This window comes from Anolis sagrei, chromosome 2 (genome assembly GCF_037176765.1).
Source record: "Anolis sagrei isolate rAnoSag1 chromosome 2, rAnoSag1.mat, whole genome shotgun sequence".
In the NCBI taxonomy this organism is placed as follows: Eukaryota; Metazoa; Chordata; class Lepidosauria; order Squamata; family Dactyloidae; genus Anolis; species Anolis sagrei.
In genome coordinates, this window is record NC_090022.1 from 46,545,080 (window position 1) to 46,689,258 (window position 144,179).

A 144,179-nucleotide genomic window follows, 5' to 3' on the forward strand; every position below is an offset into this window, starting at 1 on the left:
TAATTTTGCTGGTGCAGGCATGTCACGTTGGTGGTGGTGGTGGTGGTGGTGGTGGTGGGGTGCTTGAGGGGCTTCAGCCCCCCCCCCCAAATTTTCATGGTAGTCCGCGAGAAGGCCTTACTGGTACATTATTTAAACTGTTATGTTTATTCATATCATGATCTGATCATCATGCTCAATATATCCCATATGCATGGGGGTATTGGGGTAATGATACAAAAGGTTTGCTAGGGTAGACCCTCTCTCAGACTCAGCCCCCCCCTCACCGAATCAAAATCCAGGCTATGGGCCTATGCTGGTGATATATTTTAACACAAGTATCAAAAATAGCTTTTTGATACTAGATATGTTTTTGAAAGACAGAGTAAAAAAGCTTTACTAAAGTGGCCAGCCCTCATGTCTGCTTGGAACACTGTCTCAAACATACAATGGCCAGAACCCATCTGATGATATTTTGGGAAGTCAACATTCCCATTCATTCAATGGGCCTACTTTAGTTGAAACTAACAATAGGATTCAGGAGATAAAGTTTACCCTGTCCTTGTGTTTTTCACTTAGAACTTCTATAACTATCCTTGGCCCATTTCCCCTCAAAACCTTCCATGTGCCTTCAAGTCAACTCTCACTTATGGTGATCTTATTCCTGGGTTTTGTTGACAAAATTTATCCATAGGCTTGCCATTGTCTTCAGAACTGGTTCCACATTTATACACACCCCCTTCCAAATTGCTTCATTCTGGTTGTTTTAAACAATCCCCTAACTCTAATAGATTCAGTATTGATTCAACCAAATTATTTGAAGTCTGGCAGAAAAACGTGTTTCTTTTCATTATAACTTCCAGGTAACCCCCTTGACAGTATAATTAGTAGACCCCGTGGAAACATGGTGTGGGAGATAAGCACTGATGAAGTGATTGTTATAGAAGTGATAGATCTTATCCAGTGCATGTAAAATTATCCGTATGTGCCCATCAGGGTATACTCAGAGATATTCCCATTGAGGGCTTCTTGCCCACATCCTTATAGGTGTGATACTACCATTTTGTTTAGAATAGCAGCACAATATTTATTGAATCTATCCATTTAAGATTTGGCTGTTCAGCACTCCCACTTCTCCAACCAATTCATCTGATCAGAGTCATCCACTCCTCAGAAACTATTAAATAGCTGGCTGTATTAGTGAGTCCTCTAAGATCTAATTACTGCACAAATTGTATCATGGAGTGTTTGCTAGTATATTTCATTCATTTGACAAGCGTACTTCCATATTATTTATTATAGCACTTCAGAGCGTATTTTGCAGTGCATTATTCTTGCATGTTTACTGCTTCATCACACACTCATCAATTATCAAAACCTGGTCATTAGCTCCATTCAAGAGAGATCACGTTAGGAGTGCTTGTTTTCTAAACTCAGTAGCTGATGCAATGCTTTGGCTGCAGGCCAAAGAAGAAGTAGAAAAAGAAGAAGAGGAGGAAGAAGAAGAGGAGGAGGAGGAAGAAGAAAAAAGAATTTTTCATAAAATAAACAGTCTGTTTAATTCCTCTGTGAGAAATGTGAGAAAGGGAGCATATAGTAGCAATTTAGCTATAAAGGCATCTAAAGGTGATTGTGAGAATGACAGGGCATGAATTTTACAAAATGGCCCTAAAGGTTTGGGATGTTATTTACAGATGTCCTATGGCAAGGTATTTCAGATATTTTATTTTAAGGTACTTGTTTGCCAAGGAATCACTGACATCCTGTAGAATGGCCATCTTAGAGTAATGAAATAATTAGACATAATTTTCATCAATTTTCTGCCCTCCTTTCCTGTGTTGCATTTTTCATATCAAATTTTAGATTTATCAGCTCCAGCTTCTCATACGGGGACATGACAGAAGTTTCCCACAAGATGGTAAAACATCCAGGCATGCTTTGGGCAATGTCCCTGCAGATGGCCAATTCTCTCACACCGGAACTGACTTGTAGTTTGTCAAGTTGCTCCTGACATGAAAAAAAAGAAAAAAGAAAAAAAGATTTTTAGGCCCAGTCGGTTGTGAACCAGTCTGTGATAATATCTGACAAGGCAGTTCATGGTTTTGGGACTTTACCATATGGATTCACTATTCCATTGTAGTCATGCTAACACTGATAGCAGATAAGTAACGGGTTGACCATTTTCAATTGCTCACTTATCTTCAAGTGTGTAATTGTGTCAATTTAACAATTTGTGGTCCCATGGTTGTATATCTGGATACCCTGGTAATCTGCCTTCCTTCACTACTGCTGTACCTTATTTTTTTTTACTTTTAATATTCATTTTTGGTGAAATTACAGAGTTTCAACTTTTAAAAACAACCAAAAAGCAAATATAACTATAAAATATACAATAAAAAGAAGATAGCCAGTTTGAGAGCAGGGAGAGGAGGAGAATCATGTCCGCTGATGCTACATTATTTCTGGCATGCTAGCCCAAAAGCAGAAGAGATCAATTGCTTTAAGGTAAGTGATGGAAATACTTTATGATTGGGAGTCATTGATGAGTTTTATCCACTAACAACTAGGAAGGGAGAATCACGAGGAAGAGCAAACTAGTAGCAAGATGTGTATGGCATTGTGTGATAGGTAGTACTGATGATGATCCAGCTGCAATGCTGGTTTGCCTGCCTCATATGTTAAAGTCCTTGCACTGTTCTCATCAAGTCACTGGACATATTTTCCAAAGCCTAGTGCAAGTGCAAGGGAACTGTCCTAGGCCTATGTAAGTGTGATTTCTCCCTGTATGACACAAAGTGAGAAAGAAGAGAGAGGGAGAGAAAATGAAATTGCACAAATACACACACAGATAGAGAAAGGTGGGATAAACTTGCCTACATTTGATGCTTGCCCTGTCCACAGCTGTCTTTAGTCTAAAAAAGAGAAAGAAACATATATAGCTCTTAATAGATTACCTAATGGGGGATTGTACCTCCCAATAAGAAAAAAAAAGCAACAATACATTTCCCTATCCTGTTGTGAAGCATTCTGCACCCAGATTGAATGGGAAAGACAGCTGTGTCCGATCCATTTCTTCCCTCAAAGAGTCCATTATTTGGGCATTACTCACATTTGGACAATACTGTTACTAGATAAATTAAATGTCACAATATAGTGTGGAAGTTTCCAATTCTCTGGAAATTTGTCATGTGGTAAGATGGTAAAGGGAATAGGGTAGTAGTGAAGAAAGCAATGGTTGATGCCTGAACCATGGTGTAATAGCATCTTCTCTTCTTTTTTCCTTTTTTTTCTGAAATGGAAAGCGAATTTCCTTCCTGTATCATCTTGTTCACTAAAATAACCTGGCTTTCTTTCTATACTGAAAAACACAGTAGTGATATTTTCCAGCATTCTGCTTCTCTCATAATTTTCTTCTTCCTTCAGCCCACTTGTTCTTGACACACCAGTGGGGACCACTACTTTATACTGCACTCATAAATGGAGGAGGAAAAAAAATCCTCAAGGCAAGCAAGAAAAAGAGAAGGCATGAAATATGGCCATAAAGCTTCCCGTTATTGTTTAGAGGCATCGTTCTGTGTTGAATTATAAAATGAAAAATGGGAATAATAGCAAGCACCAAATATTAGATCACTTTGACAAGGAAATTCATTGTCAGGAACTTCCCCATAAAGGAGATTACCATTGTCTGCCCATTTAGAGTCAGGAAGTTACTTTGAAAAAATTATATTTACAAATCTTCTTTTGTTTTTCATTGCATTCTGGCATGATTTAATGCCCCTCTGTCTTTGGTTGCTGTTTTACAAAATAGCAGCCGATTTTCTAATGTTGTGCTGCCTTCTGTGGATCATTATTCTGTCAGTACTGGGAAGATTTTGCAACTTGGAATAGTTTTATGGTTCCACTCTGCTACTCACTCAGCAAATATGATTTAAGCCCACAATACAGAATATTGCAACATGATTGCTATTTTGCCATGCATATCTCTCGGCCTCTTGTTTCCCATGACTTTATTGTGTGAAATGGTTTTTTGTCATGATTGACATATAATGAATTTCCTTCCTTCCTGTGAACTCATTGGATTCATACCCACTAGTGCCTCATTTGATTTTTCGTTACTTGGTGGTTTGGGACTTAATATGTGTTCCCCTCCCCCAACATCTGGCAATGGACTGTTGGATTTTCTTTACATTGTGTTCCATCAGCATCTTGGAATGATTAATCATTTTCAACAAATCTGCCAGACATAAAATACGACAGTGTTAGGAATTTCATTGGCATAAGAAATGGATCCATGGGCCAAGATAAAATTTCTAGCCCCAATTGTTCCTTCTTGGTGGTTGCTCAAAGGCTCTGGGACTTCTTTCCTAGAGAAGCTGGACTGTTGCCTCCTTGGTTTTTCTCTATAGGTAAGTGAAGACTTTTTTTTTGTTTCAGCTGGCTTTCAAAGATGGATTGCCCTTGGGGAAAGTATCTTTAATATTAGATATTTCTTCCATTAACCTAAACACTTTAACCTAAACAACCCATGCTTTTTGATCTTGGAAGCTAAGTGGATTCATCTCATTAAAATTTGGATGGGAAACCATCAGTGACTACCATGTAGTGCCAGCTATTATGTCAGAGATAAGGCAAAGGCAAAGGCAAAGGTTTTCCCTGACATTAAATCTAGTTGTGTCTGACTCTGGGGTGGTGGTGATCATCTCCGTGGCTGCATGGAGTGCTGTTACCTTTCTGCAGAAGCGGTATCTATTGATCTACTCACATTTGCATGTTTTCATGTTTTCAAACTGCTAGGCTGGCAGAAGCTGGGCCTAACAGTGGGAGCTCACCCCCTGGATTCAAACCATCAACCTTTAGGTCAGCAAGTTCAGCAGCTCAGTAGTTTAACTCACTGCACCACCAGGTGGCCTTATGACAGAGGAATGAATGGCAAAATCATTTATGAGTATTCATTTTCTAAAGGAGAATATGATTCTTCAAATTACCTGGACCTGAATCATACATTTGAAAATAATATTTATTAATAATATTAAGAGATGTGCCCCCCACTCCTCTAGACACTTACTGTGGCCCTCATCTCATTATTTTACATTTGGGTCAATACAAAAACAGCCACATGACTATTAACAATGGGCCTTTGGCATGTTGGGCAACCATGAGAGAAAGAGACAGCTTTACCTGTCTCTTAACTTCCTTATATTATCAGAAGATGTCTTTCTTTTCATACTATCCTTTCCCTCTTCTCTCCTATATTTACAATCTTCATGTATGTATAGAGTGTTTCTCTGTTCTTCACCAGTCATAAAGTTGCTACTCTGCACAGTGTTAGCCCTTCATAATCTTGGTTAGTCCTTTCCAATCCCTCCAGCCACTTCATCATCACAATTGCTCTCCTTGGACTTCCTGCAGCTTGTCTGCATCTTTCTGATAATGAGATGCCGGAAGCAAACCCTCTGCTTTGAGTATTTATCTCACCAGGACCTTTAAAAATGCTGGACTGGTATTTTCCTGTTCTATGACTTGAAGCTGTCCCAGTTCACACAACAAATTGTGCTGCAAAAACATCCTAATTTGTCAGTTCTTCTCCTGAGATAAGAACAACCTGTTCCACCTTCATAAGATGATGTGCAAATTTCCTAAACAAATTTAGGTAAATACAATGTCTTTGTTTTTCTTTTCCTCAAAAGTATCCTTTCTGGCCTGTTTCTGCCTTTTAATGATTTTGATAGAGATTTTTTTCTATTAGTTTTAGATAATATCTGAGCAAGGTTATGGTGTTTTTTCTAGTTGTGGAAATAAAGTTTGATTTCAGCATACAAACCAATTTTTAAAAACTACCTTCATCAAACAGGGTTCCAGTCTGAACTTCAGATAAAAACATGATCCACAAAAAATGGGCAAAGGGATATTGAATTTCTATTTTTAACTTTCTGGTAAAAATCAAGTTTACCACCCAAAACAAAGGATAAAGGAGAAGGATTTGGATGACTACTCTGGATGTTTAATGTAGAGATGAGAGGTAGGTTTTATAATGTTGGCAATCCAAACCTAATTTTTCAGCCCTGTTTGTGACCTCAGACATTTCCCAATTAGTACAGATCGTTGGCATAAGGTGTGTGTGTGTGTGTGTGTGTGTGTGTGATATGAGATTGGAGAATTCATAATGAATGATTTTTTTTATAAAACTGCTCTCCTTTTGATAAGAGCAACGATTGCCTAGGTTTACTGCTTTGGGAAAAAAGCTCTCCAGGAACTCTCTGTGGAGGCTTTGAATAAAGAAACACTCTAAGGAGGGTGTGAATAAAGGAATTTTCTAACTCTCTGATGTCAAGAAAACTAAAAAAAAAAGAAGAGAGATAGGGAAACAGGTTCTGGATGAAGGGGACTTTGGAGATTTCTGCTGCTCTTGCTTCTTTGGGAAATCTCACTAGAATTTTGTGGAAGATCTCTCTGGAGTCTCTGGAATATCTTTGGGAAATGGGCGACTTCTTCATTCTTCAGGCTCTCCTTCTGGAATCTTTGTCTTTGTTTTGCTCCTTTGGAAAGGTCTAAAACCCCATTTTTGCTTTGTCACTCTGCCTGTGTTTAAACTGTTCTTTAATTACTTTTAATATATGTGTGTTATGGCAATTTTTTATGCTTATATTGTTTTGTTAATATTATGGTTATGTTGTTTTACTTTGTATGTTACCCGGGAACCACTCTGAGTCCTCTTGGGGAGATAGAGCGGTATATAAATAAAGATGATGATGATGATTATTATTATTCTATGCAGAATTCAAAAGAGAAAGCACTATTCACTTGAAGTAATGAGTGCAGAAATAAGGTGGCCTGTGTGCAAAGGGCAGATAAGAAAGTTACCCTCCGGTAATGTCTTCTAATGACTCTTAGATAGTCCTCTGATTAAAACATTGCCACATAGGACAAAGCCAATCAAAGATATACAAGTATAGGTGTACCATTCTGAGACAATTTTGTAAGATCTCTTAGAAGGGAAGTATTTCTGAAGTATTTCCGAAAGAAAACCATCATCAAGCAATATCAGCATTGGGTTGTTGTAGGTTTTTCCGGGCTATATGGCCATGTTCTGGAGGCGATTTTTCTCCTGACGTTTTGCCTGCATCTATGGCAAGCATCCTCAGAGGTAGTGAGGTCTGATATCAGCATTTTCTGCACATTGGTGATTCATGTAAATATCTAAAACAGCCACTAGGTGGTGTTCGGAAACCTTTTACTGTTGACAAATATTTTGTGGCCCTGATATTGAACTAACCGGATTCATTTAGAGTCATTACCCACAATTTAAGAACCTTTGATTTAGACAATGAGACTTTGCAGCTTCTAATGCAATTAGTGACATAGGATTTCATATGACTGCATTCATCTCAGTGTTGTGTTCTTCATTACTACACTCAAAATGTAGATTGTCTTCGTGAATACTTTTTGTTTGCTTTCTAAGTATGGTCCTGACTACTGGATAATCGCAGTTCTTACTGTGACAGGTACATTTGGCATTGTTGTGTCTAACAGATGCTTGTTAAGTCTCATTTTGTGCTCTATATTAGGAGGACATAATTTGTTCTAAAGGGATCAGACCAGTTTTGCATAAATTTTCACATCTAAATTCCGCGCACGGTGTGTGATAAGGGAATAAAATAAAGCAATCTAGATCAGTCACTGAGCACCTTTCATGTCATCTGCATTTAGCACTTACCTGTTTGCTGTGACTTCAGAACTACGCACCTGCTGTGGGCCTGTCACATTTTCACAGCATGACTTTTGCTATGAAATCTGTGCTAAGATTTTGAGGAAGAAGTAAGAGATGCTGAACAGATCTTCTGGGAAACAGATCCAAGCATGAGGAGCAGAAAGAAGATCTTTAAAAGAGGAAGAGACCTTAGCATTCAAGAGGAAAAAGGTGGGGCAGTTTGAACTATCATGGCAGGGATATAGAGAGAGGAGGACAGTGGAAGGGGAAGAACTTTTACTGGATACAGGACTATATTCCCCATTTGTTATATAGGATGAATGAAGCAGAAACTACCTTTAAGTTGGCCTTTTATTGAATTCACAGGAAAGGCCTTATAAATATGGGTTCTTCTGCATGAGAAAATTAATTGCTCAGAAATCTCATTGACATTTATGTGAATTGTAACTTAGCGTATACTTGAGGAGGACCTAGGCTGCTTGTTCTTTACATATGTAATGGCAGCAAAAGAAAAACATGCAATTTTCAAACATTACTACCACCGCCCCCCTCCCCAGCCCTTGCAAAATCGATGCCATAAATGAATATGGTTGTAAAAGTTTCCTTTCTGCAATGGCTCTGGACTTTTGCTTGTAAAGGGCAGTTAAGTTGCCATATAGTTTTCCTTTTGCTTGCTTTAATCTCAATAAGAACTATGTGCTCATTTGAAAATGTTAACATGTCTCAGGACTGGGGAGAGGAATGTCTTAATAGATATTTAAAGGACGTATCATCGGACAGGTAGGTCTTACCAAATGATAAAAGTAGCTGCTGGAATCCTGTTGGGGCTTTATGCCTTTGCAAGTGGATGTGTGTCTATGGGAATTAGAACTGGATAGTTCTGAAACATCCATAAATGGTAGAAAGGTTGCTGTTATGTTAATATGTAGCAGAGCCAGCAAAGTGACTGATGTGCAATGCAACTGATGCTTGGCTGAACCAATGCACAGTGGGCAAATTCTTTTTTTTGCAAATCCAGTAACTTTTTTAGTGCTTCTGTTACATTCTGTTGGCTATATGTAGAATTACATAAGAGTTCATGCAGGATTCCAGTAAGCATCTGTTTATTATTTCACATGACTTTTTTTTTTGTTAAAATTGACCACAGCCTCTCTGAATTCATTGTAAGGCATGCTACAAATAATTCTTAGAAGAAAAATAGAAGGAAAAACTGCATCCACACAGGGCCCATTATGCGGGAGCTCCTACAGCTTTACCAGAGGCATCCAAGTGACATCTCCAGTAAAACCTAATTATTTTGGGATAAAGCAGGAAAGCCGTGCTTTGTCCCAAATTAATTTGATATCCCATTAGACCCGCTCCTTTGTGAAAGGCGTGGGTTTAATGGGCTATGGGCCTTGTGTCGATTATTTATTTATTTATTTATTTAGTACATTTTTTTACCGCCCCTCTCAACTTTCCGGCAACTCGAGGCGGTTTACAAAGCAAGAGTTCAATGCCACCAAGGACACAATTACAATATACAATATAAAAAACATCAGCAACAATAAACCAAACATTATAATAAAACATACTTCAATCCATATTCATTAAAACAATGTCCAGTTCCACTATATAGTTATTCCGTTATTATATCTGTTACTCCATATTTTCAAATGCCCACTAAAAACGCCATGTCTTAAGATTCTTTCAGAATGATAGAAGCAAGGAAGCCGATCTAATCTCCCTAGGAAGAGTGTTCCATAGCTGAGAGGCCACTACTGAGAAGGCCCTGTCTCTCGTTCCCACCAACCGTACTTGTGATGATGGTGGGACCGAGAGCAGGGCCTCTCCAAATGATCTTAAAGTCCTCACAGGTTCACAGGTTCATAAGGGGAGATTTGTTCGGACAGATAAGTTGGGCCAGAACCGTTTAGGGTTTTATAGGCCAGCACTTTGAATTGTGCCCGGTAGCGAACTGGAAGCCAGTGGAGCTGGCGCAACAAGGGAGTTGTATGCTCCCTGAGAGCTGCTCTAGTTAGCAATCTGGCTGCTGTCCGCTGGACCAGTTGGAGATTCCGGACAGTCTTCAAAGGCAACCCTTTATGCAATCCCCAGACCCAATCTGCACTGCCCTCTCAGGCTTTTCAGGTTGAATGAGCCCAGAAAACCCAGAGGGCACCAACCCCTACTCCTCCCAAAGGCTATAAAATTAAAATAACTTACCTTGCCAACATTAAGGTCCTGCCAGAGTCCTCCTGGTGCATAGAAATCACATGATAGGAAGGGGAGGAGCGATTTTCCTCCTCACTCTCCCTTTCCTGGCATGTCATTTCTGCGCTCTAGGAGGACTCAGGAATGATCTCAATGGCAGCCAGGTAAATTATTTTATATTTCAAAGCCTTTTTTTGGGAGAGGTGGAGCAGGGTGTCTTGGTTTATAATTTAATGAGTTGTTCTTGATTTGTTTATTAATTTGTTTACATATTACTGTTAGCATTGAATGTTTGTCATTGTATATTTTGTTGTCAGTCACCCTTTGTCCCTTCGGGGAGATTGGGTGGGCTATAAATAAAGTTTCACTGCATTTCATTTTGATGCCCACCCAGAAGGTACTGGGAAGGCATCTAGACATCCTCAGGGAAAAGCAATTGCTTTGGGGAGTGAGGAGTGAGTGCTGGGACTACAGGCTGTCCTGACCCAGGTTTGTTAAACCAGGGGTGGTATGGACATTATTGCTGTCTGGAAGTGCCTTGAGTGACTCTGAGTCAGTTGCTGTCTCTCAGACTAACCAATTCATCATTAGAATTAAAAAAAAGTTCCTTTGGGCAAACGTGAGATATAAATACTGTATATAGAAACATATTATATCATAGCTCTTGGAAATGTGAATTAATAAGTTTTTGACACACATACACCTTATATAATTTATTCACAGATTTTTTTCTCTTGTCTATTTGAACAGGGTGAGCCTGTTTCTTAGCTTCTGTTTAAATTTTCTGATATCTGGTTCTTATTGTTTGGAGGATATAATGTTGGCCTTTTGACACCAAGCTTTGGTTCCAAGTATTCATTCCTAAAAGGAGACACAATTTTCATTGCGACATACAGGGGAAGGTGCTAAAAGCATGGATATGTGCCCCTGGAAATTGAACTGAATAAAAAGTGTCACTTCTCCCTCTTTCACCTATTGTGTCTTTCTCAGACTGTATTTTGTAGAAGATAAGTAGATATGTTTGCATCCATGAAGAAACAATGGAGCCTGTCAGTACGGTCCAGAAAGGTGAGCACTCAATCTTTTTAATATTCTCACTCCCATTTTTACCCTTTATAAATCTTCTTTCTGAGCCAGTAGGGGGAACTATAGTCTCAAACACTGAAAACAGGCTGAATGCTCAATACCAAACTGCAAAATGCATTGAAAAATCTTCATTATTATTTTTTAAACACTATTGAAGAATGTGTCAATCTACAGATAACAACTTGGAATTCAGGCATCAATGCTATTGAATTAATAAACAGCGAAGAGGCAAAAAGACTAACTATCCCTAAGCTTTGCTTCTGTTTGTATTGAACGTTTTCCATGTCCAGCAATTTTGACAGAAAATGAACTCACAATTAATGATATTAACATTATTTCAGTGCAACAAGCTCCTAACTTTTCTTGGCAGTCTGAATATTTGGAGAATATGGGAAATAGCTTTGTAGAATTTTTTTTATGTTACTGATAATAGTTTAGGCACCTTTCCTATGAGATACCAAGATCCCAGGACAGTATACTTCAGCTGGATGTGGGGAGCTACAATTCCCAATATTTTTTATTGGCTGTACTAGTTGGGAATTGGAAACAAGTCTGAGAAGGCTTGAATTACACTGGTTTTTTGTTTTCAAAGTAACACCTCCACCTTTAAGTGTAATTGATTTTCATTTCTACATGTTTTTCCATGATGTAATTCCACTTCTTCATAATAAACATGGTTTAGGTGTTGGTTAGATACTTCTCTTACATGTACAGGATAGTTTGGGAAAGTTATCATTTTGGATTGCTCTCCTGGGAACTCACCCAGGCAGCATGGCAGTAGCTGTACAGGTGTTTCTTCTGGGAATTGTAGTCCCCATAATAATTTCTCCAAGGAAGTCTCTTTCAGGATGGGATTATGATATTTTGCTACATGTGCATGTACAGAAAAATGTGATCCAATATGTGCTTCAATGGACATGGACCTCAAGTGTGTGTGTGTGTGTGTGTGTGTGTGTGTGTGTGTGTGTGTGTGAATGAATGAATGAATGGTTCTGCTTAGATTCAACTGAGAAGGGCTGAATCCCTGTGAAATTATCTGGTAAAGTTAGAAAACCAATATTCCTATATAGTTGAGCTTTCTCAGAAACAGTAAGTCAGAATTGTTCCAAATGATGAAGCACTAAGGATTATTAAGATGACAATTGTCATTGAGATCTCCCACGAATAATAAAGAGTGCCTGCAATCATGTTTATTTATTTCCTTCCTTCCTTCCTTGGGATTAAGCTACACTGTACATCTAAGTGCGCATTGTGTTTACAACAGTCTTCACATTTCAGGATGCTTGAATAGATGGGAAAAGTAATCTGCCTACCCCCTGCAAGTAGACAAAATTAATAACCTGTCTGGCAATGCTGAGCTTTCTACCTTAATAATTCTGGTGTTCTTGCCTATAGATATATTGGCTCAGCAAGGATATCAACAAGAGTTATTCAATACACTACATTCAACACACTCCCTGTTTCACAGTATTCATGATAGATATTGGATGTGTAAGATTTTGTTTTCTATAGGCAGCAAAAGATCCATGCATCCTCTTTCCTAGCAGCAAACACTGTAATTCATTGTGATTTCCCTTAGAATAATCTAGTACAGCTCACACCCAGCACACAACTACATTCTGGAGCCATATCCATGTGGACGTCAATTTAATCTACAAGATGAACTCCGAGATTGCAAAGTACGGCTACTAGCCAGAGTTGAACATTTATTCTTTGTTTTAGTTTTAGTTTTTGGCTTGTTTTGTAATCTGATTCTTTCCAGTTCTCATAAAACACCTGCTGGAGTCAATGAATACGTTATCCAAGTTCTAAGCATAGTTTTGGACATGCTACAAAATCAAGTTAAAATGCTTCACCATTTGAGAAGTCACAGGCATCTGTTGCTGGATGATGAAGCCAAGGGTAGGTAGGCAACATGTAGGGCTGCCTAGGAATGATCATGAAGTCATAGGCTGGAAGTGCTTTGTATATTTTAATTTATGAAGGATCAGCACAATTTGCATACATTTAGCATGGCTGCCAGGCCACAGCTGGTGGACATGTTGTACTTAATGAAGCTATTTGTGTAATTTCCAAGAAATTCCATCTGGGAATTAAAAACATTCTGGGGATGTTTTGGAGGATTGACTTTGGCTTGAAAGGCCTTGTAAATTGCTTATTTATTCTTATGCATTGTTCTTATTTTTCCCATAAAATGGAACATTGGGTTTTGACAGAATGGAGTAATTTGAAAATTCCACATTTACATGATATGATGTGCAAGTGGACAAGTATATGCTATTGTTGCATGATTTTTCCAGCACAAAATGCATTTGACCTGATTCAGCTGTGCATTTTGTGTTCCACTCAAACAGTAGGCCAGATCTTGATGTGTATGCATGTGGATTTATCGGAGACAATGAATCTCATAATCTTAAACTATTTTGGGAGTTGCAGTCCATTTCTATGTCCAATAGTTGTTTACAAGTGATCAAATATCTAGGAGGAGGAAGAAATGAGGCCAAGCTGAGCACCCATGAAAGTCCCTATAATCCTCCAGTTTTTTTTTCTATCTGGGACATTATTGGAACTATGTGGGCTGGCAAAAATGCCAAACCAACAATGAACCAACTGAAAGGAAGCCAGAAATCCACTGCAGAAAACTCTCCTAGCTTGTGAATTCTTCTTCAATAATCATGTTCCTCATCTTGACCACACTCTGATGTTGCATTATGAAACATGCCCTATGTTCGTCTGTGAAATATTAATGAGTATACAATCCACTCTCTCTCTTTTTTTAGGCCAGAAAAAGAACAATCTTAGGAACTTGAATGGCCCAAGGTTGGCTCCCCTGCAACTAAAACGCTACATTTTGAGTTACACTGTCTAGATCTTACCTCCTGATATTTCTTCCAACTAGCTTGTCAATACCATCTCTTATTTCTTACAGTTGCTTTGGTGGTGACATCAGTATGAATGCATAGATGAACTGTGTGTGTGATTGCCTGGAATTCTTGAATCAGAGCAAAACACAAAATAGGAAAGCATTAGAGGAAAACACAAAATGCATGACCCTTAACATTTAAGTATCAGTGGGGAAAACAACCTGGGGAGACAAGTGGCAGCTTATATTAGTTTTGTGTGTTTGGATGTGAAGTTGAATCCAGACAAGACAGAGGTCCTCCTGGTCAATGGAAGGGCTGGACAGGGCATAGGGTTACAGCCTGTGTTGGATGGGGTTACACTCCCCCTGAAGATGCAGGTTTGCAGCTTGGAAGTTCTCCTGGATTCATCACTGAGCCTGGAACTCCAGGTCTCGGCAGTGGCTAGGGGAGCTTTTGCACAATTAAAACTTGTGCGCCAACTGTGCCCGTAACTTGGGAATTTTGACTTGGACACAGTGGTCCATGTTCTTGTTACATCCCAAATAGATCACTGCAACATGCTTTATGTGGGGTTGCCTTTGAAGACTGTTCAGAAGCTTCAATTATTCCAATGGATGGCAGCCAGATTACTCACTGGAGCTGCATACAGGGAGCATACCACCCCTGTTACGTAGGCTCCACTGGCTGCTGATTTGCTACCAAGCACAATTCAAAGAGCTGATCTTTGCCTATAAAGCTCTAAACAGTTCCTGCCCACCTTACTTGTCTGAACGTATCTCCTCTATGACCCACCTCAAAGATTACGATCTTTGGGAAAGGCCTTGTTCTCAATCTCACCTCCCTCGCAAGTGTGGCTGGAGGGGATGAGAGACAGGGCCTTCACAGTGGTGGCCCCCCAGCTGTAGAATGCCTTTCCTAATAAAGTCAGATAAGCCCCTCCCCTCCTTACCTTTAGGAAAAAATTAAAACATGGTTGTAGGACCAAGCATTCGAGCAGCAGATGCAGTGATAATAATGTGAATGATTAATTGGACTGACAATGGACTGACTGATTTATGACTTGAACTTGCTTAATTTTAATTGACTGTTTTATATTTAATATTTTAACTATTGTTTTAAATGTAAATTGTTGTTATAATTGTCTATGTTTGAACATCTAATGGTTGCTGGTTGTGAAGCCGCCCTGAGTCCCTCTCTGGGGATGAGAAGGATGGGATATAAATGTATGAAAATAAATAAATAAATAAATATTAATGTCTCTCTATAATTGTGGGGAAATTTTGCCTTGTCAAGCTTACCATATAAAAATGTACTCAGGGATAGTCTGAAATAGTGCTTTTTAAACTATCTAATATCAGAGGTTCGTGGGGGTTTCCACCCTTTGTGCCAGGGACTGGCACCATATTAGTGCCCATTGGCTTCTACTGTTTCTTTCTTGGGAATGCTCTATGGACCAGCAGCCAATGGCATGTGGCACTTATGTAGGACTATGACTTTGAATAGCACTGGCCTAAGACATTTTATTATTTGCAGACTTTGTGTCTACTCCATTCCTCCTAGAGAAGGAAATAAGACTGAAGGCAGTTTTCTGGAAAAGATTGTTAAGGAAGTGGTCTGCAAACACTTAGAAACAAATGTGGTCATCACTAATAGTCAACATGGATTAAGCAAAAACAACTCATGCCAGACTAATCTGATTTCTTTTTTCAATAGAGTTACAAGCTGGGTAGATGCAGGGAATGCCGTGGATGTAGCATACCTGGATTTCAGTAAGGCCTTCGACAAGGTCCCCCATGACCTTCTGGCACACAAACTAGTCCAATGTGGGCTAGGCAAAACTATGGTGAGGTGGATCTGTAAGCGGAAAAACCCAGAGGGTGCTCACCAATGCTTCCTCTTCATCCTGGAAAGAAGTGACGAGCGGAGTGCCCCAGGGTTCTGTCCTGGGTCCGGTCCTGTTCAACATCTTTATTAATGACTTAGACGAAGGGTCAGAAGGCATGATCATCAAGTTTGTAGATGACACCAAATTGGGAGGGATAGCCAATACTCCAGAAGACAGGAGCAAAATTCAAAACGATCTTAACAGATTAGAGAGATGGGCCAAAACTAACAAAATGCAGTTCAATAGTGACAAATGCAAAATACTCCACTTAGACAGAAAAAATGAAATGCAAAGATACAGAATGGGGGACACATGTCTTAAGAGCAGAATGTGTGAAAAAGATCTTGGGGTCCTCGTGGACAACAAGTTAAGTATGAACCAATAATGAGATGCAGCGGCAAAAAAAGCCAATGGGATTTTGGCCTGCATCAATAGGAGTATAATGTCTAGATCCAGGAGTATAATGTCTAGATGCTACCCCTGTATTCTGCCTTGGTTAGACTAAAATGATCAAGGGTCTGGATAACAAGCCCTATTAAGGAGCTGTGCATGATTAGCCTGAAGAAGAGAAGGCTGAGAGGAGACATGATAGCCATGTATAAATATGTGAGAAGAAGTCATAGGGAGAAGGGAGCAAGCTTGTTTTCTGCTGCCCTGGATACTAGGACGCGGAACAATGGCTTCAAACTACAAGAAAGGAGATTCTACCTGAACATTAGGAAGAACTTCCTGATTGTGAGAGCTGTTCAGCAATGGAACTCTCTGCCCCGGAGTGCGGTGGAGGCTCCTTCTTTGGAGGTTTTTAAACAGTGGCTGGATGGCCATCTGTCAGGGGTGCTTTGAATGCAATTTTCCTGCTTCTTGGATAGGGGGTTGAACTGGATGGCCCATGAGGTCTCTTCCAACTCTATGATTCTATGATTCTATGAGTAGTAGGAAGAATCATCTGCCCTCACACAGGCAGGCAGCAGGATAGCTTGTGGAGTGAAATGCACCTGGCCACAGAGAAGTTTGTCCTCCAGCACCATACTGCTACCTCCCTCCCTCCCACCATCTGGAACCAGAAGTCAATATCTTACTGCACCTAATGAGAATGCCTAATCTATCAGACATAGATCAGACTGAGAAGGCCAGCAAAAAGTTCGCATCACTCACCTCTGACTCATCATGTCAACAATTGATATAATACTCTATAACTTCAAAAAAGAAAGGTGATTCTTTTAAAGTCAATCAGATTTTAACCGCCACTTTTATTATTCATTTCATCCCACTGTGTACACAGTCATCATTTCTGTAATAAGGTTTGTGGCATGAGTTGAATTACTCACCAAGTCTGAAGCTATTTAAGTGTCATGCCTGGCAGTAGGGTCTGACACTGACTAATACAAAGAACTGGAATAATTTGATGTGTGATTAAGATGGAATAAATCCCCAAGAACTTCGCTTCCCATAATGTTGCTCATGTTCTTTCCATAACCTATATTATAATATTACTCACTTGAGCAATGCCTGAGGGGAGGGGAAAGCATCATGACAAACATAAACATATACTTTATGATTTGTGAGTGGTACTGTGAATCTCGGCATGAACTATAATATGAAAAAATACATAAACAGTTAAAGGTAATGAAACTGTTTCTGTGATTGCACATAGAATGAATCCCATCATGAAATGCATCAATAGCCTCAATGTTCTCACCCCTTTCTGAGCAACTTTAATATGGAAATACATACTGAATCTAACTCTGTGTGCTTTTAGTTCACTGTGCTTAGTCTTGTGCAGCCCAAACACATTTTTTTCAAAAAGTTCATCATGTGCATTTGAGATAATTATGCTCTGTTCTTGCATAGTTTTCAAAGCCATCCCTTCTTGTCATCCACAAAATAAACCCAATGTGTTTTCTTTTCATTGCATTATGAGTCTTGGATTCCCTTCTATACTTTGTGTGCTTACTGAATCAACTGATAATGAAGCTGTGTTCTGTATGACATCAATATTGAATCATATCTCTCCTAATCATTTCTGGATTAGTATTGTCCAAGGTTCCAGTCTACATGGAAAGCCTCCATTGACCACAGACATTCTCTATTAGGTTGTTGCTCTGGTAGACAGTTTAAGACTTGCCCTGAATAGGGCCTGTATAAATGTATGTGCATTGTATAGTACATCTGTGTGTATGGTTATTGTGTGTACCGTGTGTGTGTGAAGGTTGGACTAGATTGCCTTTGTGGTTCTTTTCAGTTCTAACAATCTATGGCATCCCATTGGCTGTGGTTCCAGAACCAAAAAGGGTCATGCTCCTCCAATTTAAAATGACAACTGGACATCATGCTCCTCCAATTTAAAATGACAACTGGACCATTCTAGAAAGGAAGATAGAATGTTCAAGCAATATTCTGCTCACTTCTTAAGTGCGAAATATTTCCATTCCCACCTTCAACTGTTATAGCTAATGAAAGAAATCACAGCTATGCCTGAAATAAAGCATCTTTTGTTGCTGTTATAAGATGCAATAGTAAAGTTGGTATGAGGAGAATGCAAGAAGAGCTGAAGTGTTTGAAACTTGTCTGAACAAAAGCACCAAACCTTAAGATACTGCCAACAATGCACAGAGCTAACATAATGTCTTCATCAGCTACTGCTATAGTTGCTGGAACAGCTAAATTTAGAATGATATATGCTTGCATACTGAGCAAGCCAAAAATGGAGTTGGAGAAGAGGTCTAGGACTGGGACCGTATTAACATGCAACATTTCTCCAACCCAGACAGATGCCGATTTTCGATTTAACCTCATCATTTTGCCAAAGATTTAGAGATTCTTAAAAGTTCAGGAAACTATCCAAGTGAATTTATTGCAATTGCGTGCATCCCTATCAAATCCAGGAAGCCAAGTGTTGTAATCAACATCATCATTTATATTTTTAAAAAGAAGACCTTCCATATCCCTTGATTTTTAAAGATAGGAGATGCTGTAGCACTTTGTTTTTGTCTGAAGCCATTGGGAAGGGGAAGATCCCACTCCCTCTTCTTGTTGACTTAGTTGAGTGCAAACTACTTTTGCACTTTGATTTCAATTTACCATAATTCATATTAGCTGAAGACAATGGGAAAATTGGAAGAACGGGAAAGAAGCTGGGATTTTTTTAAGCAGATGAAAAAGTTGGAAAACCAGGGTTTAATTGGGAATGTCACTGACAAATCTGGACAGCTGAAAGGTATGTAATTCTGCCCATAGAGCTTCAAGCAATGACCTAATGATTTTTCTGAAGCTGTAACTAATGATTTATGTTCCGTTCACATACAGCAGCGGGGCTGTGTTAGTTTGAACAACACTAATTGGCTTCTTCTTTAAGCACTAGCTGTAATTCTATACATGTGGGTATTTTTTAAATTTCAAAAAGTAAATTGCATTTTTAGATTTGGAGGCAGCAAATAATTGGCAGGACTCGATAGGCAGCAAAATCAAGATTTGATTTTGGTTGAAACCTGTGGGTGTATAACCCATGGATATGGAATGTTATATGCTTTCTAAAAAAATCTGTATAAGTAGGTCCAGATTGACAAGAGGTGAGGAATATCTTCAGATAGATAATTCAATGCAATTGCCAATGGTGCTGCTTTACATCCAGACAGAGGCTTCCTTCTGCTCCCATCATTTCAGACCATTGAACTGATGGGAGCAGAAGTGGTTGAGGTTTCCTCTGACCTGTTTTGGGAAACAAGGAAAAGCAGCAGCAACCAAACCCTTATGAGAGATGGAAATGTCCTGGGATTAGGAGAATGCTATTTGGTTCTTCAAAACAAGCCAAGCATTACAGTTACAAATACAGAAACGTTTGCAACATTTGCTCCATCTAGATTAACTTTATGATGCACTTGCTATCATAGGCTGATAATGACATCCTTTCACACCCACATGGATTGTTTATGTCTAGATTCTCAATTATGCAGCTTGAGATAAGTAAGACAAATTGCTGCCTGAGGCAAATGACAAAGTGGTGACCTTTCCCTCCTATGCACTGAAGCGGACCAGGTTGACAGCTGGATCTTACTTCAATACTGGTGAAGGAATCGTATTCTCTGTCACATCTGAGGAACAGTTCTTCCCTCTAAAGTGTGCTTAGCAGGAACATAGAATCACAGAGTTGGAAGAGGCCTCATGGGCCATTAAATCCAAGCCCCTGCCAAGAAGCAGAAAATTCGCATTCAAAGCCCCCCTTACATATGGCCATCCAGCCTTTGTTTAAAAGCCTCCAAAGGAGGAACCTCCACCACAGTCCGGGACAGAGAGTTCCACTGCTGAACAGCTCTCATGGTTAGAATGTTCCTCCTAATGTTCAGGTGGACTCTCCTTTCCTGTAGTTTGAAGGCATTGTTCTGCGCCTTTGTCTCCAGGGCAGTGGAGACTCTGTAGGGAGGAGAGCTTGCTCTCTCCTCCCTATCACGTCCCCTCACATATTTATACATGACCATTATGTCTTCTCTCAGCCTTCTCTTCTGCAGGCTAAACATGCTCAGCTCTTTAAGCTACTTCTCATGGTGGCTTAAATGGTTCTCCAGACCATTAATCATTTTAGTTATCCCCCCCTGGACACATTCCAGCTTGTTAATATCTCTCTTAAATTGCAGTGCCCAGAAATGGACACAATATTCCAGGTGTGGTCCGACCAAGGTAGAATAGAGGGGTAGCATGACTTCCATGGAAGTTGCTTCCCAGAAACTGCTGCCTGAGGCAATCATCACATTCTGCCTAATGTTATGACTGGCTGATGGTGCTTTGAATTTCCTTGCAAAGTTTTCTGCAACAGTAAATTACTTTCCACACTTCCATATGGATTAGGAAAAGACAGTTACCTCGGATTTCTTAAATTGATTTGCCATATATATAATATGTAAGTTGACTTTATGTATAAATCAAGGCCGGGTTTTGCAGGTGAAATTATAGATTTTGATACTACCCATGGATATGTTGAAGGTCATTACATGGAGAAGGGAAACCAATGCCAACTCAGGGACCAGCTGTCCCTGGCCTCCTCTGCCATTCCCCACCCAACCATTCAAAAAAGCCAGAAGCAGCACCATGGCAGAAAGAGAAGAGGGCTGACGGTGGTTTTAAGTTCTAGCCCTTTGCCACTCTACGCAAAGAAGGGAAAGGTACCTTTTTTTAAAATAAGAGTTAAGATACAGTACTCATTTTCTCTTGCAGTTGACCCAGTTTTGGGGATTAATTTTTTGACTAAAATTTCTAGACTTACACATGAATATATTGGGTATATATGGAAAAGATAACTTCCAAGACATATGTGAACTTTAGGTATATCCCATGTTTTGCTTGTTTGTTTATTTCCCAATGACCACTCTTTTGGGTATCACTATCTACCATTAAATGTTTCAAGTTTTTGATGAGCATACAACCAGATCTTAGCAGCTCAGTTTGTTTGGACACTCAGTATGGCAAACATCACTCCTAAACTGGAACTCTAGGAAAACTGAGCAAGGTCTCTAACTTCTCAGCTTTTTCATCTAGTCCTTTTTCATCTAGTCCAATTAGTGTGGCTCAGTCTAACACAGCCCTGTTGCAGAATGTAAACGGAACATTAATCATTGGTTACGGCATGAGAAAATCATTAGGTCATTGCCTGAAGCTTTGTTGTAAAAATTATATATACCCACACAGATTGGTGTATGTGTGTGTGTATGTGGACTCTAAAACAGCATGCTATGTGAAATTCTATTTTTCAGTCCTTCAAGTTTTCAAACTAAAAGCAGCCTTGAAAAGAATGGGAATCCAAACTGAAATTGTGTATTTTACTCTTTCCTTTCTGGTCTCCGCTCTTCCCTGGGAAATATAATGGGGTTTGCTGAAATATTCCCATGTATTTTCCTCCATGAGTAAAAAAAACAGTTTGGTGTAAATGAACTGAAAAACAATAGACACAGGGAGGAGGAAGAAGTATCTGAGAAAATATAACCAAGTAAGAAAGTTTGAGAAGCAAAGGTGATAGCTCACACTTCTTAAACCATTATCCCAACATTCTTTCCCCCCTAAAACTTCTATTTGCTATGAGAAAAGTACTTAGATAGCAGCTAGTGGAAGAAGGAAAACTGAGACAATAACTACACATGCTATTTACTTGAACAAGAGCTGGCAGGTATCTAAAACAATTTGTATGCAAGACCTGTTATCACAGCTTGCTCTGTCTTGGTGAGTATATTTTCTACAGAGTCTAGCACACAATTGGCTGATCATACTCTGACATCCAGGTGTGCAAGATGACTTTTTATGCTATTTTGTTCTATTTTATTTGTGCGGAATTTGGTCCAGCTCAAAAGAGAATCCCTGGTTTAGCAACTCATTCTTGAGAGTTTTGCAGTGATGTGGCAAATAGTGGATCAATTACAAGACTGGCAAGCAAAGTGAAGCAAATCATACTATCCTTGTATTTTGAAGTCTTTATGATGGACAGGAAATAAAGGAACAGGTATTTCTAATCAAATGTTGATGGTTTAATTGCCAGTTACTCTGAAACCACAAATAAACTAGCTGTCTCCTGCCACATGTTAATGTGACCCAGCCTGTGTATATGTGTTTTGTGTGTATATGTATATATGTGTGTTTGTCTATATATGTGGTTTTGCGCATGCATTGTAATGTATTTTTTGGGTTTTTTTTGCTTTTTAAGTCTCTTCTGCTGTGTTTTCAGTGTTTTTATGAGTGACAGTCACTCGTTGGTCTGATAAGTCTATTGTGTCCAAATTTGGTGTCAATTCATCCAGTAGTTTTTGAGTTATCTTAATCCCACAAACTAACATTAATTTTGTATTTATATAGATAATGTGAGAATATATTAATAACTATGGCTTAATATACTGTAATTTATATGGTTTATTCTAGGAACCAACTCATTAGGAGATTCAAGCTTAGGTTTTAAACCAAGATGACTGTTGTTTTTTGCCTCTCTTGGCAAGTCAAGTCATAGCAAGGAAAGGCAAGCCAAACCAGGCCAAGGCCAAGGCCAAGGCAAGAACCCTCCAGGAAGTTAAGATCATCTGAGGAGGCCCTGCTCTCGATCCTGTCTGCTTCGCAAGCACGCTTGGCGGGGACCAGGGACAGGGCCTTCTCTGTGGTGGCCCCTCGGCTGTGGAACTCCCTGCCTAGGGATATTAGACCAGCCCCCTCCCTCCTGACTTTTCAGAAGAAAGTAAAAGCCTGGCTCTTCGAGCAAGCATTCGGAACCCTGGAATAAATAGTCAAGCTTGAGATGGAGAATGACCCAGGAATGGCCAAGGCAATGAAACGGATGAGGATTGGAATGAGAGGATATAGCTCTTTTAAAATTGTTATTGCACTGTCTTTTCTGTTTAAATGCACTTAATTGTTTTTGCTTTTTGAATGTATGTATTGATGGCATCGAATTGTGCCGATATGTAGACCGCCCTGAGTTGCCTGCGGGCTGATATGGGCGGGATATAAATAATGTAAATAAATAAATAAATAAATAAATAAATAAATAAGAACAGGGTCAGGAGCAAAACAAGGCCAAGGCCAAGGCAGGAAGAACTGTCTAGTACAAATTAGTTCCTGACATTCCTTGCATTGTTGCAGAAGATTTTGGGCACAATACACTGGAACAGGAAACTGGCCCTGACAAAAATAGCTGAGGTGCTCCGCCTGAAGAGACCAAATACTATAGCGCCAGCTCTACTGCCAGACAAAATATTTGAAGAGCAGGCTCAACAGCCTCCATTACTCTAGTCTGACAGGAAACCAGCTTATCTACAATTTTAGAAATGTGTGTCTCACTGGAATTGCAAAGTGCTTGCATTCATTGTTCAGGTAATAACATGATTACCATATATAATAGCATGGCACTCACACAAGCTCTTTTATAATACCCCATAGAGGTCTGCCTGGGAACCCTTCTCCATACGTATATATCAGATGCATTTCAAAGTCAAGCCCTTTGAAGATATATATTCTCGTCTGCTGCTTTTAGTGCAGGTAGTCATTCTCAATAATCTCTCCCTGCAAAGAATGCCTTGACTGTCACTTTTATTCTTAAAACCTAACGTGTATGTACTCCCCTGTGTTACCAACAGTGCATATTATGAACGGCCTTTCTCTTCTGTACCTAATGGATTGGAATGAGCTGTACAAGCATAATTCCACTTCCCGAACGCTCCCTGCAAACATAATGGCCAGGTAGGCTCATGCTTGCCTAAGAACGTTAGCATATGAATATATCTGCAAAGATTTATATCACTTTGTAAGAAGAGAGTGACCGCAAATGCCATGATGGTGTGTGTGTGTGTTCAGCATTTCTGTAGCAATGTCTAGCATACTGAGATGAGTTAAGCCAAATTATTCCCTCCCCACAAAGTATAGTAGAACAGGATTTTTCATTTTTAAATAGCACTACTTTAATCTGCTGCTGGTTTTACTTTGATTTTTATGGACTAAATGTGTTCCTTTTTTACTTTGGGCTGCTAGTTTTATTAAGCACTGTTTTATCATTGTTTTGTCATTTTTGTATTTTATGGTTTTAATTTACTTATACTGCACAGAGAGCATAGGTTATTAGGCGGTCTTAAAATGTATGAAATGAAATTTGAAATTTCCACTCCACCAGAACTTTCGCACTCAACAGCAGCCACAGCTTCTAAGGGACAATCTATCTGAAGTCTTCTGCTGGGACACAAGTAGTTTTGTCCTACTGCCCAGAAGATTCCCTTCTGTTGTGGCAGAATGGCATCAGTATATTGTCAAAATCAGTGCCAAATTCTTCTGTAAAGAGAACATAAAGGCCAATCTAGCCATTGCGCTGCTTTCATAACTGTCCCAGATTCTGGAAATCCTTTCTGGCCTGCCTTTGCCCTTGCCCTTGTAATATTCTCCTTGTTGTTAGGCAAAGTAAAGTGGATTCTGTGAGGAAAACAGGGCCCTGTGTCAAGCATCCTGCCCAAAACCCTATAAGTGAGCCTGCTGCCATTACATTCAATGAGTGTGTGCTTTGACCTCCCTCTCTCCAATGTTGATAGAAAATTCAATTACTTTGAGTGAAACAAGAAGTTGTGACATTTTCCATGTACAAAAGGCAAAAAAAGTCTTGGGTTTGCTGTCCTGCCTCTAGTGGATCCTGGAGACATATATGAGCCAACACCATTTTAGTGACATAGACAAGTGTAAGTCTACCATACAGTTTTGTATGTATTGTATTGGTCATTGTGCAGACTGGTATTGCCCCCCCCCCCCAATTCACAGAGCTGGAAGAGGCTACCAGGCCTAATGTAATAAGCAATGCCTATTAGATTTCAATCCCCAATCAAAGCATCCCTCACAGATGGCAATTCAGCCTCTGTTTAAACCCTTCAGAGAAGTATATTCCTCTGTCAAATAGCTCATCTCATCAGGAAGTTGTTACTAATGTTTGGGTGAAATCCATTTTTCTTGTAATTTGAATCCATTGCTCTGTATTCTATTATTTGGGACAGAATGAAACAAGCCCTCCCTCAACCCCACAATCAAAGCACCTCTGACAGATGGTATCCAGCCTCTGCTTCGAAACCTCCAGAGAAGAAGACTCCACCACACTCCAAGACAGTACATTCCACTGCCAAACCACTCTTACCATCAGGAATTACTTCCAAGTATTTTGGTGAGAGCTCTTTTCCTACCATGTGAATCCACTGCTCCATGTCCTAGTTTCTAGAGAAGCAGAAAACAAGCTTGCTCCTCCTAAATGTGACATCCGTTTAACTTTTTAAACATGGTTAGCATGCCACCTCTGAAGCCATTCCTTGTAGGGTTTGGCTACCAAATCTTTTTTTAAATATATTTTATTGAATTTTCTGTGACATAATTTAAAAGACAAGGGGGGAAAAGAAAAGAAAAGAAAAAACACCGGTTAAATAGTGCAAGGGAAGGAAAGGGAAAGGGAGAGGGGGGGGGGAAGCGGAAAGGGGACGGAAAGTTATAACGGGAAGGAGAAAAAGAGAAGAGAAAAAAAATTCGCAGGTCTTCGTGACTTCCTGAGTAAGTTGGTGAAGGTGTTCTCCTTTTCTCTGTCTTCTTTCCTTTCGTCTGTCGTAGTCTTCTCTCTTTCCTTCTTCCTAGGGGTTTTTACTTTTATTTAAACTATTGTTTTGTATTTTATCTCCTTTAAATAGTTAGTTACTATAGTTGGCTACCAAATCTTTGATTGTTTTGCTTGTCCTTCTCTAGACACATTCCAGTTTGTCAACATCCTTCTTGAATTGTGGTCCCTAGAACTGGTAAAAGTATTCCAAAGCAGAATAGAGTGGGAATATGATTTCCATCAATCTAGACACTATTCTCTTCTTGATGCAGCCTAGAATCATATTGACCTTTCTAGCTGCAGCATCAGTTTTGTCTTTACAATGGAGATTTACAACCTCATCAGTCAGGGCTTACTTTGGCTGCATATGCTGGTTCAGCCATAATTTACACATGAAGCTCACTCCCATCCCATGATGCAGAGACTCAATGGGTGAACTGCAATGGAACTGGCATATGCTGCCATGGCACCAACACAGGAGGCTTCCTGTGTTGTACCATCAACAATGTGGGGAAGTTGGGTGATCAATGCTTCCCTCCATGGGATCGGCATGCTGGTAAGCCAGGTGATGCAGGGAATGGGGTGATGGGTTTCCCACACTCCCCGATAGGCACCACTGGATTAGCTACAATTCATGCCAGTTCTGGCAGCCTTTATGATAGCATCCTTATACTAAGATCCTTTATCATGCTTGCATAGTGCAATATAAATGCCAGGATCCAATTGACATCATATATAAGTTCCCCATGGGGGGGGGGGGGGTAACATGACATTTTCACCCACATTCAGATCAACCTTAAGGAGGAGTATTGTGCCTGAGCTGCTACTTGTACATGCTGATGTCTATGAGACAGGCATAGCACCAATATTCTGGCCCACTTAATGTGCATTTCACTGCACATTTCAAGGTGTGTTCATTCAAGGCACATTGTCATGTAGTAAAGTGTCATGTAGTAAAATCTACATTTAACTCTTGGCATGCTAGATTTATGTTGCTGCAAACTCAGTGCAGTATGTTGGGCAGAGATACCTCCTTTATAAAAATGAGAACCAAAAAAGCAGGATTGCTTGAGTGCTCTTTCCTCTCCTCCCTTCCTTTTTTTTGTTACAATAACAGAGAGCCTGGGCTGTCATAGCATGTCTGAAAAACAAGCAATGCCTATTAGATTTTCTACTATGAGAATACATTTATTTGAAACTGAAAACTCAAGGAGACTTTGTTTCTCCTTTCTTCTACACCGGATGCTTAGATGTTGTAATTACAATAAGCAAACTACAGTGCTAATATTGATGTGGCTGTTGTTTTCAGATGAAGTTAGTTGCTCCTGAGAAAGTAATAAAAAGTAACTCATAACAATAACTGAATGATCTGCCTTCATTTTATAGCCGTTCAGCTGTCTAAATAATTGAGGCATGCATATTAAGTTCTGGGAAAAAGGATAAAACTAGGGAAAATTAAGATTTTTAAATCAGGCTCAGAGCTGCATTAAAGAGCTGCTTTTATTTCTTTGTTGTTGGTACCTGTTGCAAAGAGCTTATTAAAGAAGTGTTTATAAACTTCCAGTTGCCATACATATTTACATATATAGCTGTATTTTATTTTATAGGCATCTAAATAACCTCCCTCCTCCTCACACTGAATCTGATTAGCATCTTGCTGGGATAAAACCAAAATATATTTTGTTACAAATTTGTTTGAAAATGTATGGCACAAAAAAGGCTCTTTGTAAGGACTCTTACCTATGCATGTGGAGAAACAAATGAGCTTTGCTTCTGAAACCCCCTCCCCCCCCCCCCACAAAGACAAAGAAGCACCGTGGAGAGTCAATACCTAGTGGTGGAACATAGGCTTTGAGTTTCATTCAATAGACTTTGAGCTCCATATCATATCCAAAGGCAGCAGGGCTGGAAGGGACACTGTAAATTTCTGTTTTAAAAGGTAGGAGGGAAGAACACAGAAAGGACTCTCATAGGGATGCACTTTTTCAATAATTTCACCCCTGAAGGAAGGAAATGGGAATTATAGGATTTTTTCCCACCGTCAGAAAACTATGAATCCCAATGAGGGACTTAGGAATGTTTAGCATGAGGAAGAAAAGGGGTGATAGCCATGATTAAATATTTGATATGAGGTCCCATTGAGGGAAGGACTCACCTTGTTTTCTGCTGCTCTGGAGACTAGGCCACAATGGAGCCATGGATTCAAATGTCAAGGAAAAGAGACTCCAACTTAACATTAGGAAGAAAGTCCTGTTAAAGAGTGGAATAAGTTGCTACTTGGGAGTCCAATAGGAGTCTCTTTCTCCCGGGGTCTTTAAGCAGACGCTGTTGGGAGGGCTTGAATGGTATCTTTCCACTTGGCAGAAGGGGGCTAGACTGGATGGCACTTGGGATCTCTTCTAACTATAGGATTGTATTATCTTCTGAGCACTTTTCAAAGAATGTTTGCACCAGAGGTTTTCTGTGCAGGAATATTGTTTTCTACATCTAAAATGATTCTATTTCTGTGACACATTTCAGACAAGCAGATTTATTTCAGCATTCCTTTGTGTTGTTGAAGACTTAGAAATCATGCATGCATTCAAGCAAGCTTAGTGCTCATAGGTGAAGTAGAAAGAAGAGAAGAGAAGGATTTCTATTTTAGGCACAGGCAGTGGGAGCTGTTGGACTCTGTATTGTCTGCAAGGAGGCCAAGATAGTTATGGGTTTATCAGCAGCAAAGGGAAAATAGCTTCAGCACCTTGGACAGCAGATTTCATGTTCAAAGAGAAATCGCCATCCCAGGGACAGAGAAGTTATCTACTGCCACTGGCTCTAGCTTTAACTGGAGGATAACTGTTAGATTATTTATGTTCCTTTGAAAAAAAATCTGTGATTAATGTTTAGAAAAAAATAAACATAAGAAAAGAACAACAATATAAGAGGATCTGTGTGCTGTTCCATGCTTTGAGGTCTGTCTATACATCTTGCTTCATAGGGCCAGTGTTTCCTAACTTGCTATTGAGTCATGGTTCCTTTGGAGACTTTGACAAACACTATGGGTTCCCAACTCCAGAAAAGATACACTGAAAAATGTGCAGACATTGTTTTTGCATTTAATTTCTTTTACTACGTTAGAAACAGTCTAACATAGCACGAATGACCATTGCAAAGGAAGAAGTATACTGCGTATCTACTTCCACCATCCCCAGTAGCCTTAATCTCTGACTGGGTGCGGGCACCAAGTTTGGTGTAAGGGAGAATAGTAGTTTTGAAGCTGTGCTTGATAGCAGAACAAACAGGCAGGCAGACAGTTTACCTGGCTACAGTCCTCCCAAATATTGATCACCATGGTGTGTTAAATTTCTGTTTAAATTTTTATAATCCTTTAAAATGGGAATCTCTACATAAGAATTAACACATACAAAGTATTGTCAAAGGCTTCCATGGCTGGAATCACTGGGTTGTTGGAGGCTTTTCAGGCTATATGGCCATGTTCTAGAAGCATTCTCTCCTGATGTTTCGCCTGCATCTATGGCAGGCATCCTCACAACCTCTGAGGGTGCCTGCCATAGATGCAGGCGAAACGTTAGGAGGAAATGCTTCTAGAACATGGCCATATAGCCTGAAAAACTTACAAAACCCAACACATACAAATCTTCAAAGTCATTTATCATCTTTTTGATAATGCCAAATTTTCCATCCCTAGAACATACAGACTACAGAATAGCCCAGACCATTTCCCTATCTAATTTTGCATTGTCTACAGTGATTAGTAACAGCCCCCCAGAGTTACAGATGAAGTTCTTACTTAATCTTGCCACACTGCAGACAATTTGTGCTTTTAATTGATAAATTATAGCTATTTCTAAATGACCCAATTTTGCTTTATTCTGTTGATGGAATCAGGGGTTTGGGATCTGGAGCAGAATTCAAAATGTGTATCAATATGAAGCAGGACTCAAAATGAAAAACCCAGTTCTGTTATAGAGCCCAGCACTGGAACCTCAATGTCCTCTATTTTCTGTTTTCCTGTGGCTACAGAATATCATTGCCTTTGTCCCCTTAGGTCTTTATGCACCTCTTAAGGCTTCTATTAACAGATCCATCTGTCCTGTTTGCAGTATTGTCACTGACTCAGATCTTTCTAGCCACGGGGCAGCACTGAGCTGCTGTGCTGAAAATCTGTACTCCTTTCAGAGAGGAAATGATCAGCTTCCGCTATCTTGATTTCAAAAATGTGTAAGTGCAAATCTCACAAATGGTACCATGTGGCAGTCATTCTGTACCAGTTAGCGTAGTTCAGAAGGGGACTTGACAGTACACGTTTGCAAAGTGATCGTTGTAGTTGCAGGAGATCTGGTTCCAAAATAATATACTAGAAGAGAAAATGGGATGAAATTTGGCATTGTGTAATGAGAAGGGGGCTTTATTTACCAGATTACTAACTGGAGCCCCGTACAGGGAGAGATCCACTCCTATGTTATGGCAGCTCCACTAGCTGCCGGTCTGCTTTTGGGCTAAATACAAAGTGCTGATCATTACCTTTAAAGCCCTAAAAGACTTGGGTCCGGGGCTACTTGATCAATCACATATCCTCTTACAAACTAGCTCAGACACTGCAGTCAAAGGGGGAGACCCTGCACTTGGTCCCACTCCATCTCAAATACAGCTGGTGGGAACGAGAGAGAGGCCCTTCTTCGTGGTCACCCCCAATCTTGGAACTTCCTCCCTAAAGAAATAAAGCTGGTTCCCTCTCTCCTCTCCTTCAAAAAACAACTGAAAACTTATTTTTGCTCACTAGCACATAGAGAGATCACTACCAGATCTCTGGTGGAGAATTATTATTGAATCCTGGCTCTGCTTGTCCATGTTGGCCCAGTTACTGTCACTGGCTACACAACAAACCTACATAACTTTGTGAACTCTAGTTGACTTCTGTAAATCAATGTGGATGTTTTATGTTCAGATTTTACATCAGTATATATTTTTTGTTTGATTACGTTTGGTTTGATTTATTAATGTTAGGTTCTAATGTTGTTTTCATATGTGGGTTTTTTTTTGGGGGGGGGGTATTATTATTTCAGTACTTATCTGTTCTATGGAGGCATTGAATGTTATACATTGGAATCTACCATGAGTCCCCCTGGGGAGATAGGGTGGAATATAAATAAAGATTATTATTATTATTATTATTATTATTGTTGTTGTTGTTATTATTTCCTCCTCCTCAGACCCTTTAGAATGGATTTGAAGGGCACATATGAGGCAGCAAGAAGAGAACCAGGTGTTTTCTGTTCTATTGAACAAGCTATTCTGCTGATAGCAGGAGTGAACTGAATACCCATAATATAGTACATGTAGGGGTATCTGTGCTGGAGATACTGCACAATATAAGAAAATACAATCTTCCTATTGTTCTAACATGTAGTTATAACTATACACAGGTTATTATAGATATGTAGTGTTTGCAATATATATTCTTATTTTATTTTCACATACAAGAATGAATAATTATGGTAATTTTCTCATTGCTATGGGAGAAAGCAAATGTTCCTCCATAGTATATACCTCATTTTTGAGCATTCAAAATTGCTTATTGTTGTTATGTACCTTTAAGTTATGGTGTCCATTCATAGTTTTTTTTTCTAGGCAAGGTTTATTCAGAGGAAGTTTGCCACTGTCTTCAACTAAAGCTGAGAGAATGACTTGCCCAAGCTCATTCAGTGGGTTTTCATGGCTGAATAGAGATTTAAACACTGGTTTCCCAGGTTACATCTACCCTGTAGAATTAATTTAGTTTGACACCACTTTAACTATATTAAATCCTATGAAATCCTGTGAGCTGTAGTTTGGTGATACTCTAGTACTCTTTGGCAGAGAAGGTTATATACCTTGTAAAATGAAAACTCCTATGATTCCATAGCACTAAGCCATGGCATTTAAAGTGATGTCAAACTGCATTAGTTCTAAAGTGCAAATCAGTGGTTACAGAGAAAATATTCTGCAAAACAGAACAGGCAGTTTCTGTGCAAAATAAACCTGTACAGAAAATAAGTGTCTTGCTATGCACACAAAAATATGTCCATGTTTTTCTGCATAGAATTATTCTTCTGTATCACTTTTGGAGACAGACAGCATGGTTTGGTTGAGACAAACAGGATGGTTTGGGTGTTCAAACAGGCCTCTGGGATGCATTTACACCAGTGTTTCTCAACCTGTGGGTCCCCAGATGTTTTGGCCTTCAACTCCCAGAAATTTAAAGAACTGGTAAACTGGCTGGGATTTCTGGGAGATGTAGGCCAAAGTATCTAAGGACCCACAGGTTGAGAAACACTGGTGTAAATGCATCCCAGAGGCCTGTTTGAACACCCAAACCATCCTGTTTGTCTCAACCAAACCATGCTGTCTGTCTCCAAAAGTGATACAGAAGAATAATTCTATGCAGAAAAACATGGGACATATTTTTGTGTGCATAGCAAGACACTTATTTTCTGTACAGGTTTATTTTGCACAGAAACCGCCTGTTCTGTTTTGCAGAATATTTTCTCTGTAACACTTCAAAACCCACCCCATTTATATTGCTTTTCACATTATACTTTAATATGCATCATCTCTGAGGAGTGGTTTTGTGGTTTCATGCACATCAGATCAAGGGGATGATGCAGGAAGGAGCAGGTGGGAGAACCTATAACACAGGTGGAGTCCATGTTTCCTGGTTCATAGGATCCAAACTTGTGTCAAGAAGAAAGCCCATATTGCAGAAATGCCTTAACCATAGGAATGGCAAATCTTGATTTTTCTTATTCTCAACAGATGTCAAGAACAATGAAATCATTTTTTACTTGTTGTTTTGGGACACTTAGAATCCCTGCTTTTAGTAATTGACGATTGTGCTGTTTTTCCATGAAAGATATCTGAAAACTGCACAGCATTAAATATGGCAATGCCTGCAGCAGCAGTTATTTAGCTTGAGTTTCTTTTCCTGCTCTGTTACATTGGAATTGTGAAACATTCAAGTTGTCAAAGGCAGCAGTCTTAGTCAGCCTCAGTTTCTTTTCCTGCTGCATAGTATTTGGCTTGTGCAACACGCCAAGCAGAAAGGGATATCACCAAAATGTTAAACCCTTCACTATGCCATGCTTTTCTCAATTACATAATGAGGAACAACACAAGCTAGTGCTTTTTTCTTAGAAATATGCAGTGTTTTCTACATAGGAAACATGCACAGTTTCACAAACTCCTAAGCAGTTTTCAAAACCTATGCCCTTGATTTTGTATTGGGAAATAAAAACCATACAACTTCTCTTCCAGAGCAAATTTTATTCCAGTTTGGAATTTGTATTCCAACCCACCTTAAGAATGCTGTGGTTCAATCCAGATTGTGCAACCCATTTTGTAATTCCTAGTACAGTAGAGTCTCATTTATCCAACCTTCACTCGTCCAACATTCTGTATTATCCAGTGCAGTCTGCCTCCCACCCAGATCCATAGCTGTTTCAATACATTGTGATGTTTTGGTGCTAAATTTGTAAATACAGCAATCTCTACATAATGTTACCATGTATTGAACTGCTTTTTCTGCCGATTTGTTGTAAAACATGATGCTTTGGTGCTTAATTTGTAAGATCATAATGTAATTTGATGTTCCATAGGCTTTTCCTTAATCCAACATTTTTGCTTATCCAACGTTCTGTCAGCCCATTTATGTTGGATAAGCGAGATTCAACTGTACTCTAATGTATTGGTGTTCCCTTTATTCTCTTTTTTTACTATCACAAGTAGCTATACTACACAATTCATTTCACTGACAGACTAGTATCCATTGCTCTTAACACATGTTTATCCAAAGCTAAACTTATCCCAGCCTGCATATTAGACAGGTCTAGAGTCCTAAAAGATAAGATAAATGCACATTGGACAAATCAGATACATCTCTCTCTCTGTATAACACATGTATATTGCATTTTAAATATTGTATTATACTAATACTTTCCTTACGGCATATTAGAGCAAGATACAGAGAGTTCTTTGGATACTATTGCAATGTTAAAAGCTGCAATCTTTTTGTATCTTTAAAAAAGTATCCCCTTTTAAAAGGATGAGGTCGAGAAATTATGCACGTTTAATTTCTATGCAGAATATATATATATATATATACAACTGTGATACAAGATATAGCACATCCCAACTGACTCATAGATACCGTGAGACACAAACAACTTATGCTGACATACAGTCATCAAAAACGGATTAGCTCACAGGGTTCGATGAAGGTAAATTGCTTAAACATCTATGCAGTCTTCTATTGGCAGATCAATCAAAGCCATCAGCCATCGAGGACAGATTAAATGTGATTTAAACACTTGTCAGCCTGAGAAATGTGGGTGAGGTCCAAAACTGCATCAGAAGTCTTCATGAATAAGAATCAGGAAAGAAATGGCAAAGGCTTTAGTAAGTCTTTAATCAATGGTTGTTTTTTTTTAAAAGGGTACCCAGCATTTAAAATCAAGATGGACCTGGTATGTGCCAAGAAGTTGAGATAATTCTCTGAATCTCTGTGGCAAGCTTGTTTTTATCTGCTCTTGAAAGAAATTTGTTATAGCAATCCAATAAGGTCTTGTGCCATGAAGAGGATGTGACTCTTGGAAAGTACTTCTTGAATCTTGACCATCAGCCAATATTAAACTGTTCATTGATTTGTGAAAGAAAATACCATCAATGGAACAATAGGGAATGAAAAAAAAGGGAAATAATGAAAAGCCTGGAGATCAGCCATAGACAATGAGGGTATTTCGTGGCGATGTGCTTTTCTGCATCAAGTAGCAACATTGACCTATATGAGTTCTGAACATGCTTTCCAGATCTATGACTCTATAATATAACATTTTAAATGCAGAATCCAAAAATTGCTAATCTGGATGCAGAACTGGGATCTGTGGCTTCAATATGTAACATTTTAAAGCTCTGCTTAAAACTGGAATTTTTTTCCAGCGTGATCCACACATATGAGATTTTGTTTATTTCTGATATATAATACACCAAAGAAAGAAAAACATTTTAGCAGCATGTCTGCATGGCTTATTTCTTATTGAAATTACTAAATTGATTTACATCTTGCCCTATATTGAAGAATCTAAGTGGGTGTGTGAAAGTAGAATAACCTGAAATGGCTTAGAACAATCCTTCTTGCTCCATATACATGGAACTGTTGGGGATGAAATCTGTAGACTGATAGTTCAGAGCAAATCCTTATCCTTTTCATCTGGAAATCTATATGTCCTCACTGCAAAAGACCATGTGGATCCATAAAAGGTCTTCAATTATCGATCCAAAGCCAGGATTCTACCTTTGAAAGACAATCATGTTTGGTTTGCTATAATGATCTGCACATGGGGCTGCCTTTGACAAGTGTTCAATTAGCCCAAAGAGCAGCAGCCAGATTGTTAACTGGGCCTGGCTACAGGAAGCACATAACTCTCTTGTTGCAATACCTCTATGGGTTGCAGGTCTGCTTCCATGAACAATTCAAAAGTTTGGTTACCACCCTTAAAGTCCGAGACAACTCAGGTGACTTGGAGGACTGTGCTGTCCCATACAAGTTAACCTGTGTTTTGAGATCTATTGAGGAAGGACTTCTCTCTTTCCTATTACTTTCATAGGTGTATCTGGTAGGAATATGGAAATATGGGAGAAATATGGTTTTCTTGATGGCTTCTCCCTATCTCTGGAAACTCCTTTTCAGAAAGGTCAGCAGATGGAAACCTATTTCCATCTTTCTGCAGGCAGGTAAGGATTATTTTGGGGGCAGGCAATGGAGGGATAGTTCAAAAGAAAAAAAAATGTTGTGTAATGTATTGGATTTTCTATTTGCCATTTTCTTTTATGGATATGTTTCTAAGATTTTTTAAATAGTTTAATCACATTTTAACTTTTGTGTACTGTGAATTTTTATGATTGTTTTAAGTGTTATAACCTATCCCGATAGCTGAACTGGATTGTAGTCCTTATCCTTGTCATTATCAAAATAAAAATAATACTGGGTTGTTGTACTGATTAGTGAGGAAGGCAATAACATTGCAAGAGAACCGAAGGCACTGCTCAGAATCTGAATCTTTTGAGAAGATGGATTTTAATTCCCCTTTTAAATAGGACTGGTGGGATAATCTTGCTTGCATTTGCATGGAACATCTGTTTTGGCCATATGCAGAGTTTTAAATATCATAACTGAAGAACTGGTTGAGTTTTTGAAACTCCCTTGAAAGCTACATTATTTGTGAAGTGTATGGGCAAATATTTCTTGCCACTTTCTTACCTGCAAAATGTAAAAAATGGAAACAGGTTTTGATTTATTCAGGAGGAGGATTTTCCTATGTATCTAAGAGGGAATTAGGCAATGGCACCTATGCCTTTACAAGTGACATGTTGTGTTTGTACCTCAGCTTACACTAGCCCAATGAGGAGTGGCTTAAAGAGCTGAGCATGTTTAGCCTGCAAAAGAGAAGACTGAGAGAAGACATTATGGCCATGTATAAATATGTGAGGGGAAGTCACAGGGAGGAGAGAGCAAGCTTGATTTCTTCTGTCCTGGAGCCTAGGACATGGAACAATGGCTTCAAACTACAGGATAGGAGATTCCACCTGAACATAAGGAAGAACTTTCTGACTGCAAGAGCTGTTGAGCAGTGGAAGTCTCTGCCTCAGAGTGTGGTGGAGGCTCCTTTTTTTGGAGGCTTTTAATCAGAGATTGAATGGCTATCTGTTGGGCATGCTTTGAATGCAATTTTCCTGCTCCTTGGCTGGCCCACAAGGTGTCTTCCAACTCTATGATTCTATGATTCTAGTGCAAATGGTTAAATGGGCAGCTCCACCTCCCTTTCTTAAGAGGAGTGATCTAAAGCCACTTGAGAGTTTCTGAATGAAATAATACTTTCTCATGAATAATCTTTAAAAATGAGTGAAGAAAAGGCAGCATGAGGTTGTATCTAATTCTGTTACCTTCTGCTACTCATTCCAAAAGAAGACTGATAGAATAAATGATGTGATATCATGTTTTGCATTCTTTCAGTTTCTCCTTTATGGCGTCTTCATTACTGAATTTTCTCAATCTGCATGGATACCTGATCTTATGGAAACATATTCATGGAATTCTAGTGCTGCCCAAGGTGAGTCAATGCTCATTTACTATATGATGTAGTGATGCCCACAATTTGGATGGTAGTCAGAGTATGGAAAATAATAGCATTGCCTGCCTATTGAGAATTCTGCCTCTCCATGCACTTGTAGGAATTAGAACTGAGCAGTCTCATAACATCCATATCTACTAAAGGGCTGTTTTTAATGTCCTGTAAGTGATCTATGCACATTGGGCTTGATGCATAACAGACTGATACATATCAGGATCGATGTACATCAGAGCAGATATTCATTGGGCTTAATACACATCAGTACAATTGTGCATTGCTCTAGTTGTGCATCAGAACATTGGCTAGGGAATTAAATGCGTATTATGTTGAAGTCTTGTTATTCATTTTCACAATTCACTGAACAATGGTACAATGCACAAGGTTTCTGAGCATCTCTGCTACATAGCTTAGTACATATAATGTAATGTATATACCACAATAGGGGATTACAGCCATTGTGTGTGTATGGGGGGGGGGGGGGGATAACAGGCCTTGCCAACCTGTCACAGTTTCATGCAATCCCTGCATTAAGGAGACAAATATTGCATTTGATGGGTAGTGTTCTTACAGGTATTATCAAATGAATACCTTTTCTCCTTCTAAACTATCAGACAATGATTTTACTTTTTCAACTCTTATCTAGGTTTGCATATTTCCCTTTGTATTATCAGACAAGAAGCTCTCAGACTGGAAGCAATTATTTTTCAGACAAATAGGTTTCTGGTTATTTGGAGAATTTGCTATGCTTCAGTAAAAATTACTTAAATCTTTTAGTTGCATATTTGATTTCTATGGCAGAACTTAAAATACTGTTACTTGGAAGGAACATTCTAGGTTTTGTAATCCTCTGTAGTATGGTTTCATTCTTTCGGGACATGGTATATTCAATGTGCAAAAATATACTATTTTCAATTTTGTGTAGTTTTTTTAAAAAAAATCTACAGTTTTACATGTCTCCTTTCTTTCTTATAAAGTCCAACTATTGTATGTATGTATTTATTTGCATATCACTTTTTAAGGAGTTCAGAATATCTCAAAATAGATTATCTTGGTTTGTCTTTACAATAGTAGCAATTTGGTTCACCAGTAACCTTACACCGAAGGCTTCGGTGGGAAGTGGTTGGCAAATGTAATCACCACTATTTTACTCTCAGTAGCTTCAGTAAAGGCACAGCAACACCCCCCTATCTACCTGCTATACAAGGAAGCCTTGCCCCACATCAGGGATATTCATGTTTTATCCTAATTTGTGTGAGTTTTCTGTCCCAATCCCTGTGAAAATGAATGGCCAACTGTAGATTCTCAGGGTGTTGGTCTGTTTTCTGTAAAAGGTGGAGACTGGTTCAATTAAGATTCCATCTCCTTTAGAAGCACTCAGAAAATAAGAAAAGTAAGACATACAGGCAATAGGAACATTTCATAAATGAATTAATGATATTGAAAGATACATTTATACATATATACATGCAGTGCCTCAGTGCTGGCTAACTAATGGTAAGTTTGAGGAATAGGTACGGCCCACATTCATCCCCTTTAGGGAGGAAGAAAGCGAGAGAAAGGAGTCTCTGATGTGCTTGCAAACACACCTGGAAAGTCCTTTGGTAGTATGATGTGGTTGCATAGAAAGCCAAGAAGAGCTTAGAAGCCCTACAATGCAGGACTTAGCAACTGGGAAAAGTTTTAGAGACAGCATGCATGTGACAGAAACATGCAAGAAGTCATTGCTGTCTAAAGTCCCATTGTTTTAATAGCAAATATCTGATGCAGGATAAAGAGAAGGTTTGGTTGGGAAGCAATTTCCAACCTTTCATTTGATGGTTTTCTCCCCATCTGTCATTCAAAAAACTTAAAATGTCTCCCTTATGGCTTAGTTATTCTTGCATAAAAAGTCTTAAGTTTAAATATGCTGGTGGACTGGTACAAGATTTGTAGCTTCTGTTTTATGTACTTATTTACTTTATTTATATCTTGGCTTTCTCTCCCAAAATGGGACTCAAGGTGGTTTACGATAGAAGTTTCAACAAATGGCTAAAAAAACATGAGCTACACAGGTTCAGAAGGCATTCAATAATCAGTCCAGTTAAAATACTATTGTAACACATTCAGTGAAAGAAAACTGAAAGACTTAAACCTCACAATAAATTTCCAATGGTTCTTGGCCCTCATATCTTTTTTGGTACTAACATTTCCTTAGTCTCTCAATCCATGAGTAAGTTACTCCTGCTATAAAAAAGGAATGATGTATTATCCACAATCTTAGATATTTTGAAACTGACTGTACATTTGAATCTGAATTATGAGCCTTTTCATATTTGAATTATAAAAATTAATTTCTTTGGTCTTGCACTACTGTCAGAAGCTTAGAATATGCTGGTATTAGTCATAGGGCATATGGATGGATTTCCCCTTCACTGGAGATTTTTCTCAGACAAAAGAAACATTGATCTATCTTGTACTTCAAAATCTCCCTATTCTACTTGTGATTTTTTTTTAAAAAGTGTCAAGATGCATAAAAATGTAAAAGAAGCAGACCACTCAGTGGGAATTAGCTAAACTGGGATAATTACTTACTTAGTCTTGAATGGGCAGCTGTGTATGAATATTAATTTTTCTCAGAGGGGTTTTTAAGATGGAAAATGTCTCCAGTAGCTGTTTTGTTTCTGTAGTGTAATCTAGGGAATTAGAGCTTCTTCTAAACCAATAATTAAAATCGTATGCATTTTTTGAACCCAAATATAACACACAAAATCTTTTCTTTGAAAAGGTAAATAATTTCCCGATTAACTGTTTTACTAAATAATTAGTTTCTAGTTTAAATGTATTGATGTCAATTCACCAAATGGTTCAAAGCTAATTAGGTTGGAGTGAGCTAAAATGACATAATCTTTTAAGCATATGTGAGCCAGGGCTGGATTTGAGGGCAGGATGGAAGAAGATACATTAATCATTATTCCATCTCTTGTAAATGTTTTTCCTCTTTTTTCCTTTCCTTTCCTCCTGTAAATATAAATATGAGAACCAATGTAGTACAATACAGGCAGTCCCCAAGTTACGAACAAGATAGGTTCTTTAAGTTTGTTCTTAAGTTCAGTTTTTATGTAAGTCAGAACACATTCTGTGGCCCTATTCAGAAGATTTCACCTCACTTTCTGTCCCTGTGATAATTGGATTTTGAAAAATGTGGCTTCTTGTGTTACCAAGGATTGGTGCTAAAGCTTAATGGAGGCACCTTTTTCAATGATAACACTTCCAGAAGTGATTTTCCCTTTTGAGGGAAGATTTCTCTCACTTTCTGTTGTCTCACCCCCATTCTTAACTGTGAGTTGTTTGGAAGTCTGATGTTTGTAACTTGGGGACTGCCTGTAGTGGATTGAATTTTGAGTACTGCAGTGTAGTAGACTAAGTTTTGGATTAGGATTCTGGAAGACCAGACTTCGAAACCTCACTCAGCTATGGAAACTCCCAGGCTGCCCTTGGGCAAGTCACTCTGTTTCACCCATAGAAGAAGACAAGGGCAAACTTCCTCTGAATAAGTCCTGAAAGAAAATCAGATGACAGTGTTGCTGTATGTTTGAGTCAACCTCTGATTTAGAGCCAATGGGGTGTAGTGATCTGACATTGGAAAACCTGGATTCAAATCTCAGCTTGGCCATGGACACTTACTGGGCAAGTCATGCTTTCTCAGGCTCAGAGTAAAGCAATGACAAACCCACTTTGAGGATCACCACAAATTCATAAAAAACTGGAAGGCACACAACAACAACAACAGCAAGAAATATAAACACACATTATTATTATTATTTGAAACTCAACAAGATGAGTCCACAGCAGACACTCTGCTTGCTGTTGAATTGGATCACTCTGAAAAAGGAGACGGAGGGCCTGATTCTGGCAGCCCAAGAACAAGCCATTCAAACCAATGCCATCAAAGCCAGAATTGAAAATTGACAACAGATCCCAAATGTAGACTTTGCAAGGAAGCAGATGAAACAATAGATCCCATCCTCAGATGCTGCAAGAAAATCACGCAGATAGACTACAAGCAGAGGCATAACACCATTGCTCAGATGATTCATTGGAACTTGTGCCACAAATACCATCTATGCCCTCACTGTGTGTAATTTTCCCTTTCTTTAATGCCACTGTGGCACATTTGACTAAACCAAACTCCATACTGATGTCAGTGCTGAAGATTCTTACTGTGTTGGTCAGTGATTGGATTTCTGTTTCTGATTTTCTATAAAGCTTTAGATCATCCATGTACAGCAAGTGAGAAAATTTTGGTGAATTTCTTGTTATTTGGTAGCCCAGGTTTGTTTTCTGTAGAATTACTGACAGAGGGATAATTGCAATGATGAACAGCAGTGGTGACAGTGAGTCGCCCTGGAAAATTCCTCTCTTGATGTTAACAATTCCATAGCTTTCATTGCCCACGAACAACTCCGTTTTCCATTGTTTCATTGCATTTTCAGTGAACTTTCTAATATTTTCACAAACCCAGATGACATCTAGACATTTGATAATCCAACATTATTATTATTATTATTATTATTATTATTATTATTTGCTCACTTAAAATATGTAAAAAGAAGGATGTTCAAATTTAATTACTTATCTACCTCCTCTCTTATATCAGGATTCTAATAATGTTACCATTACTGTATAGAACAGTGTTTCTCAACCTGGGGGTCGGGACCCCTGGAAGGGTCACGAAGGGGTGTCAGAGGGGTCACCAAAGACCATCAGAAAACACAGTATTTTCTGTTGGTCATGGGGGTCTCTGTGTGGGAAGTTTGGCCCAATTCTATCATTGTTGGGGTTCAAAATGCTCCTTTATTGTAGATTAACTACAAATCCCAGCAAGTACAACTCCCAAATCTCACGGTCTATTTTCCCAAAACCTCACAAGTGTTCACATTTGGGCATATTGAGTATCCGTGCCCAGTTTGGTACAGATCCATCATTGTTTGAGCCCACAGTGCTCTCTGCATGTAGACGAACTACAGCTCCCAAACTCAAGGTCAATGCCCACCAAACCCTTCCAATATTTTCTGTTGGTCATGAGAGTTCTGTGTGTCAACTTTGGTTCAATTCCATTGTTGGTGGGTTTCAGAATGCTCTTTGTTTGCAGGTGAACTATAAATCCCAGCAAGTACAACTCCCAAATGGCAAAATCAATCCCCCCCCTCTCCGCCAACCCCACCAGTATTCAAATCTGGGCATACCTGGTATTTGTGCCAAATTTGCTCCAGTGAATGAAAATACATCCTGCAGATCATTATTTACATGGCGATTCATAATGTTAGGGTTCTGGTTGGGGGTTGCCACAACATGAGGAACTGTATTAAGGGGTCGCGGCATTAGGAAGGTTGAGAACCACTGGTATAGAAGAAGAAATATAAGGCAATAAAAAGACAGGGTTATGTCTTACCTGCAGACATGAGGCAAAAAGAATATGATGCTCCCTTTACTCCTGTCTCTCACTTCTCATCTTTAAAGAAGTATTCCAATTTATCACTGTCTCATATAGCTACATAATAAGCTAAAGTTTTTTCATTTTTTTGGTTTACAGAACTATCCGGATTGCTGCTATTGAAAATATTCAAAACATGACCCTCGAATTGATTTTTCAGGTGTTAGCCAACCCTGGTGCAGAGAATCTTAGTGCAGATCTTTGCAACCATATATAACAAAAATCATATAGTTTGGGTAATTTTTCACTTGCCAGTACAACTCCTCTTTTTCTCTTATTTTCTGTGGACAAATAAAAATCATTGTTTTTGTTGATTATGACATTTCTTCAACACCTTTTTTAAAACAGTTCAAGGAACCTTACAATTTATATATGTATACAAGCTAACAGTATATAATAAGAAATGAGAATGTCCTCTATTTATGTGTGTCATTCCGTGGCAACCATAACTCATTGTGACATTGTGCTAGACAGTTCAATGTTTTGTTTGTCATCCAAGTGGCAGGGGCAACTGCAACCAAGCAGAGGTGGGTGCTAGAGGCAAAAAGAGTGACATTGTGGCAGATGTCTCACAACTTGACAGAGTGTCACATTCATCCACGTGGCAGTGGCAAGGGTCAAACAGAAATTTCAAACAGAATCTTCCTATAAACAGGCAGCAAAGAAGTCTTTGTGTGCTGTCATTACTCATTGGGAAATATTTAATTGATTTTTTTCCATGTCAGGCGTGACTTGAGAAACTGCAAGTCACTTCTGGTGTGAGAGAATTGGCTGTCTGCAAGACAGTTGTCCAGGGGATGCCTGGATGTTTGATGTTTTACCATCCTTGTAGGAGGCTTCTCTCATGTCCCCACATGGGACACTGGAGATGACAGCCCACTCTCCTCAGATTTGAACTGCTGATCTGTTGGTCAGCAGTCCTGCCGGCACAAGGGTTCAACTCTAGTTGAGTTAGAAAATGGGAAAAAGCTTATCTGATTGCTGCTAAACTTCCAAGAAAGAAGGTTAAAAAAAATAGACAGCTAGGGCTTTTATGTCAGGAATACAGCAAATCCATGCTATGTTTTATTTCATACTTGTAAGAAGCTGTCTGTAGTACTGGGCCCTATCCCCAAAACAGGTTCAGCACTTTGAATAGTTTCTTTCACATCTGGTATATAGACCAGCATTGATTCATTTCACCTCAGAATTCAAACCCACTAAACACCATTGGGACAAAGGCAGAGACATTATGATTAGTGGATGAAAGGTCTGTCTTCCATCCCAACTGCAACTGTTCTGGCCTGAGGGGGAGAACGAGAGAGGCAAACATGGCTCCATCATGAATAGGCTCAGACACAAACTGCCACTTTTGTGGTCATGGGGAGAGAAAAGAAGTGGCAAGCACAATTTGATAATTCCTAGACCCAGAAGAAGATGAAAGACTCTCCCTCCATCCCAAGTGCCTTAGCCTCAGAGGGAGAGAGGAAGAAGCAGGCACAGCTCCATCATGCCTTGGATCAGAAGCAGATGAAAGATACTAATCCCACCTCAATTGCCAATGCCCTAGCTACATATGGAGAAAAGAGATGGTTTCTGCTGGGTCTTCTTAAGCTACTCCCACCCCACAGAATTAGATTGTAAACCTGCTGTGTATGTATGTATCACAGAATGCTTCTTTGTCTTGAAAACACCATGTGCAGTATGGTTCATATATTAATGGATGATTTATTTATTTATTTATTTACTTTACTTTACTTTACTTGTATACTGCAGTTTCTCGGCCCAACAGACGACTCAACGTGGTTTACAACAAAGATAAAAAGTCAATCAAACAACACACAATTTAAAATCAATTAAAAACATAGTATACACAATAATGACACATCAACAACAGCCCAATAACATCTCGTAACTAGAATCATAATCCAATTCGTCGTCCATAATTCCCGAGGTTTAAACAAAGGTGGGAAAATGGATATCTGGGGTTTGTGTTTGTACTTTCATGTTGCTTAGTGACTTATGACAACCTCATAAATTTCATAGGGTTTCATTAGGCAGGGAATCTGCAGAGATGGCTTTTGTAATTGTATGATATTGTATGATCTGTATTTTAATGTATTTTGTATTAATGTATTATGATGCTATTATGTTTACTATATTTGTGTTGAATTTTCTGCTGTTAGCTGGTCTGAGTCCCTCTTCAGAGATCAAGAAGCTCTAAATAACAAATAAATAAATAAATAAATAAATAATGTTTTTGCCAATTCCTTTCTACAGCACCTCATAATCATTGCTAATCTCCTGTCCAAGTACCAACCAGTACTGACTCTGCTTAGCATCCAAGATTAGACAAGATCCGAGTTACTGCTGGTAAAATTTCTAAGGTGAAAATAGAGGGGCTAGGACAGTGGCTCCCAACCTTTGGGCCTCTGGGTGTTTTGGACTTCAACTCCCAGAAATCCCAGCCAGCTTATCAGATGTTAGGAACTGTGGGAACTGAAGTCCAAAACACCTGGAGGCCCAAATGTTGGGAAGCACTGAGCTAGGAGAACAAGAAGCCTTATGGATCACGTTTGGGCAGGATCTGAGCAGAACCAGAACCTCATACTTTTCAGCAAGGATAATATAAGCATATATTACAAGAACAATGTTGGTGGAATCCCTGGGAAATGCAAATAGCTTTGGTCCTATGATATGGCTTTACTTTCAGGTTTTGAATAAATGCAGATGGAGGCTCACATAAGCTTGGCAGCTGGCCTAAAACATGGAGCCATGACTCAATATGATTTCCTGGTTGTCTTATTGTGAGTTGATTAATCTATACATAACATTCCCTGTTCCTGAAGCCTTTGAAAGGCTGAACTAGACACTAAGGCTATCAGACATCAAATTCCTCTTGATAGAAAAAAGAAAAGAAAAATCACAGTTGCTTACTTAAACCTTGTTTTTCTTAAATAGCTGAGAGTCTCTAATCATCAAGGTCCTTATAAGGATACTTTTATCATGTTGACCAGATGGTGTAATTTGTTTGGTACTGATGTGAGAGAGCAGCTGTTGGATTTTGTATCAGGACAACTGTTCTGTCTATGCAATGACTTGCTGTGTTCCTCTTCCTTGACTGGCTTTTCTTATACCCTCAGCAGAAATACAGTTTGAACCGCAGAAGATGGTGATATGACTCTGTACACTGTCTTACTATTTTTTCTCTGATAATTACCTTACTAAGTTCAGGTCCCGCTCCTACAGAGATGAAATGAGATGCTGCAGGAAATAATTTAGTTAAGTATAAACTTGGGGACACTTAGAATCCAAGCCGACCTTTCTCAACTGTCATCTGGTCTCCAAAACAAACCTATTAAAAATTAGCAAGAATCATGAGGGTGGGATTGCTGGTCAAAAAACCAGATCCAGTAATTTCTTTTTGGGCTTTGTGTAACATTTTTCAGTAGATAGAAATGTGCTTCATAAGTAAATACAAAGAAGATGGCAACATGAAAAGTACATTGCATGCCATACCTCACAGTTGATATGAAGCAATTCACAAGTGATATAAAAGCAATTCAGCGAGGATCAATAGTATTTTCCAGTGCTGCATATGAAATGGTTTGTACTCAAGAAACATTGCTTTTCTTTTTTCTTTTAAAAAAGAGCTGAGTGACTGTTTGGTGAGGCAGTCAATGCCAACCACACTACAAAATTATAACACTTTTATTCTCTGGGATTTATTTTGGGAGATGCATCTAGAATTCTAGATCTCTCCACCTCCTAACCAAACTAGAAACCCCAGATTTGATAGAATGGAACCATAGTAGTTAAAATGGAACAATAGTGCTATAACTGTATGAATAGTCCCAGATTGCCAATAATTTGACTGGTGCAATTGATTTAGGTCAGTGGTTCCCAACTTTTTTTTTTAACCAGGGACCACTTTGACCAGGGACCACTCCCCAACATTAGTATCAAAAGAGCTACAAATCAGTTCTTGGTCAACTTTAGATTTGGCTTGGGGTGCTGATTCAGAAAATTGCATGGGATATACCACATCAGCTCTAGTTTCTGATACAGAACATATGCCATAGTCAGCAATAGGGAAGGAGTGGCAGGTGGCATGAAAGGAGCTGAAATAAAATAAATAATAAAATAAAATAAATAAATAAAGAGGAAGGAGGCCCACAGACCAGATTTTTGTCCTGGTGACCTGGTGGTTTGCAGCCCACAGGTTAAAAACCACTGATTTAGGCCCATAGTTGGTTAGAGACCAAAAACTGAAGGAAAGCGAGTAGGTTGATCCTTCTTTCCTGGCCACTTTTGGAACATCTGGAAGTCTTCTATGCTGGCTGAGGACTACTGAACATACCTAGTGTCTGGGTGACTAGAGAGCATGCTTGGTGACTGGGAATGCTCAGAAGATTGCTCCATTTTCCCTGCCAATTTCCAAAAGTGGAAGAAGGGAGGCTGTTCTTGAGGATTGCTTGTTTGAACTTTCATAAATGGATATACAGCGTGCCATTTGTATGCACAGATTCTGCATCAATGGATTCCACCATCCAAAATCTCAAAAGCAAATCTTGGTTTTGCAATTTTATACAAAGCACACTATTTTATCACACCATTATATATAATGAGACTTGAGCATGGATTCTGGTATCTAAAGAGGGTCCTGGAATGAAACCCTAGTGGATACTAAGGGCCCACATTATTGAGATATCCTGCAACTGTTCAAGAACCAGAATTTTATTTTATGAAATGGCCAGCCATTGATACTATTATTATTATTTATTTATTTATTTCTTGCATTTATTGACTGCCCCTCTCAGCCCGAGGGCGACTCGGGGCGGTGAACAGCAACACAGAAGGACAGTGTACAGTTCCTAAATATTCCTGAGAAAAGCTTATTTTGATTTAAAAATCAATAAACTCACAAGCAGGGGAAATACACAGTAGATTCAGACATAGTCAAAGAGAAAAGAATAGTTATTAAAAGCTGGAATTGGTAGGATGAGTTGTTTGTATATGTTTTCTATTGGGAGTGAGTGGATTCATATAAGTCTCTAGAAGATGGAATATAAGTATGTGTCTGTTTGAATAAATTGACATTTTGTGTTAGCATTGGCTGAATAGATTTCTGCTTAGAATGAGTAGATTCTTTCCACAGTTGTTTTGCATTCATTATTTTAATTTTCCAGATTCAGTTTTTTTCACTGTACAGTACTAGTAGAACTTAAAAACTAGTTTTAAGGAAGTTTTTCTCTCTCCCTTTGGAATGGTATACAAAATTATGTGATTGAGAGGACAAATATCCTTTATTATTATTATTACTTGCAGAGAAGTGGGCTGTGGGTGTTCTCTTCTCTTTCTCACATCTAAAATGGGCATTCACAAACAAGGTTCCTCATCTCACTTTTACTTCTAACTTGAGTGATCTGGGAATCCTTGTAATTACTGTGTCACTAGATTTCAAATTTTCCTAGGCCTTGCTTTTCCAAGGACTGCTATTCTGTGTGATTCTAGAAATATACTCTCTCTCTCTCTCTCTCTCTCTCTCTCTCTCTCTCTCTCTCTCTCTATATATATATATATATATATATACACACACACATATATATATGCAATTTTACAGTTTTAGCTATCATATCCCTTACTGTAATGACTTGCTGTTTCTATTATAATCCACATTTTGTGTGTTACTGAGGTAATTGAGTTATAATGCATAGAATCAGGCTATTAGAGTAATTGAAGCTGAAGCAATGATATTGGGATTTTTTTGTAATGCATTTTGTATTTTATTTATTCTTTGCTCATTAATTTCTATTGTAGCATTATGAGACATCACATGTACATGCTAAGAGGACTCTGTTTTTGGAACTGCTCATAGCTTCAACCATCTTATTCCAACCCTAGGGCATGTGAAGTTTATAATATACTGAGAAAAGATATGGGGAAAAGGCTATTGTTTTCTGCAATATATACATACAGAAATAATTCCTTAATATGTACATTTTACAATATATCAGTAACAATGTGATAATGATCTGTGCTGGTTGGTAATCTGTACTTTAAAGGGGCCATTCAAGTTACTTTAATAGTATCTTCAGAACAAACCATTACCCTGGGGAAGTTAGTTTGGATTAAAATCTGAGGCACAGTCATCACCCTAGAAGCCATCATGTGCCACCGCAGCATACCTATTGATTGGAAAGTCCTATAAAATGGAATTATTCCCAAATTATCACTGAGATTTCAGCACAACACAGAAAGACACTGGGCATATGTTCATCTTAAAAATCAGATATGTGCCAGTGCATAGCTGTCAGCTGGGTCATGCTCAGCCATCACTGTTTACAGTATTGAGATACTAGCAGAAGGCCTTGCCTTCATCGCTGCGGTTGAATGGAGAGGGAGAAGAGGCCTTCGTTGAGACGGCATGATCCTGTTGTTGTTGGTTGCAGAAGTGAGCTCCCTCCTGATGTTTAGTCATCTACCTCGGTGGGAAAGACTTGGGCCTTTTGAAAGGCAGAGTGATGTACTTTCAAGTGTGTGAAGACCTTGCGCGAAGATGAGATGAGTGGTCCCATAACCATATTGCCTGGTCAGCAATGGTACCATGCCTGAAGTGGCCCAGTGATGGAGATGTAAGAAAATTGGAAAGGGCCAGAAAGCATGTCAACCAGGTGATGCGCACTGCCTTGAGATGGGTCAATGGTTCTTACATACAACATGATGACATTACACATGATAAGGCCCATTTACATCAATCTGTCAGATCTAGCCAATGACCTATTCCTAAGGGATTTACAAAGGGGGCTCAGGGTGTTGTTGGAGGACTTGGTTGGAGGACTTGGTGGGGACGGGGGCTAAATGGACATCTGCCTCCTATCTGTGGTGTAAATGGAGAGGAAAATCAGATATTTGGCATACACCCAAGGCACCCCCTTCAGGGGTGAGGGCCTGTAGCTAAAACACTCACCTGCTGATCACTTGGACAGGGTGAGGTGAAATCAACGGGCCTTAAATTGGCGAGAATCTGGCCTCAATAACATTGGGGGAGGCTTCTCCAGGTTTCCTTAGAGGTTGCCCGGTTGTAAATTTGCAGGGGATCCAGGTGTTTCACCCAAGTTGCCGGGGAGTAGGCCATCTATGGATGCTACCTTGGCTTTGCCCCTCACCAAGTTCAAGACTCATTCCAGTTAGAATAGAAAAAGTTAAATAGGTAATGTTAATTAAAATTGCTGAATTTGAACCCAAGTTCTTGTTGTCAGTTTCCTTATTTTGGGGGTGGGCAGGCAAGTGCCCTTACATCATGTGATGGCCTATGTGGGACTTCCGTGGGGCTCTGTTTCCTAAACACATGGAAACAGAGCCCAAAGAGTATCTGAAATCCATAGACAGTCCCTTTTTTGGGGCAGAGGCTGCCTCAAAAGCTTCACAAACATTTAGGATTTTCTAGTGGTTTCCTAATGATTGTCTCTTTTACAGATAACTCAGGGCTCTTCCACACAGCTATATACACACAGCTCTTCCACACAGCCAGAATATCAAGGCAGAAAATCCCACAACATCTGCTTTGAACTGGGTTATCTGAGTCCACACTGCCATATATCCCAGTTCAAAGCAGATAATGTGGGATTTTATTCAGCTGTGTGGAAAGGGCTCTACTCTTCTACAATTTCGTCCATAAAGAAAACTGACATTTGTTCTGTAGTCCTTGGAAGAAGAGTGTTGTGATGACTGAAGCATGTATTTCCTCTATACCTAACCTTTGCATAACCTAGCAACAAGAACAAGTTAATTGAATTGTTTTTAATCACAGAAAGTCAATGCCTGGAAGCCAGAAATATTTGTAAGGGATGATTCAGAAGAGATCACTCTCTGCTCCAGTGATGCAATACTTCTATTTATTTATGACAGGTACAACACCTTTGAATGTAAATACAGTACAAATATTCACACATGAAGGCACAATTCAAATGTCCCTTTCTTCCTTCCCCTGTATATTGTAAGATTTTTTATTACAATTGCTCTGCTATTGTAAAATGAAAGTGTACTTTTGCTATGGCTTCTTATTAAAATGAAGATGTTTTTGCATTCTGGTGCCATTTTCTCATAAATGTTTCTGGTCACTTTGACTTTTTAGATAATGTAACATTTGCAGGGCCTGAGATGGAATTGATAGGAGAAAGAAAGACTTGTGTCTGTATTGTCAGGCAGAGGCTTGGCAGCCAAATGTCACAAGAATGCTAATAGATGCTTGCTGGGGAAATCTAAAATTACAGTGCCAAGGATTGATACAGCAATCACGGGGGCACATGGGCATTTCCGCTTTTTCTTTTGGGGACTCATTAGTGTGAAATTGCTTCTGTCTTCGCCAGTGAAATTGTTACTCTCTTGGTGAATCAGGTAATTATGGTGAGTTGAATGCCAGAAAAGCACTAACTTGAAAGAAGCATTAGGGGAAAGAGTGCGAGAGAGAGAGAGAGAGAGAGAGAGAGAGAGAGAGAGAGAAGATGGAGAAATACTCATTCTGAAAGAGCAGATATGAAGATCATAAATGACCACCCATGGTGTGAAAGTCAGCCTGAACATTTGTACTGTGCATGGCAATTTCTGAAATGAATTCGAAAATGATTTTTTTGTGTACTTTCTTGAAACTGATCCAGTTTTTTACCTGATGCCAACTTGGATGGTGCCAGGATAGCATCAGTGCAGTATGAAGCTCTATGGGCATTTGGGTTTATAGCTAAGGGCTAGATCTGAGTCTCACTCACTAGTGTACAGCATGTAATTGAAAGGCAAACATACATCAGAAGATATTTTCCCATTTGGAAATTTTGAGAAACCTCTTGGCTAAAGGAGCTTGCTTGTTTGAAGGAAATGAGATGGGATGAGATCAGGAACATTTGAGCTAGCTGACTTCCTTCTAGCCAAAAGGTAGACGTAGGACAGGTAATCCCTGACACCAGAACAACTGGAAGGGAAGCTATGTAAGAAAACACACAGACCTTCTGGAGAATATTTGCAAGTCAGAGGAACAACTCAGTTCAAACATTAAAGCTGGAATTCGGTGACTCCTTTCTGCTGTCATTCTAAGAGCAAATGTTTTTCATTCAGACAAACCTTGAACATTTAATGTGGGTAGCTGCTGAAATTCAGTAGAGTTATTGCTTTTTATTTGAACTCATTTCCTTTTAGTTGAACTTTAGAATGTTGGTCCATCAACTATCACTTTTGGCAGAAAGGTGGGATGCAAATTTAATTCATGTAATACAACCTCCATACGTGTATGGCTAATAATAATAATAATAATAATAATAATAATAATAATAATACCATCATAATAACCATATTTAAGAAACTACAGTTGATGTAGGCCCCTTGTTGGCACAGTAGGTTAAACCGCTGAGTTGCTGAACTTGCTGACCGAAAGGCTGGTGGTTGAAATCTGGGAGCAGGGTGAGCTCCCGCTGTTAGGACTAGCTTCTGCCAACCGAGCAGTTCGAAAACATGCAAGTGTGAGTAGATCAATAGGTACCTTCTGTGGGAAGATAATGGCGCTCCTTGCAGTCATGCTGGCCACATGACCTTGGAGGTGTCTATGGACAACACCAGCTCTTTGGCTTAGAAATGGAGATGAGCACCACCCCCCAATGTTGTACACAACTAGACTTCATGTCAGGGAAACCTTTACCCTTACCTTAGAGTTGAAGTGGTCTATCCAATGCAATTTTCTGAATCAGTGTCCCAAATAACCCCAGAAACAGGCCTAAAAACCAAGACATTTTTTGTTGGCCTCTTATCCACCATTTCCTGTTTCTACAATAAGTTCCACAACCTATCTCCATGGATATGGGAAGCATACTGTAAAAATACATTTGTACTAGTCTGCTAGGTGTGATTTTCACATATGCAATCAAATTCAGGACTCCAGGTAGGGTTATGATATTAATATCTAATTTGTAATATTCCATGGTAATGATTGCTTTTGCTAGAATAAGACTTTATCTTCATTTTTATCAAATAAGAATTCCTTCAGTCTATTCTACCAAAGGCATAACTGATCTGTAAATATATTAATGGCTTGCTTTGACTATACTTGGATCTACAGAAATGTTATATTTTAAAATTGCTATCATAGCTGCAATTGTTATACAACATGGGATTTTATCACTTATAATTTAGAAGCAATGATATGTTTGAACTGATGAGTGCTTTGGTTGAGAATAATTGCTTAAATTCCCCTTGAAGGCTTTAGTTCCTAATAAAAGACTTTCGACCTTGAAGCTTTTATTTGATTTTGAATGGCTTTTTATTCAAATGCAAATATTATAACCTAGAGAGAAAGACTGCACTTATGAAGTGAATTTGCTTTCTTTCTTTCTTTCTTTTTTTTCTGGCATCCTAAGGAGGATGAGCTTGAAAGTTTGTTTTTAATTTATTTGCAAAAAGGTTTGGGTCAATGAAAAAAGTTAACAGTAATGTAAAAACAAAAGCTGAACGTTCTGACCTCTCCTTTTCTTTTGAGAAAATGTCATTTTTATTCCAAGACTCCCTGTCAAGACAAACTCTTTGTCTATAGTTATCCCTCTGTCTCTGGTTGTATTCACACTGGTGCCATTTTAATAATTGTCTTTTGTGGTATTTGTAGCTTACCTTTCCACCTCGGGACTCAAGACAGCTTGCCAATTAAAACAGGGAGAGATAAAAAAGTAATAATGAAAACATGTAATTGTTACTGTTAAAATACAATTCAATTAGCTATAACATCAAAATACTATCACATTAAAAGCAATATTAAAACCATAGGTTTAAAAACATAAATAGGAGTTTTTCTATAACAAGAGTCAACTAAGTGCTGAAAGTCTGCCAGAATGTGATGGGGCGGCAAAAAAAGCCAATGGGATTTTGGCCTGCATCAATAGGAGTATAGTGTCTAGATCCAGGGAAGTCATGCTTCCCCTCTATTCTGCCTTAGTTAGACCACACCTGGAATATTGTGTCCAATTCTGGGCACCACAACTGAAGAGAGATATTGACAAGCTGGAATGTGTCCAGAGGAGGATGACTAAAATGATCAAGGGTCTGGAGAACAAGCCCTATGAGGAGCGAGTTAAAGAGCTGGGCATGTTTATCCTGAAGAAGAGAAGGCTGAGAGGAGACATAATAGCCATGTATAAATATGTGAGAGGAAGTTATAGGGAGGAGGGAGCAAACTTGTTTTCTGCTGCCTTGGAGACTAGGATGTGGAATGTCCTTTCTTGTGAAACTACAAGAAAGAACATTCCATCTGAACATTAGGAAGAACTTCCTGACTGCGAGAGCCATTCAGCAGTGGAACTCTCTGCCCTGGAGCGTGGTGGAGGCTCCTTCTTTGGAAGCTTTTAAACAGAGGCTGGATGGCCATCTGTTGGGGGTGCATTGAATGCAATTTTCCTGCTTCTTGGCAGGGGGATGGACTGGATGGCCCATGAGGTCTCTTCCAACTCTAGGATTCTAGGAGATATATAGGGAGAGAGATAATAATAATAATAATAATAATAATAATAATAATAATAATAATAATTTATACCCTGCCAGCATCTCCAATAAGGACTTGGGGCTGCTGATTCTATTAAAATAAAATCAGTTAAAAGATTAGTGTAATCAATATAGAATGCCCCTCTCTTGGGGGTTATCTACATTGTAGAATTAATGTAGTTTGACATAAATTTAATTCCCATGGCTCAAAGCCATGGAATCCTGGTTTTGCAAGGTCTTTAGCCTCCCCTGTCAAAAGTGCTGGTGCCTCGCCAAATTGCAACTCCTGTGATTCCATACTATTGAGTCATGACAATGAAAATGGTGCCAAACTACATTAATTCCAAAATGCAAATACCCCCAAGAGAGAGACATGCCAGGAATACAGCAACAATTGATAATTTCTTTCATCTCTACAATTTCTTTCATCTCTACCAGGCCAGCCATGGAAGGAGTAGAACAGAGAAAATCCTTCCCTTAAGATATTCATGCTGGAGCAATGCAGGGGCCATTAAAAAAAAATTGTTCCCAACCCCCCTTCTACTCCATATCCTTGCTCCATGTGGCTTCCTGGAGAGTAGCCACACGTACATCCTCCTCCTTGTGCTTCAGGATGGCTGAATGCAGAGGGAAGGGGCTATCTGCAAGAATGTTACTAAGGCCCCTCCCCTCTGCCAACTGATGGGAATGCCAGCTGAAACCAACTGGTTTTTCATGGGGGGATTCAAGTGCTCCCCTCCGACCATCAGGTTGGCCCCTTCTGTCCGGAGGTGCATGATATGGAAGAATGCATCTTTCAAACATTCTGAACCTGAGCTGTGTAGGGCTTAATGGTTCACTAGGAAACTTATTTATTACAGCATGGGTTGATGTTTTGTTAAATGATTTAAATGAAACAAAAGTCGTCCAATTAGCACCTATTATCTTCAGAAATTTACTGGTTGTTCCCACATGTGGATTCAAAAGTTAGTATCCGTTTGGGTGGAATTCAGTCCATAAGCGGGCATTACAGAGGGAAGAGTTCAGAAAGGTGTAGTGTTTATTCCAGAGACATGCTTGATTGGATCTATAATTTTGGGATCTCGCAACTCTATGAGCGCTCAAAACACCTTTATTGTGTTAATCATCAACATGATAACATTGTGGAAAATCAAGTGAAATAGGAAAAGAGGGCGTTTTCATTAAAGAATCATTAACTTGATCAAGAGAGCCACTGACCTGAGTTTGCAAGACTTGAATAGGCCAGATAATAACAAGGTCTCTTGGTGGTCCCTCAACAATAAACAATGACTACCTAACTAGCATGTTGAATTGTATTCAGAAACACCAATGGACACAAAATCATCACAATTGGAAGGAAAACTGGGCCCTGTATTCACATAAGATTACACATACACACACAAGCACACAGAATTCTATATCCTGGTTAAAGAATATTGGGAAAGCAAATTTGTCATAATGAAAAAGATGTGTGTCTGTCATAATCATAGTTCCAAGTGCTTCTGGATCATGGCATGCATGCTTAAAGGATCCTACAGCATTGTGTGAATAAGAATGTTTCCAGTATTTAGTTGAAAAACTGCCAGTTTATCTTTTCTGTGTGCATCTGCATATATGGAAGGCTTATGTTGCAAAGACCAATTCGGAGCATGGCATACAATGTTCATAAAACAAACGAAAGTAACCAGGTGGTAATTGGGTTTATAGCCACATTCATCATTCATTTTGCACTCAGTGTTACATAAGTAGGCTTGCCATATTACATTTATTCAAATCTGGACATCTATTTGGCACATTATGAAAATTATTATAATTATGCAAATTACTCTGTATTGAATTCTAATTGGGCTTATTAATTACTGCATTCTCTTCCACTATATTTCAACCACCATACCATTTTACAGTTGCAGTGGAGTAATATTTAAAGTGTTTCACTAGGCACAGAAAGAACCAAGATGAAATTTCAGCTTGATCATGGAATTTGCTATGTAAATATGTGCTAGTGGTACCTCTCTACAAACCTTTCTTATAGGGTTGCTTGGAGGACAGTAGGGAGAGAGAAACCAGTGGACATGTAGATTCCTAGCACAATATATATCAAAGAACAATAATACGGTGAGTCTTGGGTATCTTCTAGGGTTTGGTTCCAGGATCCCCATCTATAGCAATATTCATGAATGCTGAAGATTTATTATATGCAATAGTGCAGTAAAATGGTAATATTTTGAAGCCACGAAAGTTTGAATCCATGGATACAATGGGCTGACCATAATATTTAATTTTTTCTCATGCTGATACTTCCAGTGCTATTCTTATCAGATAATATTTTTCATCATCAGTTTTCACTATGGCAAAGAAGGAGGCCACTGAGAGTGTGTGCCATATGAGTTGTAGGGCAAGACACCTCGAAATCTAAGGACAAGGACCACTAACTGAAAGAAAGAATCATGGTATGACTTTTTTCAGCGATACAGTATAAATATTTTCTTATATTTTGAGAAAACAGTCTACTTTAACCTTGTTTCACCTATTTGACTTTTCATGAAAGTACACATGTTGAACAGCTTATCTATACTAGAACATATATACTCCTACCCACTTGTTCTTCGTTGATGCCAGTCAAGATAATGATAACTCTTTGTACTTTCTGCATTTCCATTCCCTCTTAGCTTAGTAATTATATCCTCCAACTGCAACCATGTGCATAAAAATCTTCCAACTGAGACAACACTCATTGCATCAGATATACTGGGCTGCAGTTTGTCAAAGCTTTGCCAAATAACACTTTGTCTTTGAGTGTAGATAGTGTTGGCCATATAAGGATAGATCCTAGCTTCCCTCTTGAAAATTCTGAAAGAGATTCCTTGGTGTAAGAAAAACCGCCTAGCCAAACAAATGCCAATCCTAAAGGGCAGATGTCTTTCCTTCCCCTGCAAATACTATAACCATGTCTATATACTCACTCTTATAAATACTCTTTGGTTTCTTTGATAGAGTTTATATTTAGATACAAATGTTATTCTTTTCTTGGGTACATTTAATTCTTAAATCTTTGAGTAGACAGTGCACCTGCCCATACTGTAGTATTAAGGACATAATTACACGAGACTTTGTAAATGTCCCAGGATGCTTGCAGGACACTTTACCTACATCAGGGGTCCCCCAACTTTTTAAACAGAGGGCCAGGTCACAGTCCCTCAAACTGCTGGAGGGCTGGATTATAATTTGAAAAAAATCATGAATTAATTCCTATGCTTGCTGCACATATCTTATTTGTAGTGCAAAAAAAAAACACTTTAAAACAATACAATTATTAAAATGAAGGACAATTCTAACCAATATAAACTTATTAGTATTTCAATGGGAAGTGTGGGCCTGATGAGATAGAATTGTTGTTGTTGCTGTTATGTCATTTCAGGCTTAGGTTGACCCTGAGCGAGGGCCGGGTAAATGACCTTGGAGGGTCGTATCCGGCCCTCGGGCCTTAGTTTGAGGACCCCTGATCTACATGGTCCCACGCCACCCATCATATGGCACAAACTGACTTCTTGCGGGACTCTGTAGATGAACTGTGCCATATTCTGTAGGCAGCGATGGGACCAACATGGGGGGAAGCTACTTGCTGACACTTCCCCACAGGTGATGGGGAAGCATCGCTGTGGGTAATGTGGGGCATGGGGCAATGGGCAATAGGATTGCTCTTCTGCCCTGTGGATTCACCATGGATGCAGGTGAATCCCCTTGCTGCCCCTCATCAATGTGATGAGGTCCTTAGACAAATAAATGTGGTGCTAATCCATCAAAATATCATTTTCTCATTATTTCTCAAATCCTGAATATTCACCACAAGCTTCATTAACGTATAACTAACCTCTGTTCTTGCCTTTTGCAAGTTCCTTATTTTCTTACAATAGCATTATGAGATGATCTCAATGGATAGAGTAGATGTACTACTGCTGCTGCCTTACCTCATTTATTTATTTATTTACTGTATTTGTATACCGCCTTTCTCAGACAATTGGTGACTCAAGGAGGTTTCCAACAAATCAGTAGACATAAAACATAATATAGATAAAAAAAACATTAAACAGTATAAGACATCACAAAAGCAATAAAAAACAATATCATCAGCTTCTCATTATTCTCAAGCATTGTCCAATTCCATTGTCAGATCATTCGATTTCCTATATTAGCTACTCTGTATTTCTAAACGCTTGCTTGAATAGCCACGCTTTAACTTGCCTCTGAAATGTCAAGAGGGAGGGAGCAGATCTGATCTCCCTAGGGAGGGTGTTCCATAACCAAGGGGCCACCACTGAGAAGACCCTTGATTCTATGATTCTATGATATGTGAAATCAGGCTAGCTCTGACAACAAGGATTTGGCCATGAAGATTTGTTTTTGCAGTCTTTATATTCGTTATTTATTTCATTGCTGCCATGAAAAAGATTGCTATGCCATAAATGACTATAAAATGTGTTTTATTACTCTATATTTCTGGAAGTCTTAAAATAATGAAATCATAAAGAGTGTACTTTCCTGTTGACATACTAAATGCCAAGAAAAAATCCTATTGTCCTCTGAAAAGGGTAACAGACATATACAAAACCATGCTATGCTAATGTTCTGATTAATAATTGAAAGTTTTAGAAGGGACATAAACTATTTATCTTGCAGGCCACAGGACAGCTTAGAATAATAAAAAGGAGGTTTCAGAAAGAGATTGCTTTGTGACACATATATGCTGGGAATGCATGTCCCTACTTCACCTCACATGGCATTCCCCGGAGGTTCATGAAAACAACAACTTGTTGATTCTGCCTTTCTCCAGTCTTCCCTATGACAAGATTCCTCAATCAAAGCATGACTTAAATCTATCTAAACTCTTAGAGTGGTTAAATTCTAGGGCTGTGCAAAGTTTCAAACCCTTTTTTCCTAATTCGGAGATTCAAATGATTTGTTAATATGAATCTCTGAATTACTAATTGGAAAGGGACTCCTCCGAAGCCTTACAAATCAAAACACAAGTCTCTGAAATTATTGGAGAGATTAGTAAAGATTTGTTGTTTTGGAAGTATTTTTTCCAATGTAACATATTTTGTCATCTATAATTGTCTGGGGTGGGAGCAGTGGGGGCTAATGTGAATGACAAGGGCAACTGCATGTTGTTGTTTGTTTCCTTGTCAACCAATCAGAAGAAAAAAAGGCAATCATGTGACTTTCTGAGAAGTTGGTCTCCTCTACTCAGTGTCTCTCTCTGTGTCTTTGTGTTGCTTACAGGCAAGATGTAAAGACGTGTGTTTCTTGAAATGTAAACTTATATTTGTTTTTTGATAATTCTGTATGTTTCTGTCTCTTCATATCCAGTCTATAATCTTCCTCTGCTGAAATTATCCAACTCCATACTGCAGTCCCGTTCTTCTGGTATGAGCGGAATTCTGGGAAATGTAGTTTGGGAAGGCAAGGACCTCTGTAACAGAGTATTCAAAAGGCCCCACCCTAAGCAAAATTTCCCTGAATTCTTCTCATGCTAGAAGAATGGGTCTGCCTGCGGTAAAGCTCCAGTGTAGGCTAATCACATGTGCTTAAATTGGAAAGATGTTTAAGAATCAGTGGATAAACTGGCTGTTCTGAAACTTGGCAGGCTTTCTGCCCTGCTCTTGTTGTCTCGCTGTGCTACACTTTGAGGGGACATCTCTTGTAGTTTATATATATATATATATATATATATATATTAATTGAAAACACTTTAAATACTTCCAAAAAATCAGTAGATGAATGAATATTTCTGAAAGTTTGCAGGATTAATTTTCTCCTTATTTTGTCCCATTGTGCAAAAATTAAAGGAGACCTCTTGTAGGTTTTTAAAAACATATTTGTAAAAACTTAATAATTTTCCCAAAAATCAGTGGATGACTGAAACTTTCTGAAACAGGGCAGGATTAAAATTGTAAATGTTGCCTACACGTGTGCCAATTGCCATCCTGATAGCCATAAAAATGATGGAGAAATGAGCCTCCACATTGCTGCTAACGGAACAAATCTTAATGAAGCAATTACGAAGCTTTGGAGATTTAGATTGCAAATTGGAGTGGGACCCATTCGAATCTCTGCAAAATGAAGCAGGGGCTATCTGAACCTCCAAAATGAATTACTAATTGGATTTCAGCCAATTTTACACACCTCTATTAGATTCTTATTCACAGGCTTCTTGATATTTTGTTCTGAAATAGCTGCAATGATGCATTCTTTTTCTTCTATAGGGATGTACAGCACGCCTGACCATACTCAGTTGAAACTGAGGCCACTAAGAGAGGTTTCAAGACTTGGTGATTCCTCCCTCTCTCCCCCCCCCCCCCACCATTTTCCTACTCCACAGGTTATTAAAAACTGCAATATGGGATCTCTGTTGCAAGGCAAGTTCAACACTGACCAGTAAATGTGAGACATACTTCTATAAAGTCTGCATCAAATCATATAATAGAAGAATCTTTACAGACTTTTCTAGATTCCCATGAGATCTCATCTGAAACTCTTGAGAGAGGCTTGAGATGGGCTTTAGAAGGGCTAACTTACATACAGTGTGCCATAAGTCCTCTTGATTTGCTCAAATCCCCACAGTTTTGACCAGAGGTGGCCCTAGGTAATTTTCAATGGTTAGCAAACAGTATTTTGGTGCCCTCCCCCCAACCAATCACTGATATATATTTTCTGTTCATCATGGGAGTTCTGTGTGCCATATTTGGTTCAATTCCATCATTGGTGGAGTTCAGAATGCTCTTTGATTTTAGGTGAACTATACATCCCAGTAACTACAACTCGCATATGTCAAGATCTATTTTCCCCCAAGAGCACCTCAAGAGCGCCCCTGCGCAAAATTAACTATACTGCAAATGCTTACTTTGCGTAATGGGTTGAGCCGCCCTTGGTTTTGACCTACATGGGGTTTTATAGAGTACAAAACCCTCAAAATAATACTTTAGTTTCAATGGAAGCACTTTTTTCTTTTCTTATATGGCACACTTTAATATCTATGTCCTATAAAGGAGAAAGAGATGTTTTTCTTCTTCTTTTTTTTTTGATAATCTTTATTGATTCTTTTTAGGTTATACAGTGAAAGAGGGGGAACACGTCTGAGAATAGAAAGGGTGGGGGGAAAAAGAGATAGCGGTGTGTGGTGGGGATAGAGAGGGGAAGGAAGGGAGGATTAGGATTGGGGTGGGAGAGGGGTAGTGTGGGGGGTAAGAGGGGGAAAGGGTCCGAATATTGGGCTCCCGTTCATTCCGCAGGGCAGTCTTCAACAGTTTTTACAATTCCTCTTGTCTTTATGTTGGTCTATATTCATTCTTCTGGGTAGCATCTTATATATCCAGTTTAGCTTGTTTTTTTTATATAATTCCCTAAATGATTCCTATTTGTTTGGTTATTCTTATCATGTTCTTCAAGTGTTTGTGAGAGCTTGTCTAAGTCTCTAAATTCTATTATCTTTTTGATCCAATCTTCATTGGTTGGGGCTTCCTCATTCTTCCACTTTTGTGCTATTAAGATTCTCGCCGCTGATGATATGTAAAAGAATATATTTTCTTCATTTTTCTTTAGATTTAGGTCCATTATATTTAATAAGTAATATTCCGGCTTCAGATCGAATTTTGTTCCAATTATATTTTGGGCATGTCTGTGTACCAATTGCCAATTTTTTTTGATCTTCCTGCATTCCCAAAATTGGTGATAGTAAGTTCCACTTTCTTTCTTACATTTCCAGCAGGTTCCGTCATAGTTTTTATTAAATTTGGAGAGTTGTAGCGGTGTTAGGTGCCATCAGTAGAATACCTTTTGCCAGTTCTCTATTACCTTCATGGCCCTTGTGTATTTTAATTGTGTTTTTCCAAACTTGCTCCCATTCTTTGAGCAGAATGGAGTGTCCAAAATCCTTAGCCCACCTGATCATATTTTCCTTTATATGTTCTTTCTCATTGTTCCATTCCAGTAAGTTTTGGTATAATATTCTAATCAACTTTTTCTCCCTTCTCATTATGATTTCCCAGCACGTATCCTTTTTGTTAAACCCTACCTTCTGATCTGTTTTGAAACATTCCTTTATTTGCAAATAATTAAGCCAATTCATCTCCTTGTCTTCCTGCCTAAGCTCTTCCAAAGACCTCAGACACCACTCGTTATTATTTTTTACAAGAACTTGCTTATAAGTAAGCCATCTGCTTTTTGGAATTTCCCTCCTATGGTGTGCCTCCACGGGTGATATCCATGTTGGTGTTTTGGAATATATGAATTTCTTGTATTTGTTCCAGATCTTTAACAAAGATGATCTTATGTAGTGATTGGTGAAGTTTTTTTCTATTTTCTCCTTTCCATACCATAGATAGGCATGCCAGCCCCTTCTAATATCATGCCCTTCCAGAGTTAAGATCTTTTTCTGTTCTAAAGTGGCCCATATTTTTTCCCATGATAGAGCACACACTTCATAGTATGTTTGCAGGTCCGGTAAAGACAGTCCCCCTCTTTCTTTGACATCAGTAAGGCTTTTAAATTTAATTCTAGGCTTTCTCCCGTCCCAAATGAAATTTAATATGTCTCTGTTCCATTTTTTAAAGCATTTGCCTGTTTTTATAATTGGAATCATTTGGAATAAGAAAATCATTTGGGGCAATACGCTCATTTTAATAGTTGATATTTTTCCTAATAATGATAGATTTAGGTATTTCCAGTTTTTGAATTTTCTTTGTATTTTGTCCCATATCTTTTCATAATTATCCTTGAACAGGAGTCTATTCGTTGCAGAGATTATAATACCTAAGTATTTAAATTTTTTAACCACTTCTATCCCCGAGTCCTTTGTAATCTTCTCTTTCCCTTCCTTGTTTACATTTTTGGTTAGAACTTTAGTTTTGTTTATATTTATTTTAAGTCCTGCCATCCTTCCAAAATTTTCGATTTTTGATATCCATTTTGTGATGGTCTGAGCCGGATTTTCTATGATGCATACCATGTCATCGGCAAACGCAAGGACTTTATATTCCTCTTTTCTGATTTTCAAACCTTTAATTTCTTTGTCTGTTCTAAGATCTTCTAACAAGACTTCCAGTACTAATATAAACAATAAGGGGGATAGGGGACATCCCTGCCTGACACCTCTTTGTATCCTTATTTCCTCAGTATGTAGGCCATTAACAATTACTTTCGCCAATTGGTTGGTGTATATAGCTTTTATGGCATTCAGCATGGGGTATCCAATATCCATTTCTTTTAATATTGTTGTTAAAAAATCCCAATTTGTGTGATCAAAGGCCTTTTCGGCATCAAGAAATAATAGCCCCAGTTCTTTCTGTGGATTCTTTTCATATAGTTCTATAATGTCTAGGATCATCCTTACATTGTTCCTCATTTGTCTGTTAGGCAAGAATCCTCTTTGATGTTCTTTGATTCTTTCTTTTAGGAGCCTTTTGAGTCTTTCTGCTAATATGCCCGTAAAGATTTTATAATCATAATTCAGGAGGGAGATAGGTCGGTAATTTTTAAGTCTCTCCGGTTATGTACCTTCTTTATGAATTAGCGTAATGTATGCCTCGTGCCAACTACTTGGCATTTCATCTCCTCTCATTATGTTGTTCATTATTTCTTTTAGATGGTTAGCCATTTCTTCCTTGAATGTTTTGTAGTATTGGGCTGTGAGACCATCTAGTCCTGGAGTCTTATTGGTAGCTAATTTATTTATGGCTCTTATAACTTCTTCCTCTTCTATGGGTGTGTTTATATATTCCCTTTCCATATCTGTGATTTTTGGGATATTTTGGCCAGAGATATATGCGACTATGTCGTCTTTTGCCACAATGTCTTTTTTGTAAAGTTTTTGATAGAATTTTTGAAATTGCACCGCAATGTCTTTTTCCCTAGTATAGTTTTTCCCTTCCTCTCTTATTTGCGTTATGAATCTTTGCTGTCTTCTCTTTGCTAGTTTTTTGGCCAAATACTTTCCTGGTTTCTTAGCCTGGACAAAGTAGTATGCTTTAAGATATTTTAAGTTTTTGGCCATTCTGTCTGTTTCTATGGAGCCTATTTCTTTTCTTATTATTTCTATCTCTAATTGTATTTTCTTATTTCCTGGTCTCTTTTTAAGTGAATCTTCTTTTTTTAAAAATTTTTCTTCCAGTTTACTTAATTCTTCTTTTTTCTTCCTATTTCTTAGAGCTCTTTGTTGGATGACGTGCCCTCGCATGACCGCTTTTCCAGCTTCCCAGACTGTTTCAAGCTTTGTTCCTTTGCCTAGATTGTTTTCAAAGTATTCTTGCAGTATTTTCTTGTTATTTTTTATGTCCTCTTCTGATCTTATCAATAAAGTCATTTAATTTCCATCTTCTAGTGTATTGGCCAGTTTGTATCTCAATCTTTAATGGACAGTGGTCTGTGTGTGTTCTTGGTAGGATTTTCACCTTTTTAGTTTTTGTTACTAGTGCTTTCGTTGCCCAACACATGTCGATTCAAGACCATGTCTCATGTCTATTTGAGTAGAAAGTGAAGTCTCTAGTCTCAGGATTCCTCGTCCGCCATATGTCTTCTAGTTGGAATTCTTGTACGAGGTATAAAAAAAAATAAAAAATTTAGTGGTAGCCTTCCTCGTTTCTGGTCTCCACCCCTTTGTCTTTTTTTTTTATTTGCCTTCCGGTGGAGGCACAATGGAGGCAGCAATGGTTGTTTGAAGCTCCGAGAGCCTCAAAAACCCATTTTCTTCCTAATGGGCCTGGAGGATATCTTTCTCCCCAACATCGACGGATAAGGCCGGGTTGGCAACAAGGGGTACTAAAGGGGGAAGGGGGGGGTCCCTTGGGAGCCCCAACAACCCTCTAAATCCCCTTAGAAGACCCAAGGAAGAGGACGCTGACCGCAAGGGAACGGCAGGCAAGCCCTCTGCCTCCATTATTATTACAAGATATTGAAGGCTTCAAACAAGTGAAGAACCAAAGAAAGATAAAGGAAGCAGGGATAAAAAGGGAAAGAATTTAGTAATAGCAAAAAGTAGCAATCTAAAGGACTTAAAAGGACTTTTAAAAAAAAGCTTGCAGAAGCCAAAACAAAGCGCCACTGAAAGCTGGAGCAAACTTCTTCTTTATGGACATAAGAACAGAGTAGACACTAACACAAATTCATTTGGGCTAACCTTTTTTTTTTTAAAAAAAAAGGTTTGCATTTCCTTTTTTAATTGCATACCTTCATCTCCTCTAATGAAAAAAGCTGGCACAGTAAATTTTATAGCCAGAGTATTTGGTTTCTCTGGATACATAAAGTGCTAAGGACTTCCTGATAGCAAAGAATTTAGACTGTTTCTAAAGCAGGCATTTGCTTGAAGGCCAGTGTAGAAGTGTGGCCTGAAAAGCTAACCATGATGTCTTCAAGTAATTTTATTTGGATGGAAAGTTACCCTAGCAACTTTTAGGATATTAATGTAGAATGTAAGGATGCTGAACTTGGGCCCCGTTTTGTTCACATCCTGGCTTATTCAGTAGGACTGGGTAACAACGGAAAAAATTGTTTCTAATATCGTTTCGTTTTTAGGGTGCCTCAGCGTTTTGTATTTAAAAATATATCCGAAATTTTCCATAAAAAAAAAGTTTGGTATTTACGAAATTTCGTTAATATTTACAAAACATTTTGTAAAGATGGCGCCTGCGGTTGCGCATGCGCAAAGCATCAACGAATTTTTTTCCAATATTTTTTCAATATTTTTTAATTTAATTATTATTATTTTTAATAATAATAAAAAAATATTTGGCAGAAAATGCTTGCCAAAAAGAGCCACAGGGCAAACAGACTGAGCCTCCCCGCTGCTCCCAGCTCCGTCCCACCCTCCTGAGTCCTGCGGGCTCTCTCTCTCTCTTTCTCCACCAAGAGGAGGGAAAGGAGAAGAAAGAAAAGAGGAAGGGAAAGGAGGGAAGGCAGGCACTCACTGTGGCGGGCCCTCAAGCGCTGCCGCCGAGTCGGGCCCGGCTCCTCCGAAGCACACCCACCGCAAAGGTGAGGAAGGAGGGACGGGGCCGCCTTCCCGCTGAGGGTCGCTCGCCCTCTCGCTCGCTTGCTCAGCCGGCACCTTCCCCGCCCTCTCCTCCTCCTCCTCCTCTTTCAGGCTCTGACTGGCTAAGGAGAGGAGAGAGAGGAGAGCTCCCAGCAAGCATCTTACGTATTTCCGAAATGGACGGAAATACAAAAATATTTGGCGCATGCTGTTTTGATTTTGAAAATACACTTCCGGGTTTGGAAAAAAGTTTGATATCGTTTCGTATATGGGAAATTAACGGAAAAAAAACCGATATACAAAATTAACGGACGAAACCGCCCAGCCCTATTATTCAGGTGTAGAAGAGAACTGCATTTCCTTCAATAAAGCTGGATCCTTTATTCGCTAGGCTTGTTCATCTAATTTGTCTTGGAGTTACTGGGAAATGATGGCTAGAATCTTCTATTGGCTACTCAGTTGAGCATTATTTACTAAGGGCCTATCTACATTGGTACTTACATCCAGAGCATTGCTTTTCAGACTGGCCCTGGATTCATTGGAGATGTTTACGTGTACTGCTCCCAAACCAGCAGAAGTAGGCAAATACTCTGCATTCTACCCAAAATTCCTCTTCATCTTGTTGGATCGGTGACATCAAGGTCCACCCTCATTCATGGATTCCTACTAGAGCAGTATTTTCTTTTGCTGTTAATAATACCATATCTTTCTTAAGTATGTTCCACAGGGTGATCATTTTCTCATCCCACAAGTATTCCTTCTGGCACATTATCCCATGGATTGTGTAAACTGTCTTGCTGGGGAACAGTTGAACAAATCATTTTGGTTTTGCTCATTTCATTTGTTCCATGAATCACACCACCTTGAAAAGAACTATGTGAATCACAGAAAATTCAAATTTGTTAACAGACTCAAATGTCTATTAACCAGGATATGGAAAAACAACAATCTTTAAATTATATTTTCTGGATTATTGGATTCTATGTAAAATTCTCAATGCACTTACCATTAGTTATATACCTGCCATGTAAACATATGGCATGAAATTGAACTAGATTTGCAACTATCATTTTAATAATAGCAACTTAAACATGCTATTATTGTTAAGTAAATGGGAAAATGTGAATGTGAGTCACTGCTATCAATTTCTCCTGGCAGTCAAAGAATATGAAACCAGCAGGTTTCCTCCAGTATTGGTGAAAAATATTGCTTGTGATAAAAAATGAAGGCAGGCCCTGTACCAGTTTCTGAAAAATACATTTCAAGCTGTAAGTATATATCCAAGAACTATAATTACTGTATAACTTCAAGTCTGTCTGAACATTGTGCCATTTCCTCTTTCTTCCCACCACCATGCTGCAAGAAGTTTGCAATCTAAGTAGCCTATACAAGAAAAGCTATTGGCTAACATTGGTATGAAGGACACTTAATTTAATGACATAAAAATAGATTCTCCCCCATCCCCTTGTAAACTAAGGATCTTTTCACACTGTCTGCCAGAATCGCCATGCATGGTGGTGAATCTGGTGACTGCCATTGGGGGTGGGGGGGGGGGTGTGGCGGGGGGAGGGGGAAGAACCTATTTCCCCACACATCGCATTGACCAGCTTACCAGAGGGGTGATCCCACCAGACTACTTTGGGAAGTCTGATCTGGCCACAGTGGTCCACACCCTTGTTACATCCCGAATAGATTACTGCAATACACTCTATGTGGGCTTGCCTTTGAAGACTGCTCGGAAACGCCAATTAGTCGCCAAACGCCAAAAGCCCTATATGGTTCCAGCCCGGCTTACTTATCCAAATGTATCTCCCTCTATGTCCTACCTCGGAGTGATTGTGCGGGGAGGCCCTGCTCTTGATCTCACCCTCGGCACAAACACTCTTGGTGGGGATAAGAGATAGGGCTTTCTCAGCGGTGGCCCCTCACCTGTGGAACATGCTCCCCAGCAAAATTAGGTCAACTACATCCCTCCTTTTCCTTTAGGAAGAAGCTCAACATGGTTTTGAGACCAGGCATTTGGGTAGCAGGCTGACAACAATCACAATTTCTTTGGGAAGGGACTATGGACAGATTTTGGGCTGGGTTGTTGGTCGCTGAATTGGATTTAGATATGGCTACTTAGTTAATAATATTGTTTTAAATGGATTTTAACCTATTTTTTTGCCTATTATGTAACTATCGTGTTTTACTGTGTTTTGTTTTTGTGGGCATCAAATTGTTGCCAGCTGTAAGCTGCCCTGAGTCCCCCTTCAAGGGTTGAGAAAGGCAGGGTACAAATGTTTGAAATAAATAAATAAATAAATAAATAAAAATATGAACAACAAGCTCCCCGGCATGGAAAAATGGAGCAAGAGCACCTCCCCATGGTCAGAGTTGACTATTGCCTCCAGACGCCGGAGATGGAAAAAAGGGGAAGGCATTTACCTTTGTCTGTGTTGTATGTTGTTCACTGTGTGTAAAAAGGCATTGAATTTTTGCCTTATATGTATATTGCAATCCGCTCTGAGTTCCTCCAGGGAGATAAAGTGGAATGTAAATGAATTGTATTATTATTATTATTATTATTATGTATTAATCACTACTGAGAATTCTTTGTTAAGAAAACTCTATGCAATTTATGGGGTCAGCAGAACTCAACAGGTGATTTGAAGGCACATACACACACACACACACACACAATATTCAGCCTCACAACAAAGTAATTTTATTTATTTATGTATTTATTTATGATATTTCTATCTTGCCTTTTTCGAACCCAAAGGTGACTCAAGGTGGCTTACAACCAGGTAGCAATTTGATGCCTAACAATATACAATTACCAGAATTAAAAATACATTCAATTAAACATATAAAACCCATGCCTTCATTGTTAGTTTCATAAATCGTCGTCTGCGCCATTCAAATGTTCACTTGGAGCTAATACAGTGTTTAACTGTTGCATTAGATTCAGATAGCCATGTTTTCACTTTTTCCAGAAGGTCAAGAGGGAGGGGGCTGATCTAATATCCGGGGGGGGGGCATCCCACAACCAAGGTGCCACCACTGAGAAGGCCCTGTCTCTCATCCCCATCAGTCGTGCCTGCGAAGAAGGCGGGACCAAGACCAGGGCCTCCCCGGATGATCTTAAACTCTTAGATGGTTCATAGGGAGAGATACGTTCAGACAGATAAGCTGGGCCAGAACCATTTATATAGCCTGTATGTTTACTATTCTCTGTAATTCACAAAACAGATTGTTGAGAGACCTTGCTTGATGTTTGCCCAAAATGTATCTTTTTGTGCACAGTATTAACATCACCAAATTTTATTGATAAAATAGGCAGAATCTTCTACACATAAAATAGGCTGAGATGCTATTTTGAATCCCATGTTGGGAGGAAGATGGCATAAATTTAAAAAAAAATGAAATAGTTGCCAGAAGATGATGCAGAGCAGTATGTGGGTTTGCTCTTGCAGCTGGGAAAGCAATGTTGACATCCTTCTCCTGGAACAACTGTGAAGATTCTTGGAAGACCCAGGAGGATGCACACTTTTTTGTGTATCTGGTTGCAGCAATACAGCCAACTACAGCCTGGCTGCCTTCTCATCAGACCATTAATTGGCTATGTATATGTGTTATTTGGCTACTAAATGGTAAATACAGATCACAGAGACTCACTGCAGATGGAGACACTGAATTCATCACTTCAGAGGGTCTCTAATGGTATAGCAGTCATAGTATAATGTTCAATATATAGGCTGTCAAAATCATAGAATCAAAGAATCAAAGAGTTGGAAGAGACCTCATGGGCCATCCAGTCCAACCCCCTGCCAAGAAGCAGGAATATTGCATTCAAATCACCCCTGACAGATGGCCATCCAGCCTCTGCTTAAAAGCTTCCAAAGAAGGAGCCTCCATCACACTCCGGGGCAGAGAGTTCCACTGCTGAACGGCTCTCACAGTCAGGAAGTTCTTCCTAATGTTCAGATGGAATCTCCTCTCTTGTAGTTTGAAGCCATTGTTCCGCGTCCTAGTCTCCAAGGAAGCAGAAAACAAGCTTGCTCCTTCCTCCCTGTGGCTTCTTCTCACATATTTATACATGGCTATCATATCTCCTCTCAGCCTTCTCTTCTTCAGGCTAAACATGCCCAGTTCCCTAAGCTGCTCCTCGTAGGGCTTGTTCTCCAGACCCTTGATCATTTTAGTCGCCCTCCTCTGGACACATTCCAGCTTGTCAATATCTCTCTTGAATTGTGGTGCCCAGAATTGGACACAATATTCAAGGTGTGGTCTAACCAAAGCGGAATAGAGGGGTAGCATTACTTCCTTAGATCTAGACACTATGCTCCTATTGATGCAGGCCAAAATACCATTGGCTTTTTTTGCTGCCACATCACATTGTTGGCTCATGTTTAACTTGTTGTCCACGAGGACTTCAAGATCTTTTTCACACGTACTGCTCTCGAGCCAGGCATTGTCCCCCATTCTGTATCTTTGCATTTCATTTTTTTTCTGCCAAAGTGGAGTATCTTGCATTTGTCACTGTTGAATTTCATTTTGTTAGTTTTGGCCCATCTCTCTAGTCTGTCAAGATCGTTTTGAATCCTGCTCCTGTCCTCTGGAGTATTGGCTATCCCTCCCAGTTTGGTGTCATCTGCAAACTTGATGATCATGCCTTCTAACCCTTCATCTAAGTCATTAATAAAGATGTTGAACAGGACCGGGCCCAGGACGGAACCCTGCGGCACTCTGCTTGTCACTTCTTTCCAAGATGAAGAGGAAGCATTGGTGAGCACCCTCTGGGTTCGTCCATTCAACGAATTACAGATCCACCTCACCGTAGTTTTGCCTAGCCCACATTGGACTAGTTTCCTTGCCAGAAGGTCATGGGGGACTTTGTCGAGGCCTTACTGAAATCCAGGTACGCTACATCCACGGCATTCCCCGCATCTACCCAGCTTGTAACTCTATCGAAAAAAGAGATCAGATTAGTCTGGCATGACTTGTTTTTGATAAATCCATGCTGACTATTAGCGATGACCGCATTTGTTTCTAAGTGTTTGCAGACCACTTCCTTAACTATGTTTTTCAGAATCTTGCCTGGTATCGACGTGAGGTAGTTGTTTGGGTCATCCTTTTTTCCCTTCTTGAAGACTGGGACCATATTGGCCCTCCTCCAATCTGCTGGAACTTCTCCTGTTCTCCAAGAACTCTCAAAGATTATTGCCAATGGTTCCCAAATGACTTCCGCTGGTTCCTTCAGTACTCTTGGGTGTAGTTGATCTGGCCCTGGGGACTTGAACTCATTTAGAGCGGCCAGGTATTCCTGGACGACTTGTTTCCCAATTTGGGGTTGGATGCCCTCCAATCCCTCCTCCACTCCATCTTGCTGAGGTTGAAGATGACTTTCTTTTTGTGAGAAGACTGAGGCAAAGAAGGCATTAAGTAGTTCTGCCTTTTCCCTATCCCCTGTCAGCATTGCCCCATCTTCTCCTAGAAGAGGTCCTATTGTTTTTCCTTTTTCTACTGACATACGAAAAGAAGTCCTTTTTATTGTTTTTAATGTCCCTGGCAAGTCTGAGCTCGTTTTGTGCTTTAGCCTTGCGGACCTTTTCCCTACAGGTGTTGGCTATTTGTTTGAATTCTTCTTTGGTGATTTCTCCTTTTTTCCACTTCTTGTGCATGTCTCTTTTGTGTCTTAGCACAGTTAGAAGTTCTTTGGACATCCATTCTGGCTTCTTTGCACTTGTCCTATTTTTTCTCTTTGTTGGCACGGTTTGCAATTGCATCTTGAATATTTTACTCTTGAGAAATTCCCATCCATCCGTAACTCCCTTGTCTTTTAGTATCTGTGTCCACGGAATGCTGCTCAGCGTTTCCTTCATTTTTTGGAAATCAGCTCTCTTAAAGTCCAAAGTGCGGGTTTGACTTGTCTTGGTTTCAGCCTTCCTTTGTACCTCAAATTGCAGGAGCACATGGTCACTTGCCCCTAAGGATCCGACCACTTCAACCGCATCGATCAGGTCCTCCGCATTTCTTAGGATGAGATCAAGAGTAGCCAATCCCCTTGATGCCTCTTCTACCTTCTGGACCATGAAACTGTCTGCAAGGCAAGCGAGGAATTTGTTGGACCTTGTACTCTTGGCCGGGTTTGTTTTCCAGCAAATATCAGGATAGTTGAAATTGCCCATGACTACTACATCTCTTCTCTGTGCCTGTTTGGTCAACTGTTGGCAGAAGACTTCATCAAGTTCTTCCTCCTGGCTTGGGGGGTCTGTAGTAGACGCCTACAACAACATCTTTTTGAGTCCCAGTTCCCTTGATTCTTATCCAGATGCTTTCAAGTTGGTTTCCTGGATTGCTGTCTTGCATCTCTTCTGCAGTGTAACAGTTTTTGACATATAAGGCTACTCCGCCTCCTCTCCCCTTTGTTCGGTTTCTGTGAAAGAGGTTATAGCCCTCGATATCTACATTCCAGCGATAGGAGTCATCCCACCAGGTTGCAGTGATAGCTATGATATCATATTTGTGGTGTTGTGCTAAAAGTTGGATTTCGTATTGTTTATTTCCCATGCTCTGTGCATTAGTGTAAAGACATGTGAGCCCCTGAGATCTTCCCTTGAGCTGTTTAATTGGGATTATTGTGCTTTCGGTACTTGGTCCTCGTTGTGTTTGTGCAGCCCTCCGTTTAGCCTTCTGGCGGTTCCCTGACATTGTGGGTGAAGTAGTGTTCGCAAGGCTGTTGTCCCCCTCCCCCGGTGGACATAGTTTAAAGTGCGTCTAATGAGGTTTGCGAGTCTGTGAGCAAAAAGGTGTTTTCCTACTTGTGTGAGATGCACCTTGGAAAATTTGAAAGAACAAATGATGTCTGAGATTTTTGACTTCAGCTAGCTTTTTTCTCCTTCCCTGGATCCTGTAGGATAGAACCATGGAAGCTAAAGGAGAATACAGATGTATCTCCATTAACAAAAGAGATTTGTTCCTAGGCATTTCTTTTTGCTGAAAATTTGATACAGAAATAACATGGAAAGAATATGAATGGATCACTACATCACCATAAAGAAGAGCAATTCAACATTTTGCAGCAAACCTTTTATCCAAAACTACACATATGCATGTGTGAAGTGAAACAACCAGGTCAGATAAGGTTGTATAAATCAATAAAAATATGCTGAACTTTCCAGAAAATGTCACATGCACCCAGAAATTACTTTTATTTCACCAAACTCCACTTTTCTCACAATCCACATTGAATATAACATTTGTTTTTGGGAAGAATTAATAGTGCTACTTAAATAATAAATTTGAAGTGGGAATCTTTGTGTATGCATCTTGGGTAAAATATAAACTAGAACTCATAGTCATTATTCCATAAAATTGTATATTCTTGAAGCTTACCCTACAAGAAAACCCAAATTTGGAGTGGTATCAGTAATAGTGCACTCAATATTGCAAAATACTTGACACAGATAACATAAGATGTTGCATTCTTCATCACTGCTCAATCTTCTGTTCAGTCTCATCTTCTCAATAGCACAATAGCTCAAATGTTATCAGTTTGCTTTATAATGATGTCTGAGCCTGGAGATTGATAGCGAAGTATGGGCCTTTCACTAAGAAAAAGATTAGACCATGATTGATGATTGGCAGATTCCTATTTCTCCAAATCTCTTCAAATCTCTCCCCCTTTGCAACAGGTGATATAGATGGATCCACAGGACCTGGTAGAATAAGTAAAAATGATTGCTGAAATGTAATATAAAGCCTTCTCATTTGTCCAGGCTTGTCTTAAAATGTCTTAATCTAAGAGATCTAATAAACTGGGGAAAAAACCATCTGTGGTTGCAAAGTATTGTTTCAAGAAGTAGCTGGGCAGCCTTTTACTAAGATAGTGAACTTCTCATTCACTTAAAATATAGTTAAACGGGCCACTAGTTTCTCCACTTCTTTGTGGAACAATGGGCAAAAATGAGCGTACCGAATGGAACTACTATTTATACCTACTTATTTTCCCTGCAGTTGTTATATAACAAATGGAAATGGACCAAAATAGAGCCTCATATTGTTAAATTTTCCAATAATCTACACTGGACCAGGCCACCATGATGCTGTGTTTGTGGCCAGCTGGTCCAGCTAGGCTGACCCATCACTTTGTCTGTGTCACAGAACCTCTGTTTTCTCACCAAAAGAAAACAACGTTGAAACTGGGAGAAATGGAGCAGATGATATAGTAAGGGAAACACAGCACCGAGTAGGTAAAGAGGCAGTGCAGGGATAGCTGGCTAATCTAAATGAATTCAAATACCCAGGGCCCGATAAACTTAATTTACATATGCTCAAAAATGGCTCCTCTTTATCCTAGAACGAAAATACTAGTGGAGTTCCATAGGTTTCTATACTATTACTAGGCTCAGTGCTATTCAACATCTTTATTACTGACTTTGATGATGGAATACAGCACGTGCTTGCCAAAGTTACAAATGACACCAAATTAGGAGTTGTGGCTAATACTGCAGAGGACAGTATCAGAATTAAAAATGATCTCGACAAATTAGAGAGCTGGACAGAAATTAAGAAAATGAATTTCAACAGGGAGAAACGTAAGGTACTCCACTTGGGCAGAAAAAACTGAAATGCAGAAATACAGGGTGGAAGACATCTGGCTTGACATTAGCATGGGGTGGGATTTAAATTGATGATTAAATGTGATCTCTTCTAGTTCTATGAGCCTATGGTTCTATGTTTCTGTGAAATTCACAAGCATGTGGGCAATTTCAACAGAAAGGAGAAAACCATGAAATGAACAAAATCTGGCTACCAGTATTAAAAAGACCTGAAAATCAGGAGAGTAAATAAAGAGCAACATAAAAAACAGGGGAATTCCAGACAAGAAACAATCAGGTCCAGCCAACACTTCTCAACAAAGGATTCCCCCTGGCATACAGCAGCCAGGCTTTGAAGCTGCAAGGCCATTAAATGCTAATCAAGGTGGCCAATTGCAACATTCACACTTGCCTCAAACTGACAAGCGTTCTTTCTCCCACCCTGGACATTCCACAGATATATAAACCTCAACTGCCTCATTTCCAACAGACCTCACAATCCCTGAAGATGCCTGCTATAGATGTGGGTGAAATGTCAGGAGCGAATGCTTCTGGAACATAATCATCATCATCATCATCATCATCATCATCATCATCATCTTTATTTATACCCTGCTACCATCTCCCAAGGGACTGGGTGCGGCTTACATGAGGCCGAGCCCACAATACATCAATGATAAAAGCAATAACAACAATTAATACAAACAATAAAATAAAACTCAAAACAAAAAATAAACAATAGACATTAACAGTAACACAATGACATTTAAAAACCTATGGCTGGGCCAAATGTAATAATTAAAATTTAAGAATAATGCTGAGCATGAACAGATGAAATATGAACTAGGATAGAGTTTTCAGAGAGGGATGGGGCGTGCAGACATTCCTAGATCAATAGTAAAGTGCATTTCGAGGACATATTGCTGGGAGTTTCCTTATTCTGGGAAGGCACACTGGAACATGGCCATTCAGCCTGGAAAACTCACAACAACTCAGTGATTTCAGCCACGAAAGCTTTCAACAACTATTTCCAATTTTTGATCCATTCTATGAGATGGCTTTAATTATCTTAGGAAAAAGCATCTGTCTATATTTAGATCAAATGTGCAAAAGTGATTTATAAATCCAGCATGCACCTTAACGTTATTATACCAAAGAAAATTATGCCACCAAAACCTGAATTTTTGACCATCAAGTTCCAAGAGTCTTTCATTTCTAAGCAAAGTAATTCTTTCAACCATATAAAAGAATAGGACTGACAATATCGTTTAATACTTAGAAGCCCCAGATGATTCCTTTCTTTAGCATCATACAGTGTTTTGTTCTGAGTTTCTTTGCCTGCCAGACAAACCAGGATATTTTCTTCTGCCATTCCATGTAGGGTATTCCATTTTTTATAATAGGAATAATTTGAAAACAAAATAATAGTCTTGGCAACACATTTGCCTTTATTATTGTGATACCTCCCCCTGCCACAGGATAAGTGTACCTTTCCTAATTTTTTCCAAGTCTTTTTAAATTTCTTTCCAGACTTTTTCTTAACTATTTTGAAATAAAAAGACTGTTGTCCTTAGTAAATGTAATTCCGAAATACTTAATCCCTTTTTTCCCACTTCGAAATTAGAAAGAGCAATTAACTCATTTTCAGAAGACATAATTTAGTCAACAGTTTTATCACTGTTTAAGCTCAGAACAAGTTTCCTCATTGATGACACGTATTCTGATGTCATTTCTGCTTGATTTCCATAGGTTTTCCAGTCTATCATTCTCTGTGGTGCCTCTGTTATGTTCTTTTATACCACCTAAAAGGTTTTATGTTAAAAAGCAAGGGAGAGCCAGGAATCTACTGATAACTTTAAGACCAATAGACTTGTTTTAGTATGATTTTATGTGGATTTTGATCCATTCCTTCTGATGACATCATAAATAATTTTTGTGGGAGTGGGATCCAAGTAATGGAGTACAGAAAGTAGCATATTATGTCACTGACCATAAACTGTGAAAGGGTTATGTAAGATGATAGAGAGTTTGTATGAAAATTATAGATGGCGTTTCTTTTCATAAGTGTATGTTTGCTTTGAATTGTGGACTTTGTTGCTTGGGTATTATTTTCTGATTCTTTGTAAATCACCCTGAGAACATGTTTGAAAGTCAGCACAAAAATGCTAAAAATAATCAAAACAAGAAATCATAATTGCTGCAGACCTTTTTGCTAGCACTGCATGAAGTGGATAAGACTGTGTTATATAAGCAATAAGCATATTCCCAGTAGCCATGGTTATCATATTTTTGGTACTAATCAGTAATTTAACAAGCATTTCTGTAGGCGTTAGGCAAACCTATTTCACAAAGATGCTTTCAGGTACCATGATTTTTTTTAAAAAGGCAGGTTCTCAATAGCAAAACTGCAAGACAAAGAATGCAGCTTTCTGTTAAAAGTGAAATTGTACTATTTTTATATCCACCTGTATCCAAAAGAGAGACAGGTTCTCAAAAGGTTTTTGGCTCACCTTACATTACAGCAATGGATTGGACAGTCCCCTTGAATTATCGAATGAGAGGCAGAGGTGTCATGTCATCCCCCAAGATCCAGAAACGACTAAATGTGTAAAGTAAAGTGGAATGAAAGTCACACTCTATTTCAATCTAGTGTGCAATAGATTTGTGCCTATAGTAAACTTATAGTCGTGCTGCGGCTCTTTTCCTGTGATAATCCTTAGATTGCATAAGGATTATGTTTACCAGACAGTGGTTCAGGATGCAGTTAGCTATTAGAATTAGGTAGGATGGATCATCGGGTTACTGTCCCAAGTGCAGAGATGGGCAATCACATTAGTTCAAGTTTTTTCCATCTGAACATTAGGAAGAACTTCCTGACTGTGAGAGCCATTCAGCAATGGAACTCTCTGCCCCAGAGTGTGGTGGAGGCTCCTTCTTTGGAAGCTTTTAAAAAGAAGTTGTATGGCCATTTGTTGGGGGTGCTTTCAATACAATTTCCCTGCTTCTTGGCAGGGGGTTGGACTTGATGGCCCATGTGGTCTCTTCCAACTCTATGATTCTTAATGGCTATTGACAGATGAAGATAGTAAATGGGTCAACAGAAGCCTATTCCTCTATGGGGAGAAACTCCTAGACTCGATGGGGATAAATTCTCTAGGACCCAGAGAAATGGTTTAGAACAGAGATTTCAGGTTAGTCATATCTCTAGAAAAGCTCTAATTCATGAAGGATATGCTCTCCATGACTTCCAGTTATGATGATCTCTAGTATCAGATGTAACTTTGGATAAGATTGGCTGAAGAGCAGAAATAGCAGAATGCTATTGTATTTATATCCTCTTTGTGGGCTTTCCAGCAGTATTTGGTTGTCCACTGTAGGAAGAAGAGGTTTGTCTCAAGTTCTGGAGCTCCCTACTGAAAGCAGGCCTGCTCTCTATTATTTTTCTGCCAGAAGGCAATGCTTTTTCCCCCAGGTAGGCTTTAGAACTGACTGGCTGCTGAGGATGAGGCTTTCAATTGAAGGTACCATTCTTTTTTATTATATACCTCTCTCTGATATGTGTTAAAGTTACCAACTCATTTTTGTCTGAATGGTGACAATTATTTAATTGTGTTTCAATATTTAAAGTTATGTCTGTTTTCTCATCTCCTTATAACTTGCCTTGGGTCTCAATACTGAGAGAAAAGTGCATCATCATCATCATCATCATCATTTAATTACTTATTAATCACCCTCCATCCGAGAATGCTCTAGGCGATTTACAGCTAAATTGTAAAAGATAAAATACATACATACAAAAATTAAAAATTAACAGGGATCGAATGCTCTAGTAAAAAGCCAGGTCTTAAGTGCGAGAGTAAAAGGCCCTAAGTCACGCATGGCTCTCATGTAGGGTGGCAAGGAATTCCATAAGGCAGGGGCAGAAATAGAAAAAGCCCTGTGTCTGGTCCTTTCCAAGTGCACTTCTCTAGGATCCGGTATATAGAGTAAGTCGCGTTGGGCTGGTCATTGCGACCTCTGACGATGGGAGTAGGAGAGGCGATCCCTAAGGTACGATGGATCCTGGCCGTAAAGAATTTTAAAGGTCAGAACTAACATCTTATACAGGCCACGGTACTCAGTTGGAAGCCATATGTAAATGTTGCAGCACTGGTGTTATATGGCATTTCATGGGTGTTCCTGTGAGTAACCTGGCTGCCGCGTTCTGAACGATACGAAGCTTTCAGGTCGTAGACATCGGAAGGCCAATATACAGGGTATTGCAATAGTCCAGCCTAGACTTGACCGTGGCATGGAGGATAGTTGCTAGAGCCTCGTCAGATAGGTAGGGTGCCAGTTGCCTCGCTTGTCGTAGATGGAAAAAGGCCTGTTTGCTGGCAGCAGCGACCTGAGCTTCCATTGTCAGCTGCGAATCCAGGACGACACCTAAGCTCTTAACAGTGGTCGATGGAGATAGGGCGGCACCATCAAAAGTGGGTAATGGAGGAGTCAGACCTGCCGGGCGGCCATGCCAGAGAATCTCAGTCTTCACCTTCAGTCTGCTAGCACATAGCCAGTTCGACAGAGCTTCCAGACATAGGGTGAAATTGTCTGGTATTGACGTTGCTCCAGGCTTCAGGCGCAGAAGGAGTTGGGTATCGTCTGCATATTGGTAGCAGTCCAGGCCGAAACTCCGAGCTAAACTAGCAAGGGGTCTAACGTAGATGTGATGATGACGACGACGACGATGATAATAATAATAAGGATTTAAAGATCAAAAGGTAAAAACTATAGCATAAACCAGTAAAGGTGGTGGTCCCAGTGGTGATAGGCACACTGGGTACAGTGCCTAAAGTGCCTGCACTTAAAAATTATTATTATTATTATTATTATTATTATTATTATTATTTACAGCTTTTATATTCCGCCCTTCTCACCCCGCAGGGGTCTCAGGGCGGATTACAGTGTACACATATATGGCAAACATTCAATGCCAATTTTGACATACAACATATACAGACATAGACAGAGGCTATTTAACTTTTTCTGGTCGCCAGGGGAGCTGTCACTTTCATCGTCCATCTGCAACACTGATGAAGTACTTCCACATTCCCCACATGCTTTTTGCTGGAGTGCTTGCTGGAGTCTTTTTTTATGGCCTCATAAATTAGTTAATTTAGCTTCCCCACACTTTAAGGTAGTACCTAATTTTCCTACTTGACAGATGCAACTGTCTTTCGGGTTGCAAAGGTCGACAGCAGGCTACACAATTGGTTGGAAACCCATTCCAACCCGGGCTGTCTTCGAACTCATGACCTTTTGATGAGAGTGATCTTAATGCAGCTGACACTCAGCCAGCTGCGCCACAATCCCGCTGCGTCAATTGGCACTGACAAAATTACCATCTGTCAGCTGCAAAAAGCCACCCTACTCCGATCTGCACACAGTATTTGCCGATACATCACATATTCCTAGACACTTGGAAAGTGTTTGACAGGTGATCAAATTCAAAAGCCAGCATTACTACACTGCTGTGTACTAATCTTGTTATGTATCAAATAATAATAGTACCAATCTTTATTTGTATTCTGTCCTATCTTCCAGAGGAGACTCATGAGGTCCTTAAGGCTCATCTATACTTAATCTGAGGTTATTCTGGAATAGCAATATTCCAGTCCACCCCCCGGGAATAGCGACAGTGCCTTTTCCCATCCCATGGGTGATTGTGGAATCTAGGCATACATAGTTCAACATCTAAGTATTGCTTCCCAAATTACCAATTCCAGAATTCAAGAAGATGTATTTAAAGTGAAATCATAGCATGATAACCTAGTAGTATGTTCAAAAGATAATGAATATTCAGAAATCCTGGGCAAATATAATTCCTGCTGGGTGAGATGTAAAGCGGGCTGAGTAGGCAAGCTCTGTGAGTTACATCTGACTCTCAGTTCAAAGTCTTCCCTGCCTCTGTGGTTTAAATTGATACTGGGTTGGAAATGTGCCCTGTAATTCTTAGCAAATTGGAATGGAGGGGGATGGGTTAAATTACCCCAATGGGACCTAAAATAGTGCACACTATATTAGCTTCTTTTTATCAAACTGACACCTGCTTTTTCAAACTGGGAGATATTAAGAACTAACCTTTGATATAGCATAGAGTACTGCTGATTTTTCCTTTGATATCCCACTTCTGAAATGCTGAGCTTTTGAGGCACGTTTGGTTCTTTGCCAATTAATAGCAACAGCATCCATTAGAAAAGTATTTAAATTGATTTTAGTTTCAGCATACAATTTGAAGCTTCACAACTGCTGGTAAAGTTATGATTGTTCCTACAGGGTGGAAATATGAACAGTTTTGCCTGGTTTTTGTTGTATCTGCTGCTATCAAAAGTTACAGGAAATGCAAAAGAGGATTGTTTTTTTTAACATGTGATTTTGTAAATTTGAAGCACTGCCATGTGTAACAGCCCCATTGCTACAGTTAAATGCAAGGGAGGGTGGGACCCTTAAAATTGTCTACTAACTCTGGGATCACTTTCATCTTGTGATTCCTTACTTTTCTCTTTTTTTGGGAGGTAGCCAATGGTGCCTTTGCCCAATTGCGTGTAGTTGCTAACTGCTAGAGGTCCATTCACCCTACATGATTATAGAGCTATTATTCCACGTTTATTGCCATGGTTCTGCCCTATGGAATTTGGGATTGGCATTTTAGGCAGGAGCCTTTAGTTCCTCTAGTGCAGTGTTTCTCCACCTTCCTAATGCTGCAACTCTTTAATACAGTTCCTCATGTTGTGGTGATCCCCAACCATAAAATTACTTTTGTTTCTACTTCATAACTGTAGTTTTGCTACTGTTATAAATCGTCATGTAAATATCTGATATGCAGGAAGTATTTTCATTCACTGGACCAAATTTGGCACAAATACCGATATGCCCCAATTTGAATACTGGTGGGGTGGGGGTGGGGGGTGATTTTGTCATTTGGGAGTTGTAGTTGCTGGGATTTATAGTTAACCTATAATCAAAGAGCATCCTGATCTCCACCAATGATGGAATTGAACCAAACTTGGAACACAGAACTCCTATAAACAACAGAAAATACTGGAAGGGTTTGGTGGGCATTGACCTTGAGTTTTTTGAAGTATAGTTCACCTACATCCAGAGAGCACTGTGGACTCAAACAATGATGGTGTTGGACCAAACTTGGTATAAATACTCAATCTGCCCAAATGTGAACACTGGTGGAGCTTGGGGAAAATAGGCCTTGACATTTGAGAGTTGTAGTTGCCAGGATTTATAGTTCACTGACAATCAAAGAGCATTCTGAAATCCAATGATAGAATTGGGCCAAACTTCCCAAATAGAACCCCCCATGATAACAGAAAATACTGTGTTTTCTGGTGGTCTTTGTTGACCCCTCTGACACCACCTCACAACCAGGGGTGGCTGAAGCAATAGGCAAGATACGCATTTGTGTAAAGCACGAATCCCCGAGGGGCGCTCTTGAGGTGCCCCTGGTGAGGACCTTCTGGCATCCCAGCTGGAGCAAAGTGAAGGCATCCCTGGCTGGGAGGCTCCCTTTGCCCCACAGGCCCCGCACCCCCAAGGCCCCCACCTGCACATGGCTTGGAAGCTAGGAAGAAGAAGAAGGAGGGAGGAGACCCCGAGTGGAGAGCCCATCAGCCTTGCCATGCCGCCCCAGGCTCATCCCAGGCTGCAGGATGTGGCAAATGGGAGGAAAGGAAATGAAAGCAAAGCCAAGAGGGAAAAAACTGCACCTCTGTGCTGCTTCAAGGGGCGGCTTCTCTTTCTCTTCCTTCCTTCCTTCCCTTCTTCCCTTCCCCGCCCTGCCACAGCTGCAACACGCAGACACCCCACGATGGACCCGAAATAAAGCAGACCCGGTTTGAAAGGGGAGAGGGAAAAGGAAGAGGAGGAGGAGGAAGAAGAAGGGCAGGAAGGCCCCCTTAATAATACTAATTATAATAAGAGGCAAAAGAAGGGACTCCCTTTGCAGCCATCTGGACAAAGCGGTGCCTAGAACAGTTGGAAAGGGGTCCCCCAAAGGGCATCCAATCCAGCCCCTTTCTGCCAAGCAGGGAGGGAGGAAGAGAGGAAAGAAAGAAAGAAGAAAAGAGGGGAGGGAGGAAAAAAGGAAGGAAGGAGAGAGAGAAAAGAATAGAGAGAAGGAAGGAAAGAGAGAGAAAAGGAAGGAAGAAGGAAAGGAAAGAAGGAAAGAGGGAAGAAAAAAGAAGGAAGGAAAGAGGGAAGAAGAGAAGGAAGAAAGGAAAGAGAGAAGGAAGGAAAGAAGAAAAGAAAGAGAGGGGGAAGAAAATAAGGAAGGACAGAGGAAAGGAAAGAAAAAAAGGAAGGAGAGAGAGGAAAGAAAATAAGGAAGGAAAGAGAAGGAAGGAATGGCACCCCCGCACACACACAGCAGGGGGCACCTTTCCTTCCTTATCTTTCCTTCCTTATGATTGGTTTGGCAAAAATATTTTTTGCTTACACTTGAAAATTACCTAGGGCTGGCCCTGCTTGCAACCCCCCAGGGGTCCTGTTTCTCATCAAACTAGAAGCTCAAGAATTTCATAAAATTGAACCATCACAGTTAAAATGGAATAATAACACAATGTGAACAAGTCCTGAGTCATATGCTTTTTTATTCTATACAGGAAATTTACATATATAAATGTGATCATAGTTTTATCATTGCCCAAATGGACTGAAATCTCTTGGTTTTATATCTGTGTCTACCTGCAGGGAGCTCAGATGTCCAGATTCGCAGATGGGAACATGCAACATGCAGAGGTCAGGATGTGATATATACTTAATTGAGATATGGTTTCTACCAAAGCTCAGCTGCAGCCCATCTGCTTCTACTTTTCAGCTTCTCAATACCTGTGAAATTCCAAAGTCTCACTATGTTCTCTCCAAACCTGCAATGTAAAAAAATAAAATAAAACTATACAACTATACCAAATGTTCTCTGTATATTTTTATCCTGCTGGAGACACTGTTATAATCAGGTTTTTCTTCCCCTTTCTTACCATGGTGACAGATTCATGCTCACACAGAAACACGTGACTGGTTCCAGTAAAGGGTGGTAAGGTAGCACCATCATTTTTCTGCATAGAGATAATATCTCTGTAACAAAAATTGTGACATGCCACCATTGTATCTGAAGACAGCTCAGAATTGGGATTTGTGCAGTGCAGTGCAGTGCAGTGCAGGAAAGCATGCGATGCACTGCAAAAATATGTGGCATCATTTCTGAGTAGTCCCTCAGCATAAAGGGGTCACATATCAAACCCATCTAGGATCTTCTAAACATAGTTATCAAACTGGAAATCAGCTATCACATTCCCTGTAATTGATCTGTACTCCCTCCCACATCTAATCTTGGAAGTTAAGCAGATTTATCCCAGTTAGTACATGAATGGGAGACTGCCAATGAATACCAGGTATTTCAGAAGGAAGAACAGGCAAAGCCCCCCACCCCCAAAGTATTCTTTGCCTAAGAAAACCCCACAAAATCAATGGGGTTGCCACACAACATGAAGGCACATATTTATACAATTGGAGTTTATATCTGAATGCTGCTTCAGTATAATAGCTCCCACCATACATATATAAGGCATAGAAATCCTTTTGCTCCTCTGTGAAGCCTTATAGGTGAATCTGTTTGAAAATCTATGTGGAAACCTACACATGGGGTCTATTAGCCACAAGCAAACAGACATCACACATTTCTTCTTATATACTTGGATTTCATGAATCGGGACATCTGTAAATGATATATACTTGTGATTATTTTTTCAAGACAATTCTTGTGTGGATCTTTAGTCTGAATTGCTAGTACACAACTATACTTCTGAATATACAGATAGACGAAAGGGAGATAAAGAGATCATCCTCTTTCTCCCATAAGCATATGTATCTACATGATTACTACGTGATTTGAATGCAATATTCCTGCTTCTTGGCAGGGGGTTGGACTGAATGGCCTATGAGGTCTCTTCCAACTCTTTGATTCTATGATTCTATGATTCTATGATTATGTATGTTTTGCTTCCCACCACATGGAAATATAATTGTAAATCCTTAATTGGTCATAGATTTCTGACCTATACACTCTTCTTTCTTCTCTGCCCTGATTTTTACTTGTTCATCTTCATTTTCATATTTTTAGTCTTTTGAATTGCATGATGAATGGTTTTTCAGTAATTTCATTAGATACAAATTCTCAGGGGAAGCTGGCAAGATGTTACACTATAATATAAATGGCTGTATTATATCTGACAGTACTGCTGATGCATCAGTATATTAAGGTTTTTAAAAGGATAATTAAAAATAATTCCTGACATGGTATTATATGCTAGTTCACAATAATATCTGTCCCTCATTAGCACATTACTGTGGTAAAGCAAATTCGATGCCTAGTAACTAATTGGGCAAGTGTCCATTTAAATTGAGTTATGCTATATTGCCAGTTTGTTGGTAAATTGTTTTGATATGCTGGCCTAAATACCCTGAAGGCACCAGATTCCATCTGATCTTGGAAATTTAAGCAGAGTCAGCTCTCATTAATACTTGGATGGGAGACTGCAAATGAATAGCAGGTGCTATAGGCCATATTTCAGAGGAAGGAACTGGCAAAATCACCTCTGAGACTTCCTTATTAAAGTGATGAGATCACCATAAAGCCCATCCTCTCTTTGGATATTAGACAGCATGTCAATGCTTTAAATCAAGAAACAGATTCCTAAGATCTACAGAGGTACTTGCAGGAACACTTCAGCAAGCGAGAGTCCATAAGTGGCAGGCTAAAACCCAGCACCCCAATCAGTGGCTGAGACCAGATGAGAAACTCCCTCCTGGGCACATAGAAGAGTGGACAACCTGGAAGGTGCTGAACAGGCTGCCCTCTGTCACCACAAGATACAGAGCTAACCTTAAGAAATGGGCCCACAAAATGGAGTCTACAACATGCAAGTGCAAAGAAGAGTAAACCACAGACCACCTATTACAATGCAACCTGAGCTCTGCTACATGCACAATGGAGGACATTCTCACAGTGACACCAGAGGCACTCCAAGTGGCCAGCTTCTGGTCAAAGGACATTTAGTATAATGCCAAGTTCTTTTTTTAAAACTTTGTGTTTTTAAATGCATTTTAACTGTACACTCAGCTCACTTCTGACATGATAAATAAATGACCATAAATTGACAGGCAATTTGAAGGCACATGCACACACAATTGATGTGTGCAGGTACAGCTGTACCAGGAGCTCCAATTTTGTTTGCTTTGCATTGAATGTTTGTTGTAATCCTAAGTTTCAGGGACTCTGCAGATAGGAGGCTTCTTTTGGCTGCAATCAAAGGGCAAGCCACCTGTCAATTATAGTTAGGTTCCCTGGTCCTGCCCCTTTTTGGGTTTTGGAGGGAATAGGAGCCAGTTTGGGTTCAGTCCACACAGAGAAGCTTTTCATGCAGGATATAATACCAAGAGCTCCTGTAGAAAGCTTCGTCTTCTATGGCTTGGCTGGGGAGATATACAGCCTACAGCTTGACCGGGGTTATACAGCCCTGCAGCTCCTTTGCTGAAGGACTTCAGTCAGCCATCACGGAAACCTGAGTTTTTTTTCCCTGGAAGTCTACAAAGCTCTGCTTGGTAAGGGTCACTCGCGGGAGCCAGAAGCAGTTGGTACCGGGTGCAGGGGCTCCACGCCAACAGAGGCAAAGACAGACTGCCCAGATTAGAAGTTAAGGATTTCCCTATTAGCTAAAATACAGCTTATGAAGATAGTGCCTGTTCCCTGTGGACAAGATTGAGAGAGAGCCAATAGACTGTTAAGAAAGCTTTAAAGTACCTGTTTGTTTTCAATAATAAAGAACTTTGTTAAACCTTTGAGCAAGAAGACTCTGTTTTAAGGAAATCCAAGGGCCTTTAATCTGAGGTAGCCCCGGTGTCCCGTTGGGCACACAGAATTTATGTCCTGTCTACAGTCTTATGCACAGGCCCAGCGTGCGACAGCACATGATGTATCAATGTTCATGCATGTGGTGTTGGTTTTGGCTTTAAAATGAAGACTAGGGGTACATCTACACTACAGTATCAATGCAGTTTGACACCACATTTACAAAACAACTTGAAACTTGGCTATTCAAGCAAGCATTTGGAAAGTGATAGCAATATTGAAGTAGTTAAATGACAACCTTGGGATCAGTGCAATGTTTAAAATGTTTTAAAATGTTCTATGTTGATGTCTATGTCTGATGTTTTTATAGTTTTAATGGTTTTGATCTTCATTTATATGTTATTGATTTAGATATGTGGTGTACATGTGTGTGTGTGTGTGTCATCAAATTTTGCCATTTATTATGTTGTACACCACATTGATACCCCAGGCGTGAGAAAAGCGGTAAAGAAATACAATAACTAACTAAATAAATACCAGGATGTAGGAAAAACTATAGAGAAAAAGCTAAGAGAGGGAGAGTGGGAGCTACAGTGAAAGTCTAAAGTAGAAAAAAGAATGAGAACCAACAATGTTTTAGTTGCCTGTACACGAAAGAACAGAGTTTGGGAAAAGATGAATGTGCCTGTTTCCCAAAACTAGTCAGGGAGGTAAATATGACTTTATAGGTATAATAGATAATTGGTGGGATGACTCTCATAACTGGGATATATAACTATTGAGGGATTTAATCTATTCAAAAAGAATAATGGGGAAGAAAGGGAGGGGGAATAACATTAAAATTATATACAAATTCACTTGTACAGAAATCCACATGCATTTGGATACATATGAATTGAGAAATAAAAAACAATATGTTGAGATGAGTTTACTTCAGGCCACCAAACCAAGGTGAGATGGTGGATGAATATTTTCTGAAACAAATTCATGGTAGTTAGGAAAGATGTTAACTTTCCTCATACTTGCTGGAAGACTAGCTCTGTTCAGCATTGGCACGTCAATAAATTCCTGATTTGTCTTGCAGATCATTTCCTGTGAAATCATAGATGAAGGAACAAGAATATCTACAATGATGGACTTGATTCTAACCAATAGGGAAGAATTGGTCACTGGAATCAAAGCAGTGGTAATCTTGGGACAGTGACTATGCAATCCTAGAATTCAAGGAAAATATAGTCAAAGAGCTTCTTATTTTAGGAAAGTTCATTTTATTAAGCTCAGGGAAATACTGAGCAGAATCCCATGGGTTGAGATACAAAAGGAAAAAGACACTCAGCATTAGTTGATCTTCATGAAGAAGGAAGTGCACAATCACAAACAATTCCACAGAAAAAGAAACATGGGAAATGTCTGAAAGAGCCATTATTGTTGTAGAGTACACTCAAAGATGAAGTAAAAGGAAAATGTGTATAAAGAATGGAAGGAATACCAAATTACTGAGGAAGAATGTGGGCATGTAGCCCGCACTGACAAGAATAGTGTAAGAAACTCTAAAGGGAAGGACATAGAGTTTGAACTGAGACTGGCTAGCCAAGCAAGGAACAACAAAAGGATTTCCCCCCCAAATATGTTTGAAGCAAGAAAATGATGAAGGAAATTATGGGATGATTGCTCAGCAAGCAGGGTACAACGTTTCGCAATGAAAAAGCAGTACTGCTTAATACCTATTTTACTTCAGATTTTTCCCTAAGAGAGGACTATGTACATCCAACAGAGATCTTGGCAAGGGACCCAAATTCCAAATCAAGATTGATAAGCGGTTAGTCATCTGGGCCTCCCTGGGACATTGTCCTTGCAGATGGCCAATTATCTCACACCAGAAGCGACTTGCAGTGTCTCAAGTCATGTTTCTAACACACACACACAAAATCAAGAATAATTTGGTTAACCTAAACAAGTTCAATCTGCAGGGCCAGATCAACTGCATTCCAGAGTATTGGATGAACTTGCTGATATACTCGCAGAATCCCTTGCCATCATTTCAAGGAAATTTTGGAGAATGGGTGAGGTGCTAGAGTACTGGAGATAAGCAAATGGTTCCTTCTTTTCAATAATAGGCAAAAAAAAAAGAAGAAGAAAGGATCAAGGAAATTATGGACCAGTAAGCCTGACCTAAATACCAGGAAAAATATTAGGACTGATTATATAGAAGTCTGTTTGCAAGTATTTTGATTAATATAGTGAGTAATAGGCACCAGCATGGATTTGTCAAGAACAAATCCTGCGAAATGCACTAAATATATATTTGACTGAATCATTAGTTTAGAAGAGGGTGGAAATGCACTAAATGACATTTATCTGGATTTCAGCAAAGCATTTGATTTACCACCTCAACAGACAGGGTGAAATCAGTGTCCTAGGAAGCTTTCCCCCTGTCTGGAGGACAGAGGCTCATGCTGGACATCACATGATGTAGTGTGACTTCCAGGATAGGCCTCGCTCCAACCGGAGTGAAAGTGTCATCAAACACTTTCACTCCAACACAGGAGGATTCCTCTTTCCTCATGGAAACCAGGTGACACGAGATGCTTCACTTGGGCTTTCTGATAAGATCAAAGGTCTCAGATATTTTGATTTGTGAACTGACTACATATGGATTAGATGGAAACATCATCACCTGGAATCATAATTAGTTGATAAGGGATATAGAGAACAAAACATATAAAGAGAAGTTGAAGGAGCTGGTCACGCTTAGCTTGGTGAAGAGAAGGTTGAAAGGTAATATGATTGTACGCTTTAAATATCTTAAAAGCAGCTGCAAAGAAGAGGGTATAAGCTTGTTCTCTGCTGCTTCAGAGGATAGAAAAAAGTCTAATGGCTTTAAGTTACAGGAAAGGAGATTTAGATTGAACATTAGGAGGAACCTCTTGACAGTGATAGAGGTGACCTGGTTGATTTATGGTGACCCAGTGAATTCCATAGGGTTTCCTCATGCAAGAATTATTTTAGAGATGGTTTTGTCAGGTTCCCCCCCCCCCCCTCTGAAATATAGCCTACAGTACTTTCTATTCATTGATGGTCTCCTACCCAAGGGCAAAGCAGAGCTGACCCTCCATAGCTTCCAATATCAGATGTGATTTGGTGCCTTTAGGGCATTTAGGCCTCATTACTGGTCTTTTAATTAAATGTTTCTCCTTTGCCTCTTTCTTTTAAAGCAGTTTCTGGTTTTTATCTGTGGCCTATACTTTATTACTTCCTTTATACATACTATGACATTATTGAATTATCATTTAATTAGTGACATTAATTATGAATTTCCTCTCTGTAGTCAGAATAGGCTTAATAATAATAATAATAATAATAATAATAATAATAATAACAACAACGACAACAACAACAATAATGATAATACCTGTTTAGCTGGAGGCATTAGACCTCAAGGATGCAACACATGCATGCTTATCAAATCCTCTGTATAATTTTTTTAAGCTCAAAGGTTTTATCACACACAATAAAGTATCTAATTAAAGCATCTGTGTACAGAAGAGCTCAAGATGCCTCTGCCTTAGCCTGTAAGAGTCCAGCTAGAGCTGGGATTGCAGAAGCCCACCTTCAAAATATATGGCTGAAGTAGAGAGGCTATAGAAGTAGGTAAGATCTCCCACCTGGATAGACCAGAAGTCCAACTATAATGCAATAATTCAATTTTAACTGCCATGACTCTGTGAAATCCCGAGCTTTGTAGTTAAGGATTTGATTTGAAATGTTCTCTCTAAAATGTATATGCCATCCCAGAATACCAATCCATGGAGTAATATTTATTTATTTACCCTATTTATACCCCACCTTTCTCTACCCCAAGGGAGACTCAAAGTGGTTTACATATGGCAATTATTCAGTGCCTTAATATTCCAGTCTTTGTGGAGGACCTCAATGGGCTGCAGCTTTGATGAAAAACTTTATCAATCAGCTTCAAGTAGCTAAGAGCCTTTTGCCTTGAGCTTTATTGCTGCATCCTATTTGATAGCTATGATTAATAAAGAGCTGTTTAAATACAAAAAAAAAAAAAAGTCTAGGTCCTCCAGTGTGAGTCTATGGCCATTCTTCCTCCAGTCATACTGGAGGACCTAGAGACTTCTAGTGAGAACAGCTCTCTAGATCACCAGGTTCTCCAATGCAATTCTACAGTCCGATTCCAGTGGTTAAAATTATCCATTCATTTATTTGTGGATTTTCATATTCATGGAGGTCCTCTGCCCCTAACCCCAGCATATGTGGAGAACTAATTAAGAACACACGATGTATACTTAAAAAATCATAGCTCTAGTTCTTTTCACTGTTTTTAGGAGGTATTTTGTAAATTGAAATGTACACATACCCAGAACAAATGAAATTCTAATCCATTACTTCTTTGACAGGCTGATTTTTTTATTTGGTTGGATCAGTCATGGCAGTCCACAGCCGGAAAACAAAATACAGTGGGCATGCAATTTCAGTCTGAGATCTTTTAAACTTATCTTATGTGCAGTAGCACTTTTATTAACAGTAAGGATTTACTGGGGGTTACTGGTGTTGCTCAGAATTTAGGGAGAGATGGAGAATATTGCCATAATGCCCTTTACTACTTCCTAGGCAGTAGGTTTGTGGAAGAGACCTTGAGAAAATTTCCGTGGAAGAACATTGTCAATCTGTAACCTGCCTTGAGTCGCCTTAGAGCTGAGAAAGGTGTGCTAGAAATGCCATAAATAAATAAATAAATAAATAAATAAATAAACATTAGTCATATTTACATCTATGTTTTGAGATTTCTTCCATGAATACAAACGTACGGACATATAAACGAAGACATTTGAAATTTTAGGATGATGTATCAGTAAAGATGTGTAATTGCTTTCTCTGAAATATGGCATTCTAAATGGCTCTCTGGCACAGATATATAAAGTGGACAATTTAATTTATGTAAAGAGAATTAATCTGAAAAGAGAAGTGTGTGATACATAGGCCCTACTCCTCCTATATCAAAATATGTGACTTATTTGGGCTTATTTTGGCTTAGTAAAGTAAAATTAAATTCCCAGTGATACATGATAATTGACTGGATTTATATGTTGGGGACCCTATATAACTGGAAACCTTATCTATGTGACTGTGGATATACAGTTAAAAATGTCAACAGGGTATGACAAAATAGGACAGAATTTATTACAGCTCAAGTGATAAGTCATTATTGATGGCACTGTCAACAACAATCCAGCAATCTGTCCTACTGCTCTTCTGTTGCACAAGAAGTTTATCTTAGTTTTACAAGACCATTCTGACAGACAAACCAATAGGTTTCCAGCAATGATCCTGTCGGGCTGTTTTATTTCAAATCCTATTCACTTCAATGAATCTGATTAAATTTTTATCCATATGATACACATCCCTTTTTCCTTGGGGCTGGATACAAAGTCTAATAAGTAGGTACTGTTTTATTATCTGGATGGAGGCCACAAGGGGGTGCAAGAGAGAACGTTTATGGGGGTGGAGGCTGGTTTGAAGTAGCAAAACCATTTCCCTCTGTTTTCCTGTTATTCCCCCCACCCATGTCCCTATCGTGGAAACAACCTTCTTTTATGACCTGGGAAAGTGGGGGGGGGGGGGGGGAATAACCTGCAGAAACAGGGGAAATGGTTTTCCTCCTTCAACACCCCCCCTCGCCCCGTAAAGTGGACTGCTCTTCTCTTTATATCACCCCCTTGTGGCCTCCATCCAGATAATGGAACAGTACTGACTAATAACAAAGCCCAAAGAAAACATTTTTTTTCATGTTATCTTGGTTTTTAGCCTTGTTCCTGGGGTTATTTGAGTTGCCGATTCAGAACTTTGCATTGGATTGACGACATCAGCTCTTGTTTCTTAGATATGGGCAAGCAGATGAAGACTGGTATATGGCATATGTTCTGTCTCTTAAAAACTGGTGCCATTTTTTTGAATCAACAGGTCAAATATAACTGGAAAAGATCTAACATTTGAAGCACCAAAATCTTTGTTGGCTAGTGTAATGTTTAAATGTGATGTTATTTTAATCTATTATGATTCTACAGGATCAGATTATTACTCAAACTGTATCCCTTATTTGAAATATTTGGAACCAAAAGTATTTTGGATTTTTTGCAGATTTGCCTTTAATGCCTGAAATAAATTTGCACATTTATCTTTAGATTGGACCCAAGTCTAAACACAAATTTCAAGTATGTTTCATATACACCCTGGAGTCTGAAAAGATTTATGCAATATTGGTTATAATTTTGTGCATGAAACAAAATGTAGGTTGAACCAGCAGAAAGCAAAGGGGTCACTATATCAGCACCCATGTGGACAATTACAGGTTGTGGAGTATTTTGGATAAGGGATGCTCTACATGTATTGTCTTCTCATACTGTTTCCATAGTTTACTGCTTTTTGGTCTGTACTTCTCATAAGGGAGGATGATTCTGGGGGATTTTTGGAGTTATAGGTTTTTTAAAAATAATAATAGTAATGTTTCTGAGCTCTGGTTATTTTTTCCTCTAATATATTACTTAATTGTTTAATTTATGGATTGGGGATTTCTACCCTAATTTACTTTTACAAGGAATGAACAACCATAACATTGACATGTAATAATAATAATAATAATAATCATCACCATCATCTGAATAGCATGATACAATCACAGCTTTTTTGGCTTAAAATTGCACCTGCAGAAAACCTGGCAGCAATCTGATGAAAACTATTACTCAAAAGGTTTCATTTCTAAAACTGTGGTGTCTTTTTATCATCCATATAAATAAATAAATACATCTCTCTCTCTCTCTCTCTCTCTCTCTCTCTCTCTCTCTCCCTTCCACTCTACTCCTTATTTTGGAGAAAATTGCCAAGAAAATAATAAAATGATAGATATGAATAATTGATCTGTAAAGCTCAATACTCTTGACACTGCCTAATACCGATATGCTTTATCCAATTGCTAGCAGTTCATGCATCTTTTGGATTTTGTTGGTGTGTACTCTGCACTAGTTTAATGAGGCATAAATCCAATTGCTCATCCCACCTAGAATAGAGTCCATTGATTCAATGGGAACTTGTCAGTCAATATGTACATAAATTCCATTGATTCAGTGGGCCTGGTCTGTTTGAGATGAACAATTGGACTTAGCCATTGATGTGCAAACCATAATAAGCATTCCACTTCATTGTTTTCTCATGTTATGCAGACTTGGTATTTTGAATATGCATTGTCTCAACCAAAGTTTCCTGTTACATTGAAGGAGAACATGTGTTTCATGTCAGCTGAATCAAAGACTATATTGCATGGTCTGATGCCAGTTTGAGACCCTGGTTGAGTGAGAAAGTGGTTTGCAGAGTGCTAGAGCTGGAACACAGAGCTAGATCTGTATCTACATTGCAGATTCATTACAGCCTCCTTAGATTGGTAAGTAATAGGGTTTCCTTTAGAACAGCTTGTTAGATTTCTGTTTCTATTATTTCTTGTTTTCTTAAGAAAGAAATAATTATTTATGTTTTACCTGATTCTTTTTCCTTTTTGGAGTAACTTATGAGTTGACTGTCCATTATTAAAACTTTGAGCCTCAAAGATCCTACAGAGAGTTAGTGCCTAGGAAAGCTCCCCCCTCCCCCCCAAAAAAATCAATAAATTGCTCTTATCACTTCTAAAACATCTAAATTATTTTAGATGTATCAGCTGTCACCCTCCCTGTTTGGATATAAAATGTCTCCTGTATAAATGTGGAAAGCTATACTTATAACATTTGAAATTCACTTTCTTAATTTTGGCCCATTCTATATGTCTTAAGATAATTTTGTATCCTGATTTAATCTTTACGCACAGTAACTCCCTCCATTCTCCTGATTTGGTCTTACTTGTCAATTTAATGAGTATGCTCTTTTATCCATGCCATTTATGAAGATGTACAAAGCTGAATACATGATAGGGTGGTGAGGCACCTCACTTTTATTGCTCCCCAGGGTGATGAGGAACCCTTTGGTTGCTGTCACTTTACAAGTTCACTTTACAGTTCACCCACATTTAAACATTCGATTGTCTTTAATATCCCTGTGGCCATTTATGAGGGAAGCTTTACTGAAGCCAAAATACACTTTATCCATAACATTCCTAATTTTTGCTGTGTGCCTTTCAGGTGAACTCATCATAGGGCTTTCTTGGCTAGATTTGTTCAGAAGCGGTTTGCCATTGCCTTTTTCAGAGGTCAAGAGTGTATGACTTGCTCAAGATCTTCCAATGGGTTCCATGGCTGAAAGGGGATTCAGACCCTGGTCTCCAGTGTTGTAGTTCAAGTCTTAAACTGCAACACCACATTACTAAACTTATAGCTCTATAAAAATAGATAAATTATTCTGGCATGATTTGTTTTTGAGACTGCTAATTCTCCCTTGAGGCATAGATTGACTTGGGATTGCATTTGGATGTCACTGAGCCATTGTGATTTTTTAAATAAAAAATGCAGTGTAATGATAGGAGCATTAACCTCCAGAGCTCTTGCCTCTAAGAATCCCTGTCCTTGAATTTCTTGATGTTCTGCTATTTTGCATTATCAGTGTTGATGATGAAGAAAACTGAAACCGAATGTGTGTTTTTGATGCTACTCTTCTCTTGATCAGACCTATCATTTCTTTGCAATTGGAGGAAAATGGAGGGAAAGCAAAAACACTTGCTGTGTTCAATTCTTTGTAACTGTTTAGGCAAGCACCAAATGTGACATATCTGCTTTGTTACAATGCCGTACAAGGAGTTTTCTCGTTCAGATTCCATTTTGGAACACATACTTCTGTAACTGAGCTTCAACATATTATAGATGATTGTAGCCAAGGGCATGCTTATTTTGAATTTTATAACAACAAGCAGCCATTTCTACTGTATTCATATAAATGGAATCTTATAGCTGGATCAGAAAGGCTGTCATGTGGGAAATCGAGTGAGCTTGTTTTCTGTTGCTCCAGAGATTGGAACAAGAACATATTGCTTCATTTTCTTTAAAAAAATATATTCTACCTAAGCATCCAGAATAACTTTTTGATTGTTAAGAATGGTTTGGCAATGAAATGGACTGCTTTTGAAGATGGTAGATTCTTTCTCATTGCAAAAGAAAAAAAGGGAGGATCTGGTTGAGAATAAATCTAACAGAAAATTTTGAGACTGCTTTATTTCAACATGATCTTTTGTCCACATCTCCAGTGTTTGGCGGTCTGTCATTGGTGGTTTTCAAACAGGGGTTGTATGGTCATCTGTCAGAGATTGGCTGTGGGTCCCTGCTATTTACATACAATACATTTGCTCACACCCGCTCCTTCTCCCCACATCAATCCCTTTGATCAAACACTTCTCTTTCCATTGACGCCTAGTCCTACAAAACTTGTCTCCACTCCCATCCACCACAAATAACCTCCCACTTTTCATTCAGTTTCCCACCTAAAGCAAGCTAAGACATGCAGGCTCACACAGAGATGCCTGAAGAGAGTGTTTCCTTAAGTCTGTATGGCTCATGTTTTATGAAATTCCCTATGTACTTCTTTGACTACCACTGGAGGGCAGTAGGATGATGTACATGCTATGTGGTGACAGACTTGCCTGAAAGCAAAAGTGTTTATTTGATTGTTATATGATTCATGTACATTTATTTCATTACATTATTTCCTTGTTCCCGCTAGCCTGTTTGAAGATATCATTGCACTTTGAGATTTGTTATTTTGCAAAAAAAAAAAAAAAAAAAAAAAAGGTCTGCATAGCCTTGAAATCACTGAAAGAAGCATGTGTGTGTTCATGTGCCTTCAAGTTACCAGTTGACTTATGGTGAACCCATGCATTTCATAGGGTTTTCATAAGCATGGAATATTCACTGATGGTTTTACAATTTCCTTCCTTTGAAACATAGCCTACAGCAGTATTCATTGTAAATTTATCCAAATATAAACTGACCCTGTTTAGCTTACAAGATAAGATGGGATCTGGTGCCTTTAGGATAGCCTGACTAAAGAAGCATACATGAGGCAAAGACATCCGAACATTTTTGCTGGAAAGGCAGCAAACTGACCTTTGGGGGGAAAGTACAATCTTTACCTGCACTGGAAATTCTAGAATCAAATCAAGAAGATGTTGAATAAAAAGTAGGAGTAGGTTTTAGCATTATTGGTGGTGGTGAGGATTAACTTTACTGTCTAATGTGGTAGTGAGGAAATGCCCAGTTTATATTTACACCTGTTTGTAGTCCACAGCTGAGCTGTACCTTCCTAAACAGCAGTTGTACAATAATGCACACACCACTAAATAGCACTCCTAAGCATCAGTTATATAATAAATCCACCCACTGGATATCTGTGTGCTAAGGGACAGTTTCCCTTAAGGACAGAGGTTCTCATCTGAAGCATTTAAAATCTGGCCTTTGTAGAAATGGTAACAGACAGATGGGGGGAGGGGGGAGGAAGGAAAGAAAGGATTATTCAAACATAGGTTCATCATCCACCTAGGAAAGGATATATTAATAAGGGTTTCCATCCCAGTGCTTTGAGATTAAAAGGGCAATGAAATGAGATTAAAACCGATCATATTTCTGTAATGGAAGAGATAGAGTGCTTGATTACAGCCAGAACTTTGGGGGTATGCGGCATGTGTTGGCAAGAGATATAGCCCAATAACTGTTTCTCTCTACTGAAACAGATAAATGTTCTTCCCCCTCGGACAACAATGTTAATTACAGAGAACCACTCATCCAAGAACCCCATTTTACCAAGAGGTGTGCTTGCAACTCATCATTAATGGAAGTTTTTCATTGTGCGCATTGTGAATCAGCATTAATGGAAATTTCCCTTTCTCAAACATGTTCAAATTGTCTTCCTGCAACAGTTATTTTTGAGTCAGGGACATTTTTTCATGAAGCTCATAGCTTTCAGTAATGCCAGGACTTTTCAATTATATCACTCTTGGTATTTAATAAAAGTGATATTAATGCTGGATCATGAACCTATGCAAAAATGTTCTTCATATTTGTAGCATGAGGGTGGCACCCTAGTTGTTATTCTTTGAAACATATGGAATAGATGCTCTCTTCTATCCCATCAGGGTCTCAAACTATTCCTTGGAGTGATATGTACTTTTTACCTCCCCCTGCACAGTGGGGGGTGGGAGGCAATTTGTGTCCTCCACCAGAGGAACCTTTTGGAAACAGTTCAGCTGGAACTATTTCCCAGCCCACCCTTGGAGCTCATTCTGAGCTTGTTGCTGACCCACCTTCCTGCCTGATTAACAGTATATTTTTTTTATTGCTTTTGGGGCCGGGTAGGATTTTTTCCCCTCTATGTTCTGTTTTTTTTTTTTTTGCCTACCCTATACTGTTTTCAAGTGGGCAGATTGGGATTGTGGGTTTTAAATAGGTCATCATGTGGAAAACAGCAATGGGTTTACATTTTGGTGTACACTTAAGGCACCCTTTTGTGGTGTAGGCCAGAAACAGAAACTTTAACTTGTGGTTTAAATAACTGAGGTGAGGGTGAATGGAAATGGATTTAGAACGGGAAATGTTCCCACCTCAATAAATCCTAATGAGTTGGATCAGAATTTCCCATTCCAATCCTTGGAAACAGTACAGTTTATTACATCCAGGGACCCAGGTGTTTCACCCAAGTTAGCCGAGGGAAAGGTCTTAGATGGCCACTGCTTTGGCTTAATTCACACCAAGTTCATACCCTCTGTTAGAAATGTTTTGCTAGTCACAAAAGGTAAAATGGGTAACCTTAATTAAAGTTATCCATATTTAATCCCATATTGTTGTGTGGTCTTGTTATTTTGGGGGTTGGCTGGCAAAGCAGCGATGCGATGCTGGAGTTTTCACAGTATCAAAATTTTACCAGGTTCAGGTGAATAGGATGGAAATACAAATAGAGTAATTTTTCCCCAGTGTCAGAACTGAAAGGGCTTTGGATATCTGTAGACAGAGATGCTCTCTTCTATCCCATCAGGGTCTCAAACTATTCCTTGGAGTGATATGTACTTTTTAAAACCTGCAGCTTCTGGCATGACTGAGTGTTGGGAAATGCATTGAGTTCACTAGTGAGCGACAAAGCTGGGGCAGGGATAGGTTTGGAGACCACTGAAGTTTGTTTGGATCTGGACAAGAGAAATGTTATTTACAGAAGCTTAAGAGAAAGTCTTGACAAAACAACCTTGGGACTCTAGGGGGTGCCCAGGTTCTGTATTCAAAGGGAAAACAAGGCACATAACAGAAACTTTATCTTTCCCCCTCACCTTTGTAAATAATGAGCTTTCTCCAAAAATGCCACAACCTTTCCATTTCCCCTTGCCCTCTTCTCAATCCAAGATGAGCAGCCCTGGGAAAGCATATACATTTCTCAGTGTTCAGAAGAAGGAAGATGAAGAAAAGATCAAAATAGTCCTTTTACTGTGAACCTGCTGTATATGCTCAACTTAAAAGCAGTTAACATGATTTGAAATATGCCATAATGCTTGGGGGAGATTACAAATTTCCTCCATTGAATTTTTCAGACCTCAAGGTTTCTCCAGCAATTTAATATAAATATTTATGGATTCTTCTTCCTATCATCTGCAAGGAAATTTGCAAGAATGGATTTAGCTGCAAGGGGTTAGCATGCAGAGGTGTTTGATCATGGGATCCTAGAGCTAGTGCACACCTTTTCTTCTTCGTGAGGGTACATCAGGTTCAGTTCACTTTTCCCTGAATAGGCTCCCTTCTTTCAGCTCCCAATATAAGATGGGAGAGTGCTGGTGATAGGCCCCAGTAGAACAATCTGTCTTGGGTAGAACGGTTGCCAGCAATGATTCCTGTCAAGTTCTTGTTCCTAAAATGCCGATATATTAAATATATTGCTTGGAAGAACTAAAATCTCTTTCCCTTTCCCACCTTCTCAAATTGTAAATTGGTACTATGGGTGGAAAATCTGTCAGTTTTGCCCCTTCTGATTTTATTTTGTAGCTCATTTTTAAAAAATCCCAAGTTGAAAGCATTAGAGCATCAAAAGTCAAGCATTTGTGAGTAGGAGGTTAAGCGGAATTGTGGGAATGACTTGCATAAATACATTCTAAGTAAGGATTAAGCATTCACAATATATGCTTCTGGAGCAATGGTAATGAGCCAGGAAGAGACATTACAGGCTATGGGTTAAGTAGGATGATGAGATTGTAAAATAAACACATTCATATGATAAAGTGTAATGGCTGTTGTGGCATCAACAAGTCACCAATGCAGTAGAAAAACACATTTGCCTGTGGAGAGCCAATTTGTACAATGGGTACATTTGTGGATAAAAAGTTATACTTTTTACCAAACTTTTTGAAGATTATGTAATGTTAGAAATCTTATAATATCAAGATATATTAAATGTCCTTCCTTTTTCAGTTTTCCATCTTGGAAGCCAACCATAACAGTTAGCTAGCTGAAATTCCTGTTATCTGTTTCATAGTATAAGCCTGATGTTTTAATTTTGGAACCACCACCCGCTGGAGGTATGAATGGCACAATCAACAGCATATGTTTCAATACTAGCTCACCCCCTCCCGATATTTTAATTTAAAGTTCAAGTGGTTGGTAGGGTGGATCGATCCTGTTTTGTAGGCTTCCACAACATTAACTGTTGTGTGTAAATGTTTTTATCACATTCTTTGTGGTAGCAATCACACTTTTATAATGCCCTAGTAGTGGTTTAACAGGCTATCAGTCAATCATTCTGTTAACTGATTGGTATTAGTTTTGCTTCCTTATATTGACTTATCACCAGATCTTGCTGACTTGGGGCTGTGACTTCTTTCTATCCATCGGTAATATCGTCTTCTTTTCGTGCTGTCTTCTGAATTATCAAGTATGTTAGTTTTTTCTAGTGTGTCATCCCTTCTCATAAAATGTCCAAAATATGACAGTCATATTGACCCCTTTCTTTTCTATTTATTTGCAACTGTATTTAAAAATTGATATGTGTTCCTTCTATGTTCAGTTTTTTTGTATATAAATATTGTTTATCAAAAGAAAACCTTTTCTTTTGATAAACAATTTCTGACTCTTTCTGACTCTTGACCTTTGGTTTTCTTTAGGAAATTTTTAGTTTCCTTTAGTATATTCTTATTGTCTTCATTCAGATGATTAGTCAGGTGACCAATTTGCCTTATCCTACACTTCTGTCACATACAGTGCAGTAAATTGTCACAACCCATGGTCCAATTACATATAAAAGCCAGTTCCTAAGAGGTCTCTTTTTCTGGATGACTGCCTGCTGGGGATGCTTCAACTAGACTTTCTGCATTAAGCAGAAAGCTGGACTTGATGGTCTACGAGACCCCTTCCAACTCTATGATTCTGTGAGACAAGCCAAAGAAGGAGCTATTTATATGGAGTAGCACTTGATTCCCAGAGATCAGGATTGCTAGAAGCAGGGTTAGTCCAATGATATTTCCACAGTGTTCCTTTCCTATTGGTCAGAAATATGCTAGTACACATGGATCACAACTGAAAAATGTGGGTCCCATGTAGAATAAAGCCCTTCTGTCTTGGCTAGGCCCAAAGTTTCAAAAAGTCCCATTATATCATTTAAAGGCCATTCAAACACTATTACCTTTCTCACTCTGTCCCTCTCCCAAATACGGTATCACCTGAAGCAGACAGCTTCACTCTGCCTCCCATGTGTCTATAAGGAGCTTGAGTAAACATGACTGTGAACAGTTATGTATTTCTATAGAATACCTGGAAAAGAGTGACCTCTCTTACTTAACAAATGTCCTTGTAATAGAAAAGAAAGGGAATGGAAAGCAGAAAAGCACCAAAGGGATAATTGCCTCAGTGATGAGTTATAAATATTTTATTACTTCACTGGTACAAATGATAAAAAACGATAATATTTATAATGCCACTCTACCTGCTTTGATATTTTCCATTTTGTACAGTGATATATTAAAACCATAACATACTGTACATGCTGGCCTTTTCTCCACTTGCATAATATGTGCTGACAGAATTGAAATATTACTTTGTTATTGATTTATCTTCATTCTCAGGTTATATTGCTATTTTATTTTATGAATCATTTTACATTAAGGAAATAAAACAATGATAACTTTGGAGAACTGATTTGAACTTTTAGGACCTCCCCCCCCCCCCCCATCTCCGCTTTGCAAATCCTATCATTTGCTCTTGCTATTTCTCAGTATGAAACATCTATAACCAATGGTGGGTTTGGGGTGTGGGTGATGAGACAATAAAAATGTTAGCAGCAGCAGCCCCAGCTTCCTTGGCCATGCGATGGCCCTACTTAAGGTTTCATCTTCATTGGAAGATGAACCAGACTTATCCATGGAGAAATCACAGCAGATGCCTAACAAACAGTCAAGTCATCCATCTAGAAAGCCAGGTTGGGTCCATAGCAGGGAGAGGAGATGAAGGAGAGAAAGGTAAAGGATTGTGGTTTAGTCCATTCCCTGTCAACAAAGAGATGCTGCAGTTAAGCCATTGGGAGAAGCACAGCAGTGAAATGCTTTCTCTAAATACAGCCTGAACGTGCCACTTATAAGGTACTACCTACTTTGATATCAGTCTTCCACTTGTTAGCTTGACTTGTGAAAATGCCTCATAAGATTTATAACCCCTGGACTATTTAACCACACACACACCACTCCCTGGAGTTCTGCCTCTGATTCATGTCTTTCTTGACCCTGGACTCTCTGACACTTGATACCTCTCATTTCTTACAACGGTTTCTGACTCTTGACATCTACCAGACAACAATGCACTGACTGGAACTCTGAATATTGTTCTTAGTGAAGAGATGGACAGTCCAGCAAGTTACTTCCTTTTTTACTGTACTCTATCATTTTTCTTTTGTATCAGCCTTTTAATTAAAACTCCAATTGAAGTAGGCCATTAATTGATTTAGCTTTGATTTGGTCTATGAATATAACATATTCCAAGACACTGCTTGGAGAAGAGAAGATGGAGAGGTGATGTGAAGATGGGGGAAAGCTTGTTTTCTATTGCTCCAGAGACTAGAATATAAAACAATGAATTCAAATCACAAGAAAAGAGATTCCAGCTTAATATCAATAGGCTCTGTGGAATAGACTTTCTCAGCGGGTGGTGGACCCTCCTCTTTTAGACATCTTTACAGATAATTTGGACAGGCTACTTTTTGAAATTCCTTAGTTGAGTATTCCTTCATGGCAAGAGCTTGTTTAAATGGCCCTTGCCAAGTCTTCCAGTTCTAAAATTCTCTGATACTCCAATTCTAAGATAGTAATCTTTTTTGTCAGGGGACTCTGACTCTCATGCTCAGAGAAAGAGGTACCAGAACTAACAGTTGAGAGAAATGTAACAGTCACAGAAAGGTATCACAATGCTTTCAACTCCCTAGCACTTGCAGCCCTTTTTATACTGCACCATTACAGCACTATGACTCTTCACTGACTGCCTTAGCTATATTTTACAGGAATTTGGAATTTGTTGTTTCATGAAGCATTAGAGTTTTGTGGCTGTGAATATTAAATATTGTCACCTAAATTCCAAACTCCATAACTGCATAGTTGTATAATCCCTTCTAGCATGTGAGGTGTTGGGGGGGGGGGGGCATGGCTGGCATCTCATGCATAAATGTGTCCTACTCATGTGTTGCCCTTTTTTGGATGAAGCCTAGAATTCTTTGTGTGTGTGTGTGTGTGTGTGTGTTTGCACCCCAGGCCGCATCCTTTCCTTTTCCAGGCAGCTGTCAAGCATCTGGATTTCTGCTACTACTGTTTTCTTACTGGTAGGAAGGGGAAGGAGTGGGAAATCAATACATGAAGATATGATTGTTCCTGGCTCCTGGAGGAAGGAAAAGGAGAGTGCACTCCACCTTCATTTATTACTCTCACCAAGATGGTTACATCAATCTACTCTCCTTGTTCTTCCCAATCCCTTCTGGGGATTGGCAGCTGCTGTGGGATACAGAACTATCTGGGCAGAGCTATATTCCAGTGTAGGATCTCAGCACAGGTCTCTTTAAGAAAAAAACCTCCTTAGACAATGTAGATTAATTAGTCTTGGTTTTTGTTTTTAGTCCTGCACTCTTCATAGGTTCCTTAAACAGACATTAAAGGGAGTGGAGTCCTTCATCCTTACCCTTACTAGTGAAAAAATGGTATGGTCTTTTTGGACTGTTTTCTTTCTGCATCCAGCCTTCAGTAGCTTCTTGGATAGTGGTTTGCACTGCTCAATTGTGCAGTTTCACATGAAGATTGAGTCAATTGATTGCAGGTGAATGGTTGAATGGTGAAGCCATTATTGGACCTGAATACGTTGAACATTTCATATGTTTTGAAAAAAGGAGGCATGAAAATTGGAGGAAGGAACACCAACAATTTCAGATATGGGGATGGCACCTTACTATTGGCACAAATAGTAAATATGATTATTGAGGATAGTCAAGAAAAAAAGGTGCAGAAGCAGGGTTATAGCTGAACATTAAGAAAACACAAATACCTTACATTACTTTGGCCACTGAACAATGAAATAACAAGACCAGATCACCGTGTTGGGATAACTATGGACAACTTTTATTAAACTGTTACCTATTTAAACTTTCTTCATGAACTGTAACCAGCTAAAAATGGGGGTTTGAACTTGATGTTGTGTAAGACAGTGACCATTCCAGACCTACTCCTCAGCTGACTTGGACAAGATACCTAAGTTACCCTCATAACTCACCATGAGTTGTAACCAGGGCAACTGCTTAGGGAAGCTGCATAGAGTATTCAAACACTAAATTCAAAAACTTCAGGGATTAGAATTCCCGCACAGCTTCAAGGCCATTTCTGTTCGCCCCCTACTCGGTTGAGCGAACTCGTTGGTGGGGGTTCCCATTCATGGCCTTGACCAAAATGGGTGCCCTAGGTGCACACCGAGATGTAAATTTATCCCTGTATTCCACCACAGTTTAGGGGCAAGCTTCTGCTTTGCCCCTATCCCCCACCAAGGATGCTAAAACAGCTATAATACCTTCTTGCAGAACATGAAGAAATTACAAATTGCCATTCTCAGACAGATGGATATCACCGAGCCTGTAAAAAAATCAAACCAGTGATAAGTGATGTCATTGCGTAGAGTGGAAATATCTAAATCATGTGTTGAGGCTTCAAAATTTCCCTATTTGTCCTTTTTTCGGAAGGTCTCCATTGTCAGGCTACTTCTGCCTGGGAATTATGGCAGACCATATCACATGCATCTGAGGCCAAATATCATAATGCCTTGGACATCTGACAGTGGTTGCAACACCAATGCCTTGCCTTTCAGAAAGCCAAGATTGGTTATACCCAAGTGGACAACTAAACATTCAGAGGCCGGACTCCCCCAAATAACAACGAGCACAACCCATTCCATATCTGAAAGGGGCCCTCCCCCTTGTTCAAACAAAACTGGGTATAAACCATTCCACATCTGGGGGGACACTCGCCCATGTTTAAACAGCAATGGGTTTATCCCTTTCCACCGAAAGTCCTAGTTCCCTCAACATTCCACATTTGTTGTAACACGCAGTCTCAAGTACTGGCTTGAACCCCCTTTTTGAGCATGTCATTTATTCCAGTAAATGTAGCTGTGGCCTTTCCAAAGTTCACTGCTCCAATGCTGGAGCTGAGAGGGGCGGACACCTTAAATGTTGCACTCTGCCCCCAGAACTTAGTCTCTATTCATTAGGTTGGACAAATAGCCCTCCCCATCCATGCATGGCTGGAAGGGGAAACCCAATTAAAATGAATAATGATAACATCAAAATATGTCAAGAATCCATAAACAGTAAAATTGAGTCTGTAATCAAGAAGTCAGAAGACTAGGATTTGAAGGGGCAGCCATAAAGGAACTAGATAAAAACTACAAGGGTAAAATAGATAATTGAATATTAAAATCAGGTTCATTCATGCCATGCTATTACCAGTTTCTAGGTATGTTTATGAAAGGTGAACAGTGAAGGAAATTGAAAGAAAGAGAATCAACTCATTTGAAATATGATGCTGGGGGGAGTGTTCTGTGGATATGGTGGACCATGTCAAAGACGAATGAATGGTTCTTAGAAAAAATCAAGCACAAACTTTCCCTAGAAGTCAAGATAACTAAACTGAGCCTGTTGTACTTTGGTTGTATAATGGGGAAATGTCACTCAGTAGAAAAACTCAACAAAATGGATAATGTAGAGTGGATAATACTTAGCAAAGCGGCAGTAGGAAAAGAAAAAGACTGCATGACACGTGACTATACTTAATCAAGGAAGCTAGGGCTCTAAATCTGCAAGATCTTATCAGGCCCATTACTAACAATTGACTTGGCTTACATTAATAGCTTTTAAGCTATGAATTCCAGTCATATCCCGGAGAAAGAGGGTTTTATTACTTTTTGAAAATAATTTCTATAATCTCTATGTTTATGAATTCTATTATTATTCTATTATTATATTTATGTATACTCCGCTTTATCTCCCCCAAAGGGGGACTCCATATAATTCTATATAAAATTCTATTGATTAAATTTTCATTTTATTAGAATTACATGGTTATTTCTAGTCAAACATTAAATAAAATATAAATAAATACAGTTCCTGGTTTTTTAATCTTAGGGGAAGGAAAAAATCTGAATAATGTACATTTACAGAAAGTTTCATTAAGACAAAATTAATAGTTGAACTGCAAGGGATAAGTGATTTTTCTACATATCTATGGCAGCTATTTACTTAAAATGTAATTACTGCTATAAATCACTGAATATAGTTTATAACCTCAGTAAAAGACCTAAAAAGGAATCAGGTTTGCCATCCAACTAATAACTTCTGTTTATTGAAGCAACTGCTGGTACTATATCAACTTGTCAATAATGACTTGAGGTTTGTTTGTAGTCCATACAGTGCATAACATGGCAAAATGTTTAGCTGAGGAGAATCAAGACCATTTGCTGTATATTCCATCATAGCACAGTTTAAAGTATTTCCTCTGCAGGCATCCTGGTGTGACATTTTATCATTCTAGTATCACAGTAGGCTAGCTAGCATGCAATAATTTCTGATCAAACATCAAAATCCAATTGATGCATCATCAGGAAGGAAAACCAACAGATCTTGCTCAATGGATAGAAGACACTAGCCTGTGAAAATGAACTTAGGTACAAGTTGAAGTAATGAATGTCAATCTGGAAGCCATGAGCATGCAGTTGGGAATGTGTACATGGAATTCAGAAGTTAGGAAAAGAACATGTTCTATCTCTTCCTCCCTTAACCCTCCACCCAATGTCTCTCCCACTATCTTTCCTACCAGAACACTGGTGGACCAAAATGCCCATACATCGGTTGTACAAGGAACTGAACTGAACATAGAATTTTATTTAATATTATACCATGAGTAGCCAATCTTAGCCAGGCTAATTTTAATAGATGTTATCAGATTTTGGCCTGTGCTTGTCAAAAACAGAATGTTGAATTAGGCAGAGTGATTGCTACTGAGCCTAAAGCCCATTTTGAAAACTCTCTCCCTTTCTTTCTGAGTGTGCCTGCAATCTGTCTGCCAGCATATGACGACCTTATGGATTTCACAGGGATTTCTTAGGCAAGGAAATCTCAGAGGGGATTTTGCCAGTTCCATCCTCTGAAAATATCTTTGAAAGCAACAACATTGAACAACAGTGATGATGATACTGAAGAACCCCTTTGAACTCTCAATTTGCCTATTCTGCCACTTCTCTCCCAATGTGCCAACAAGATGTGAAAGTGATATTCCTCGATTTCATCCATCCAAAACTGCCACTTCATTTTGAAGGAAACCTCCAGGCAGCTCATTTGTATGCAGGCTTCATCTCAAGGAAAAGGACAGTGAGAGCAATCTTTTGACCTTTACTCATCTGTATGATCTCATTTGAAGTGCTAGTTTTGGTTTAAGGATCTGCTTTACAATCCTTATCTCAATCCCATTCTGAAGGCAGTAAAGAGCATTATTGTCATAATACAGTGAGGGAATTGAGAGTGAAGGACAATGTCATGCCCTGGGTCACCTGAAGAATTAATTAAGGAGTTGATATATAACACCAATGCTACCAGATCTAAGTGCATCCAAGTACTGCGAATATAGTTTTTAAAGCCCCCTAAAGCATGCTACAAAGCACTCTTTCATTAGAATCTAGAGACTGCATTATACTTTGGAAGGAATAGCTTAATCTTAATGAGTGAAGCCACCATTAGGAAGGATGTGAAACTAAATGGCACAAAGGAAGCATGCTACGAGAATGCTGTAATCCATTAAAACAGCACTGCAAATAAGAGTTAAGGCAGTGCTAAATAGATTGTGAAGTTCATAGGTTTCTCTTATTTAAATTGCAAAGGAAAAACAGGTAACATCAAGCTGAGGGCATGTTGTATACAATGGGCCATCTTTTGCCAAATAATAGGACACATATCTGGGTATTTTCACAGTCAAGCTCAAATGTAAAAAGAAAGGTTTAATAAACAAAAGGGATTGTTCTTTCTCTCCCAAGGGCAAAAAGCAATGAATAAAACATTGGGTAGGAATACCAAAGCTCGGTGTCTTATATATTGCCAGTGTGCAAAACAATATTAACCCAGAAGGGGAAAAATAGGTTTTGTCTCCATTCAATGTTCAACTTACATACCTTTATTAAAACTTCTAACATTATGTCACAGGAGCCACACAGTTTCTGTGATGTATGGTGTTCTGGCATACAATCAGTGGGTTTGTTATGTGAAGTAGATGCCACACAGAGTATCCAGCACTAGAATACACAGCAAGTTGTGTCTATAGGTACATGAAATAGAGAAGATGGGATGAAACTGGGGGCCAAGCCAAGGCATCAGTAGTGTTAATGCAGATAGCATGAAGGGTAAGATTTTGTTGCATTCTTGCAAACACTGTATATTCAAAAACTTGAACACAGAGTGGACAAACAATAAAACCTAAGTCTAAGACATGCATCACTTTTTTCCGCCTAGGATTAAGAGAGACAAAGAGCAGCCCACAGGTTGTTTTTGCAGACATGGACACATATGGACTTCTTTTCCAGAAGTCTTCGGGAGTATCCAGGTGTTTAAAAAGATTGCAAGATCTAACTTCATGGATGCAGGAGCAAAAGTTTATCCTGTGTCCCAGTGACTGGTGTTCAGAAGCATAAAGCCATGATCCTTCTGTTTTCTATAAATAGACATGGATAAATTTGTCAATTCTGATTTCTCTGTTCCCCACTACTCTAATCCTTAGTTTCTTCCATTTTGTTTTCTACTTTCTACAGTCCACTCCATTTTGCATGCATATTTGAAGTTACATAGATTTTTTTGTTTGTTTCTCACTATATATGGGAATACAATATGTGCATTTTTATGCTCAGCTCCTTCTTAAAAATGCATCAAAAGTGCCCTTTGTGGACATTTTTGCCAATGCATTTTTTGTGTCAACGATCTGAGAAGTACAAATAATGAAACATTACTATATTCCAGTTTGTATATTAATTGGGAAAGCTTGAACTTAACAGATGGATCTAGAGATGTGAACAAAAAGAAATCTTCACCTATTCCTTTGGATTTACCTGATCTATTTTCTTAAACTATCTTCTGCAGTACATTTCACAGATGAACTATTTGGTGTGTGAAGAAATATGCACAGAGATGCCATCATAAAGCTCTCTTGGGGCCATTTTTAGTTATGTGAACTACCTCAGATGACTCCAGTACAAATTTGCTTGCATTTATGTGTGATGAAAGACATCATGCCTTTGAAAAAGAGTAGAAATTAGCACAATGTGAATGTCTCCCTGTACTGAGAAACTGAATGGAACTCATACACAGGAGAATAATGGGAGCACTTTGTCTAATGGAAATTGCATTTTCAGTTGAGTGAACTGAGGTAGTCAAGACCTTGAAAGTAAAGATATACAAGTGTTACAAATATTATGTTATGTATTTTAGAGGCAAACAACATTCCCAACATGGTTTCTTTTAAAAAGTAATTTACTAATTGATAACAATTTTACATTTGAGGTATTACAAATGGGAAGTATTTTGATTATGTATTACTGCATAACAGGAGATTGGACTGGGTGGTCCTTGTAGTCTCTTCCAGTTGTATGATTCTATGAATATTTACTCAGTACTCCAAAAACGATGCTGGAAAGAATTCCTTGGTATATTCAGGAGCATTTTTTTTAGTTTTGAGTGGTATATTCTTCTGCATCATCATTACTTCCTCTACCACAAAAAGTAATGGCAAAACAGTTTTGTGGTAATAAGCAACGTAACAACTTAGGTTTTTTTTAGTAATGGTACTGAGATGATCCAGAATAATGAGGTGGGCTTCCTATGCCTGAGTCTTGCTAAGAAAACCCAACAAGGGATTGCTATAAGTGGGATTCTAGTTGAGGACACGTAACAATAAAAAACCAATGACACAGAGACATTTGTTTACAATTAGTATGCAATAAGAAATCCTGGGTTGCTGTGAGTTTTCCAGGCTGCATGGCCATGTTCCAGAAGCATTCTCTCCTGGTGTTTCACCCACATCTATGGCAGGCATCCTCAGAGGTTTTGAGGTCTGTTGGAAACTAGGTGTCTCTGCAGCATAGAAGGAAAGTCAGGGAGCACAGTAGATGTGCTTTCCTGGTCCTTAGTTTTTCCTATCTCCCTGTGTGTCTTTGAACAGTTTCTCCCCATAGAGATATTCAATGTGTTGTTGAAAGCTTTCATGGCTGGAATCAGTGGGTTGATGTGAGTTTTCCAGGCTTTACGGCCATGTTCCAGATACATTATCTCCTAATATTTCACCCACATCTATGACAGGCATTCTCAGAGTTTGTGAGTGTTGGAAACTAGGTGTCTGCAGTGTAGAAGGAAAGTTAGGGAGCACAGTAGATGTGCTTTCCTGGTCCTTAGTTTCTCCAGTGCATTTCAGAAAGAGTAGGTGTAACTACAACTTTATCAACTTCTTTGGTTCATTGGAATAAAACAGCACGATAATGTGTGGAGGACAACAGAGAATATGCCAAGACAACTACAACATTAGCACGATTTTGATTCTGATTGTTTACTCAATTGAGTGGACATTTCATGCTTCCTTCAATGGACCTTGAAATAAACCACTACCTTAGTTAAATATGTTTCTCATCAAAAACTGCTCTGTAGGTATACACTATTGCCACATGCAGCATTGGTCAAATAACAGGGCATTGTATGATCTGAATGCCGTCATTTCATTTCCAAGCACAACTTGATTAGTACGTGTTTGCTTGCTATAGGCCCCTAAACATTCTTCTTTTGTTTACTGAAATGCTGTTGATATCCTCCACTTTCCTATTGGAATTTTGAAGAAGAAAAAGCATATGAGCATTATAAGATTCCCAGTTTTTCTCTTTACTGCTTACTTGGTGAGTAGCTTTATTAATACAGTATGTGCTTAATGCAGTGGAATGAAGCTTTATAGACCTATTGTATGATGAAAATATTCAAGCATTTGCAATTGATAGTGATGAATTTGAGCCAGGAAATCAACCTAGAATTATTATTTTTTTCTTTCTTTCTGAGGCTCAGACATGGATGAACATTTTGTATTTATATGCTGCTCTTCCTCATTATACCTTGTGGAAGCTACCAATCTACTTACAACCCATATTACATTACAAATTACAAGTACAGCATGGACTGGTGTTCACAATTTTATTTATCCACCTCCAACAAAATATTCCCCTTCTAAGCATTTCCTAGGTCCTCCACTGCCAGAAATGCTTTATTTCAATAAGGTTCACTATTATCCACAATTTTGTGTATCCACACAAAGTGCGGGAACATACTCCTTGTGAATATGGGTTGTAGTACTGTATCTTAAATGATAAATTAAGTACTATTATATTGTTATGTTATGTTATGTTATATATTATTATGTTACTTCTTATTGCAATGGCATTCTTTGGCTTTGATATGTATTATTTATTGCTTTCATGTTAAATTGTATGCATAAAATAGGAAAGGATTTGTGAAGTTTAAACTGCCCATAGATCTGATATATAGGGCGGGATATCAATATTTTAGTAGAATAGGAAAGTGCTGCCATGTTCACTCATTAGATCAGATGTCTTAGAGCATATTTTCCCAGCAATTCTTCTAGGCAGTGGTCCTTGAGAATGACTTATGGAATTAACATCTATTTGTTTAGTGGCAAATCATAAACGTTAGCCAGTTTTATGTGAGTTAATCTCTTGCAAGGTACCACAAGAGAAATGGCCATGGTAAACACTGTGAATCAATTATAGTTTAATGTCCTGTTTCAGCTTTTTTAAAGACTGAGGTCAGAATTCTATTGGTGACATATACCTTCTTTTTAAGTCACTATATATGGGGGATTATTTGGTGAGGATATATTTAAAACCTACATGTGTATTGATTTTACAGATATGTACCCCCCAACTCATCAATGCTACAGTGCACCCTCACAGCCAACTAACCATGGATTAGTGACCCCCAGACAACATCTAGCTATAATTTTGTAGTCAGGTGAAAGCAAAAAATATTGTCTTGTAGGAATTCCAATTTATTTTCTGGAAGTCCAGTAGAGCAACAGCTCTTTTTTTTCTCATGGTGGCACTGCTGAAAATACATTGTTGGTTGAGAGTTTCTGACACCCTACTCCTTTGGTCCACCCACTTGATGCCTTGGCACATAGCAAAATCTCTAGAACCCATATGCTGGGTGAAAAAAGGCTGCTGGAGTGTTATGCTAAAAAAAAAAATCTTGATTATAATCTGAACTGCTTGAATTTGTAATACATGGACCCACTTACGCACACACTGAGAACAAGATTTTAATGTAGCTCAGCATAAATATCCATGCTAGTCAAAAGCTGGGAGAAGCTTTCAAAGACCGTTTTAACATTATAGAAAAATATTTCTGGAGGCTATCTGATTTTAGCTTGTCTCTGAGGATTTATTTGATGTATGGTCGAAGAGGCCTAGCAGTGAGAAAAGCTTTTGATTTTAAGAGTAGCAGACCATGGCCCAAAGACTGAGCAAGATTTATGCACAGTGACAAGAGGGAAAACCACTGAAGAAAAGTTTGACTAGAGGCATCTTGGATCTACTTCCCTTTCCTATACTTGAGAGGAAGTCCCAAGTAGCCGGCATGCCTTTATGTTATGTGTTTTCTAAGTTGTTGTGTGGAAATCCAATTTATGGTATTTACTTTTAATTAATCTTCCCAATTGATAGGTCTTGTAAATGCATTCCAGTTCAGAAATGTGTCTTCTGTAGAACTGGTTATCTGTCACTGTTACTCAAATAAAATTATTTCAAGTGTTTAGGTTACAACTCAAATTGCAGCATTCCAAGTCTTAGATTATAGAGCCAAAATCCAAACCCAAGGGATGGCCCTTTATAATGTCTAAGAAGTCATGCCATTTTGATATAGCAAATTATAGAGCCCAGTGATGCCACTGAGCATATACATTAACTTTCATTCACAATTACACAGAGTATATCATTCAAATCCAAAACACTAAGTCAAACCAATTTGGAAAATACATATACACACACTATCGAAAGGAATGCTCCCACTCTGAGATGGATTCCCCTGGTGGTGCAATGGGTTAAACCCTTATACCAGCAGGACTGCTGGCCAACAGGTCAGTGGTTCGAATCTGGGAAGAGTGGATTGAGATTCCTCTGTCAGCTCCAGCTCCCCATGTTGGGACTTGAGAGAAGCCTCTCACAAGGATGGTAAAACATCAAACATCCAGGTGCCCCCTGGGCAATATCCATGCAGACAGCCAATTTTCTCATGCCAGAAGTGGCTTGCAGTTTCTCAAGTCACTCCTGTCATGAAAAAAAAAACCTCTGAGATTCCTCCCCTTTCTCTGAGCACCAGAGAAGAAGAGCTAAGCCCTGAGGCCTAGAAACACAGTGACAGTTCCATCCCAGCCAGTATGACCAATGGCTAATGATAATTGGATCAATGGCTAGACAAGATCATTTGAGTAGATGAAGCAAACATCTACAAGATATCCAGTTGAAGGGCAGTGGTCTATTCTGTAAGTTATAAATGTGAAACAAGGGTTGTCTAAGTGCCTATATCTGTGCAGACTGACTTGAAGAGTGGTGAGTAGGTAAAGAAAAAATAAATCCAGTACTCAGTGGAGCACACAACTCTTTTGGTGTGGTTGCACAATTCTATAGTAACCATAAATTGGTGAGGGCAATACATTATTGTTCCCTTAGTTAAGCATTTAAATTTTAGGTGCATAGACTTAGGATATCTGAAAAGATCACAATTTTGTGCTGACATAATGTGGAAACTGGCCCCATGCCAAACATGCACCTCCTTAGGGACAACTGATGACAGTGTACAAATGTACATGTGGAGCAACTCGCTCTCCTGGTGTGATAGGGAAATGCACTTTTTAAAAAATAAAAAATAAAAAATAAGACTCACCCTGTTTGAAGCCAGTCTAATTCAGAATATTTTATTTTATTTATCGTGTCATCAGCAACCATTGTATTACAATTCTAACAGAGCAAAACAAACACAGAGATTAAAAAGAAAAAAAGAAAAAGAAAGAAAGAAAGAAAGAAAACCACACAGATTTTGTAAATTTGGTATTTGGTTAAATGTCCTTTGACCAGTATCTGGCCACTTGGAGTGCCTCTGGGGTTGCCGCAAGAAGGTCCTCCATCGTGCATGTGGCAGGGCTCAGGGTGCATTGCAGCAGGTGGTCAGTGGTTTGTTCTTCTCCGCACTCGCATGCCGAGGATTCCACCCTGTAGCCCCATTTCTTAAGATTGGCTCTGCATCTCGTGGTGCCAGAGCGCAATCTGTTCAGTGCCTTCCAAGTCGCCCAGTCTTCTGAGTGCCCAGAAATGAAAGCGTTATTAATTTCAGTCACTCTCCATTTTCCCATCTCTAAAAAAGGTTGTAAAATATTTTTTAAAATCAAACATTTGATATATTGATCAGTTCTTACCATATCATTAGCACAGGATTTGTCACAGAGTAATAGATTCATATTAATGAGATGTGGCATAGTTTTAAAGACAAATGTACTTTGATATGAATCATTTTTGTTTTTTTAAAAAAGAGAACAGTAATTTTCTTTTTAAGATGATGAACGGGAATACTGAAAGCCTCACTTGTCTGAGTCAGCTTCTGACAGCTGATCTAATAGGGTCTCTGCCTGATCAAATTGAATTAGCTTTTCAGTATAGTACATCCAGCATTAGGAAAGATAAAATGCTTAAGAGTTAACGCTAGGAACCTATATTCCCTCATTGCAAAAAAATAGGAAAAAAAAGAAATGAGAATCAGGAGCATTATCTAAAGTTGATTGATTTTTTTCAGAAATTATATATTTTTTTTGTAAAAATTGCGGGTGTGCAGTGCAATAAGAGGAAATATGTAACTTGCTTTAATCCGTAAGCATTTATCTTTTCTGTTGATAAAATGTGGAAATCACAAGAAAACAAAATGGAAGCTGATTTTTGTGTGCAAGATGCACATAAATATTTTTTGCAGAAAATACAATTTCCTGTGTAGGAAATGTTTTTTTTGTGTGTAAAATGCACAAATGTTGTTCTAAATAAATCCCAAATATGGCATTTTCTATACAAAAATGCTGTTTTGTGTGCAAAAATGCCATGTGTGAATTTTGTATAGAATAAATCCCAAAGTGCAGAATCTTTCAGAAACATCTTCATTGTGGTAAGAAAACTGTGAGCATTATTTATTGTTTCCTTCGAGATGAAATCCCATCCCTACAGTGTCTCTTCTTTCTTCTTTATACAACAAAAAAGAACTTAGGAAGATGTTGATGCTATATTCTTCATGCTAATAAAGGTTGCAGACACCAGTGCTCAAGAAATGTGATCTCTGTATTTTTACATGATCTGACTTGCTCTTCATCTGCTGGATCCAAAATAAATCATATTTTGGCTTGGATCCAAAATAAATCATATTCTGTGTTTACCCTAAATATGAAAGAGTCTTGAGTAACTCATTATGAGGAATGAAACTGAGCTATCCCCAGAAAGGGATTTGGAACTTTTCCAAATGTTGTGATAAGTAGCTCTCAACTCAAAAAGCACAACGTGTTTCAAAATGTATATTTGTTGACAAAATGCTTATAGAAATGCTACAAAATCTGAGGGAAGATGGGGTTAGAAAATATTTAAAATGTGTATTCATATATTTTTTTAAAATGCAGACCTCCCCACACAAGATTTGTTGTAAATATGAAAATAATATTTCATAAAACTTTATTTATATCCCACCCTATCTCCCTGAGGGGACGTAGGGGGATTATATAAGAGAAAATATGTAGAAATAGCAATGGCAAGTAATCATTTCATCCATCCATCCTCAGTGGCCTATTTCTTGAACCTAGGCACCTGGTGAACCTTTACAATGGCTGCCATATTGGCATCAGTTCCTTCAATATAGTCCTTTCTAAAATTGGGGCCAAATGGTGTAAGGCAGCCTATTCATCTCTACTTTCTGCAGGAGCAGCAGGACAGGAATATTCTGTACCAGCAATTTGCCAGATGAGGTACTTTAGTGGGAAATGGACTCATCCCTGAAGAACCTTTAAAATGGCATGAGCCGAGAAGATAAATAATCAAGTAATAGGAGCAGCAGAGGCCCCAGGGTTCAATTTAGCCATATGACAGCTCTTTAAGGCTAAGGTGTATATAGGAAGAATGTAGCACACTAGAACGAGATACGAACAAGTCATTTTGGGCTGAGAGGTCAATCTGCAGCTTTACTGTGGTTTGACCTGTCTCTCAAGGCCTCGGAGTCTTAATAGGCTACATAACTTATTTTTATGCACACTTTAAAAAACGGCAACAAAAGATGACCCGAAGAAGGCTTGCTAGCACACTGAGGCCATCCGTGGGTGATGATAAACTGTTGATTTTCTCTGACATGCTTGTAAATGGCATTCACCGAGATGTTTGGGAGATGATTCGTCTGATGTCAGGCAAATAGTTATGATTCATATTTTATGGCAGATGTCATGTAGAATGATGAGTGGAGTCAAGAGATTTCTTTTATTACTTTGTCCTTTGTAGCAGAAAGTAATGGCAACCTCTGGCAGAAAACAAATGTAACTTGATTGTGTGGCTAGAATTGTGTATGGGAATAGAAGTCTATGCAAGCCATAACCTCCATTTTGTTTCGTATTTTCAGCCTTTTTAATGTATATATCTCCAAGCTGCCTTTGTACTTATGATGACCTCATAATGTCATAGGGTTTGTCTAGGCAAGAAATACTCAGAGGTTTATTGTTGTCTTCATCTGAAATACAGTCTAGAGCACCAGGTATTCATTGGTAGTCTCCCAGCCAAATGGTAATGAGAACTGACCCTCCTTAGCTTCTGGGATCACCTGGACTGTTTTACAATTGTTTATTATTTATTTAATTTCTGCTGTTCTCCCTCTGCAAGATCCAAGGAAAGTTGGTTTAATGTATACCACCCTGAGCTCTCTAGACAGAGGACAGAATATAAATATTTAAATGAGTGAATGAATACACCTGTGTTGTCCCCATTTGAATTCACTTGAATTATGCTCAGAGAAAAATGGGAGATATAAATAGATAGATAGATATATAGATAGATAGATAGACAGACAGAGAGGAAGATTATAGATACATGTCAGAGGACAACAGAAAATTCAATTCACCTGTTAACTAGAGCAAGGATAGAGATGGATTTTTTCTGGTAAAGGGCCAAATTGGTTACAGGCAAGTAGACAGGTGATTGTTTGCTACCTCTGAATGGATTAGACAGACCCAATTCATCCAGATGTGTGTTTATATGCACAAGCTCAAACATAAACATAATAAACATAAACATTATTAAACATAATATTAATACTAGACTAAAAAAATAAATAAAACAACCTCCAATGTACTGGGAAATCCCCTTCTGGTTCTCATAAATTAGTATCTTTGATATTGAGCAGTACAGAACAGCCTTGCACAGGCATGTAGCCGGGGGGGGGGGGGGCTTGGGGGGCTTCAGCCCCCCCCCCCGAAATTCTCATGGTGGTTCGCGAAAAGGCCTTACTGGTGCATTATTTAAACTGTTATGTTTATTAATATCATGATTTGATCACCATTCTCAATATATCCCATATGCATGGGGGTATTGGGGTAATGATACAAAAGGTTTGCTAGGCTAGACCCTCTTTCACTCAGACTCAGCCCCCCCCGAAACTCAGCCCCCCCGAAACCCCCCCTGAAATTTTTTTAGCCCCCCCCCCCCCCCCCGAAACGAAATCCTGGCTACGGGCCTGGCCTTGCAATTTATTTAACAGGTTGTACCTGGAAGCTTCCAGGGACAGAATTTCACCCTCTTTTTTGATGAGGAAAGGATCTGTCCGTGGATTCTGTAAGTATGAAGGGCCACAAAACCATTGGGGGAGTGTGTGTCACATTTTGTGCAAATTCTTTTTTGTAAACCCCTCCCTTCAGATTTTTGTATATATATATTTTTAAAATAGCTGCATTGCTGCAAGAGATGGTTACTGCTTGCCTATGGATCCCATATGTCTACATGACTGTTAGCTCCTGTACTCCATCAAATTTAGGAATGGAGCAAATTGGTCGGTCATACTCCAGAAATACCTGTGAGTACAAATGGACAATTCAGGCCATACTTTACCCTGCTCTGATCCAGTGTTGGGCCACTACGCTTTTACTAGAAGTTGCTAGAAATCACATCATATTCAGTTTTTTTTCCATTTCTGCAACACAATGAGTATCTGGAAAAGTATGTTTTTCTCACTACAAATTCAAAGGTGTGTAGCTCATGAAGAGGAAAGAAAACATCCTTCAATGAAAGTTTCCTACAGTTTCCAAATACTGAAAAATGTTCCCACATCATTCTCTTTCATTTCTTATGTTCCCATTCCCTTGGTAAGTTTGCCTGCTCATTTTTTTTAGATGCCTAAGCTGAATTTCCAAATGTTCTACTAAAGCTTTAATTGCCCACCAAGTTCATTGGGGGAAGCAGAATTGGGGGGGGGGGGGGATTCCCATGTTGCTCATTCTGGTAGCTATCTCCCAATACAAATTTCTTCTGATTCTATGTTCAGTTTGCAAGACGTGGTATTGGATCAATTTTACACAATGGCTGCATTTTTCCTAGACCCTTAATGATAAGTAGAACAATTGTGATTTTGTGCTATGATAGGATTCACATAAAAAAGAGGAGGAAAAGAATTGTTCATGCAGAAGGTTTTCAAACTTGTTTTCAGGTTTAACAGAAATCTTGTTCACTGTAGTTCTCTTTGTTTTCTGTCATAGGAGCTATAAAGTTGGCGGTACTTTGCCCGTTGATATAAAAACAGTTGTCCATTTTATAAAAAACACAAAAGGAATCCAAATTGTTTTCCTGGTTGCTGTTTCTTTTACTAACAAAGACTTTGCTTCAAGTGGCACAGTAGGCTTTTAAAAGATAGTTAACGATTCTTGAACTTGTGATTTCAGTAGCATTCAACACCTGGCCCACTTGGTGAGCATACCCTCCCCTCACCACCTTTTTAGGTAATTTATAAAAAGCATGTGAGAAAGAAACTTCACACAACCCTCTTTGTCAGACACAGCTACCACAGCAAATATAATTATAACAGCATTCTAATTCTTGGCTTGTCCTATCTAACACTTATCACCATTTCCCATAGAGCAGGAGACTATAAACCCTACAAAAGCTCTTTTATTTGATCACAAATGCAAAACTGCTGCACAGCAATAATTAAATTTTCTCTCACACTTAATTGAATTTTGTGTGGTGAGAAAAGGGAAGAAGAACGAGAGCGGCTTTTAGCATGGATGAGACTAAGGTGGCTTCTCACATGTGATTTCACTCATACTTGCAGGAAGCTTCATTAGAAAACAGGCATGCCTTGAGACAGATCATCACTTTTTGTGGATATATCTGAGAAGCCAAATGTTTTGGGAAGCTATGGACGCCTGCTCAAACCAATACAAATGTAATGATGCTGATTTGAACTAAGCAGAATCTGTTTTAGCTTTTTTTGCCATGTTATGGATTTATTCCCTAAACATATTAAAATAGCAGATTCTCATTAAAAAATCTCAAAAAACATCCTTGATGGTGAAGACTATTTCAAGTCCAGCTTTATAAAGCCAGGAAATTGATATCTAAAGCTGATGAGTTAATTAGTCATATTCCATGATCAGAGCAAATACTTCCGTAGCCTGCTGACACAATATATTATATTATGCTTTAAATGTGTTGTTGTTGTTCATTCGTTCAGTCGTCTCCGACTCTTCGTGACCTCATGGACCAGCCCACGCCAGAGCTCCCTGTCGGCCATTACCACCCCCAGCTCCCTCAAGGTCAGTCCAGTCACTTCAAGGATGCCATCCATCCATCTTGCCCTTGGTCGGCCCCTCTTCCTTTTGCCTTCCACTTTCCCCAGCATAATTGTCTTCTCTAGGCTTTCCTGTCTCCTCATGATGTGGCCAAAGTACTTCAACTTTGTCTCTAGTATCTTTCCCTCCAGTGAGCAGTCGGGCTTTATTTCCTGGAAGATGGACTGGTTGGATCTTCTCGCAGTCCAAGGCACTCTCAGAACTTTCCTCCAACACCACAGCTCAAAAGCATCAATCTTCCTTCGCTCAGCCTTCCCTAAGGTCCAGCTCTCACATCCGTAGGTGACTACAGGGAATACCATGGCTTTGACTAGGCGGATCTTTGTTGTCGACAAGGCGGTGATCCTTTGCTGGAGGCTTTAAATGTATAGTGTTTCAATTGATCTGATTCCTTGTACCCTTGACTTTGGTTGTTTATAAGTTATATTGAGTTTATTTTATCTCATGTTTTGCCTTGATTGTTGTTTATTTGTTTTTGGGGATTGAAATTTGCCATTTTTGTTATTTCTGTAAACCACCCTGCATCCCCTTGGGGAGAGAGGGTAGATTACAAATACGGTTTTTGTTGTTGTTGTTGTTGTTGTTGTTGTTGTTGTTGTTATTATTATTATTATTATTATTATTATTATTATGCATTGTCATATATTGTGGGTGCTTACAACATACTTCTCTGCACCCACATTTTGCTTCAGTCTTTCAGACTTGAATCCAGATGGATCAGCAAACATGACCAATTGCTGAAGCTAGAGAAATGAACCCGTCAGTTGATCCAAGCCCCATGGGGGCTAGAATTTTCCATGTCACACTATCTGAGCCTCAGAGGAAGGCAATGGTAATCACCACAAGAAAATATTGCAAAGCAAATTCCTTGATAGAGTCACTTTAGAGACCCCTAGGATATGAAGGCATACAAAAACAATTTATATTATATACCACAAAGAGATTCCAATATTTGAACAAACTATTTTGTTGCATTCCCTTCTGAGAGTTTCCATGTGAATTGTTCCTAAACCTATATAATAAATTCAGCACTTTCCCTGAAAATACACTATGGTAAAAGCTAAAACCCCCTCCTTTAATGTTCAATGGAATGATGATGGCAGCAAATGAAAGAAATCTGTATAAATCATACTACCAACCAAGATTGGCACCTGAAAACCAACATAGCTTGGTTGCTTAAGTTTGTTTTTTTTCCAGGACAGTTGATAGCTTAAGTGTTCAACATTGACATGAGTTCATGTTCCAGATCAGCCTTAGATTTGATGAGAAAGAATAGCCTTGGCAGGTTGCTAGCTCTCAGGCTTGATTTCTCATCCATAAAATAGGAATCATGGTGACGTCAGTCTTAGAGGTTTTGTGAGGAGTCAGGTAGAAGTTGTCAGTCACATATGAGAGTTCTATCTACATGATTAATAATCCCAAGACAGCAAAGTATCAAATCACTCCTGGTATAATTTTATATGAGACTTCAGGAGCTTAGATTCAGTCGTATGCATCAAGAGTCTGTTGACTCATTAATCATAGAATCATAGAATCATAGAATCAAAGAGTTGGAAGAGACCTCATGGGCCATCCAGTCCAACCCCCTGCCAAGAAGCAGGAATATTGCATTCAAATCACCCCTGACAAATGGCCATCCAGCCTCTGCTTAAAAGCTTCCAAAGAAGGAGCCTCCACCACACTCCGGTTAGAGAGTTCCACTGCTGAACGGCTCTCACAGTCAGGAAGTTCTTCCTAATGTTCAGATGGAATCTCCTCTCTTGTAGTTTGAAGCCATTGTTCCGCGTCCTAGTCTCCAAGGAAGCAGAAAACAAGCTTGCTCCCTCCTCCCTGTGGCTTCCTCTCACATATTTATACAACTCTTTTGCAAACAGCTTTATCAGAATCTATTATTTGCTTGTTTGAAGGAACACGTTGATGGCTTTTTGCTTTTTGTGTGTGAAAATTAAAGTCACTTGCAAAATGAATTTCCTTTTAATTTAAAAGACTCTGCCTCTGCTTATGTAGCTCTCTACAACTTTACTAGCAACAAACTTTCTTTTTTGTTTTTGTCTTTTTCCTGAATGTATATTACTTTGTGAACTAGATAGTGTTAATATAAATAAATACAGAATGAATGAATAAATTGTTTTTAAGTGTAAAAAAAATAAGGCAGGTGGCTATCAGCATTAATTTAATCACCTCTGTTTTGAATCTCACTCTACACATTCAGTCCTAAATTGACTCTTCACTTTGTCAAGAGTGAGATGCCAGAGAAATATGATTATGTATATTAGGGCATTTTATGAGGCAGAGTGGTGCTGTGTGAATGTAGTTCCTTTTTTGGTGTGAGTGCTTTTAAAATATATACTGCTGCTATTTTGTTTTTAGTTTACTGCTGCAAACTTAGTTTATTACTGTCATTTTAAAATTCAGTTTATGAAGTTTTTTACCAGATTGGTTTTGCATTTTTTTTTGCTTTAAATTCTTTGTGATTTATTTGTTGAGTTCCAGCTGGAGATGGTGCTGGATTTTTTTAAAAGATTAATCATAAAAAGGAATTATTTTGAATTGAGAGACCATGGGCTGGAGTAAATAGAGTGGCTGAAGGAGTTACTGTTCATATCTGTTACCAAAGATTTCTTTCCAGTCGAAGATTGATAGGAAGGAATATGACAGCCTTCCGGGGAAGCCTATAAAGTCATGCATATCATTGAACCCTTTCCATACAAATGTGTGGTCCTTAGAAAATCAGTGGAGCAAGTCTTTTTGGTGCTGGAGTTCAACCACATGCTGCTCAAGTCAATAGCCCTCATCAAGGAAATAGATAAGCAGGAAACAGGTTAGGCTAGTGTTTATCTCTCATTCTCTTTCTCTATCCTCACTTCCCATCTTATTTATTTATTTATTTATTTATTTATTTATTTATTTCGCACATTTATACACCATCCTTCTCACCCCCGGAGGGGGACTCAGGGTGGCTTCACAACAGGCAACCATTAGATGCCAACACAGAAATTATAAATAAATATTTACAGTTAAAATCAAACAGTTAAAACATCAATTATTAAAACAACCATTTAAAAATTCCACAAGTTCAAAATCATAATCCAATGTTAATCCATTGTTGGTCATATCTCATTGATGACAGGGTGATAATTCTCAGGTTGCATGTTTGTTGTTTTAAGCCCCCAAAAGACCTCATGATCTTGCTCTCTCTTTCTCTCTAGCTGTTTGTGTGAGAGTTGAATACAGAATGTAATCTTTGGGTTTTTTCCCTTTGTTTGACTTCAGAAGAAATGGAGATTATAAGATATCTCTATTTACTTACTTAGATAGTCGAGACTAGTGGTTCTCAACCCATGGGTCCTCAGATGTTTTAACCTTCAACTTTCAGAAAACCTAACAGCTGGTAAACTGGCTGGGATTTCTGGGAGTTGTAGGTCAAAACAGCCGGGGAACCACAGGTTGAAAACCACCGGTCTAGAACTTATCTATATAGAAACTACATATCTAGAAATGTAGTTTCTTATGTTTTAACAATTTTTGGAAAACTTTTAAAGTAAACTCTGCAGTTTGTGTTTCTTTAAGCTCAAGAATCCTTTTAGCCAAACTATTGCCTCCTACTATGCCCTGGGTAAGTTAATGTGCTGTGCCTTGGGGAAATTCCCATAACAGCTGGGAGGTGCAGAGTCCTTCCACATGCACATCTGTGAGGATGTGTCTGACTCACCTTGATTGTCTAGCCTTCCGTCTGATCTCCATGAAGTAACATTTAAGCCTCATGTCCATAAACTGTCAAAACCAAAAGCATACAGGTTAACTCAAGTTTTGAATTAATGAGTTAGTTGGTAAGATGCTCTTTTACTTTAAAATTAAAAATAATCATACTGTACTTCCTGTGAAGATTGCAGTTATAGTGATATGTAGCTGCTTGGCTGCATTTTATTCTCCCCCAGAATGTGAGCCACTGAATGTTCTACCTGGCAGAATTTTACAATCTACTCGTGTCAGGCTGGGTTGTGGTCACTATGTCAATGCCTAACCCTTCTGTAGAAGAATACAATTCAAGTTCAACCACTGAAACATTAATATACATCAAGTTTATGTCTGGGAGCGGTTTCAGTGGATTCTCTTTTCTTTTGTTATGGAAGATGATCTGCAGCATTAGATCTGATACAGTGTGTTGGTGTGGGCAGCAAAGATTCCTAGGGCTGTATCCAGTCCTTGGCCTAATTTAATGTTTCTCTGGGATAATGAGCTGTCCATTATCTGGGCAACACATCTGGAGTGTATAGTCTCACCTCCAAAGGGTTAACTAGGAAATATTTATTGGAAATAACAATTTATGGAAGTCAGCATCATGTAGGAGCAACAGAGATCAGGCTCATTGTCCAAAGAAGATGACCAGTTTAAGGAAAAGTGTAAAACCATAGAGATGCTCCCAAGATGAGAAGTTATAGGTGAAGGCACAAGGGAGATTGACAGAGAGACTACTTTTCCTTTGTTCATAGGCTGTACAAAGGGGTCCAGACTCTAAGCTTCCCACAATCATCCAAAAAGCCATCTGATCATGACTAGAATAAGAATGCTCATTTAATTGCATTAGGGCTTATGTTTGTTCTAACCTTGGCTGAATATGACTATTTTCGGAATGCCTGAAGGAAGGTGCCTTCATGTACAAGATACCCTTTTCCAAATTTAAGATTGCTTGCTTAGAATAAAAGCTTTCTTTAGAAGTTCTCCTCTTTTCACTCTCTCTTCATGTGCCTTTGCTCAATATGTACAATACATGCATATGAATGTAGAATTCTCATCTCCTAAAGGAGGGACAAGGAAATTCATGCCGAGTCAGAGTGAAACCGTACAAATTTAAACCCTTCATAACTTCCACTAAATTACTGCATCATGTGGGGTGAATTAGTGGTGGTGGCTGTGGATAGAATTTGAGCTTTCCCACTCCTACTCAGTAGCAGATGGAGCCAGAGCCCATTACAGTTTCTCGGGCCAATATCCACATTCTCTCCAAAATCTCATTTCAGACTTCTTTAAGAGCAGCGTGTCTCCTTCATAGCTCATTATTTTGTGAGGTAAAAGAGGGGAAATGGAGAGATAGAGAATGGGTTCATTATTTTTTCTGGTTTCATATATTGCTACCCACTCAGGCCTTGCTAGATGAACCCTGGGCAAATGTATCACTTGGTATGGGAAAGTGTCTCCATCTCTGGAATTAACGGGAAGGGCCATGTTATAAGCAGCTGGTGGTTTTAACAGTGAATTCATCTTAGCTTCTAATGAAGATCTTTTTGATCTTTGCAAGCACTTTATATGAACTAACCAAGGTGTTGAACCATTTTCTAAACTTTTTTCAGCACTCTGGATAGCTTCTATTAGATGTTTTCACTTAACCCAAATCAATTCATTTCTCCAAAGAAATTGAGCTACCAATCTTCCATACAAGAGCTGGACAAAAGGCAGCACTGGGCCAAATGTTTATACCAAGCGTGTTTTTGCTTTCTTCCACTTCTCCAGAAGAGGCTGAATTGCTGATCGTGGAATCTTCTAGGTGCAATAATTTATGTGGCACAGCTGGCTGAGTATCAACTGCATTAAGATCACTTCTGACCGAAAGGTCATGAGTGCAAAGCCAGCCCCGGTTGGAGTGAGCTTCCGACCAATTGTGTAGCTTGTTGTTGACCTTTGCAACCCGAAAGACAGTTGCATCTGTCAAGTAGGAAAATTAGGTACCACCTATGTGTGGGGAGGCTAATTTAACTAATTTACAAGGTCATAAAAAAGACTCCAGCAAAGCACTCCAGCAAAAGCATGTGGGGAATGCAGAAGTACTTCATCAGTGTCGCAGATGGACGATGAAAGCGACAGCTCCCCTGGTGGCCAGAAAAGTGGAATGTTAAATAGCCTCTGACTGTCTGTCTATATGTGTTGTGTGTCTTTGGCATTGAATGTTTGCTATATATGTGTACATTGTAATCCGCCCTGAGTCCCCTGCATGGTAAGAAACTCTGTAAATAAATAAATAAATAATATGATATTTAAAATCTTGTTTCATTTTAGGCTCTACACAAAATGGACCAAAAGCATCAAGTTTACTGTTTAGTCCCAAACTTGTATAAAAATGGTATGGATGCCCACCACATGCGAGGTAAGTGTCAAATTGTATATTTATCTCGCATAAATATGCATACTAGATCAAAATGCAGAAATTATTTGTCTATTTTTGGGGGACTTTACTGTGGTGCTCATTTGGATCCCAGTATATAAAACACACCAAGTTTGGTGATTCTGTAATGTACATTTATATAACATATCTGATTGGCTGACCAACCAACTGACAGACAAGCACTTTAACTTATAGCATAGATATGAATATCTTTTAAGTCTTTACACTAAAAGTCAGAATATTTTGAACTGCTAAGATAAGACACTCAACTTTCTGGATTTATCTATCATTGGCCACTGCCATACTCAACAGAAGCACTCTTATTTCACTATGCTTAGTTGCTGCACATAGTTGTTATTAAGAGATAAAGCCAATCTCCTCTGACCTTTATTTTCTTCACCTGCCTCCTAGCTCAGCATCATTTTAACATTTTGTCTCCTTTTTAGGTTGTACTTTTCAGCTCTAATAATCCCTTCTTTTCATCTTATGAGACTTGTACAATACTGGAGTTCTGTTGTGATCAGAGCAGGAACATTTGGAGTTTTCAAACTTACAGCTGCAGTGAAGATTCAATTTGTAGCAACACAGCAAGGCTTTCTGAAGTTAGCACTTGCAAAAACTCTAAACAAACATGGCATCAGGACAGTGACAAAGGCAACATGGAAATCAGAATTAGTTCTATTCAAATGTTAGGATGTTACAATTTGGAAAAAAATACAGTGTCTCCGATACATAACATCCTAAACATCCAGGACAGGGTGCAATAATTCCTCAGTGGTATTTCAGTTTCCTACAACCAAAATCACCAATGTATAGTGCAAAAGTCCACACTACAGCTGTTTTGATATTTGTATTTTTCTGATATCCTTGACATTTGTATCAGGAGAGGGCATTAGCTTCAACTCCCATGATACATGCAGTACATGCATGCCACTTAATCTAAATGTACATTGGTAAATGTTTTGATGTAAGTTTATTTTACTGCAGATGAAGTCCTGTCCTGTTTCTTATATTCCTCATAATGACATGGTTGCTCATATACTTTCCCCCTCCCCAATAATTCATTTATAATTTGGACCACAACTGCCATGAGTCTTTCATCTGAACCAATTTGCCTTATCCTTTGTCCATACCTTTGTTCATTTAAAAAAAGGAAATCAGAGATTGCCGCAGATTGTTGTGAGTCTGCATCATAAAAATATGAGAGGCTCAAAGATCTCCAGAAGGTACCATCACTTTGAATTTATCTTCTGAACTTAATAGGACCATTCATGATGTTTATACCATTCATATTGTGCAGAATAACCTGATAGTAGATTATGCATTTTCAATTTTATTCCACAAATCTGGTATATTCAATATCTGGAATAACAACAGACTTTTTCATCTCAAATATTCACAGTTCACGAGTCATTACCTTTAAATGTTCATGGCTAACAGTATCAGACATCAATAATTTGGATATTGATTGTACCAGAGCTCTAAACCCTAAAGCCATCAGGAGCCAAAGATACAGAGGAGGTGACCAGGACTCCTGTTTACTATGATAACACAAGCAAATAATTAGGAAAGGAAAATGAAACTGTATTTTGCAGATAATAAAACAATTTCATTTTACTATTCAGTACCTCTGCTCAAAGAATTCTTTGCATTACAAAAGCAGTTAAATCGATTTTGCACCTCCGCGCCCACAGACAAAGTTGTAATTAGGCAATTGCATTTGTCAGATCTTGACAGGTATAAAATTATAATGCCAGCTACTTTGTGCGAATCAATGGGCAACAGTCATTTTGAACAAAGGAGCTTTGGGGAGCAGCCTTCTCTTAGATACAGCTGACTGCAATGTGTCGATTCTCTAATCAACAGCCAAATGTAAATATATTGTTTGACAAAAGGGAGGTTGAAAGGAAAGTGAATTGTTTATTCTATTTACTCATTTTAGAAACTTTCTATTCTATCTTTCACCCCACTGAAATGGTCTCCAAGTTGGCTTCCAGATCTTTTAAAAAACAAATCCTCAATAGAATGAAAACAATGCATTGAAAACAAATATAATGGCCTAACTCCAATTTAGTCCCAAATGGAACAGACTGGTTGAAGCATTTCTGTGAGGTTCCCGCTGAAACTAACAAATGGTTATTTAAGTTATAATATAAGGTTGTGATTATAAATGCCATCAATAAAGTAAGATCTATTGAACTTAATAAGAGTTAGTTTTTGAGTAGACCGCTAAACTCTTTAGGAGAATACTGGACATACAAATCCTAAGATGCTGTAGAATGGGAGCCATAGCTGTTAAACAGACATTAAAACTTCTTTAACAGTATTATGTAGATACATCTTAAATCAGTATTAGAATGAGAGGGATGACCACATCAGTTCAGAACGGAAATCCCAAGGCTCACAGTCCTCAAGCATTCCAAGTTCTCTAAAGAGTAGTATCTCATAACTGCAAGGTAATAACTGGCACCAGCAATGGGGAAAAGATTTAATCAGGAGTTTATTCTGGTCTGTTTTTCATTCAATCCTGAGTGCAAGCTTTTTATTCTACCAAGAGCAGCTATTTTTGTTATTCATGTTATGTTATTTTCTTAAATGTTTTCAGTAATTGCAATGGTTCTATTTTAAGTTATGTTAATTTGACCTATGCACTATTTTTTGTACTGTTCAACTGTTACTTGCTGTAAGCTGCTCTGAGTCCCTTCCAGGAGAGGGGGCAGGATATAAATAAAACTCTTCCTCTTCTTCTTCTTAGGTTATTTTCTATAAAACTACAAATGGTTTGGTACCTGGGTAGCTGTAGAACCACCTTCTACATGTGACTGTGTCCAGCCTTATAGTTACCAGAGGCCATGCTACTGGCAGATAAGTAAAAGTTTTTTTGCCATCATCTCAAATGATGACCAGAGAAACAATATTTTTTAGTAGAGATAAGTACTAGCCAGTGAAGTGACCAGAGAATAAATGGTCTTCCTCATATTTGGAATCCCCTCTTATGATATTTGAGGTTATGTGAGATTTTCATATGCTTCATTGTGAGGAGCAAGTCCAAGCAATCTAAGTGCTCTGCAGCAGCTCATCAAATACTCATGTGGCATGTTGGCAATGGAATCCCTCAATAGTCAACAAATGGCATTGATTGCATGTTTCGGGGTGGAGGTGAATTGTTATAGCTTTGCAATGGACAGTTTTCATCAGCTGCATCACAGTAGCTGCTGCATAGACCAACCTCATACTAGATTTTAGTTTCTGAACTGATACCACAAAAAACAAAAAACAAAAACAACCCCCCCCCCAAAAAAAAACCCCAACAGACAGAGGTAGACACACATGTAGCATGATGAAGAGTAAGAACTAAGAAGTGCTCAGTGGGATGAGAAGTCACTGCTGCTTTATGACTTTTCAAGCCTATACTAACTGCAATTACTGTAATTTTGCAAATTACATACACTTTCCCATATTCTCTTCAAGTGTTGGTGCTCCAAAAGGGGAGTTAAAATAACACTGTATTCTCAATGTTTGATATGTTCCTCTTAATAAGATGATGCAAATAATAAAAAAATGTTATAAACATGTTTTTATTATAGCTTTGGCAACACTGCTGAGGCAAATGGCATGTCTTTCTCATTGTGAAGCCTCACAAAGTAGGTCACAAGGAGTGCAGCAAGGAATGCTTTCAAGCTGAGAGCCTCACCGGAAAATCTATCAAAAGGTTAAGCTACAAAATTATGCCTTGCAAGTGTCAGAGAAAATTTTAGCTGTTGCGATTTCACTGTCAAAATACAAATAGAAGGAAGAGAACACTTTAGAAGAGAACAAATGGAAAGTGAGGGGGAAAAATACATCCCATCTGCTAAAAGGGCCCTTTTTTGTGTAAGTATAAACAGGGAAGATAGTTTTGATAAAGATGTTCACTGTTTATTTCCCAGTGTTGGATACTCGTTCTTTGCTTCTTCCACTAATGGGGGCAGGTAGATGTACTTTGAGCTTTCAAAGTTATTGCTTGTATTTTCAAAATGGGGAATTAAAGTCTGGCATTCATGATTGCAGTTACAGGTTCATAACCTAGAGCTACAGATTTCTGACTGCTCTTTAGTTGGTAAAAACACAAACTCTTAATGTAATCTTTGTAAATGCCCTCCTAACCCATCTTAAGAGCCTGTGGCCTGTATTGCTAATAGAAGGCAAACTTTGTAGTGGTAATAGAATAGCAAAGTCATATCTCCAGGAGCTGCATCAAGTGAAGGAGATCAATTTAGCTTCTAGTTGGGATGCAAAGTGTCCCCATCTTCTTTTCACTTTTTTCAGTGACTATGAGAGCCCCTGTCTTGTTCCTGGGAGAAAGATAGAAATGTTATCCTTCTTATAGCCCAATCAGAAGTTGAATGGACTTACCTTTGCTCAATTCAATTGCTGACTTTTATGGTGGGTGAATGGGGAGACATTATTTATTTCTACAGATTTAAGTAGTCAATGTAGAATGTCAGCATAATTTTACTGCCTTATATTGCTTTCCTTGATCCTAGCAAGACTTGGGGCTGCTCTGAGTGAAACCTGATTCCTGAATAGCCCTATTTGGAAGCAATTATTTCTCCCCTGTAACATCATAGCACAGCATGGTACATAGCTTTAAGATTAAGTCTTAAATTGCTTTGAGATCATTACATTGCTTTAAGTCATTTCACACCCACACCTTATTGCCCAATTCTCTTTCCTGCTCTTTGTGACCCCTTTCCCTGAAAAGGAGCATGATGAGTAATAATATTGAAATACCATGCATATTTGTTGGGATTGTTTTTGTTATCCTTATAAAAGTAGTACCATAATTTAGATTTGGGAATTAATCTTATGACCAACATGGATATAGTTGGCCATACAGGAGTTTCTGTAGCTATGACCATATGTTTTAATTATTACAAAATGACCCCGAAATCATTGCAGGATACACAAAACCATGGATAATGTTGAATTCTATTGAAATGAAGTACTTCCAACCGAAGAATACTATAGAGTCATGATGGAAGACCTAGAAAATACCTAGGAATGACATCTTCTGTTGGACTGCAGATGCCAGTCTCCATGTCCCACAGTCCTCAAGCCCCAAGAGGGACCAGCACCTCTGTTTACTGGAGGGGAGTAGATAGTTTGACAGTTCAGAGGCACAAAGTGTAGCTTGTCCTAATTTCAAGGGGAAGGAAGAATGCACCCATTTGGGACCATGTCCTTATTTCTTTGTCTCTATGTGCCAAGACCAGTGGTTTGCCCTATTTTCCTCATCAAAAACAGCAGCGGGAACCACTCCTGGGATGTGAAAGTTCTTGGAGAGATTTTTGATGGGGCCTGATGACAAAATAGTTCTCTGTGCCCTGTCCAAAATGTGACATAAAGTACACTTATGTGTGCACATCTAATGAACATGATATTTTTCTCCTGGTACAGCACCTTCTCAGTGGCTTTTCCAGGACATGGGGAGCTCTCTTTCATGGAAGGTTGTGTTGGCTCCTTCTCTCAGTTCTCTGCCTCTCTCCTTTATACTTATGGACAAAGACCTTTTTATTCTGTCTACCTTTTAGTTATTAAGTAGTTGCAGTGGAATATTTTTAATTGTACAATTCTCTCCCCCCCCCCCATGTTTTGCTGTGTTTAATTTGTTTTAATCCAGAGTTTTGTTTTAGTATGATAATTTATTTTTTTTAAAAAAAATGTTTTATTTGATTTTAACTGTATTCTTTTTTGTTTCTTGTAATACAACTTGAGTGTTTCACTAGGAGTATGGCAAAATATGGAAGAAGAAATAAGAAAGATTAAGCGAACTAATTAATTGGCTTCTGAACTTCATAATTTTCTAACCAAACAACTATTAAATGCTCCTAAATCAGAATCTAGTCATTACACGACTACAACACATTACCTGTGTTGTAGTTGTGTAATGACTAGATTCTGATTTAGGAGCATTTAATGTAGGTTCCTTATTTAGTCAGAATCCTAGAATTAGAATGAAGCCCAAGGATCATTTGTAGGCTCTGCAAGGGAAGACTTAACTATAGCATTGCTGCAAGCAAAGGTGGACTCATCACCTTTATTTGTTTTCTGTTGAAAACTGCCTTGAGGAAAAAGTGAGAGCAGTAGGGTCATGAGTCTATATAAACTACTTAGTTATGTTAGTTATGTTAGTTACTGGCATCATGTAGTTTAACACTCTGGATTATCTGGCCACAAACCAGACAGGTCAGTTTTCCTTTACATCAGGATGCAGCAGACTGACATGCCACCCTCCCATGAGTGATATCTGGTGTGACAGTCAGAATTTGGATCCCTGCTACAATTTCCCCTCACAGGAGAAGAGATCCTGATGCCTACAGTGGCTAGCCACCAGTAGCTCTAGATTGGGGACTTTTTATTGAATGCAGGGAATGAATTATTGAATATGAATGTATGGATTGAAAATATGAATCAGTTACAAATGTATAGTTCTAGGTGGTAGTGAATTCCAGCTAATAATCATAATAATTAGCAGTCTCCTCCACTGCCAAATGGCTCTTACTGTTAGAATATTTCTCTTAATATTTAATGTTTAACCAAAATCATCTTTTCCAAGGCTTCCACTTTTGACTCTAATGTTCTCTGCAGAAAGAGAAAACAATTGTGCTCCATCTTCTGCATGACAACCAAAAAGAGAAATTCTATGGCAGTGTCTTTGATTTTCCTTTCTGAATTCTACATTCAAGGCTTAAGCTAATATATTTGATGTTCAATTTGATAGCATCATTCAAAGCACCAAAAATAGGTAACATGAAAAAAAATCATTCACAAAGTGTTTTTGCGTTTAGTTAATTGTTATTAAGAAAAAAATCTACTTCAATTCAGTTTACGTTAAAAGTAGGGAAAACTCAATTGTGGAGTTGATGACCCTCTTCACCCACTAAAATTACATTTTCTGTAAAAACACCATTTGAATAGGCTTGTTTTCTTTCCTAACATACCTTCAGCACCCCTTTGCGCTAAAACTGTATTACACACAGCATTTTGGACTTCCTTTCTATTACCTCTCATCCCCCTTCATTGTTCAGCATGCACACTCTCTAACACGTGGATGTTCTCCTGAAATATAAGACACCATGGCATGATAGTATTGCAATGCTGTCCTTCCTCTGAACTTTAATCCAATCCCAACAGAAGTGTGAGGGCTGCCTCAAACATGCACCCTGCAGGCATCCCAGTCCTAACAGTCATCTAGCATCTGAGTCCCAGAGGAAAGGATCAGCCTATGGAGCTGAATGCCCTCCTCTGAGAGCCACTATCATTTGTATCACTGTTTCACCATTCAAAGCATGTCCACCAGACTACCCCTTGTCACCTAAAATCTGACTAAAAGTGGAGTAAAACTATCACACAGGAGGAATCATAGTACAATGTAAGCAGGAAGTGGGCTTTTCCATTAGAAAAAAAAGAATTACTTAAAAACCGTCTCTTGTAAAGCAACAACTGAAGAGTAACAACTTTTGGAGTAATGCAGTTCCACTTTTACTGCCTTGTATAATAAGGTTCTATGTCAAATTGTCATTCAAACTGAAGATAAATTCCTGCACAAAAACCTTACTGGACCAGATGAAAAATGCCATCCATGATTTTAACCCTCTCTTCTCCCATCACATCTCTTTTGAGCTTGAGAAAGAAGTAAATTGCTGCATAAAATTTTCTCACCTGCCTGGACAAAACTGCTTCTCTTGCTTTCCCTTTCCACCTCTTTTAAAATCAAATTTCATCATTCCACTTTTTGCTGATAGCAATGTTGCCCCTGGCAAAATTCCAAGCATTAAGAATTTTAAAAATTCAGTTTTCTGGGACAGAGGAAGAGCTTCCATGTGATCTATAATACCGGAGGACTTTCTGGACACAAAGAAAAACACTCCCCCAAACCATCCTTACTATTTGTTGGTTTAAATGGCGTAGCACTGCAAGTGACTAAACAATCATACACTAGAATAAGTGGTCTGGACCTACAGTATACCATATGTATTCTTGGATAGCCATCTTGGCTAGACAGCAAATACAAAAAAATCCAAAATCCACAAAAAGGTGATATTTTTGTTGAATGCTGAAAATGCTTCATGCAAGCTTTTGGAGGTTCACTGGCCTCTTCATCAGATAAAAATGATAAAAAATGTACAGGTGAGAAAAAGTAAAAATGTTAGAATGACAGATCTACATTCTGTCTCCTTTGTCAGTTCAGATGGCATTGAGAGATTTTAATGAAGACAGGGGAAAATCTTTTTTGACCACCTGACAAAGGGCAATAAAAGACAAGTAATAAATTTTTAACTCCACTAACAACAGAAAAGCAACTTCCTTGAAGCCCAGCTATCCTTGTCTCATGGGAACATAACTATTCTTAGGCAGAGAATATTGAATTTTTCAAGGAGCCTCTATATTGTTACACCCGAAAAGATGTTTAGGGTTGTATAGCTAAAACTTGACACTTGCAGTTCAATGAAAAATGTTTACCTTTGTTGAATTTAGATTTTTTAGTTCTTCTGACTGAAACATTGTAGTTCCTTCAAGAGATGAAGGAAAACCAGTTTTTCAAAAATTTAAGAGAACTAGGCTTTGAATTAAGAACCTGCTAAGAAATGTAAAAAAAAATGTTGGCTGTTTTGAATTGAACGATTTTATTGATTAGTCAGTTGGCCTTATCAAAACAGACAGTGCAAACACAACGTACACCATACACCTAGTCCTCTTAAAATACAAATATATAGATATTTGCCAGTTTGAAACCAATGTAGCTTAGCTATAGATATATACATCAACTATCCTTGTTGGCTGTTTAGCGTTGTATCTAATTAAATTGACCAATTACTTAAATTATAACCTAATTATGTAAATGTGAATGCTGTAATTCCAATCTAAACCAATCAGTTAAGTAAAATAAATTTAATTAAGTCATCCCTAGTTCTTATTTCTGTCAAAATGTATATGAGCTTTGCTAGAAATGATAAACACTGATAAGGAATTATTAATTTAAAATATGCACCATTAATTTTTAAATGATATTTTGCAAATAAATTTAGTACTTTTGGTTAAATAGAGACTGATCATTAAACCAAAACTTTATGTCAGTCTATATATAACTGTGTGCATTTGGTGTTTGTGACTGCAATGTCATTATTGTTTGATATATCTAAGAAAACAATAATAATGCTTAAGTGCTATGGTTAGCAGTTATTCAGTGCTTGGTGATATATCGTAGTGAGAGGGAACCACAAACTGGGAATAATGAAAAACAGCAGGCATCTCACAAGGGTAAAAACTGTGTAATCAAAACTGTGTTTAATTATGATGACAATCATTTCACAACTAATTTCCTCTAGAGTAAAAATGATTTGGTGATAAGGTCTGGGATATCAGTGAATGATGGTGTAGCATACATGTCACTCTGAAGATGGAGCAGGCTTGTTTTCTGCTGCTCTAAATACTTGGACACAGACCAATGCATTCAAACTGCAGGAAAAGAGATTCCACCTAACCATTAGGGAAAAACCTTCTAATGTTAAGATTTGCTTGGCAATGGGATGTATTGCTTAAGAGTGTGGTAGCATCTCCATCTTTGGAGGGTTTTTTTAAAACAGAGGTCATCTGTCAGGAGAGCTTTGTATATTTCTGAATGTCAGGGGGTTGGACTGGATGGCTTCTTCCAACTCTATGATTCTATGTTTATTTCATTGTTCCAAATAAATAGACGTTGTTGTTGTTGTTGTTATTTACTTTATTTATACCCCACCCTTCTCCCCATGAAGACTCAAGGCAGCTAATAATCCCACACTTGGATCATAGTTTAAAAAGTGATATACATAAATTAAAAAATTAGATTACACAGTTAGGATTAAGGTAAAAAAAAATCCCCCCTCACAATCCCCCCCCCCCCAAATCCCACCCACACTTCCCTAGCAGCATGCTCCTTATTTTTCCCCAAAGCCTGCTGGCAGGTCTTGACCCGCTTATGGAAGGGCAGTAAAGATTGTCATGCTGGCCTTCTACATTTCTGTGTGAATGCTTTAGTTTAATAATGGCCATTAGTCTTGTGTTTTTGTATAGAATCATGTTCTGTTTCTGTTTGTTTCATTTGTAAGGCCCTGTTTTCATTTTCAAATGCTGCTTCCAAAAATGGGGCCTTTCCAAATGAGCTGTTTTGGTCTTTTGTTTGAATGAATGAAAATGTTCATCCCATTGGCCAACATTGGAGAGCTTCCCACACTCCCCTTGCCCTCAGTTTTGGGGCTGGAGGGTCTCACCATTTCACCGATCTTCAGGCTCTCTCCAGCATTGATTTGAGTTGTTAGGGCTAGTGGGATAAACCCCTGTCTCTGAATCTGGATAGGCAAAGTGCAGTCTGTGGCTTGTTGATGCTGCTTTTGTAGACTCTTTTTTTCAGGCCCCATTATCTTTTTAAATGGGTAGCAACCCCCCCCCCCATACTTTTCAACACACAGTAACTTGGAAAGAGACTCTCTTTAAGTGTGTGTGTGTGTGACCTGCATGTCCAAAGTGCCCATGACTGCCAGGACTTGCAGCCGAGCACCAAGAGCACTTGGCGCTCAGCGCTCTTAGAAACAGCTACCTCTCCGTGACCCTGCTCAGATAATCTCCTGGGAACTGAAAAGATTGGGCAAATCCTTCTGGCTATTTCCCAAGCTGAATAATCATCAAATTTGTTCTGTGCATGCGAAGATAGGTGACTTCCTTTGCCAGTCAAATAAGCCCAAAATATTAGTACAAGTTACATGAGTTGAAAGTCTGCTGCTCCTTCATGAAAATATAAGCTTAGAGGATGTGCATTCGTTAACTCTTTTATTGACAGCCAAGCTCTTGATTACCCAAGATCAGCACCTTTGTCCCTGTGTCTTGCACCTTTGTTTTCTCAGGTTCATATCTTTGTTTGGCATGGAACTGGACATTTGAGCTCATGAAAAGCTCAACAACATATCTTTACCATTTGCTTTTCATGGACTGTACACTCCCAGGGGGGCTTCTCTTCACCTGATTGGTCCTTCACTCTGACTGATCCCTGACTGCCATTCTCTCTCCCAGTAAATCCCAGCACAGATCCTAGCACAGATCCTTTTTTTTAACCTATCAGGGGAGAGAGTGGGAAGTTTGATTAGTTCTCAAAACTGTATAAGATGTCTTGTATTTCTCTGTATGTTTATGCTTGTACATTTTGAAGCAAATTGCTGTACTCCCATTCTTTTTAACAAAATTGTATTAAACCTCTGTGCCATATCTTCAACCTGGTGAGTTGGTTTCTCTATCCTGGTCTATCTGGTTTAGCATACACTCACCAGGCATGGACTCTCTAAATATGGGCCTAACTCAATGGTTCTCAACTTGGGATCCCCAGAGGTTTTTGGCCTCCAACTCCCAGAAACCCTAACAGCTGGTAAACTGGCTAGGATTTCTGGGAGTTGTAGGCCAAAAACATCTGGGGACCCCAGGTTGAGAACCACTCGCCTAACTAAATCACCACAACATAGATCTCAATTTAAGAGAAAGGTGGGATATAAAACCAACCAACCAACCAACCAACCAACCAACCAATCAATCAATCAACAAACAAGATCAAAACCATTTTTATCTAACAGTCCTTGAGGGCTATATTTTAGAGTCAAGTAGTTTTAGATGGGTGCCTCAAAAAGGTTCCCATGCCCATCTTCCAAGGCCAATAAGGCAGATAACCTGCTTATGGACCCTCACTTTGGGGAGCCATTTTAGTTTTTCAAAAATAGGGTGTGCTTCTCCAAGTTCCTGTATGACCTATAAGTGTACTCAAAGACTCATTAATTCCTCTTCTTCCGGTGTTTCCATGATCCCCTCTTCCAATGTCAATTCTGCAGTTTCCCTGTGTATACTACCAGAATGCCTAGATATTTGGTCCTGGTGAACTGTATATACTGTTTACCCAGTACTTTCAAAGACTTGCCAAGTTTGTCATGGCATAACCACCATGATGCAAACTAGAAGAAAAAAGAAATTTCCCATAAAATCAGTATGAATGAATTAGGGTAACACAGACATCATTTAAAGATGAAGAAAGAGAGGTGGATTCAAAGATACGTCTGTATAGTTAGAACAGTTTTGGTGTTAACAGACCGGAAGAAATGTTGTGCCATTCAATTGGAAACCTATCAGGGCCCGAGAACTTCTTGTTTCTCATATCTACTATAACATGGATGATTTCATCTAAGTAGAAACGTTCTGAAGGAACGTTATTGCTGTGGTATGCTGAGCTGGGGAAGGTCAATATGCAAAAAGAAAGTCGTCATATGTTGTTGGTGAATATCATTTTTGAAGCTATCAAAATTACAGAAAACTTCAAAAATTGTGGATTATATATATATATATATATATATATATAGCTTTTGTCTTTGATAGCTGAAATAACACTGTATTACTGTTGATGCTTAAGGCAATGAATGAGAATCTTGTTGGGACATTCTCCATTTTCCCAATATACTTGCCATAGACATGTCAAAGCCGGTTCCATTTGTTGCAAGAGAATATTATTCAATTCATATTTAACTTTTTGCAAGTCTTGATAAAATTGTTGAGATGGAAAATCAGCAAGCTGGGATACCAGACTTTTCAGCTGCTTATTGAATAATTTCTTTTTTAAATGTTTAAGTCATTTTAATAAGCAGCTATTGTGCCTTGAATGTAGGATGTTCATGCTTCCTATTCAATAGCATATGAAACTGCTGAGCTCTCATTCGTTTTAAATATTGTGTGACATTTGTGCCCTAAACTGTTCATGATTCAGAAGCAAAACATTCAAACCCCAGGGACTAAAGGATTTAGGAGCCTTAGAAAAGTGCAATTATAGACTAACTGTAGTGTGGTCTGATATTATCAAGACTTCGATTCAATTTATATTTGCCTGGTATAAACTTTGAGGTACATTTAAAAAAAATCCCAATACAGTGACTACCAATCTGTGGATGTTCAGGTCCCATTATATACAATGGTGTATTTAAATGGTGTTCCTTATAAAAATGACCAAAATCAAAGTTTGCTTTTGGTAGTATTTATTAGTATTTTCAAGCTATGGATACAGAATTAATGGATTCAGAGGGATAACTGTAGTCCACACAAATATTCCTTCACTGAAATTTATGAAATGATGCCTTTTAAAATATCTATCCTGAACAAGCTAGTGACTCTAAGCTTAAATTGTGGTCATATTCCATAACTATCTGATGGCTTGGCTACTCAAGATGTCTCCAATTCTGCAACACCACCAGATGACTTGCAATTCCACATAACTTGTAAGTTCTAATTGTCCTGGGAATTTTTCTTCAACAAAATTTCATGATAACTTCCAGTGGAACTTATTCGTTTCAATAATTTGTGCTATCATTCATGCTTTCCTGTTTCCATGGTAAGTTTGGGAACATATCTCTCATGGATACGGGAACCATACTATACACTGTCCTTGAAGAAGAGGGTTTGCTGGGCTGCCATTGATGCACAATAAGTAGAATAGGAGACTCCAGGACCATCTACAGCAGTGGTTCTCAACCTTTGGGTCTCCAGGTATTTTGGTCTTACAACTCCCAGGCATCCAAGCTAGTTTATCAGCTGTTAGGATTTCTGGGAGTTGAAGGCCAAAATATCTGGGGACCCACAAGTTGAGAAGCAATGATTTACAGGAACACCTTCATTCAGGGCTGGTCTGAAGCATTGCTGCTTTGGACTGACCTTGGGTTCTGGGAAGGTGTTCACACTTTCTGCTCTCAAACTGTACAGTGGCAGGAGTGGGGTTCTGGCCATCCAGTTAGGCAGGAAAGTTGATTGACCCTGCTAGATGATCAGCCTTAGTATTTATGTTACTGCAGTGGTGGCCATGGAGTCTGAAAGGTCCTGGCCATTGCTGGGCACCTTTTCTGATGTCAGAAAAAATGCCTACTTGACTTGAGAGTAGAGAGGGACACTGTGGTGTCAAAGGTAAGTGCTATTCCCTTTTCCCAAGGCAGGGAATGTGAAATAAAACTCTAGAGCACTCCCTAACTTCTGCTAATCAGTTAGTGGCCAGAAATCTATAAACACCAATAAACATCACCCGGATGGCCAAGACTGATTTCTGGTCTGATTTGTGTAATTAATAATCTAACGGGATGTTTGAAATTTTTCAAGACATGAAAAAAATCAATTTGGACTGCAATTGCCAGAGTCTCCCTGCTAGGATGATCAGTTGCCATGCTGGTCGGGAAATCCTGGGAGCTATTTGCCAAAGAAAGTATCTTTTCCAAGCTCTAGATTTCATTGCTATGGTAGGTTTTTTATGCAAGGTGGTGAAACATGTGGTAGCCTTAAGAAAGGATGGATTTAATCCTGTGCTCTGTAACTGTGCCAATGATAATTCTGAGTGAAACTGAGATTAGAAGGGACCTGAAATTTGCTGGATAAGTTGGAAATGCGGGTAAATTGGAACACATCAAGGTCATCTGTTTTGTATTTATGTGTTTGAATGTGCCCGGCATCTCCGTATGATAGTTAAAAGATTTTCTCAGGAGAAGCAGCTGAAAAATTGGGTCCAGGGGAACCAAAACAGATAAAGATCTGGCAGAAAACCTTTGATAGCTTCTTCTGTCAGGCTTTATCCAAAGCCCTTTGAAAGTCTAAACAAATTATATCCAGAGCTTCTCCTTTTGCAGGTATTTTGTTAACTCTTTGAAAGGATTTGAAGAGGTCATGATGCTCCAGTTTCTGATAAAGGATGCTGTCTGCTGTTTTCTACTCACCTGAAATAAATGCAAAAACTTAAAAATGTATCCGTGTGGTCTGGTGACCTTTCTGCTATCAGGATCTCCCTATCAGTTACATTTTAATCTGAGGTCTGAAGAAGAAAAAGAAGCAAAAATGAAGAAAATAATAAACATAAATGTAAGAAATAATGGATACTATATAAAGAGGAATACCAGAGATGGATAAAATGTAGTCTATGGACCATGTATGGCCTCAGAAAAGTTGTGAGGCTCAAGAGCTCCCAATTACCCACCTTTTGCAGGTGGAGGAAGGTAATTTTCAAACATTTGTGGATCAGGGTGGGAAAATGTACTGTGTTTGACTCTCAAGCCACCCACCTTTACTTTATGGTTGTTTGTGTTATGTGCTTTCCAACTGTTTCTAATGTATGGTAAATCTATTCTGATGTTTCTTGGCAGGTTTTATTCAAAAAGGATTTGCTATTGACTTCTTTCCAGTCAGAGATTATTATAATATGGATACATAATATGTTAATTGGGCTTACAAACATCTTCTTATGGTTATATCTAATGACAGAGAGTTTTAAAATAAAAATAAAACAAATTTCCATTGAAACACTGCACAAAAATAGTCATTTTGGTGTTACCCACCTCCAATGGTGTCACCTGGTGTGGCTGGCACCCCCTGCAGTCTCCTAGTATATGTCTGCTATGCGTGACATGTTAATAGCATCTCCAGCAATGAGGGTGGTGTAATTTGGGTCAGATGGCTGTGTGTGTGAGAGAGCATGTCAAACTGACACACCATGTCACAACTTCATTAGAGCAGAAGCATTTCCTACTGGTCGATCCAGTTGCAGAGTTCCCCTGTACAAGCCGAATGACATTTTGACTTTCACTCTTGTTTAGTTGCCTCATTTGGAGAGCAAATGTTTGATCCTAATGAATGCTATCATAGCTATTGTTGTAAGCGTGTGTTTGTGTGCACATGCCGGATCAAATTTTTAACCAGAGCTCTCGACTTAATGAAGTGTAGTAAATGATGTTTGAATTAGAATTGGGCTGTGAAGAAAAAAGAACATTAAAGTATTCTGCTAATTTGATAGGTTAGGCAAAATATTTTTGCCAATTAACAGTACATTTAGCTCTAATAAGGCTTGACAAATGTAATTTATTCCAGAGGCAGCAATCCTGAGGGCTATTTTTTATGGTGGCCTTTATCATAAACAATAGCTTTTACTGGGCATGGCTATGCTTCTATGAACCCAAGATTTTGATGCAGTAAAAACAAAAGGAGAGTGGCACAATACAGTGTGACAAAATTATCTTTACAATTTCAATTCTATACAAAATTGAAATAATAAAGATAACTTTCAAACACTCTGTATTTTTACTGTATAGTTACAAACAACTTTTAATTACCTCCTTTATCCAATAATGAAGAGAAGTTTATAATTCTAACTTGAAGTCACCATTTTTGTAATGTTTTAGTTACTTTTATTCTTGTTACTATTACTTCACTAAATACAGAAGAGCAATTTTACATGGTTGAAGTGCTGTCTTTACTGCTGTAAGAACAAGTAATCATTGGGACAATTGGACTTGGACAAATACAATTTTCCCCAATCTCTGAAATTTCTGTACTCAGCCAAGTTGGTAGCTACCTCTGGTTTATTGGTTTACAGCAGAGAGGAACCTGAAATAATGTGCACCTGAATGAACTTCCCTTTCCGGCATAGAATCCTTGGTCTTTTAAGGTTTGTTGTTGTGTGCTTTCAAATCATGTCTGGCTTTTGGAAATCCTACATCAAAGTTTTTATTGTATCAGTGTTCTCATTTTTTCAAGGCATGTAAAGATCTGCTGATACCAACAGTTTAATTAATCCACATGGAGTTTTGAAATGTATGGATCATATGGAGGTTATAATGTACTTTACTATATAGAATACTGACCATGCTTCTTTTTCCAAGCTTTCTTAAGGCGAGCTTGTAATTTCCTCCTATGATTTATTGAATCGTATATTGTCCTTTCATTACATTGTATTGTTCACATATGTAATGAAAGGACAATGGGCCAGATCTAGAGATATTTTAAAATAAATACTGTATATACTGAATGGTTGTGTAGTAGATATTTATTTTAATCTGCCAGTCAGATTATTAACTGGGGAGAGTTTATTTTAAAGCAGCTCCATTGGCTCCCAATATGTTTCCAGGCCCAATTCAAAGAGCAAGTGTTTATCTATAAAGCCCTATATGTTTCAGGTCCAACCTATCTTTGAGACCGCATCTCCTTCTATGAACTGGCAGGGGAAATAAAATCTGCTGGGGAGGCCCTTCTCTCAGTCCCACCACTGTCTCAAGAGAGAGGGCTTTCTTGGTGGTGGCTCCCCAGCTTTGGAATACCCTCCCTAAAGAAATTAGATTAGCCTTCTCTCCCCAGGCCTTCTAAAAATGGCTCTTCAGATAGGTCTTTGATTCTGAGTAATCCATGGTCAACATGATGAATCATTAATAGTACAGGCCCACACTTTGATGGATTGTTATGACAGATAGCCAGCCCATAGGTTCCACTGAATTTTAGGAATCTTATAATTTTCATATTATTTATAATTTTATCAGTGAGATTTTTATGCAAGGTTGATTTTATTTATACTTGTGTATTGTTGTCTGCATGTGGCATTTGGAGTGCTTCTGTGAGCCCCCCATCCCCGAGTCCCTTTGGGGAGATGGTGGTGGGATACAAATAAAGATGATGATGATGGTGATGTGATCAGTAGAATGATTGATAACAATGTGAACAACAACTTAAATGATCAAATTCACAAAGGCTAACCTCCAAAGAAAACCATTTGGTTTAGTAGCTGTAAACAGCTGTTTCCATTTCTTAAGCAAAGTCAATTTAAAGGATTTCCCTCTAATTAAGGAGAATTGTAATTCCCACTAAGTAATGAGATTGTTACATTGACTGGACCAAGAGACCAGAATCTAATTAAGAAAAAAAGTTAATGCAGGGAAACAATGATATGGATGCCATTATCTATTTGCCAGAAACACTTAATGTTTTGGACACCCCCATCCCCAAATGAATATATGTATATATCTTTGTAGAACTTTACTTCCACCTGTAGAAACAGCATTTTTATTATTTTTTAAATAGGATACAAGGCAACATACAACCAGTTCAAAATTGGGCACAGGTAAAAAATATTTTATGAAGATAACAAACTTAAACAACTGTTTATTTAAAAACACAAAGTGAAAACGATATATAGTACCACGATTTTAACTGGGTACTGCCCTTTAAAACATAGTGTTGGTCAGTAACAGTGTTTTAATATTTTAATGGTCACAGTTAGGTCACTGGGTTTTC

General features: G+C 38.8%; 1 long non-coding RNA gene across 2 annotated transcripts; it reads left to right on the plus strand.

The window, feature by feature from the left end:
- The first annotated feature begins 35,454 nt into the window (after positions 1-35,454).
- LOC137096389 (uncharacterized) lies at positions 35,455-83,471 on the plus strand. 2 transcript variants are annotated; one of them, XR_010909425.1, is made up of 3 exons: positions 35,455-35,561; positions 36,841-36,937; positions 83,271-83,471. It is a non-coding gene; the product is annotated as an uncharacterized lncRNA (long non-coding RNA). The 2 variants fall into 2 exon arrangements; XR_010909426.1 differs by lacking the exon at positions 83,271-83,471 and adding an exon at positions 42,531-42,705.
- Positions 83,472-144,179: the final 60,708 nt, after the last annotated feature.